Raw genomic sequence first — 143,079 nt, forward strand, 5'->3', positions numbered from 1 at the left:
CTTGTAGTGTCTGGTGTTGTTATGAACCAAGCTGTTTTAATGAGCCTGGGGCATGTGAAAACAATTAATGTAACCAAAATAGTCTGTCTGCTTATTAATTTAACACATTCAGGATTTTGTAACTTCCTAGGAGATGAGCTGACTGTACAAGGTATAACAAGTACACGGGCAGTTTAATGGCTCATGAATGTCTGAGGCGAGAAGATGAATGGCATCTGTGACTCACTGCCTGTTAGCCTTGCCACATGATCCGCCTGCATTTTAGCATTTGGGTGATATCCACGCAAACCCCTTTCTGCTGACAATAATGCCAGATCTGAGCTGTACATAAAAGCTGAGGGAATTACAATGAGGAGGTACACAAGTTCCATTTTGAACACACTTTAAAAAAACAATAAATAATAAAACCATCTCAGTTTGCAAATAATTTTGAAATGTTCTTGACTAATATGCTACATTCCACTTTGAACAATCTCCAGAAAATATTTAAGAATTAAAAGATTCACAAAATGGCAGGGCATTGTTGAGCATTTGCGTTTGTCCCTCTCCTTAGGAAAGTGCTGAGTTGTCATTTCTGTGCTGGACCTGTACAGCAGAGGGGAGTTCACATTTAGAATTAAATGATACCATCTTATAATGGCACAGGCATATAGGCAAGAGTGCTGTTGCTTATGATCTCCAGTAAATGCCCACGGCATTGGCACGTCACCTTCTACATGGCAACCACGATAGCTACAAGTGTACTATCCAGGGAAAGGACTGCTTTATCCAGGGAAAGGACTATCCAGGGAAAGGACTATATAAAATATGGATGTTTCAGTGCTGAGAAAATGTAGGATATTCATAACAGCTATGCAGTCTTGAAGGAAAATGTACAGACTGTACACAAAAGTGCATTTATTGGGTTACAATCCTGATAATAGAGAAATGTCTTATGTATTTTTTAAAACCCTCTCTTGGGACTAGTTTGGATTTAATGCCCTCTATATACAAGCTACTAAAGAACACTTCTGGTTAGCACGGTGGCCATGGAGTTTGAAATAATTAAGATGCAGATGTGAAGAAAGTCTCAGGGCATGTAGCTGGTCAGGCACATGTAGTACCAGTATAATTCCCCAAGCATTTGGACTAATTTGGGCTCTTGTATGCTAACCACAGAGTTTGTTACAGGCCATACATAGGGAGTATAACATTGAAGCTGGCCCTTGAGATCCAGTTTGGTGTACTGGTTAAGAGTGGCAGGACTCTAATCTGGAAAGCTGGGTTTGATTCCTCACTCCTCCACTTGAAGCCAGCTTGATGACCGTGTGTCACTCACTGCTCTTCTAGAGCTCTCTTATTCCCCACCTCACAGGGTGATTGTTGTGGGGATAATAATAACATTGTAAACTGCTCTGAGTGGGTGTTAAGTTATCCTAAAGGACAGTATAGAAATCAAATGTTGTTGTTGATGAAACTCTGATGGAAAAAAAATGGAAAAGGCCAAAATGATAACAGAAAGGTATGGTGGGGATCAGAAAAGAAATAGTCATGCAGGCAGAGCAGTGTTTGAACAGTGCTGAAGTAGAGATGCTTGTGTATCAAACTGTGCCATGTTTCTCCCTGCTATAAAGACATGGTCACCTAGCTTTTCAATATGTTATTTTCAGTGTTTCTCTTTGTTGCTGCATGTGTGTTCAAAGTGTGTTCAGGACTCTGCGATAGTCTGCTGGTACCTCACATTGTCAGTAGAATCCTTACAGGGTTAGTGTGGGCCAAGCGGTCAATTTTCATGCTCTTGCTCAGTGTTTGTCTACATACCTCTTACTGTTTTCTCATCAAAGGTAAAAATTAATTCAGCCATGCTGGTTGATTTAGCTTTTTCCACCAATCCAAACAGAGGTTCACACATAGTCCCCATGTGACATGTGTGTTTTGGTCCATGTGCCTTTCACTTGTGAAAGTGCTTCAGTTGCTGGTGACAGCAGATATTCGAAAGCATCCTTAGAAGTTCATGGTTTGCGTACAAATATCTGCAGTAGTGGTTTAATAGGGCACTGAGTGTTCCATCTTTCTCAGCTCTCACTGAAGTTTGCAGCTGCTCACATCTAAACCACTTCTAAACTGATGTATCAAGCTACATAGTATGCTTGATTTCATGCTACAGTGCTGTAATGCAACGTTTTATAATATAGGTAACTTTATTCACCAGGGGTGTGTGGATACCACACTGTTCCTGCACTAGCACTATACAAGCTAGCATACTATAAGCATATTTGTATGTTCTAAAGATTGTAAGTATTCATTATCTTTTCAGAAATTCTTTGGAAAGGTATTCTTTGGGCCAGCTTACATATTATGGTTTCCATATCTGGAAAGTTGTTCCAGATGATGGCTGTCGCCATATGGTTGCATGCTCACCCAAGAGGATCTTGTGATTTACTCATTCCTCCCCTCCCCACACACACTACCATCACTACAAATGTTCCAAGATACAATTTGTGATGGCGTGGTAGGCAATAATCAACTGATCTGCTTAGTGAGCCATTGCACATGAGTGGCTTCTCCCCACATGGTCACTGCATATGGATGAAAGCAGCCTACATACTGTGGTAGCCGTAGGGAACAATCCTAATTAGGTCTGCTTGGAAATAAGTCCCATTTTATTCCATGGGGTCATATTTCCAGAAAAGTAAGTAGGATGGCATCAATAATCATATGTAAACTGATGACTTCCTGTTTGGGATCCATGGAGGTCTAACGCAGCTCCACTTGCGGAGCTGACCGGACTGCCGTTTTAACCGGCCGGCGGGGTGAAAATAGCCCGCGGCCGACTGCTCTCAGGCGGGGAGCAGGCAAAGAACGCTCAAGACCCTAGGGTGAGCTAGATCTCGGACGAGGGGGGGCTTTACACAACGAGTCTCCCCCCGATCCTTGAGGTCCCACCTTGCGACGGGTCGGCTATAATCTCTGCGGCAGTTTTGGGGCCAATTCGGCTGGCATAAGACCTACATACCCAAGCATCGATTGGGGGAAGAAGCTGAGAGGAGAACTTAAAATCGAAACAGCGATTACAACCCGAGAAAAGTGAAGAGAAGGTAAAGATCATTATCTTCTGAGACGGGACAGATTGATAAAAACAGAGAGGAAAAAAAGTAGATTTTTAAACTGCAACAGACTAGTGAAAAGGAGGGGAAGACTCGGCAGGAATCGAATTTAAAAAGAGACTAAGTTTAAAGAAGTTATTAAAGAAATGGGACTATTGTTTTGAATACCTGTGGCTTTGGAGCTGTGAGAAAAAGACACCATCGCGAGATCTGCTGTGGGAAGACGGGAGACAGGAAGTGCGTAATAACAATAGAGTGGCTGGAGAGAAGCGGCCCTTGCTGGAGGGCAGGAAGTAGGGAATCGCCATTTTTGAAAGGGGAAGGGTCGCGGCTTCAGCGGAAGAGGAAGTAGGCCATCTTGGATTACAAAATAAGCTTGGAGAAATAAGTTGAATAGTGAAGTAACTGACAAGGAAATAAGTAAGGCAATACAATCTGCAAATCTAGGAAAGGCGCCAGGGCCAGATGGACTTACGGCTAAATTCTATAAGACAATGGCTAATGAACTGGCACCATTCCTAAAAGAGGTGATGAATGGGGTTTTAAGGGATCAAAGGATTCCAGAAACTTGGAGTGAAGCGAATATATCATTGATCCCAAAAGAGGGCCAAGACCTGACTAATGTGAAAAATTATAGACCTATATCGCTACTCAACAATGACTACAAAATTTTTGCGAAGATATTGGCGGAGAGATTGAAGGGGTGGCTCTCGGAAGTCATAGAGGAGGAACAAGCAGGCTTTTTGCCAGACAGACAAATAAGAGACAACTTAAGGACAGTGATCAATGCTATTGAATATTATGACAAGCGTTGTGACAAAGAGGTTGGTTTCTTCTTTGTTGACGCTGAAAAAGCGTTTGACAATTTAAACTGGGACTTTATGTTTGCCACTATGGAAAAGCTACAATTGGGAGAAAGATTCATCAGAGCAATTAAGGAAATTTATAGAGACCAGACTGCAGCAATTTTGGTGAATACTGAATTGACCAAGAAATTGACGATAAGTAAAGGAACAAGACAAGGTTGCCCGTTATCTCCATTGTTGTTCATTTTAGTATTGGAGATTCTGATGATACAAATACGTCAAGATGATGAAATTCGTGGAATAAAAATAAAGGACTATTCATACAAGGTCAGAGCATTTGCGGATGACATAATGTTAATTGTAGAGGACCCATTGGAGAACATGCCAAGAGTGATAGATAAGATCAAGGAGTTTGGAGACTTGGCAGGTTTCTTCATTAACAAAAAGAAGTCAAAGATATTATGCAAAAATATGACTAAGCAGAAACAACAATTGTTAATGGAAACAACGGATTGTGAAGTAACAAGTAAAGTGAAATATTTGGGAGTCGAATTAACTGCAAAGAACATAGATCTATTCAAAAACAATTATGAAAAACTATGGACTCAGATAGAGAGAGACTTGATTAAATGGAATAGATTGAATTTGTCATGGTTGGGCAGGATTGCAGCAGTTAAGATGAATGTGTTACCAAGAGTAATGTTTTTGCTACAGACAATACCAATCATCAGAGACTCCAAACAATTTGAAAAATGGCAGAGGAAAATATCAGATTTTGTTTGGGCAGGCAAGAAGCCTCGAGTGAAAGTGAAAGTTTTACAAGATGCAAAGGAAAGAGGCGGAATGCAACTGCCCAATCTGAGACTTTATCATGATGCAATCTGCCTAGTTTGGTTGAAAGAATGGATGACATTAAAGAACAAGAAACTATTAGCCCTAGAGGGATATAAAAAAATATTTGGATGGCACGCATATTTATGGCATGACAAAGTAAAGGTCAACTCGATGTTCCTGCATCACTTTGTTCGGAGAAGTCTATACATAATCTGGAAGAAGTACAGAATTTATCTACAAGAAGGAACCCCTTTGTGGGTGGTTCCATATGAGGTGATAGACCCGAGAGCTGTTGATAATGAACAACAATGTTTAACGTATAAAGAAATAACTAAAACTGAAGCATCCAAACTTAGAATAAAGACACAAGAGGAACTATCACCTAACTACGATTGGTTCCAGTATAGACAGATCAGAGACTTATATAATTCGGACTCTGTAAAGGGAGGTATACGAATAGAGAATTCGGAACTAGAGCAGACCCTTCTTAAAGAAGATAAGAAAAGAATATCCAAGGTATACCAAGTACTGTTGAAGTGGTATACCGAGGATGAGATAGTTAAAACACAAATGGTGAAATGGGCTATAAACTTTAATAAAGAAATAACAATGGAGGCATGGGAATACTTGTGGAAAACTACAATGAAGACAACGACATGTATTAATATCAAAGAGAACATTTATAAAATGATCTATCGTTGGTACATGACACCAAAGAAGATTGCGCTAGGGAATTCGAATACTTCTAATAAATGCTGGAACATAGAGAAAATAATTAATTATAAGGACTAAATATAAGGAGCGATTAACTAACAATATTTTCTTTTTTTTTCTGACAAGTTTTGTACCAAACTGAATGTCTGAAGATATAGATGGGTCAAATTGATTGACTACGTGAGGAGAGATATATAGAACTATTATAAAAAGATAGAATGAGTAATATATATAGAGAATAAGTCAAATTGTTTGATATAAACGAATGTATGATCTATATGGTTTATGATATATAGAAATACCTGAAATTGAAAAATTGGGATAAATTGTTTATCTAAGATGGAAACAAAGGCTTACAGTTTGGGCATATAATGTTAAAAATAGTTAAGGATGTACTGCTTAGAATAATGGAGAATATATATTTGTTTTAGATAGAGGAAGCTAATAAAAGTAAGGGAAAGGGGACAAAGGGTTGGAAAGCTGTTGGAAGTCAACAAAAAGGGGGGGGGAAAGGGAGGGGGTTAGAGATGAAAAAATTGGGGAAAATTGAATGTAAATGTGGAAATAATGGATTCTAACCCAATAAAAATTTTTCAAAAAAAAAAAATCATATGTAAACTGGCCCTTAGACATGCCTAGTCTGCTTCTGTTGCCGAACTGAGAAAATTTGAGCAGCGATATCTGTGGGTGGATATCATGCACATTACCATAACAGGAGTCCAAATACGTTTTAAATTACATTTTCTTTAAATATTTTGGTTTTTAAAAACAGTCATAAAATAAAAGTTATCTAGGACTGCTGTAATAGTAGAAGATGGTATACCATAAAGCAGAACAGACATTGAGTTGACAGCTCTAACAGATAATAATAATATGCTAATCTAGTCAGAATATTAACATTTATGTTACATATTAATATTCTGACTAGATTTGCATATTATTTGCTGTCATGGCTGGATGTAGACACAAGATACCTCCCTTGGTTTGTTTTAAGAGTGCAGCTCTGTTTTCCTGCTCCAAGCAAAGGTTCTGGAGACATGGGGCTGCCGTTGTGTATACTTACACAGATGAACCCTTGGGGTGCTTGAGAAGATGTTTCTGTTTTAATGTGTACTGTAACTCCCCCAAAATGTATATTTCATTGTAATTATTATTTAACAAAATCTGGGGGGGGGAAACACCCTGCTGTTATGGTACACTACAGCAACAGAATAACAGTATCCGCATTCCCATAAGAATAATACTAAGCTGTGTAGATCCCTTTTTACATTTTACACTTCCCCAAATACACGTGCCTGATCACTTGTGCAGGGCAACCAAGACTCAGAAGCAATGGCCTCATCTTTTCTGGGATGCTGCATTTGAAGGAAAGGGAGCGGTACGCCTAATTCTACACACACGTACATGTTTTTATTTGACAGGGTCTGTGTGCACTTTTTGTACTCAGCGACGATTTAAAAGAGGTAAAGGGAGCATTGGAACTGAATATTGAGTACCTTTAGGACTTGGATGAAGTATCTGTCCACAAGAATTGCTGCCAAACATCTATTTCTGTGAAGACTGCATGACAAATGGGACACAGCGATGCTTTGCACAAGCATAGTGTGGCTTTAAATAGCATCCCAATGTTTTATTTAAGCTTCATATTATGCCATTTAAATATGGAGGTGTGCCTTTAATTAAAGGACATGATAGCTCCTTCAGGCTTGCAAACCAATTATACTCCATTTGTCTGGGGAGGAATTGGTGTGGAAAAGAATTTAATATCTGACTTGCACTGAAATATTGTGCTGAAAAGCCATTTATAAAATGTAGCAATCCTTAGCGGTGCTACGTAGGATGTACTTTATGCTGATGCTGCAACAGCAGGAAAATTTCCAATGAGACTAACAGCAAAGGAGGAAAAAAGGCTTTCTTCAATCCTCATTCCCAACTCAATGTATTGAATTGAAGCAACAACGATACCCTTGCTGTTCCTAATGTGTACTGGATTCACTACCTAATATTACAGCTTCCTTTTATCCTGGGTGTTCCCAGAACCTCTTTGGAGAAAGCTTAAAAGTGCAAGGAGGAAGAACCTCTAGGCTGCCAGCCAAACTGCAAGAGAAAACCTATGTAAGAGAATGACTTTGAGTGGATTTCTAGCCTCCACAGATTTCCATTATTCATTTAAGATGTGCAGCTTTCTGTGTTTTTTCTGGATGATCACTTTTGGGCACAATAAATTTATTGCACATGTTTGGAACAGTAGATTACACAGTGCATCCTTTCCTTTGGGGGTGTTTCATAGCTAAGCACAGGTGGCAACTGTATCCAGATTTTTTGTGGAGGGCGGGCAGGACAAACCAATCCTAGGCCATGGCTAACCCAATGTGATGTCTTTTATCTCTCTCATAACTTCCAGTAATGTGTTCAGCCCTGTGCCTTCTGGACAGCCAAAGCACAGAGTTAGATTGATCTCAGTCAGACTGTATAGAGCAGAGTGTCAGAGCATCCTCTCAAGTGATGGGGTCCTGCTTGGAAGCCTGTACAAGGGATTTCCCAAAGTCCCTACCTGTATAGGGCAACAGGAAGGAGGAAGGTGCCAGTTGGAGTGGCATGGGCACACCCTCCAAGACCTGTGATGACTAATGTGCGGTGGTGCAAATGTGCTAATCTAGCTGGTTCCTGTCTCCTTCCCTGGGGTATTCTGGATCCTGATATAAAACCACATACCCTTTAGGGAGTCTTTCCCCACCTTGGATATTTCGCCAGTTGCTGTGTGTGCATATTAGCATAGATAGTTCTTAGGTTGCAACTGCATACACACTTGATTGGGCATAAGCCCCAGTCAGTGCAGTGGTATTTACTTCTGGGTAAATGTGCAAAGTATCAGGCTGACAGTCTTTATATGCAAGTATTGATATATTTCTCCAAATTTCTTCTTTTCCTTTTGCCATTGCAAGCGAGCCACTCTAACACTTGTTACAGAAGCCACTCGCACTACTACCCAACATTTGGTGACATAAGAGTTTACCAGACTGCTTTGAATTTGCTCAGTTGCTGTGCTGATGCTATTGTTAAAATACTAATTTGGTACAATGAAGGTGGGAGTAGGAGTGGAATCGTCTCTATAACTTTCAGAAAACTTAACTACAATAAAAAGCGCAGAACTATATGCCCCATGTTTGTTACAATTGTCTAGGTTTCAAAGAAGAAACTTCTTTGAAATTAACAGTCCCTGGACTGATTTCACAAGGGTTTGTTTTTTTTTCATAGTGGTCACGCTGTCAATGTGATTGTTGCTCAATTCATCCTTGCAACAGGTGTCTGATGAAGGGAGTTTTGACTCTCAAAAGCTCAGAGTCAGGCTACAAGTGACGTCTTACACAGGTTGGACACTTGTCAGCTTCCCTCAAGTTTTGATGGGAAATGTAGGCGTCCTGGTTCTACAGCTTGGCTCTCCATTACAGCTGCAAGACCAGGATGCCTACATTTCCCATCAAAACTTGAGGGAAGCTGACAAGTGTCCAACCTGTGTAAAACGTCACTTGTAGCTTGGCTCTCACATCCTGGAAATCTAGTTGCTCTCTAAGGTGCTACTGGACCTGAATCTTGCACACGTGGCACAGGGCAATCCAGTTTTTCCACCCTTGTTTCCTTTCCTTTCTATACCAGATGTGGGTTGCATCTGTCTTCTGCTGTTGTCATGCCACTGTCATGATTCTATACCTTTTAGTGATGCCAATTGCTGGCTCCTACATTAAAAAGTCTAATTAGCCTCCTTCTGCTTGGAGGAAGGGGATAGAGCCCTTCAGGAACGTTTCAAATGCTAATCATGAGGGAACAGAGAAAAAAAACTGCACTTGTATTGTCATAATGTAGTAACAGTCCTACAATGCTGCCCAGATGCAGTTTTTTAAAAAAATCTCCGTCATATTGGTGTCAGCCACAACACTAAAGCAGTTGCTCAACTAAAGTTGTTGAAATGGAGAAATACATCTGTGTGAAATCAGCCTCCCTCTGTAACTGAGGATATGTGTTTGGTGGCCGAGGTTGCCAAATTTTGTATATTTTTTAGCATTAGCATTACCACTATAGGGTTGTCAGTTGTACTTACAGTTCCAAATACAGACTCAGGCTCTTCACATGGTCCTTTGAGAGACATTTATCCCAATAGTTTTTTCTATTCTATTCTATTCTATTCTATTCTATTCTATTCTATTCTATTCTATTCTATTCTATTCTATTCTATTCTATTCTGAATAGAGACAGAGAGATATGGAGAATATCACCTGAAGGACAGATTTCTTTTTGCTACTGCTTATTGTCTCAGCAGTAGAATGAAGTGACAGTGCTTCATACCTGTGTTAGCATCGATAACAGCACCAACACCAGGATTGGATTCCACTTCTGATGTGAGCATTAATTCACCTCCCTCCTGGATTTTAAAAAACTTTTTCATGCTGGTATTGTTAGCACTAATCCCCCAAAGAGTCTCCATCAAAGACTAGAGCAATACGTTAACCAAAATACATGGTTATCCCCAAATATGACAGTTTGGGGACTCATTCTCTTTCTTTCTCTTTTGCCTTCCCCTTCCCCTTCTTATTCGCCAGCACATACTGTCTCATGTGATGTGTGTTTCCCAAGGCCCCAGCCTCACCAATGACAGCCAATGGAGGAAGGTAGTAGTACGGGAAAACACAGTGATGTAAGTCATACAGGGGGAGAGTGAGAAATGTGACTGCTGTCATTGGTGGTAGCTGCATCTTGCTAGTAATTCCAGAGCTGAGACAGCAGCTTAATGGTTCAGGGCACAGCAGACCCAGTAACCAAATGGATTAAATTAGTATAGTCCTTTAATGTGTCCATTTCATGGGAAAAGTGCACTTGCCACATATACACTGGTGTCTACAACAATAAATGTGACGTTGAGATGCACATTCTACAGTTGGTACACACAGTGGACACAAGCCAGAAAGCTGTGATCCAATCACACCTTCCCAGTACAAATGTGTGAAGATGCGCCATTAGTGGTTTTATCAGAATCCAGGTCAGTTGTAGATAACACTTATCACTGACTTATTGCCAGAGGTTTGGACCATGATGAATATGCCAGAAATGATTGCATTCCACAGCCTTATAGACAGAGAGTCTACATGCTTTCTCTGGAGGTGAATACAAGGAAATGCAGGGCTGTTTGAATATGTATGTTCCTTCATTATAAAGCCAACATACATTGGCCCTGAGGTATGTAGTACAGTAGAGGTAATGGCTACTTTTTGTTTTGAAGAGCTGAATAGATGTTTTGGAAGATGATCCATGCAGACACTATCCTCAATTGCGGGAATTAACAGAAATCATAAAGAACACAAGTCTGTAAATGTCAAGAAATTAATCTTGGTCTTGAAGACTGCTGCTTTCCTGCATTTTAACAGAATCTTAAATTGCTTGTGTTAGCCTAACTGCATAGCAGTTGCTAATTTCTCAATTTTCCCAAAGCTTTTCTTTTTTTAAAAAAAGACACAGCACTTTCTTTTCTTCACGCATCTTTATTTAATAAAAATAATTCCTATACATTTTAACTATTTCAGTAGTCTCTCAACCATATCACGGAAATTTCGGAAAACAAGAAATAACCTGTACCACGGATTTTTCAAAAAAAGTCCAATAAACCAAGTTAATTCAGATTCCTCAAGGGATATACCAATACCATAGATTTCAACTAATTTACAAGCAATTTCCAATCCCCAGAGAACTGGAGAGGGGAAGAAATAAGAATGACAGAGAATTCTCAACATCCTTACCAAAATATTATTCCCAGGAGCCTTTTGGGGAAGCCATAGCAGTTAAACTGGCATAAAACTGCTAGAAGATTGTAGTGCAGATATAAAAGAAGAAAGAGCAAATGTATACTTAGCTAGGACATTTGATTGGTATTGTCTTTCAGCACTGTTTGTTCTTTTCAATATCACCTCCTGTCCATATCCAACTTATTTTTATATTTTACATTATTTTGGCCTTCAGGGAAAAAGGCTGAATAGCAATTGCTCCTCTATAAGTAAGTTTAAACTATGAAATAGAACTTAGTGGAGCATATTAAAAAGGAGAATAATTCTCTGTTATTGCAAATGAAGCAACATAGTGGTTCAAGTTTTTTAATGTGGCCTAGCTATTAAATGATATGGTAGAAGTGCAACTGGTGCAAATCGTGCTCAGAATAGTGTTAAGTGATACAAATAAAAATCTGTCTACTAAGACTGAACTAAAGTGAAACAGTATGTTTCAGTCCCACTGAAAATCAAATGGGGGTTTAAGTGTAGGCGGTGTTTATTTTTCTTCTAACTGTACCATTTAATTTCAAGTTCATCATCTAGATATAGCTAGTTGTAATCACAAACCTATCTATACTGAATATTCTGTCCTTTAGAAATAGAGCCTTTTCAGGTCAAGAGCGTTTAAACCTGAAAGCATTTTTTCACTGGGTCTGCTTGTATCTTTCCAACAGAAGCCAACACTGGCTACCACCAGTTCAAATTATTATTTTAAAGCACATGCTAATTGCATGCCAGCTTCTGCTTTAAAAAAACAAAACAAAAAACACCAGTATCTAAAGTCCTCCTGAACAGAGCGTGGAGAATGCATTTTCTAGAATGGAGGCCATCTAAGTACTTTGCATTCAAATAAGTGGAAAAACCAAAACCAATTTTTATGTGCTTATTGGTTCAATAAAGCCCAAACATGGTATTCCAGCTGATGTTTGCCAGAAGAGCTAATGGAATTGGTTGCAAGGAAGCCATACTCAGCACATGTTGTTGTTGTTGTTTCTTCCTTCAATGGAGAACAGCAGATGCTTCAAGGTCACAGGACAGATGTGAAAATGCAAATATTCCTTGCAAAAAGACCTTTATTTTGCCCTCTCCCCAGGAATGCATAGATATCTAATAAATAAACAGAAGGACTGGGGGTAAGGGACACTGAGCTCCCTAGCATTAAAAGTATGTCTTCTCTTAAAACTAGGGTTGCCAGTTCCAGGTTAGGAAATTCCTGGAGATTTGGGGGTGGAGCCTGGAGAAGGCGGGGTTTGGTGAGGGAGGGACCTCAGATGGTTATAATGCCATAGAGTCCAGCCTTCAAAGTAGCCATTTTCTCCACGGGAACTGATCTCTGCGGCATGGAGATCAGTTGTAATTCTAGGAGATCTCCAGCTACCACCTGGAGGCTGGCAACGTACTTAAAACAAGTCATGACAGATTGCGGGCATTGATGTCTCTTTACTCTGGCAAGAGGCAGGGAAAGATGGGGCTTATAAAGCAAAGGCTCTGATATAAAAGCACTAAAGCAGGGCTTTCGACTATGAACAGTCTGCCTAGAGGTCTTTGTTTAATTCTCTACGTGTGCAAATTAGCTCTGTGATCCATACAGTGGAAGAGAATTATTATTATGCTTCCCTTCTTTAGAAGCTCAACAGGTACATAAATATGTATGTTCTAGCTCATTGCTTGGCCCACAATCTAATTTCCTCTATGATTCCATTAGAATCAAATATAACATTTTTCCCATGATCAATCTATATAGTATTCACTCAATGCATTAGTTTCCTAACATGGTAGCAACTTACTTTAATGCTAAATTCTGTAGGGGGGAATATTAATGGAACTGCTATAGTGATTGCATCCAGGGCTATAGTATGCCTGCATTCTCACATTAATTTCTGATGTGGTAAATTCACTAGAAGTTTTGTCAAAGGCTTTCACGGCCGGAGAACGATGGTTGTTGTGGATTTTCCGGGCTGTATAGCCGTGGTCTTGGCATTGTAGTTCCTGACGTTTCGCCAGCAGCTGTGGCTGGCATCTTCAGAGGTGTAGCACCAAAAGAGAGACATCTCTCAGTGTCCTAAGAGAGATCTCAGTGTCCACTGAGAGATCTCTGCCTTTTGGTGCTACACCTCTGAAGATGCCAGCCACAGCTGCTGGAGAAATGTCAGGAACTACAATGCCAAGACCACGGCTATACAGCCCGGAAAAACCACAACAACCAGAGCTGCATTCTTGCTCCAGAAAAAGAAAGGCCCAGAACAATCATTGAATTGAATTGTCTATTAATGCAGCTCAGCACCTACCTCCTTGATCCCCCATGTGGCAATAAGTCTGCTACAGCCTTTTTTGCTCCTCCGCCATTCTAGCAAAGTGAGAAGAAAACTGTCTAGGGAAGGCTTATTTTCTTAGTTTACGCATTCTGAACAAATGGAAAATCTCTGCTTTATTTATTTGTTACATGTAACGTATGTTTCTAGTTCTTATGATTGTGGAGAAAATCAGCAGTCTGCAGTGCATGCTAATGTTCAAATGCTAGAAAGCAAATTAAAAGGCTCTAATTTTTTTAAAAAAACATATTGGACACAACTGAGCCCATATACTTGCAAGCTTCAATATTTCCAATGGTAGAGTGGTGCTGCTGAGTTGGTGCTTAATTTCCCCATTGAAATCAATGAAACTTAACTTTGGCTGGACTGTGTTTTTGGAGAACTAGGGCATAGAGTATAGAATATTTGGCACTGATGCTTGCAGTCATTCGTTATCACTGGCCATTTCCTGCCCATATTTTTCCCAGCACCCTTGCATCCTTGTCAGTGGCCCTAGAAGCATGGGATTAATGCCTTGCCAGTTGCAACAAATCTGTTCTAACTTCCAGACTGCATGCAGGATCCTGCAATCCAGCACCAAATATGAAAACCCAAAGTATCGTATCATGTTAAAAACCTATCTAGTCCACCTAAAACTTGAGGATACAATCAGGAGTTGTCAAAAGCGCTCTGTGCATTTTGCATGTCTCTGCTATGATCTGGAACGATTTCCTCTTCCACCCTGATTTGAGAGAGGCCTCATAACAAAGATGTTTTGCTGTCAGCCATGGCTGTTAAATTGCCTATTTGCTTCACGCATGTGACCATTGCCTTATCTTAATCCATTGGCTGGAAAGGTAGATGTTTCCTTTCTCATTTAAAAGTACTGTTCCCTGCATTTGATTCTGGGATTTAATGAAAGTCACAAGTTCTAAACCAGGTAGGCTAAAAAAAAAAAAGGTGGTTAAAGAAAACCAAATTGCACACACCCTACTTTACCACTGGTCCCGTCTCATCATTCTGGCACCCAAACACAAAGTTCCAATATAACCTCCCTGTATTAGACCGCTAACTCCTCTGCTACCTTCATGACTAAGGAGATAACTGCCTCTTCTTAAGTGTCTCTGATTGGTCGACCATTTCCTGAAGCACGATTAGGCTGTGTAAAGTCTGCCTGGTTTTGGCACTGGCAATATACTCATTCACAATTATACAGGAGGGGGAAAAAGAGGTAAATATCTACAACAAACCCAAGTTTTAAATAAAATTAGTTATTAAATAAAATAAAGTGCATCATGGCTTGCCACATGCCCACAATATAGAGGAGGAAAAAACCCAAGTTAGGTACAAAATAAAAACATCAGTGTTTCCTTTCTCTTCTGAAAGCTGCTTTTTTGCAGGTTTTTCCATCTTTGGCCTAGAGGATGTGTTTGGGGGGGGGGGGCTGCTGCCAAAGCGGAACAGACAACTTCAGGACACAACTGGCTCCCAAATCAGCAAACAATACCTGCTGTGGGCGGTGTCAACAGGAACTGAAGGGGGAATTCCAGGTGTGGAAGGATGGTGTCAGAGGGAACGATTTCATTCTTCTGTTTCATAACAAGCTCTGTATTATACCTTGTCCTAGAAAACAAAACCCACATCAAACAATCAGCATATCAGGGACCGCTGAAGAATAAATTAAAGTGGCAGTGGAGTTCTACTGCCAGCTCCTGCCCAGCCAGGATTCCATCCAACATAATTTAGTGTAGATGTTTATCAACTAGAAGTCCCTGGTGCTGTGATGAACACACTGCAAATGTCCCATAACAGAAGAGAGAGGCTGATTCCTACCCTGTTCCAGGAAAAAAACTCAATTACTTGGCAAATGCTAACAGAAAGAGTCAGTCATGAGAGACCTTGCTGGCAGGAGTCTATGATCCTATCTTTAGCATTCAAGGACCTCTGGGAGCTACTGTGGTCTAGTGGACAGAATGCTGACCTTGAAGCTGAGCCAGTCTCCGTTCTCTGCTTGCATGCAGCCAGCTCCAAGAACATTCTAGAGATCTGGCGTTCTGGTCTCCTGAAGAGGAGATGTGCACATTTGGGCATGCCATGAAGGGTGGCATGAGCATCTTCCTGCTCTGCTCTCCTTTGACTACTATGACAGCAGCAGGCACTCATGGAACGTAGTGCATTTTTGTTCATGGCAAGGTTAATGGCAAACATGTGTTTCCTTCTTTTTAGACAGGGATTCTTATTTTCCCGTATGTAGCTTAGTAAGTTAGTGCTTTCTTTTTTATTGCTTGTTAGGGTTACAATCAATATTTTTCTTGACTCCAGGGTGTATTAGATATCTTTTCAAAAGATATCTTACTACTTTTTAAATGTTGTAATTGCCTGGTCAATTGCCGTTGGTCAATTTGAGGAGGACAGGAGCATATGTTAGACTCTCTCCTGTATTATCTAAAAGTCACTAAACAGGCACATTGCAATTGTTCTTTCTTTCTTTCATATCTGAATGAAAAACAATTCATAGTTGCCATCCTTCCAACTACTACAGTGAGCACCAACAGAAATTCTGGCGTCTTTTCTCTCTCTCTCAAACACACTATATATATCAGTGGACCTGATTCAGAGGGCAGGTCTACTTCCAGGATTCAGTTTCTAGGCACATTCCAATGGCACTGTCAATGTGCAAAAGGACTGAGATTGCAACAGTCCTCTGTTTCATCAACTACTACTGACCCACACATGATCTTAGTAAAAAGAAAAGAAACTGTAATTCCATCCTTGTAGTTACCTTATTATCCAATTGAGCTTTCCCATGCGGTCTTGTATTGAGGCAACTGAGTGAAATAACTTCAGCATCTCTGAGGAAAATCTTCTTCATATCATAGTGTTGCTTCAGGGCCATACTAGATAAGACATCAGAATTCCATAACTGGAACTCTTGTCTTGTATTTTTATAAAATAGCTGACAAGTTTTAGTTAGATTGGGACTGCAGCACTGGTCAATGAAGGTTTAACCCTTTTCGCAATGTAAATCAGACCCCAGGCTGTGCTACTGGTTCCAATACTAGAAAAACAGGCAATCCAAGGGGTCATTTTATGTTTTAAAAAGGGAATGGGTGGGGGGTTAACTCCACCTTCGTCCATTGTCCCTCCACCCACCCAATGACTGTGTCTCATCTAGTTTGTTGAACAACGGGTCAGGTCATGGGCTCCTGCTCAGAGGGGGAAATGATTGGCTAGTCAGTCATATAAGCTGCAGCCCTACACTATTACTGGAGTCTCTCTGTAGGGGCATTTTTGTGGCAGTTATGAAGAAACAGAGCAGGAATGTTCTTGTCTGCTTTTCTAAAGTCATGTGGAGACACTCAAAAAATCTCATGTGGAGTAGAAAGGGCCTACTAAGTACCAACTCCCTGGCTAGGGTTGCAGAATCATCTCTTTGTGAGGCACTAATCCATATCTGAGACTACACAGTTGGCCACTCAGAGAACATCAATTTACAGTTAGCAACCATTTCCTTCAGTCTCCATTATTCCATGTGAAATTATAGAATGAGTATACAAGCTAGTTCACAGTTAAGCACGAATCGGCTGTAAATCTAAGTGAATAAATAACATTTCAAAATGGTGGTTCCCAAAGGCTTCCTGGACTGTCAGTGAGGAAAAGATATGCCAGCTCTTCTCCTGTTTTTCTGTGTGGGCCAGGGCTTGCAAGAACCTCCTGAGCAGATGTCTTATTGATTTAAAATTGGACAGAGGCTTCCCCCCACTCCACACACCTTTCTTTTTCTTTTCTGGCTGCTGCAGTACCTTTTCAGAATTGCTGAATTAGCCTTTTGGAATAACTATATTTAAATGCATGGCTTTGCATCTTGCTGACAGATTTTTAATGCCCAGTAAGCAAAAAGATAACCCGTGGTGTGGGAAGACAACAAGAAAGGCAAGAAAAGCCTCGAGAGTGGGAGGAAAGTGACCCATCTGAAGGACTGAAGGGCACATTTACTATAGACAAAAACTAAGAAGCTTGCAACATTGCCTTCAATATTCATGTAAATTTTTTATAGACAGTTAAAAGGATTTCTAGTGGTTGTTTGTGGAAGCAGCCACCTCTGTTATTTTAGCCTCTCAGGGTCAAGCTAGATGAGATGCTGGGCAAGGGCTGAAGCCCCTGTTCAGTGATACAATTTTACCTGGGAACTGTAGTTTTCAAAGACAGAGATGTGCAAGCTTGCCGGGAGTCAGGGTTGGGGAGGAGTCCCTTGAGCCTTCCGTCTGGCTGCTGCCTCTGCTGGTTGCTCCATTGGCTCCCCCCGCCCCTGCTGCTCACCCATCTCCATCTCCCCCACACTCTGGGTGGCAGGGGGGGCATCTCATTTAGCTTGATCCCTAGTCCTCAATTTCAGGGCCAATCTAGAGGACAATAGTGATCTCTCACTGGATCTTCTAACATGCTTAATAATATTCAAAAGCAGAACAACAGTATTTGAATCAGGGTCAAAGCACGGGAGGGGGTTTAAATGCCAAATACATTGAGATGCTATATAGCAACACTACTTTTGCTACCCAACAAATGGTATTTGTCCCCATCCCTTTGTAAACCAGAGTAATGCTATTTTCACAGATTTATGTGTGTTAAGAGTCTTTGTGTGAGGATGGAGTTTCTTTCTCATATCCTAGTACAACCCTACATATCTTCTTATGGATGTGCTCTTTTTGTGCTTCTGATATAGTGTGGCAGGGGCTGCACAGAAAGCTGACATCTTGGTACCTTAAGTAGGGTGAAGTAAAGATCTGGCATGGTACGGGGTTGAAGTAGGGGTGGCTCAGAGAATATCCCAGCCCCGCCCACTCCCAAATGGCCCTGAAGGGGCGGGAAAGACAGCCACACCTGTACTGGAGGAAGGCAGCAACAGAGCTGCCAAGGTCATGCTGCAGCATTGTGCAGGTGCATGGCTAGTGATATCCAGAAAGTGAAAGAGCCATTATCACTCCATGCTCACACCAGGTTCAAGCAGCTGCTCAGTAACTGTGGTGCCCGCAGTGCTAGGGCCGTTTCCACATGGCTTACCTTCTTCCGAAAACTTCCGAAAAACAGCATCTTTGCACATGAAATCACACCAGGAAGACGCTGTTATTGTGCGAAATCGCGTGAGAAGACACTATCACGGAAGACAGTGTCTTCTTGCACGATTTTGCACAATAACAGCGTGCGAAGATGCTGTTTTTCGGAAGTATTTGGAAGAAGATAAGCCATGTGGAAACGGCCCAGGTCTACGTCCATCCTCTCTGGGAGTTGTTTGGGGGAAGGGCTTGAGAGGGGAAAGTTTGACATCCAGTCCCCCACAATGTTCTAGCCCCCCCCCAAAACTGTATGGTAAATACCACAAAGATTGGGTCAATTCCTAGTGCATAGTGCGGGGTGGGGGGTGCCAACACTTCCATGTGGACAGTGTTGTCGCCCTTTTCCTCCCATTGATTGCCGGAGTGAGGGGTAGGGTTGCCAGGTCCCCTTTACCTCTCAGTTGGAGGGGGCCCTGGCACTTACCTTGGTAGTTCTCTCATGCATGCACTCCCAAGAGGCGTGATGATATCACTTTCAGAAGTGACATCATCATGCCCATGGGGAGTGCACCTGCTGCGCACTGGACTGAGAGGTTTCTTGCATCCTGTTCCTGTTCCCTGGGGCCTTCTTCCTCCACCAACCAGGTGGGTGGTGGCAGGGGGGACAGAGGCTGGGAACAGGGGATCCCCCCCACCAGTGGACCTGGCAATCCTAGTGAGGGAAGTCATGGAGGACAAGGGCTGCAGCCATGGACTCAGCAACTCCATCACCATGTCCCAATGCCCTCCAACAAGCGTACCACCCTGCCATTCCTGGCACTCAGCAGTGGGGACTGGGACATTCCGTGAGATCCACCCCACAAGCTACAACTTGTTTCAAGTAGCAGACTAGGAGAGACAAGTTCAAATGTCTCCTCTATCATGAAGCCTACAGATATGCTAGTGTTTTCATCATAGGAACAGGCATGTATAGTTTCCCTGATGCTGTGGCAGCCAATACAGAGCAGTGACAATGGGGCTTCCACACAACAGGTATCGGTAGTTCCCCTGCCTCCTCCCCTACTCCACCAGGGCCTTTTCCATGATTTAAAATTTTGCAATTCAATATCATTATATAAATATATGTAATAGGTTCTCTAAATCCCCAGTTTGTTTGTTTTTTTAAAGTAAGCAAGCCTTTAGGCCCTTCCATTTCAGAGATATGCCTTTCCCTTTAAATTTCTGCAACACATGGTTCAAAGTGCTGAGGGGCAGGGGCGAGCCTCCCGTAATGAGGGCTGGTGGCCGACCTGAGAGGAGACCACACTTTCCATTTCTGCAGTCTTTTCCCCTGCCCCTCACCACCCAGGCAAGCCTGCTCTACTTGGCTGGCCTCAGCTTGGGTCTGTGGCAGTGTGAGCTATGCCACAGAGGATGCTGGGAGCCCCACTTCCCTCCAAAAATGGTGGTCACTATGACCCCTTGCTCGCCTCCCCGCTCTGCCTGCAACCGGCCCCCCGTTGATTCTGGGGGCCAGCGTTTACACCAATATAACAATATTTTCAATTTTTAAAAAGAACAAATTTTAAATTTCATTTTTAAAAAGGACAAAAAAACACTCTGATGGCAGGAGGAAGAAATGGCTGCCATGTGGGTGGGACCAGGAAAACCAGAACATTCCCCCTGTCCCTATGGCAGTCATCCAGGATTTCCTATGAAGCACTACGATGCTGGGGGAAGCAGAAAAAAGGGGCAGGCTAGATAATCTCATGAGAGAGCATGGGCTTGGCAGGCAGAAGATCCCATGTTCAATCCATGACATCTCCAGTGAAAAAGTTCAGGTAACAGGTGATGTAAAATTTTCCAACATAGAATTAAAAGTGCCCATGAGTTCATTACTGATCCCATTTCTATTTTGCAGCTATGCTAATGCAGTTAATTTTTCCATTTCAGCCACTGGGAAAAAAAGCTTTCTTATTATAATGTGCAGCATCTCATTTGATTCCCAGTTTTTGGGGACAAGAAGTTTTGTTGTGACAAAGTTTCCATAAGGATATGTCTATCTCCCTCAGGACTAGCTTTAATCCCAGGAACAACAAAAATAATACTTTTGACCAGGGCTTTTTTTCTGGGAAAAGAGGTGGTGGAACTCAGTGGGTTGCCGTCGGAGAAAATGGTCACATGTCTGGTGGCCCCGCCCCCTGATCTCCAGACAGAGGGGAGCTGAGATTGCTCTCTGCGCCGAGTGGCATGGAGGGCAATCTCAACTCCCCTCTGTCTGGAGATCAGGGGGCGGGGCTACCAGACGTGACCATTTTCAAGAGGTTCTGGAACTCTGTTTCTCTATGTTCCAGCTGAAAAAAAGCCCTGCTTTTGACACATATTTCCAAAGGTGTGGTGTAGCGGTGACTGAGTCAGACTAGGATCTGGGGGGGCCCACCCCCCCACCCTTCCATGGAAGGAAGCTAGCTGGGTGACCTTGTGCCAGTTACACACTCTCAGTCTAACTTACCTCACAGAGTTGTTGTGAGGCTAAAATGGAGAACAATGTAAATGATTTTGGTCCCCCATTTGGGGGAAAGGCAAGGTATAAAGGAAGTATATAATAAATAAAGGGCAAGATTTCCATACTGTATAACAAAAGTCACAGCATCCTGCTTTTCCTGTCATAGAATGTGGTTGATCTTTTTAAAAAGATACAAACAGGGACCTTCTCACTGCCTCTTATTGAGGAATGCAGGAAACCTTGTGCCTTGCTCAGTAATGCTAAGGCCTTCGAGACTGGCTTGCATTCCCTCTGCGTTCCACACCTGCAGCATTCAGGGCTTTGGCCATACTGTGCCTGTTTACGTCAGGGAGAATGCTGACGTCAGCACCCCACTGTGCTTTGGAAAGTTACCCCAGCTGTATTTTCTCTGGAGATGTTGAAATTAATAGTCTTGGGAGAGCTGAGTGAAAAGCCTCTGTGGCTTGCTTGCTTTGTTGATTTCTCTAGTGCTCTGCTGGAAATTCTGCAGGGGATTCAAGGCCTGCATTTTAGGTAAATATTTATTTCGGATCATTTGAAGCTACCAAGAATTAAAAAGTTTACAGAAGATAAATCATGTGAGAAAAGGCTGATGTTTTGCCCAGAACAGTGGCAAGGAATGCCTGAGCTCCTTGGAAATTTACATTGAGAAGATCTGTGATGCCACTAAAAGTCTCCTTTCCCACCATTACTGCTCTTCTCCAGCCAGTGAGAGTGGTGGTGGGGTCTAGGCCACACCTGCAATTCATACCAAGCAGTGGAGTCTAAGGGTCCACATGAACTGTGCAGCTAAGGCCAAACTACATGTGACTCTGAAACAGCAGGATTTGGGTCCAGTGGCACCTTAGAGACCAGCAAGATTTTCAGAGTTTTCGAGAGTCAGAACTCCCTTTTTCAGACACGAGTAGGATCATTGAGCATTACATCCCAATCAAGGGTGGGTGGGGTGTTACAAAGGAAGGCATCAGGATATAAGGGTACAGTGCTGCTGATTAGAGCAGAAATTAGCATCTGTAGTGAGATAAGAATGCTAAATCTCTGTTTAGCCCGGTTTGGGGGGGAGGGGGGCATTGTTCTGAATTTGTCAATAAACTCCATCTCAGAAATCTCGTGTTGTAATCTCCTCCTGAAGTTTCTTTGATTGAGGACAGCCACTTTTAGGGCAGCAATGAAATTTGTTTATTTTATTTATATCCTGTCCTCCCCATGAATGGGCTCAGGGTGGCTCACATCATCATAAAATACAATAAATTAGTTATGATAAATACCATTATAATACAATAAATCAGCTATAAAATCAGTAACACTCTTAAAACTATCATTAAAATAATCCAAGAGCCATTATACATAGGCTATCTTAGATAAATAATAAAAAATCTGCATAGGCCATAGCATGTGGGCAGAGCACATGGCCAAGGGCAGTTACAGAAGAGGTGGTAATCTTAGATGGAATAAGGAGGGACACCCTCTGGTCCTCAACCAAAGGCCTGGCAGAACATCTCCATTTTACAGGCCCTGCAGAACTGTAATAGGTCCTGCAGGGCCGTGATCTCTAGCAGGAGAGCGTTTCACCAGGCCGCAGCCAGGGCTGAAAAAGCGCTGGCCCTGGTTGAGGCCAGACAAAGGTCCCTTGGGCTGGGAACCACCAGGAGTTGTTTATCTGCCAATAGAAATAGGCACGAACCGCACGACGAACTTCAAAAACCCACGAAATTGGTGATCGCGCAATCGCAATCTGGCGGTTCGTGATTGTCCTCGTCCAACGAACCTGCGTTCAGAAGAAGCCTGGTTCAGTGCGTTCAGCCGCGGATCGGGAAGCCAGGCAGTCAGGAACCAGCAATCAATTCCCCTGGAAATGGAGCCGGGGGAATGCCTGAACTCTGTCTGCGCTCCTTCTGTCACCCTGGAAACCTGAATGGAAGCCCAACTTACCTTGATCGGCAGGTCTTCCTTCCAACCACGGAGCTGCAAAGTGGTTACAAGTTGAGAGAAGACACCCAGGGGAGGGAGGGGGAAGGGGGTGTTCTGTAGCCATGGGCACTCCAATTTCATCCCTGCAAACCCTGATAGGCAGCTCTGATGGCCAAACACAGACCTCCTGCGTTGCTCAATGGGACCTGTGCTTATAAATAGCCGTGGGCTCCCAGGCTGGGTTTCACTTTCAGCGAGCAGTGGAGTAGGACAGAGCTCTTGCTTGCCACTTGCTAGCCTTTGGGGAGAGAGACTGAGAGCTTGGATTTTTGTGGGAGTTTCCTGGCGGCCTTGGATTGGAGAGGGTGTAACTCCAAGATCACTTTTGCAATCTTGTCCAAACTTGGTTGATGGCTGTAGGTGACCTTGCAAAACACTCCCCAGGAATATGGGCTCTCTAAGTGCCACGGGGGCCGTTCTGCGCCCCACGAACCACGAACCAGTTCAGCGACAGAAAATATTCATTGCGGTTCGCGACTTCGGGATCATCGTCAGCACCGAACCATGAACCTCAGAGTCATTAAATTTTTTTGGTTCGTGCCCATGTCTATCCGCCAAGCACAATGCCCTGGGAGAGGCGGTCCTGCAGATATGCCGATCCCAGTCCATGAATGGCTTTAAACACCAAGGTTAACACCTTGAATTGGATCTGGAACTCTACAAAGGTCAAGAGGGTTCTCCTTCTGGTTAAGGGCTGAAACTGAACGAAGGCTCCCAAATAAAGGTAGCATTATCTTTGAATGGTCCTCTAACAAAGAAATATGGTTTGGGCACTGCCCTGTTGCACTTTCCCCGTTCAATCTTTGTACTGACTGGACAAACTCTGGTGGTGCAAAATATACGTTCATGTTTCTTTCAAGCAGAAAACATTATTGTGCACACAGACCTTAAAACACACACGTGATGTTCTTGGAATTCCACAAAGCACAAATCATCTACAAAAAGCACTTCAAGTTAATTCCTGCGCTACAATCAAGACACTACTTGAAGCACGGTAGCATCTGCATTATTTAACAAATTTGGTCTGTCTGTGAGCTCAGAATATACTTTGAATTACTACACGTTTGTTGCTTTTAAGAGGAGTCTCTTGAATGCTTGCATTCTTCTAGCAATAAGAGCTCTAGTATGGTACTGCTATACCACACATCCATCATTAGCATCACCCTGCCCTCCACCCTTGTTATAATAATACTAATAACAACATTTGATTTATATTTACAACCAGCCCACAGGCCACCACCAGTTCCCCACACTTGCCGTTTATGATGGCTGGCAAATACAGTCATTGCTGCCATGCTTTCTTAAGATACCTCACATACATGCATGCCTAATTTACATGTATCATCCATAAAGAATGGCAATAAAAACAAGAGAGAAGTGTCAGAGGCTAAGACTGCAGTGCTAAGGGCACTTTTCTGGGAACAAACCCTACCACACAGCATAAACTTACTTCTGAGTAGACCTGCTTAGGATTGCCCCCCCCCTTACTTGGAACATCTCAGCAGGCCTGGCAGACTCATGATATCCATACCCAATCTTCCTGTGTGATTTCTGCTTTGCAATGTTGCCTCTCCCTCATCGCAACATTCATCCCACTAGCCCTTGGTCCATTATCAGACTGACCTGCTGACTAAATCGCCAAGTGCCTGGCAGTGCCTCTGATTCTTGGCGCCAAATGCAGGTGAGGAACACAGAGGAAGTGCAAAGCACAGAGGCCACAAAGAGAACCTCAATGACTCATCAAGGAGAAGCACCTTGGCTTAGTATATTTACAGTTCATTTAAGTTAAAATGCAATAAATGGCCGCAGCGCTACTCTGTTGTCTTTTATGTCTTACTTGGGAATATCAGTTCATCTGACTAGCTGCCACTGGAGACTGAATGCCGATGGTCTGATTCAGCAAGGCAGTGTATGCTTTGTTATAGTAATATGTTTCAATGAGAAAAAAAAATCCTCCATTCTCCTAACTGCAATGGTAATAGAACTGCAAGTCTAAAGTATGTTAATTTCAATAAAATTTATATTAAAAGCAAAATGTAAACAATATTTTAATCTATTAATAAACCATAAGAATGCAGCCTTTTCACAAGTATTTGGGGCCGGGGTCCTCTTCTTAAGAAAGCACAAACCGAAGATGAAATGGAAATGCTAAGACCTATGGGCTTATATACTACAGAAACTACAGCCTTTGTATCTTCAGCTCTCAAACTAACAGGATATGTCAGTTCTTGTAAATGGGATGAGATTATCCCTTATTTTTCTGGCTTCTTCAGTAATTTACAGTTTAAGATTCTTGCAGAGATATGGCATGAAGAGGGAAGAGACATAAATATATTCATATGATAATTCTTTCGTCAGGCACCTTAAGAAAGAAAATCTATCAGCTATCTAAAGTATCTTGCAATATCTTTTACTTTGTGAAGGCAAGAGCATCCCAGTATCTCTGCTCTGCCTCTTTCTCCTCCTTTTCCTTCTGTTATCTTCCATCATGTCTCTGTGCCTAAAACTGAAGGGTATGCAGTTCTCAGCACCTTGCTGGGAATAATAGCAAAGTGCTAATATTTTCTAACCCCTGGAGGTATCTAATGACATGCATGTCCAAAATAACTCATACGGAAAATCTGGACAGGGCATTTAAGATCCATGATCTATACCTTGTTAAATTTCTCTAAATATGAACTCTGGCGAGGGGGAAATGTTTGGAATCTGGCTGGTGCCATCGGGGGTGGGGAGTTATGCTTCTCCCACTCTTTTACTTATGAAAATTGGCCCCTGGCCCCTATTTGCCCTGGTCAGAAATACATAAGGAAAATGAACAGGTTTTTTCCCGATAAGGCAAATAGCACCACTGTATGAGCTTGATTTACACTGGGGAAAGGGTGTGGGTGAGAGCTAACGGTAACACACACACACCCATCTGGCACTGCACTTCCAATCCAAGCAGCCACGTACCAGTAGCTGTGTGGATTCAATCGCAGTCTGCAACATTGTGCCTAATTTGTCCCCTTTCCCCAAGTATAGGATTCTTTTGCTCCTTCTTGGTCCTGATGGAGCTATATAATTTATCCTACTGAGTGTTTAAACATTCATGCTTTCTTTTTAAACTGCTACATGCCCTGAGCATTGGGGAAAGGTTGCATTTAAAAAACCCCTCCCTATCAGGGTTGCCTCAAACTGCCACAAGGTGAAAAGTCAGGACTCCTCTTTGATGAAATCTATGGCACTGATTCCTTGGGTATGTATGATTTGTAGGTCTTTTCAGAGTATGAGGAGTCTGTAGGAGATTAAACTAGCAACTCATGACTTCTGTAGCATTATTCCACCTGTAGAAGCAGCCACTGGATTCCTGAGAGCCCTCTCCAAGGAAGCGGCTCCAAAAGGGCTGGGGCTAGAACAATCCTTTTCAAGTTGGGAATTTCATGAAGTTAGTGAGATTGCTTTGGCAGTGGTGACACTGGAGACTTCTCCCCAAGAGAGACTTTGTGATAAGTGCCTCCAAGGTGGGTGAGTGGAAAACAAAGGCAAACAAAGAGAAGGAAATTATCCTTCCTTCCATCTGCTTTTGACCTCTATGAACTATCATTGGTTTATACTAGGGTATGCATATTTCTCTACACTTTGTATAGAATATGTATTTGTTTTTCATAGGTGCACAAGACAGGCAAAATTCTTGAGGCCTGGAAAGAATAATTGAGCAGCTAGTAGAGAAAATTTGATTCTTGTGAACCAATGTTTTGCAGTACAATTTCACAATAAGCTGCTGAATTGAAATTCACATGTAAATTTGACTCAGTCAAGCTGGGATTGAATAGAGACTATGTATGGTTATCTCATTATCAGAAGTAACTGACTTCCTTAACAGAAGCAAACTGATCTCCATATCAGAAGCTACTGTTTGCATCTACTCCTCCCTCCCCTCTCCACCTATATATCTGACCAGTTTCTTCTTGCCCTCCATGCATCTGACGAAGAGAACTATGATTCTTGAAAGCTTATGCTACAATAAAGTTGGTTAGTCTTAAAGGTGCTACTGGACTCTTTTTGACAATATTTCTTCATCCATTGACAGAAATTATATTGGTGGATTGGATTCCTGTAGCAAAACGTTAAAAGCAAGAGTCCCTGAGTTGTTCCCTGGTAGAAATGGATCACTGCTGCAAAGCACTCCCTGCTAATAGCCTTGTATGTGGAATCTATCACTGACATGAAAACTCCATTAATGGATGCCAGTATGAAGAAAGATGGTCTGTCAGCTTGTAGGAAATGTCTCATTAGATGGAACCTTGACATTTTACCACGATACTCAAGTTAAGGCAATTTCAGACAAATTAAACTGCACAAAAAAATGCACATAACCAATCAGCTGCTTCCATTGAAAGAAATCAAATGCCATGGAAGCAAGAAGAGATTTCTCTGGAGTTCCCACAGATAAAAAATTGCTGGGTCACATGCAGAACTATATAGCATGTTGACACTTAAAAATACATGATTATCTCTAAGCAGAAATTTGTATCTGCAGACAGTTAAATATATTGGATTGTAATGGAATAAATCCTGGATTATAATCATTTGGGGAGCAGTGCTAGACTGGAAAATGCATAATAAAATTTCCAGTATTTTTTGCATTCATAAACAGCAACTGCAGGAGGCTTTGGATCACAGCCACGGTACTGAGACTCTAAGAAGAAGGAAAAGTTAAACATCCCATGCCATGCTCCTGATCCTAAAAATCTCATAGCTGCTAATAATGACAAAGGAGGACTGCAAATCTTCCAGCATTTCCTCTGGCTTGATCTTCAGATTGTGATCTCTTAAGGCAGAAGCAGTCCTGGGTAAAATCTAACAGGAGGTTCTCGTACACAGTCCCAGAGGCTGTTTTATGCTGTTCTTATGCCCCTGGTTTTTGATGGTTCATTTGGTTTTTATATTGATGATGTGAGATACTTTTATGATTGTATGGCACTGTTTTTATTTGTCAGCTGCCTCAATCAAGAGTCCAGAGAGGCAATGTAGGGAGAGAGAGAGAGAGAGAGAGACAGAGAGAGAGACAGAGACAGAGAGAGACAGAAGTGCTGCCATGTTCTTGCATTGCTCTGATTCATTTCAATGTTGGTTTTGTAGCAGAATTTCCTGGATAATTGTGCCTTCCTGAGCCTGATCCTACATAAATAAAAACACTGTGTAGAATGAATCAAGATTCACTCACCTTCATGACCTTGGAGCTCAGCATGTTCTCTCTTAATTCTTTGCTTCCTTATTGCATGTCTCAGATTGGTCTTGTTTGCTGTTCCTCATTTCTGCTCCATCCTGTGCAAATGTATTAGTTCTGTCTGGGATTTCTTGCTTTAGGGAACAGGACTCCTTCCTGTCTGCAAGGCCAGCAGTGGTCTCACTTTCTTTCTCAGAGATTCTTTGCCTTTTGAGGCCCACAGTTTGGACCTTTTCTTCTGTCTGCCTGACCATTGACAGTCCTTGGTCTCCATCATCTGCTTCTGCCTTTATCAGCAGCCCACTGAGGTTTTCTGCACACTCCTCACTAGGATTCTTTTCAGAATACACATTTCTGGCTAAGCCATCTTCCACGGAATTGATTTCCTTAATGGCACATCCAGCAGCTTGCACGAGCCTCTGGGCCACCCCCTGGCAAGAGCTGCTGTTCACAGCATGGCCTTTGGGGGACAGATCAACACCAGCTATTGTATTATTGAGTTTGTACTCTGCCTCAGGGTCATCCACGCTGAATGCAGGCATTTCCTGAGCAAAGCCCTTCTTGGTCTTTCCGTTGGCGCCCTGATCTTCACCTCCAAATGGGCTCTTTCCACATCCTTGAGTTTGTGGCACAAAAAGACTGTGGTTATGGCCCTCTCGTGGCTTAACATTCTTATCTAACCCTGCTGTGCAGTTATGTTCCTTTACTGCCTCGCTGACGAGAGTTTGATTCTTCAGTTGTTCAGTTCTAGGGTATCTCTAGAACAACAAAAGAAAAGACCCTACTTAGTGTTTCTTAAGCTTTTATGTAGAGCAATGTAAGACTACCCATCCAAAGTTACCAATATCACTAGTTAGCAACTGACTACTCTTTACTGGTGAGAAAGTTGAAGCATGTTAGGAGAATGTCACTGTGTTAAATAAATAAGATCAGATCAGGGCCGGCACATCAATGGAGGCAGGTCCGGCAATCGCCTCCAGCGCAGAGACACCAGAGGAGGCGCGGGGGCGTGTGCTGTGGAGCAACTGAGCGGGAGGCCTAGGAGGACGCACGCATGCCAAGCATTCCCCCCTATCTCCTGCCTGTCACCTCACAAACTGGAAAGGAGTGGAGAAAAAGTGCTAAGTTTGTTTTGGGGGACTGGGGGTGAGGATGGGACAGAATAATGACAGAAGAAAGCAAAGGGGAAGGGAAAGGAGAAAGTGGGAAGGATCTAGAGAAACAGCTGCACCTCAGGGTGTATGCTTTGAATGAGCTGCTGAAGACTCATATCCTTCTTCCAGGCATAAGCCTGCTGGACGCGAGGGCACCCAAAGACCATTCCAGGGTGGGCTGCTCACATCAGGGGTGGGGAGGGGGGCTTGTGCCTGGAAGAAGGATTTGCATCTGCAGCATCTCATTCAAAGCACACACCCCGAGGTGCAGCTGTTTCTCTAGATCCTTCCCGCTTTCTCCTTTCCCTTCCCCTTTGCTTTCTTCTGTCATTATTCCGTCCCATCCCTCCAAGAAAACTTGCGCAAACTTCATCTCGTTTGGTCCAGCTTTAAGTTGCCCTGTGCTGCCGCCACCGCCGCTAGCACACAGCTGTGAGCCAGGCACGGCAGGTGGCCAGGGTGGTGCAGGGCAACTGAGCAGTCTGAGTTTGTGCGTGCATGTGCGTGCATGCACATGCATGCATGTGCGCATGGGGGTGACAACAGCCCTGAAACTGCCCCCAGCCTCAGGCACCAGAAACTCTGGCACCGGCCCTGGATCAGATTGACTACCTCCTTATTCACCACCCCAGTGTGCTGTACACACACTCTTTCCAGTCTGTTTTAAGGTATGTTTTGAAGGCCCCTCAATATAGATTAAGTAAGCATTCGTGGCCTTTAATCACATCATCCCAATTTGTATACTTCTAGAGCACCAGAGTTAGCCTTTCCCCTAAAGCAGTGGCCAGCAAGCTTATAATAAAAAGCCAAACAATATCAAAATTCAGAGCAAGAGATCAATAAAGAGCCAGTGTAAGAAAGTCCATTTGCATAAATGAAAACATACAACTTAACATTACTAAACTTTGACATGCTGATTAAAAATCTAGCCCACCCACTGGTTGTTGGCTTGTCGCAAGTTGTTTATAGAAACCGTCTCATACACATGAGATCTTACAATAAGTAACAAATATACACTGGAGCACCCTTTGTGACTGTTTTAGTGTATCAGTGTAAATCTGTGCATGGTTTGTACTTGGCTTAATTGGGACTGTTCACACCCATCATTTCCCTTGCTGTAAAGCCTCTTTAAAAAATCCATTGGATCCACAATAATCTTTGCCTGCTTTTACCTTCTCATACTGGTTATTCTAACATCCCTCCTACCCTTCCAATATAGTATAACTTAAAGATTTCATTTTTGCTTTTAAAAGCCACAGCTGATTCCATACTGAGGTCACATTTGGCTGTACAGCCCTAGGCTGCAGATTCCAGCTCTTTTCCTTGATCTCCCACACTGTTCTCCTCACATCTATATCCAAGCTCTGTGAGAAAATGGTTCCTTTTCTTTCTTGGAGTCAGGTGACACCAACGGGGTGAAAAAAGGGTCTTAGACTGGCTGCACAGCTCCTAGTATCTTCCAGTTTGGCTCTTGGTGACTGTGAGTAAAGAAAAAGGGAGTACTAGTGCTGCTAGAGAATGAATGCAAAGTACAAGGGTGCAGTTTTAGTTTTGTGAGATGTTTGCGTTATTCAGCTTGTTTCAAGCATTGAAGCAGACATTCCAATAGCCTCACCTGGTTATCAGGATCATCTTTTACGAAGGGCAGGTCCTCAGCTTCTTTGGCATCCCATCTGTAAAGCAACACCCAAAGCATAGGGTTATCAGTTCTTCAGATAAAAAATGTCGATTTATTTTTAGCCTTTCCACTGAACTGATGAATTGCAAGAACTAATTTAAAACAAGGTAACAATACAAACCAATCAGAAAAAAATTACTTAAGATAAAAACAGAACAGAAACTGCAAACAGGAAAAGAACAGCACTTAAATGATAGATAAGAGGCACACTCCTGGAGAAAAGCTGGTTTACCTAACCTCAGATTGCTATGGGAATTGCAGTAGTCTACCTGCTTTCTCAGCCCAAGGAAAGATTATTCCGGTAGAGAAGAGGAGTGTTGCAAGTTTAGAAGAAGAGGGGTCAGCTATTGCTTTGTTACCCTTGTCTTTACTTCTTGGTTCATCAGCTCAAAGACAACATATTTAGGGCCAAACCAGATGTGATGGTGGCCATGGATTAGAACCGTGGATACCGCCATCATTTGAAAGTCTAATGAAGTGATTTAAAAATTCCACAATGGAATATAACAACAACAGCATTTGATTTATATACTGCCCTTCAGGGCAACTTAACACCCACTCAGAGTGGTTTACAAAATACATTATTATTCCCACAACAACAATTATCCTGTGAGGTGGGTGGGGCTGAGAGAGCTCCAAGAAGCTGTGACTAACCCAATGTCACCCAGCTGGCTTCAAGTGGAGGAGTGGGGAATCAAACCCGGTTCTCCCACGCTCTTAACCAGTACACCAAACTGGCTCTTGGCCCCTTCCCTGCACCTTTTCAAATAGCATGTTTAGAAAGCTTATAGACAACTTCCCTTTTCCCTTTCAGTGATTTGTCAGTGAAGCTGAGAGATTTTTTTTTAAGTTTAAAATCCCCCAATAGACAGGTGGAAGAATGAGGGAGGATGTGTTCCTTTTCATAGAAACTGAAGGCATACCTTCTGTTCCGGACACATTGAAAAGAATGCCCTCCGCAACAACGTACAGGGAAAAAAATCTTATTTTTTCAGGTTTTTTAAAAAGTGTTTCTTTTAGAGAAAAAAATGGGCTGCCCATGATTGAGGCATGAATGCAGGATGTCATGTGGAGCGGGGAGAAGTGCCAGTTGGATGGGTGGCTGAAACAGGAAAAATCCTCCACATGAAAGCAGCCCAGCATGCAGGTTAAAAGGCGTTATGGATACTGACAGAATGTCGAGGATGGCGGCTGGGCAATCCCCGGACTTGCCCCCCTGGCCTCAGAGAGGCTCGGCAGCAGCCTCACCCAAGGGAGAAGCAGGACAGCAGACAGGCGGGAGGTGGATCCCACCTGGCTAGAGGGCTCTCACAGAATATATTGCTGTCTTTGATGAGCATTTGACCTAATCATTTACCATATCACCACCGGCCAAGAAGAAAGAGGGAGAGAAAAAAAAACTCCTTGACCTTCTGAAATTCCGACTTTTCTCTTTCATACCAATTCATTTCTGGAAACCTCAACCATAGAATAATACTGGGAAAAAATGAAAGAAAATACCTCTCCTCTCCAACAACTCTTCTTAACAAGAGACAATCTTGATTTTTTTAAATACCTATTAGAGATGGGCACAAACCAGAAAAAAACGAACCGTGTGGTTTGTGGTTCATCAAATTTCACGAACCACAAACTTTCACAAACCTGCCCCTGGTTCACGAACCGGTTCATTTGGTTCGTGAAAACGGTCACATCCAGGTCAGAAAATCATCACTTCTGGGCCAGCAGAAGTTCACTTCCAGGTCAGCAGAAGGTCTGCAGGAAGTCCATCCCCTGTTGCCTAGCAAACTGATTGATTGGTACCAGGCTGTCTGCGGTGACAAACCAAAAAACGAACCAGCCTAAAGTTTGTGGCAGTTCATCAGAAATAGGATCTGACGAACCACTGGTTCGCGAACCATGAACTGGCCTGGTTCATGCTTAATTTTGGTTCACATTTTGGTTCATGCTAGGGATGTGCGTTTCGGCTTTCCGAATGCCGAAAGAAACGTCTTTTGGCTTCTTTCGGGTTATCCGAAACGTTTCGGGGAAAGCCGAAACGTTTCGGCTTGTTTCGGCTTTCTTTCGGCATTCGAGAATCGCCATTTTGTTTTTGCTAGGCGTTTGCCTTAGCAAGCGTCTAGCAAAATCCTGCTGGAAGCTAAGGCTTCCTGCAGGCTCTTCGAAGAGGGGAGGGGGGAGAAGGAGTGAATCACTCACTCCTTCTGTCACCCCCCACCCCTCTTGCAAAGGAGGATAGGGAATCCTGTGCTTTGCCTTCCAAATGCAAGGTGCATTGCTAGCATTGCACTTTGCATTTGCAAAGCAGTGGAAGCAGAGATTCCCGCCAAAATTAACAGGTAGGGGAGGGGGAGCAGGAGGAGGGTGACTCTTGGTGGGGAAAGGCAGGGGAGGGGGGACTTTAGGAGTCACCAATCCTACTGCTGCATTCTTATGCCAGCCAATAGATTTAAATCTTTGGCTGAGGCTGCAGCAGGGGATTTAAATTTGGAGCAAGACTGGTCTGGAACACTTCTGTTGCAGCTGCTGACTGAGAGAGGAGAAGAGAGACTGCATCTGGAGGACATCTGCCTGGAGGATCAACTGTGCTGGACATCCTGAGAGGACACCTGGTAGGCCTTTTTAAAATTTTTGTAAGTTTTTTGATGCTGCACTGTGCTGCTGTGGCCTGCCTCTGCAAAAAGGTGTTTCACAGTTAAGTCTTGGCATGGCCTGGGGGACAGGTTGGGCAGACAATGTTTGGGGGTGGGGGTGGGGTTCAGCATTGGTTGTTGTGCTTGCCTTCTTTAATGTTTAATTTCTCATGCTTGAGTGTGGGGTGGGCTTGATCTACTGTTTCACAGGAATTTAAAAGGAGTGTGCCAGCTTTGGGCCTACACAGGCCAGAAGCTCTGCTGGGTGTCTTTGGTGCCTGTCTTCTGGCTGGCTCTCACAGTTATGCTCCACAAATTGGGTTGGTGTGGGGTTGCTTAGCTGTGTCTGGTCCCCTTCTTCCAAGGCTTCCCACCAGGCTCTCAAACAAGTGTGCCAGCCTCTGGCCTACACACAGGCCTGCTGCTCTGACTTTGGGGACTCTCTCTGCTAGCTGGCCTGGCTCTCACAGTTATGCTCCATAAATTGGGTTGGTGTGGGGTTGCTTAGCTGTGTCTGGTCCCCTTCTTCCAAGGCTTCCCACCAGGCTCTCAAACAAGTGTGCCAGCCTCTGGCCCACACACAGGCCTGCTGCTCTGGCTTTGGGGCCTCTCTCTGCTAGCTGGCCTGGCTCTCACAGTTATGCTCCACAAATTGGGTTGGTGTGGGGTTGCTTAGCTGTGTCTGGTCCCCTTCTTCCAAGGCTTCCCACCAGGCTCTCAAACAAGTGTGCCAGCCTCTGGCCTACACACAGACCTGCTGCTCTGGCTTTGGGGACTCTCTCTGCTAGCTGGCCTGGCTCTCACAGTTATGCTCCACAAATTGGGTTGGTGTGGGGTTGCTTAGCTGTGTCTGGTCCCCTTCTTCCAAGGCTTCCAACCAGGCTCTCAAACAAGCGTGCCAGCCTCTGGCCTACACACAGGCCTGCTGCTCTGGCTTTGGGGCCAGAGCAAATTGGGTTGGTGTGGGGTTGCTTAGCTGTGTCTGGTCCCCTTCTTCCAAGGCTTCCCACCAGGCTCTCAAACAAGTGTGCCAGCCTCTGGCCTACACACAGGCCTGCTGCTCTGGCTTTGGGGCCTCTCTCTGCTAGCTGGCCTGGCACTCACAGTTATGCTCCACAAACAGGTTGCTGACCGTTCGTGGACCTCTTCTGGACTGGACTGCACTTGGAGGACATTTGCCTGGAGACCTCTGCGTGTGGAGGATCAACTTTGCTGCTGGGCATCTGGAGAGGAGGACTGGTAGGGTTGTTAAAAAAATTGTTTTTTGAACTTATTGCTGCTGCTGTGGCAATCTGCTAGCATATGCTTTAGTTTGGTCTTTATGGCTTGGGCTAGGGGGGACATTTTATAGTTGGGCAAGTGGACATTGTTCGGGGGTTGGGGGGGTTCAGTATTGATTGCTGTGCTTGCTTTCTTTGATGTTTCCTTTGTTATGCTTGAGTGTGGGGTGGGCTTGATCTACTGTTTCCCAGGCCTAAAAAATGAGTGTGCCAGCTTTGGGCCTGCACACAGGCCCACTCTGCAGGGGTGATGTGTTGTGTTTTACCACTGGTTGGCCCTAGCCTTTCGGGGGGGGGTGCCTTGACTTGACTTGTAGATCGGGGCCTTGACTTTTGGGGGTTGCGTGTGCAGCGTGTGTTATTGACTCTGTTAACATTCCATCTTTCTTGACAGCATTGCGGAGGAGAGGAGGACCAGCTGCAAGACCGCCTGAACATCACTGGACTGCAGGACTGGTGGTGGTGTGTGAGTCCAGGTTTATATTTGGGTGGGCTTAGGGGTGGGTTCTTGCTAGTTTGGGAGGGGGGAGGCTCATCTTCAGACCACCACATCCACACCCCACACCGACACACACCACAGAAACATTGTTCCCGCTAAATAGTGTCTTAGGTAGGTAGGCCAGTTGGTAGGTATTCAGTGGCTAATTGCCCTCAACTTAATCGTTAGGGAAACCAAGCCTAGTTTTTTAAAAAAAACTAAATAAGGACTCAGCAGGAAAAGCATTAGTGAGTGAGCGTTAGGTTTGAATTCTATATATATATATAAATTTGGAATAGCTGTCAATAGGCTTCCCATTAGTGCCCCCATAACTAGGGTTCCACTGCCCATCTCTGGCACCCGTGGTGGTGCCAGGCCGGCCTGGGCATACTAGTGTGTGAGTGTCTAAGGCTGTCTGTCACCTACTGGGGTTTAGGGCCAGCTCAATTCCGGAGGAATTCAGCTGTTTGGCAGGTTCAGGTTCCCTGACATAAATAGGGTCGCTTAAAAGGGCACTTGATTGTTCATCTCTAAGTCACAGAGCCACTAGAAGCACAGATTTAGAGCAGGTAAGTTAGGTCTCGAAAACAAAGTTGACCTTTGTTTTCCCAAGGTTTTCTGATTAGTTAGGGTAGATTTCGGGAGGGGAAAGCATGTCAGAGAGGAAAGAAGAGAGGGGCCCTGCGGGAAAGGCTAGGGAGAAATCTAGACGGGAGAAGGGGAGGGGGAGGGGGACTGCTGCGGCAGCCCCCCCATCTGAGCGGAGGAGGCCCTCCCCTGCGCTGCTGCCGTTCACCAGCCTGGCTTCTGGTGACAGGAAGAGGGTTTGCAAGACTCTCTTTCCTGAGGCAGCTGCTGGAGGGCCACCCCCAGCCCGGGTGCGTGAGGCAGGGGCTGGCACTGGGCAGGGGCCTGCTGCTGAGGCTCCTCCTCCTCCAGTGGTTGCGAGCCAGCTGCTGGAGGAGGGGCAGCATGTGGTGTCTCCTGGGATGGACGTGGGGCATGTGACTTTTCCATCCCTCACGATCACCCCAGGAACCCAGAGGATGTTGGAGGAACTGCCCATGAGACCCCCCCTGGGGTGGTCCACCTCAGTTTCCTCTGAGGCAAGCAGCAGGCCTCTCGCGGCTGTGCAGGAGGGGAGGATGCAGGAGGAAGAGGCAGAGACTGCGGTGGAAGAGCCCACATCTCTGCCCCTTCAGCCTCGTCCTTCCCCACCTGCCCGGCCGAGAGTGGGACACGGTGTGTCCGGCCAGAGCACCTCACAGGAGGTGCCTCAGGGTGGTCCCGAAAGCGCTTCTCCTGGGAAGCGTGGGATGCCCTTTTCCTCCGAAATGTGGAAGCACTTCCAGAGAACAGAGGATCCCCGAGCAGCCCAGTGCCTGCATTGTAGGCAGCGCGTCAGCCGTGGCAGAGATGTGCGGCATCTCTCCACGTCTGGGATGAGGTACCATATGAAGAGGCACCACCAGGCGGTGCTTCTTCGGGAGGAGGGTTCAAGTGGCGCCGCACGGCTGCCAGCTAGCCAGAAGGAGGCAGGCTCCTCTGGTGCTCTCCCCCCAAGGGTACCTGCAGGGAAGGGACGCCAAGCCTCTCTCCCGGAGATGCTTGGTATGCAGGGCACTAGTGTGCCCAGAGAGGGGACCCGGAGGGCGAGCCGGCACATCACGCGCCACATCGTCAACATGGTAGCGGTGGATGGGAGACCGTATTCCATAGTTGAAGACTTCGGCTTCTCAGGTCTGCTCCGAGATTGCTTTCCCTGGTACGCCGTCCCTGCTCGCACGACGTTGAGCAGATCGGTGGTGCCCTCGTTTTACAGGGCTGCCAGGGACCATGTGAAGGCACAGCTGTCCCGGGTTGCCGGGAAACTGTGCACTTCACATCCGACATCTGGACCTGCCCAAGTGTGCAGCAAGCGTACCTCTCGCTTACTGCTCACTGGTGGGAACCTGAGGCGGTTGTAGGTGGGGGCCGGGGGGAGATGCCTAGCACAGCTAGCCAGGGAAGGATGGGAGACTGCCGGGCCAGCTACTGCAAGGCCTTGCTTCACGCCGAGGTGCTCGACGTGTCCCACACGGCGGAGAACATCGCTGCCACCTTAAGGAGACAGTTGGAAGAGTGGGTAGGCCAGGGACCCGCCACCGTGGGATGCATGGTGACGGACGGTGGCAAGAACATGAGGGTGGCAGCGCGTCTAGTGAGCCAAGAGTGCGCCTAGTGTGCGGCTCACAAGCTTCACCTAGTGGTGGGAGACGCACTGGGGTTGGGCTCCTTGAAGGAACCCCTTGATACCCGGACCCGTGAACTCTAGTTACTGATCCAGAAATGTCGGAGGCTCACGGGTCACTTCTCGCGCAGCGTGAAGGCCACGCACGAACTGCACCAGACACAGGTCAGGACAGGTGTGCCAGAGCACGCTCTGATCACTGACGTTAGCACTCGCTGGAACTCCACCTGCGCCATGCTTGAGCGCTTGGTGGAGCAGCAGACCGCACTCCACGCGTGGCTCTCCGAGAGCCACAGTGCGAGTCAGGTGGGTGAGTTCAGCCGGGAGGATTGGCTCACTATCACCCAGACAGTGGAGGTCCTGAAGCCCTTCAAGGACTTCACTGTGGCGGTCTCGTCAGACACGGCGACCCTCGGTCTGGTCATTCCCCTGGTGCACACGCTCCAGAGGAATCTGGCCACCCTTGCAGACCGGGTCGCGCCCCGTGCTGACCTTGTTCCAGCGGTGCGCGCACTAGTGAGAAGGCTGAAGCTTGGCATAGCTGCCAGGCTAACTCCTCTCACTAAGGAAGAGTCATACATGTTGGCGACCATGTGTGACCCGCGCATAAAGGGCACTTTCGCCGAGCGGGACGGGAACCTCACCCAAGCCAGAGACGGGCTCTGCTCTTGGGTGAGGCGCAGGCAGGCCGAGAGGGGACACCTGTCGACAGGGGGGACGCAAGAGGTGCCCTGCCGTGCGGGTCCCTCTGATGCCCCCTCTGCGCAGGCCCCCACCCCGCGGCCACCACCAGAGTACCGATGGAGATGGAGCTGCTCCAGTGGGCCCTCGTCCCCTCTGGGGTCGTGAGGACCATGAGAGAGGATCCGGCGGAGGCAATGGTCAGGGACTACCTCGCGGAGCCCTGTGAGTTGCTCTCCACCGATCCGCTCAGCTACTGGGCCAGGAAGGAGTCGGTCTGGCCGGACCTCTCCCTCGAGGCGCAGAGGCTGCTCTCATGCCCTCCGATGAGCGTGGAGAGCGAGCGCGTCTTTTCACATGCGGGCGACATTGTCGGCCCACATCGCACTCGCCTTCTCCCATGGAGAGTCGAGCAGTTGACCTTCCTGAAGGTCAACTCTCGCCTCTTCGATTTCTCAGGACTGGACTTCCAGAGTGACTGAGGTGAGCCCAACTTGTGGCCTGCATCCTCTGCGAGTCCAATCCTTTGGAATCGCGCTCTCCCCTGCATAAAACCCTGTAGACGCAGTTAAAACCAGCCAGTAGAGGGAGGGTGGTTAGGAACCAGTGGCAAAATCCCCCCAGCAATTTGAACCCCCCCTCAAGGGAATTAAAAACCTCTCCCAGCACTGAGACAGACCCTGTGGGACCAAATTTATTCAGAAAAATAATGCCCCAGAAACATGGATTGCCAGTGGAGGGAGAAATAGGTTAGATAGGGATTGCTTAGGTGGGGATTAGGGAATGGGAAAATATCAGATCCTGCTGTGAATGTTTAAAATGTTTTTCACTGTTGAAATCTTTGTAAAAAAAAAAACCAAAAAAAAATGTTGTGGTTATGTTTTTTCAAAGTTGATGGACAGTTCATGTTTTTAAAAAAAAAAACCAAAAAAAATGTTGTGATTATGTTTTTTCAAAGTTGATGGACTGTTCATGTTTTAAAAAAAAAACCAAAAAAAAATAATTGTTGTAATGTTAATGTTTGGTTTGCTGGGGCGGGGGATGCGGGAAGAGTTGTGGATGGGCACCAGCCAATGATGATCTCTCGCAGATGTTTCCAGGAAAATGCTGAGGCTGGTGTGGGGGTGGGGGGAAACCTCTGCAACACTGCTCCAGAAATACCAGTGTCCAGTGCCTTGGCAGTGCCCAGTCCAGCTTTTTGTGCCTGAACTGAAAGCATAGCCGCAGGAAATGACATAGGTTCTGCTGGACCCTGTTGCAGTGGTTTCCCCCCCATCAAGTTGGGTTATGGAGGGAAAGTTGTATTAAGCTGGTAGTTATGATAATCTCGTCTAGTGCGGGCTTCTTTTTCCATGCCCAGTTGTGCCCTCCTACTATGTAACCTGCATATGTTCTAAAATTTAGAGTTCGTCCTTTTCAAAAAAAAATGTTTTTTTTTAAGATTCTCTGATGTGTAGTTAATTGTGTAGTGCTTTTGAGTGGGGGACAATTAGCGTGATATGTTGTGATTTGTTGACCTATTGTAATTTGAAAGTGATAAAATAAAGTTTTTTTAAACTTGAATCATTGTGTGTGTGTTCCCTTCTTTGATGTGAGGTTGGTTCCCAGCATTGGGAACAATGGGGCAGGCTGGCCAGCCTTCTCTGTAGGTGGTGGTGGGGGGCCAGGGGGTGGTTGTCTGTGTGTCAGGTCAGGTGCTCTTTCCCAGGGATGAGTTGGCACTCAGGACAGGAGTGTTCCCATTGTGGCACCCCTGGGCTATGCGGATTTGCCCTGGGAACGAGAGTTAGGAACTTCCCAAAGGGGGAGGGCTGGCCAGCCTGTTCCTGGGGTTATGGGTGTGGGGCAGCTGGGGGTGGATTTGGGTCTGTGAGGGATAATGGGGGGATTTGGGTCTGTGTGTGGCAGCTGGGGGGTGGAATTGGGTTTGTATGGGGCTGTAAGGAGTGGACTTTGGGGGATGACAGCACCTACTTGGGGACTTTATTCTCTGGTAGCCCTTTGTTCCCAATTAGGCCCTGGCTAATGTCTTGGTGAGGGATTCCATGCCTCTGTCAGTTGCTGGCCCTCCTTTGCCATCTTTATCAGAAATTGGCCTAGGGCTGCCAAACTCCAGGCAGGGCCTGGAGTTCAGGTTACAGAGAGTAGTTCCCTGGAGAAAATGGCAGCTTCCAAGGGCAAACTCTTTAGAGGGCAAAAGTTGCCCATGGATTCTAGGGGAAATCCCTACTTAGATTTCCCTTTCAACAAGTCCCACCCCCAAATTGCCAGGAACTTCCAAGGCCAGAGTTTGCAACCCTACAGAGATCCCATTTCCACACTCATAGCCTTGGCACGATAGGTGTAGCCCCCATGGAACATTTTCAGGTTCCTGATTCCAAGTTCAATGACGCCAATGTAAGACAATCCAGACCATCATCAAAAATGAGTTTTAAACAGCAGTGGCATTGGGCTGTATTTTACTCGTTCACTTGTCTAGTTGTACCCAAACATTTTGCTTATGTTTTTAAAATCAAAGAATTTTAAGTGTGGCACTAAAGACATTTTTAAATGGTTTTTAAAATATATTTTTATTTTGTAGTAATTAACGTGGCATTGCTCAAGGCCTTTTGGCCAAATGAGCAGTTTCATTAAAGTAAAAGTTGGACAAAGCTGACAGGAAGAAAATGCATTCAAACTGTGGTGTAGGAAGAAAGTTTTGGTTTACATATAACATGGACTCCCAAAAAGACATGCAAGTGTCTTCTAGACCAAATCAAGCCTGAATTCTCCCTTGAAGATATAATGATTTTGCTTTGGATACATAATGAGAAGACAAGACTCACTAGAAAAGACAATAACGCTAGGAAAAATTGAAGGCAGTAGGGAAAAGAAGAAGACCCTAAAGGTGGTGGATTGACTTCAGTTTGCAATACATGAACAAGGTTGTTGGGATATTTTGGAGCTCATTAATTCTTAAGTTCACCATAAGTGATTTGAATGCATAAAACATACACACATACACATAAAATATATATCTTAGTGCATATATTACCCCCCCACCCATTTATTAGTTTATCTTATGCCCTGGTTTTCTCCCCCCTGGAAACCTATAGTGGTTTACACACTATTGTTCTCCCTTGCTTTGTTTTAACATCATCATAACAAACAGGATAACAATAGACAGCTGCTCCATGCCCCACATTGGGAGTGACTTCAGCCGCCGATGGCCTTCTTAGTAGTTGAAGGGGGTGGAGGGGAGGGGAGGGAGACAACACACTCCAGCCTACTCTATCTGGGGCCTCGGTAACAAAAGGGAAAATGGTGGCAGCAGGAGCTCCTGCCCACTCCACATAGGGCAAGGGCCACCCATTGCTTGGCCTTGGCAAGGAGCCAGTGGTGGGGCAGCACTGATTCTGGGGCCCCGTCCTGCACATTTGTCCAGGGCCCCAGGATCAATAAGACTGCCTCTGAAAAAAACAACTCTATGCGTTACATTGGCTGAGCCAAGAACATCCATCAAGCCTCCAAGGCACAGGATCAGAGTCTCCCAGATTCTAGTCCAACACTCTAGCCATTGCACTACACTGGATATCTTAAAATTGGTTATACCCCACCACCAACTTAACCATTCTTCTCCAAAAGGCACACAACTTGGCTGTGGCTCAAAAATGAGTATGATGCATGGGCCAGTCACTGCAAACTGGTTCTAAGCCTCAGGCTGGGGGGGGAGGGGCCTTGTTCCAATGCTACCCTGGCTTTGGAAGGGTACAACAAAATAGATGAAATAACCTAGGTTCAGTGCCTCCCTCCTTCTCTGTCTCTCTCTCTCTATAATGTGTGTGAAAACATTGTTAACATTACTACACCATCACTGAAGCCTAGAGGATACTTAGGGTCTGTTCACACATGCATGATCATTTCATGGCACTGCACTGGCATGATGATGTCTCTTCTAGGAAGTGATGTCATCATCACACAAGGCTGAGGAGCACACATACTTCACAGCAGGCTGATTTGGGCCACAAATGATCCTGCTTCGGCCTGTTTAGGGCCCAAATCAGCCCGCTACAAAGCACAGGAATACTCTCAGGGCAGCCAGATGACATCAGTGACATTACTGCAGCAGCCCCAGGAGCGTACCCCGAAGGCTCATTCCCTGACTTTCCCCCTTCCAGCCAGGTAAGCAGTGACAGGGGGCGAAAGGTGGGAGTGGGGGATCCCCCACCAGGGGAAATGGATCCCTAATTGTGTCTGAGGATCTAGAATTCAAAGTGTGAATGGTTCATTAATTCCATAGTGCTTCAGTCTTTGAGGGACTGACATGCACGTGATAGTAAACTCCAGATTTCTTGATTGTTAAGGAATGCATGAGGTGGGGGGTGGGAGTAGAGGTGGGAGAAGGGCCCCAGAAGGTAGGAGGGCATTTTGCATGCAAAATGCCACCCCTGGCAAGACAAGCCTCCCCCAGCTGTAAGTAGTAGAGAAAAGAGCACCTACTTGGGGAGGCCATGAAATGCCCCCCCCAAGTGGGAGCAGGCTGAGCCTTGGTGGGGGGTGGGAGTAGAGGTGGGAGAAGGGTCCCAGAAGGTTGGGGGGCATTTTGTTGCAGTGGTTTCCCCCCATTAAGCTTGGTTATGGAGGGAGGGTTGTATGAAGCTGGTAGTTATGATAATCTTGTCTAGTGTGGGCTTCTTTTTCCATGCCCTGTTGTGCCCTCCTACTATGTAACCTGAATATGTTCAAAAATTTAGAGTTTGTCATTTTCAAAAAAAAATTTTTTTTTTAAGATTCTCTGATGTGTAGTGAATTGTGTTGTCCTTTTGTGTGGGCGACAGTTATTGTGATTTGATGTGATTTGTTGACCTATATTGCACTTTGAAAGTGATAAAATAAAGTTTTTTCTAACTTGAATCATTGTGTGTCTGTGTTCCCTTCTTTGATGTGAGGTTGGTTCCCAGCATTGGGAACAATGGGGAAGACTAGGCAGCCTTCTCTGTAGGTGGGGGGGGGGGGGTGTCAGGGGGTGGTTGTGTGTCAGGTGCTCTTTCCCAGGGATAAGTTGGCACTCAGGAGTGTGCCCACCATTGTGGCACCCCTGGGCTGTGCGGAATTGCCCTGGGAAAGAGAGTTTAGGAGTTCCAAAAGGGGGAGGGCTGGCCAGCCTGTTCCTGGGGTTATGGTGGGTGTGGGGCTGCTGGGGGTGGATTTGGGTCTGTGAGGGGCTACTGGGGGGATTTGGGTCTGTGTTTGGCAGATGGGGGGGAATTGGGTTTGTATGGGGCAGTAGGGGGTGGACTTTGGGGGCTGAGAGCACCTACTTGGGGAGGCCATGAAATGGCCCCCCAAGGGGGAGCAGGCTGAGCCTTGGTGGGGGGTGGGAGGAAGGGTGGGAGAAGGGCCCCAGAGGGTAGGGGTGGCATTTTGCATGCAAAATGCCACCCCTGGCAAGACAAGCCTCCCCCAGCTGTAAGCAGTAGAGAACAGAGCACCTACTTGGGGAGGCCATGAAATGGCCCCCCCAAGTGGGAGCAGTCTGAGCCTTGGTGGGGGGTGGGAGGAAGGGTGGGAGAAGGGCCCCAGAGGGTTGGGGGGCATTTTGCATGCAAAATGCCACCCCTGGCAAAGGAAGTCTGCCTCTTCATTTTTTCCCCATAGGAAATAATGAAGAAGAAGATGAGCAGCAGCAGTCTAACAATATGCTGCTCAGTGCTTCTTAATGAGAGGATAAAGGGACCTGGTTTGGGGGGCCATAACATGCCCCCCCAAAGTCCAATCGTCTGAAACTTGGGGGGTTGTTAGAGAGGGGTTAGAGGAAGGTCCCCACCAATTTTGGCTTGATTCGGTGGGAAAATGCCTCCCCCAGGCGTCCGGGAAGACGGAGGCATTTTCCCATTGAAAAAGCCGAAAGCCGAAAGCCGAAACAAAGCCGAAAGCCGAAAGCCGAAACGGCTAGCCGTTTCGGATTTTGCCTGTATCCGAAAGAGATTCTTGTTTCGGGTTTCCCGAAAACCCGAGAGCCAGTTTGGTGTAGTGGTTAAGAGCACGGGACTCTAATCTGGAGAGCCGGGTTTGATTCCCCACTCCTCCACAAAGCCAGCTGGGTGACCTTGGGCGAGTCACAGTTCTCTTGAGCTCTCTTAGCCCCACCCACCTCACAGGGTGATTGTTGTGGGGTAATAATAACACTTTGTAAACCGCTCTGAGTGGGCATTAAGTTGTCCTGAAGGGCGGTATATAAATCGAATGTTGTTGTTGTTATTATTATTATTATTATTATTATTATTATTATTATTATTATTATTATTATTATTATTAAGAATAACGAAACAGAGTGCCTTTGCACACCCCTAGTTCATGCCCATCTCTAATACCTATCCCTGGCAAATCAGTGCCCCAAATTTGTGTCCATTTTTGCCGTTTGGGAATATCTTGTTACATATTCACAAATACAAGTTGATAGCTGTCCTGCTTTAGGTCATCCCAGGATCTCTAAAAAACTAAACCTGAGTACTTTACCTCTAGTGCTGCTGTACCTGCAAGAACATTACAGCATCATGCAGTGCATAATCCAAATGCACATTTCACACCCAACAATTTCTGATAACTTGCTGTGGGACAATTGTCTTTTTCTGGCATATCTCTAACCAACAGAACCACACACACACACCACCCTCCTGGCTTTTAAATCAGTGAAGGACAGCTTCTTGCAACATTGACTGCATACAGCAGGCTACATACAGGCCTACAGCAGGCCCAAAGAGTAACTGCCACCTGAGTACTCAGCAATTCCTGTTTTAATCTATTAAATGCTGCCATAGAGAAAGACAAGAGGTAACAGTCTGCTCCCATTAATACAAAACCTAGAAGCAAGAAGAAGAAAAAGTGTGAAGTTTAGCTCTGCTTCCTTTGCTTCCACAGTCAGGTTGGGGGGGGGGTTGCAGTGAGAAATTCCTTTTCATGATTTAATGGTGGAGTCTGTTATTTTGTATGAATTACTAATCTTCTAAATTAGTTTCTTATTGTTTTAGTACTTCAGCAGATTTTGAAAGAGATTGAGAGCCTGTTACAAGGTAGGATTTATTGTACAATACCTTTTCCAGCCCCTACAGTATTTCTACTCAGCTGATATGCTGAGCCATGAACTACTTGCTTGTTCTTGTGATTGAGCCACCAGTTGCTTAAAATAAATGGAAGTCCCTATTGACAGACTGGCTGTAGTAGACCGCTAATGAAATTGATCTTGGCTTTACTACACTTGTTTGTTGCTGGCAGGGTAATGAAGGATCTTCCCATTGCAAGATTTTCACTGGAGTAGACTGTACTCATTGAACGAGGGTCATATTTTAGCCTAACTAGAACAGAGAAGAGGGTGGGCCATTTGAAGTAGGGTTCCAGGTTCCCAAGGGAAGGTCCCAGTGAAAAATAAACCTTGTAATAGAAGATGCTTCATCGCCCCACCAGCAAAAATCAGTAGACGGAAGGGGGGCATGTAATCACCACCATTTCATTGGTTGTGATATTGGGGGGGGGGAAGGTTTGAGATGAGGATGTCAAACCTTTCTGGTTTGTTCAAGAGACACAAAACCTCAGCAGAAATCGCAAGGGAGGAGTTAAGGCCTCTCCTTGCAGATGTTTATTCCTGCCCCATATTTTGAGAACTCTAGCCATAAACAGGGTTGCCAGTTTCCTGGAGGAAAGTGCCCTGTCTCTTAATAATAGAGTCTTAATGGGCTGTTATTTATCAAAGGATGTTGTTTACCTCCATGCAAGGAAAAGCTTCAACTGGCCATTTCCACACATTACGCCTCTATTAAGGGGACAGGACATTTTTCTCCAAACCAGTTGGCAACTGTAGCCATAAGTCATTTCAGCCCTTGCAGCAACTTCTCTTCTAAAGACACTCCAATTCTCCAGATTCATCCCAATGTTTATACTTTACGGCATCTACAGAGCATATTTATCTTAATTCCAGAGGCTCATAAAGAGTCCATTAATCTTTAGAAAACTGGTTGTTTACACACTAATATAATAAAAGCATAAAATCCAATTTCTGTTCCAGACACATTTCCATTTGACTAGTAACCATATCTCCATTCTCTGTACATTTGTCTGCCACAGCGTGGGAACTTCTGTACTAAGAAAAATAACATCGTCTAGTTTATATTTCAGATTGTGGTCTGAAGGGACATGCTACAGACCCCCTTTGCTGGATCTGGATGGGCAGTCTCTTGCCAACTGGAGCACATTTTCTTAAGTTCCATGGCAGAACAAAGGTGGGATACACATAAAACTAACTAACATTTCACAAGTTCAGGTAACACTGAAAAGGAAAAGCGATAATCAGTGCACATCTCCCTTTCTAACAGGGCCCCTGTACATTCTCAAGTGTTAATAACAGTTTATTGTATTTCTGTTAAAATAATACAATTATATTACAAATCAAGGTATATAGCTATAGTTTATATTCATAAATATTAGCTTGATCATAGGCAAGCATTCAGCATGTACTGCTCTTCCTAGTAAGCAGCAACATGAAGACAGAATGCTGGGGAGAAAAATCATGTGCTGAATATCTGCCTATCATGCAGCTGCACAAGGTCCAAGGGCCCTGCTCATTATTATTCTTATGCAGGGCTTTTTTTCAGCTGGAACGCGGTGGAACAGAGTTCCGGAACCTCTTGAAAATGGTCACATGGCTGGTGGCCCCGCCCCCTGATCTCCAGACAGAGGGGAGTTTAGATTGCCCTCCGTGCCATGGCACTTCAGCGGCGCGGAGGGCAATCTAAACTCCCCTCTGTCTGGAGATCAGGGGGCGGGGCCACCAGCCATGTGACCATTTTCTCCAAGGGCAACCCACTGAGTTCCACCACCTCTTTTCCCAGAAAAAAGCCCTGTTCTTATGTATACATTACCTCCTTTGAGTGTTAGAGCATTTTATATATATGACTTTTATACCTATCAGGCCGGTCAGTGTCATTCTAAAGAGACACTTAAGGTGTGGGCAGGGAATCAAGGCTAAAAAACAGTGACTTGCTTCCATGCATGATAGAGCTGAAGGGGGGATTTCCTAGTTCATCACTCACTATATCCTAGCCTCTCTATGATACTGATTCCTATTTGAAAACTGATATCATCTTGAGGTTGTAGGCTAATTTACCAAGTCAGCTGTCATACTACAGAATTTTTCGTTTGGTTTCTCTATCAGATCAATTTTATTTGTAGAAATGACAGAAGAGTATATTTTACTTCAGAACACATTTGACTGCTACCATTAGAATGACAGAGTGATAAACGTTAGGACAATTTTTCATATTAAAACTTGGGAGATTTTACTGTTCATTCATTTTACTGGCAGCTGTGCATTGGTTCCTGTTTTCAAGTCACTGATACATGACTATTTTTATAATAATTTTAACACTGTTGGTTTCCATCCAGTGGTATCTATTCCTGTTCTATGTGTTTATATCACCATGTTGCTTCTACAACTGTATTGGTAGATAGTCAAGTTAAAATGGTTAAAATAAATATGCTACACTGATTGAAAGGGGTGTGTGGTGGGGAGTGCTGCTTTCTCAGAGGCAATTGATACTGGTACCAGACAAAGGGCTAGATCCAGACCAAATTTTCCATCAGAAGAATGAAAGTTTTCTGCCTTTCCCCTTCCACTGCAGACTGCTGACCCACAAAATGCTGCTTCTGGGGGATAGGGGACTCTGAGGAGCAACATGAAGGAGGTCTGCTAGGAATGGATGGAAATTGCCAATTTAGTCTGGATCTAACCCAAGGAGAGAGTGATAAGCTACTCTAACAATTGCCATTTTATTAGTGCCATCAGTGGACTAACCTAGGTCTAACAAAAGTATTCCTTCAATGCCCTTTCCGGAGAAAATGTACCTTGTGGCTAGGGTTGCCAGTCCAAGATTGATAACTTGTAGGAGACAGGGGACAGGGACAAGGGGGCATATGTGGGACATCAGTGACATCACCAATGTTACTACATCAATCCGGAAGTGACAAAGAGTTGCTCTAGGAATTGCCAGAAACACTATGGTAAAACTACAGTGTTCCTGGCAATTCCTAGAGTTACTCTTTGTCACTTCCAGGTTGTATCCAGAAATGATGTAGTTACATCAGCAATGTCACTTTTTTATTTTAATTCTCTCTGGGTGCTGCTCTGAGCAGTGGCAGGAAACTGGGTTTGTCAGAGGGAGACCTTTTGCCATAGCAGGAGGTCATCTAACAAGCCTACATGGGGCTATTCTGGCTGCCTTTTGCTGGCATTTCATAGCTGAGCTAGCTGTAGCCATGATAGCCTTAAATTTGGCTTTCTTTTGTGGCAGTAGTAGAGGTGGAGAGCAGAGAATTGGAGAACAGGAAAGTGGTGGCAGGAGGACGAACTAGGCAAGCTGCAGCGGGGGGGGGGGATATTTCTACTAAGGCTGCTTCTACACAGGTGTTTTTCTCTGTCTTTGGTCCCAAACTGGAGACTGTTTGCAGAAGCATCACCCACAGCAGCATTCTCTAATAATCTGTCTTCCAGATTTTCTATGCTTTCGGTATGCTTTCCCTCAAACCTGGCTTACTGCTATCTTTTCTGAAATAAAATAATTGAAACTCAGTAGCATGTTGTCTGGAAGGGAAGGTGCACATATTCAAAAGTCTTGTCCATATCTGCACCTTTTTCCTTCTGTCAGTTCCTTGCTGCTGCCATTTTTCCTGCTGCACTATTAGAAGCTTTCTGAGGGCTTTAAAATTGTAATTGCTATAATGCTATGTTGTTAGATTTGTCTATATATAAAACATTGTTTTTTGGAGCATCATCAGTGCAGAATGAGAGGATTTCTAATCACGTATTGTGCAATCCTAATCTGAGTTACACCCTTCTAAACCCTCTGTGCTGATATATACCTCTTGATATATTCATTGCCAAAATGAGATTCCAGTGAAGTAATCCCATGGACTCCAATGGAATCCAGCAATGGGATCCAATTAAGCCACTTACTGAAGGGTCAGCTGAATCAGCCCCTTATAGTTCATCCAGTGAATGTGAGGCTAAGCAAGAATTTGAATTTGGTGTCACTGATCCAGGATGCTAGCTATTGTAAAGGCTATGGTTTATTGACAGAGCACCTACTTTGCATGGAAAGGGCCCCAGGTTCAGTCCCTGGCATCTCCAGTTGAAGGGATCAGGTAGCTGGGATGGCAAAGATCTCTTCCTGATAGCCTGGACAGCCACTGCTGTTGTGAAAATGGGGGGATGACCCCTCCTCCTCTCTCTCTTTCTGGGTCTCCCCCCCCCCCCCGGCAGCACCTCTGTTCGTTTGTTCTGGAGAGCCACTTACCAAGGCTTGTGAGGTGTGAATGGAGTAACCTTTAGTCTAGCCCCGTTTTCCCTCTTGCTAGTCTGTCCTAGTGACGTGAATAATCACCTTTGTACAGAGAAAATCTTAACTCGTCACAAGGTTTATTTTGACTGACAGAATGTTACATTGGAATGTTGCATTTAAAATGTCAAGACCAGATGCCACTAGGTCTGTCTGCCCTTAGATGTTACAAATATAGAGCAAGACCGGTAATAGTTACAGAAATACAAGCATGCAGTTTACAATGTTATAATCTATGGACCTTATGATAGAAAGAGAGAACTAAAAGAATACTTATCCTTAATAATATAAAAACCGTAAGCAAACTTACTGTAAGTCTATAACAGAAATCCTTATACAATCCTAAGTACTTAATCCTTAACCTATACTTATATTAATTCTTAACCTAAGAATAGCGCCTTAAAGCCTTATAACAGAGTTACTAACCCCACAGAAATCTTCTGCCTTACCTCCTGGAAAACCCCTGGACCAACTTGGGTCTCTTGTGGGTTCCAAAGAGGAAGCTTAATGGCCACCAGTTGGCAGACACAAAACCCTTGTGTCTTCCCAAGGAGTGGCGAGGACTAGCTCCTTGGTCACTCTTTTTATAGAGTAGTCCTCAGCTTTCTGATTGGTCAGTGGCCCTCTGATGCAGCTGATTGGTCAATGGCACCCTGACATGGGTGGTTCCATGACCCTGCTGACATAGGTGGTCACATGGACTTGTTGGCCTATGGGGTTGAACCAGTTCTGTGGCTCTTCAGTTGTTCCTTGTCCTTGTGCCTAAAATAGCCTTTGTCTTGAGCCAGTCTCTGCCCACGTGACTTTCACTGTATGGATGCTCTTTTTGAAGAGTCAGCATGATTCAGCATAACTCATGAAGCCTAAAAAAACTGTCTTACTCTGATTGGCTAAAGAGGTCAGAGGGGAACTTTAACCCTTATATTATGGCTTGGGCCTCTTTCTGTCTGTCTTATATGTCAAAGCTGAACGCCTTTCCCCAATTTAATGCTCTTTTATGGCCCATGCCTGGTTTATGTCAAAGGGCGGGGGGGGGGGGGCTGCTGCAAACTTCTGCCAGCTCCCACATAACACAAGTGTACATGAACTGAAGTGAGAGCTTTTGGAAGTTGCTTTTTAGGACAGAGCTGGTTCTCTGTTATGGGTTTGGGTTCAGATCAATCCAAACTCTAAAATTCTGACCTCAACTGCCAGTCAGGGTAGACAATACTGGCGTTGACAGACCAATGGTCTAACTCAGTATATGACAGCTTCACGTGTGCCAGTACCACAGTGGCTTGCACAAAAAAAATGTTGCCTCATAAAAAGTAATAGGGAGGGGGAGTAAAGAAATCATATCTTTTAGAGTTCCAATGGAGCCTTAAAATACAAATTCAGCTACATTCTTCCCCCTTTTCTAAAGTGCATTTATGCTGTATGTATAGTACAATAACAATATGGCCAACTGCAGAAAAAAACCATAGTAACTGAAGGATTTAAAATCAGTTTACTTTCTAATATAAACATTCCCTAAGGATTAGACAAGCTCATTTACTGAAATGAGTACAAAAATAATAATTTAATTTGTTTTAAAAAATTAACTCCAACCCCAAAAAGAAAATGAAAATAAATGAGATGTATGGTATGGGGCTGTAAATATATAACCAGATCACATCAAATGGGCTGCAAAATACAAAAATCTCTCTCCTCTGGAATAAATTTCATTTACTGTGTGCCTTATATATGAAATGTCTCCGCTGTGGCTATGGTGCCACTGCATGGTATTATCCATGTGTGGACAATTCTGAAATTAAAAATCGTAGTAGAAAGATGGCAATGTGTCAAGGGCACCCTAAAGAACTGAGCTGGTGTTTTACAGTGCAATCCCGAACACACACCCTTCTAAGCCCAATTACTTTAGTGGACTTTTTAGACTCATTAGACAATGGAAGGGGAATAAAGAAATCATCTCTTTTACACTTTTATACTGCTAGACAATGGAATTTTGCACAAAAGCAAAAAAAAAAAGTGCAAAATCTTGGTGATCTAGTAGTTAACAAATGCCAAAAAGAGCAGTCAAGTCCTTGCCTCTTCTCTAGGTATATACTGACTAGCTAGAAGTTGAGAAGTTACAGATAGAGGCAGGCATGAACGGTTCATCACCGCAGACAGCGTGGCACCGATCAATCAGTTTCCTATGGGGGGATGGGCTCTCTGCAGACGTTCTTCTGATCTGGAAATGAAGTTTTCATGAACCAAACAAACCTGTTCACTGTCAGGATCTAAGGTTGTGAGGTTCCTTGGTCAGAGTTATGCCATGTTTAATCTGTAGTTGCTAGCTTTTTCTCCCTCCAGGTCCAGGTGTTATTTTGACCGCGCTTTCCATGGGAGAGAATACTCTTATCTGTTTCTACAGCCAGAGACCTTGACGGGCCGAGCCTTCCCACAGCAAAGTTCCCATCGCCCTGGAAGATGGGGGGAGGCTGGGAGTGAAGGGTTTGATGTATCACCAGTTTTGTTTTCTTCTCTCATTCTCAACAATGTATGTGTTCAGCCAAGATCCTTTCTAGGCCTTGGAATATGGATACTTGTGTCAGAGCCTAGTCTTTCAATAAACCTTTTGAAACCAAGAAATTGTGCTTCTTGCAGAAGGGGGAGACGAACTCTAGATAACAGGGATTCCATAGTCTGACATTTTGTTAAGAATCCTACTTTTACTCCCCCGACCCCTCACCCAGGGAGGATGGATACCAGCAGGAACCTGACTGATCTGTCTGTGCCTGGACAGGAGGGTGCTGGGACTACAGAACTGCCTGCCGGTGGTACCAGGCAGGACCGAGTGATTCTTGAGGGAGCTCAACCAAAAACGAGTGGGATCCGTGGATGTGAACAGCTGATATCGTTGCCAACTCCTTGGCAGTGGGGTTCCAGACCCCGGGAAACCAGGGAGAGACGAGATGGCACCATGTTTTCCCGCTCGATGATTGATCTCAGTAGGACCATCGGGTCGACAGAGCAGGGAGCAACGGGAGGACCTGTCTGGGAAACAGGTCGCTTATCCACGCTCTCGGCAGGCGCTACTCGGACCAGCTCCCAACCATGGTACAGATGGGATGCAGAGGCCAGGCGCCTGGTGGAGGATGTCCACCGGGGGGAGGCCAGTGGGCCTCAGAACTGGGAGACTGCGCGTAATGAACTCTTAAGTTGGGATTACACCGATGTGGGCTCAACTGGAACATGGGACATGGGCGCAGGAGCCCAAGCCACAGACCCATGTTGGAACCGATTACAAAACCAAGCCCATGTGGTGCAGTATGGAATACTTGCAGTTATGGGAATGGCTAAGGGCTGGTTGGCAAGTGCTGCGGAAGAGGAAGAAAGTCCCAGGGAGACAACAAGGGTGACTTCGGCCGGCAGAGATTGGGTGCCAGGGATTTCAGGTGATGCTGTGGACGAAGCGGATAGACAGCAGCGTGACTGGGAGGAGACCCTGCTCCTGCCGGATCAGACGCTGCCAACCGAGGAGGAGGAGACGGAGTACGGGGCAAGTTCATGAAAGTTCTTGGTTTGTGATACGTCAGGAACCATGAACTGCACGGTTCAGAATTTTCCCGGTTCGTGCTAATCTCTAGTTACAGAAGAGGCACTCATTCTTCAAGGGGGACTGTTATTTTCAACCCTGTGTAAAGAACCAGTTGCTTTCATCCTGCTACTTCTTTATCAGGGGATTTGTGAATGAGCTACCCAGCTAAATGCTGTGGTGTGGTGACGTGCTGTTTTAATCTTTTTCACAAAATTAACTATTAATAATGTATTGAATACCATTAAAATGATAATGTATAAATGTATAATTCATATCAATCAAAGTGTGTTTGGTTACCGGAAATATGAGAAAGAACTCTCCTGATCAGAACTGCAGCCCAACATCTCTAAGACAGACAGACAGAAAATGTAGAGTGTTACAGTGCAATTAAGCTAGAGGAAATATAATGTGTTTGCTTCATTCAGCTTCTTAGAGTCATAGCCTCAGGGGATTTAAGGGGATTTGCTTCATGGATACAATCTGGTCTTGACACCCATTGTACCTCCCAGGGATTGGGGCCTCAACTACATATGCACTAAAATTGTAAGGAACAAATCTACCCTGCCTACATGAGGGGGTCCCTCAAGAGTGATCAAGCCCTGGGCCCAGACCTCAGCAACAGCCCATGGAATCTTTTTGGATAGACTAAGGGTGACTTAGCAGGCACATGCTCTGTGCAGAAGGGTTATAGACAAGCAGTGCATAGTGAAATAGAAGTTAAACATACACTAATCATAACAAACTCTTTTAAAAGGCAGCTTCTTACACGATCCCATTATAGGGCATAAACAACACATCCCATGACTTGGATTCTTACAGGACACTGAAAAATGGGAGGGGAATAAATGTAGCCAGTACAATTCTGTCTTTCACAGTATCACCAGGCAGGCAGAGTATTGAGATGGTAGAATAGGGCCTAGTTATATGTGCCATGTGATACAAGTCAGGTTGGAGGTCCTCCAACTTAACTCACAGTCACACATTCATCTAGGGAACTCACCTTAAAAACGGCTTCATCCCTCAGTATGGCTTGGAGCACTAGTGAAAACAACTGGGAGGGGCTATTTGCTCCTTACTTGAGCTCTATGTAGGGATCCCAGGTGACTGGCGGGGGTGGGGAGGAAGGTGCAGAAACAGGCCACCTGGCCATGCTCCCAGGGCAGTGTGACGACATCAAATCCCGGGAGTGACGTCATCGCAATGCCCCAAGAGCACTCCCATGCTTCGCAGCAAGCCAATTAGGGCTCCAGGGAGTTGTGCAGGAGCGCACAAGCAAGAGGAGCAAAGACAAGGTGAGTGCTGGGCCCTCTCCTTCCTGCCAGGATGGTAGGGGGACCTGGCAACCTTAGCTCCACATGTTTTTGGTCACATGACCCCAGGCACATGGAGCCCAGAGAAAGGATCTAAATAGGGTACAACAGTATGCCTGTAGACTCTGCACATACAGGGCCTTTTGCAGGTTTCCAGCTGAGTGGGAAAAAGCCGTTATATGTTGTTCATTTATATACATGCACAATTGTTTATACAGGTAAGCTGTATTTAAACCTACAGAAAGGGACAATCCACCACAACTCCATTCACGAACGTCTAAATAGGGCTAATTCTTTCAACGTATTTGTTTTAGAAAGCTGGAGAAGTATTTTAGGCATGATATTTCTATTAAAAATTAATAGCATTCTCAATTTGCAAAATATGAAATTGTATTCTGTTTTTCTATAAAGTTCCCCTCAGTTTGCAACTGGAGATTACTCTTTTGCACTTCTACTGTCATCGAATGAAAACATAATGATTTGGTGAATTAGTCTTTTATATTTTTGAATGACAAATCTTAAAATTTTGACCTCCTGAAAAAACATATCCTCTTCCTAGCGTGCTCAAATGTATCAGTTTGGCTTAATATAACAAGCATAATATATAGGAAGAACAGAGTGAAATGCATGAATAAAATTTCTGATTCTTCCATCAAATAATAGCTTGAAAAGTCTGTCATAATCATTATCCTTTAGTCTCTCTCTCTCTCTCTCTCTCACACACACACACACACACACACACACACAGAGAGATATTAATCAGCCAACTATGGAAACATTTGGTTTTGGAATTGGTTAAATGAGTGCTACTATGCAGTTTATAAGCAAAAGCTATACTAATTTTATTGTTCCAGTTCAGGTTGTTTCCAGCCTTGTTCAGACATTTGATTTAGGACCTCCAACCTAACATAACAGGAGCATATTGCCCACAATCCTCCTAATATGTGTGATAGTCATTTTGTGCGAAGAGGGGCAATGCCTATTTTCCATGCATGTACAGCTTTGAAAAGAACACATTGTTGAAGAAATTCATTTGCATGCAACAAAGCTGTACATGCATAGAAAATATGCCCATTTTCGCTTTTCACCCAAAATGGTGATCCTGTATATCAGTAGGATCATGTATGGCTGGAGTGCCAAAAATCAAACATTAGAACAAGTCTATGGTCAAACGCAAAGTTATGGTTAGTTAACTCATTATAAACAGTTGTGGAGAAATGCCCTCTACCCAAGAATTCACCCCAGTATTTTAATTATTGTGATAGCTTTCTGTCCATGTACAGGAGTCCAGCTGCAGGCTAGTAGCTGGCAGAAAGGAAGAGTTTGAAGGAAGAAGCCATCAAGCTCCAAGCACAGAGCATTAGGTATTCTAATGAATTTGGCCAAAGCTGGACAATGATTCACTGTCCCACCTAGTAAGTCATACCTACAAGCAATGAAGCTAAGAAGATCTAAATGAGCCTCAGATGGGAAGAACTCCCTAAAGCAGATTATAAATTCTCAGGATGCAAAGAAGCAACTCTCTGACTCTTATACTTGCATTTTGCTATTGACTTGACAGCACAAGCCATGATGGACGACATCTTTTCCACGTGGCAAGGAACAATGGAGAGATGAGCCAACAGTGAGCATTAAAGTAACACTGAACTTCAAGTGAACTGCAACTTCAAGTGAAGCTAGCCTATCCTATATCAACATCATTTAGGAAGTACCTAGTGTATGAAAAGAGGGCTGTGGGTTTTTCCTTTTCTTTTTCCTTTGCTCACCCTGAAATATTTGAACAGAACATGTGTGATTTTTTATTCATTTATTAAACTTGCTTATATTCAGGGCTTTTTTTCTGGGAAAAGAGCTGGCAGAACTCAGTGGGTTGCCCTTGGAGAAAATGGTCACATGGCTGGTGGCCCCGCCCCCTGATCTCCAGACAGAGGGGAGTTTAGATTGCCCTCCGTGCTGCTGAATCTAAACTCCCCCCTGTCTGGAGATCAGGCGGCGGAGCCACCAGCCATGTGACCATTTTCAAGAGGTTCCAGAACTCCGTTCCACCGCGTTCCAGCTGAAAAAAAGCCCTGCTTATATTGTAAACACTCTGAGTCTTGTCTCTGAAAAACACCATGCCTATTCAGTCCTGCTGTCTGCAGTGTAGTAATGGGGAGTGGCAGCAGAGGAGCTCAGTATCCCTGGAGGACAATAGCTCTAAATGGCATAGTTGCAATAGAGCTCTCCCATGGTACCTTGTGCAGCAAAGCAATTTGGTTTGGGCACCCCTGGTGAGTGAAAGAAAGGGGCAGCAGTGCCAGGCAGAGTCTTGAGGTTTTTCCCTACCTCCCAGGGCCCACCCAGAAGGAACAAGGAAGGGTTTACGAGTCATTCATTCATCACATTGAGGTGATCAGATTGGGAAGAAGTGACTAATTTGGACTCAATTGACCTTCCAACTAAATTCTGGAGACACCCAAAAAACAACTCAAGCTGACCCACAAAGAACTTCACTATCTTAAAACGTTAGGCTCTTCAAATAACACAAACACAAGAAAGAAAAGTCACACAGATTAAAAAAATAAACTTCTAGTTACTCCCCAGTCATTTTTTCTAATACAAACTACAACTGGCTTTTCTTTTTCTTGCAGCTGTTGAGTTCAATCATAGGGTTATTTTCAGCAAATATACCATAATAATAACATAGTAACGTCTGATTTATATACCACCCTTCAGGACAACTTAACACCCACTCAGAGTGGTTTACAAAGTATGTTCTTATCCTCACAACAATCACCCTGTGAGGTGGGTGGGGCTGAGAGAGCTCTGAGAGACCTGTGACTGACCCAAGGCCACCCAGCTGGCTTTATGTGGAGGAGTGGGGAATCAAACTCAGTTCTCCAGATTAAAATCCTGCCGCTCTTAACCACTACACCAAACAGGTTCCCTAAGGAAATGAAATAAACTTGCTACGCATACATTCAGCAGAACTGTTCATCTCATATAGCATATTGAAAGTGTGCTGATGATGAATCTTTGTGAAGTGGTAAGCAAGTGTGTGTAAACATTAAATTAACATTAACATTAAAGAGCTGACCCATCTCTTTAAATGCATGTCTGCTCCAATCTCATAGAAAGCAGGAGACAGAGGATAGAAATGGGGGTCAGAACATATGTGAGTTTCTGCCCCTGTCCTTGGCTTACTACCTTGCACAGTGTCTGATTTTGCCCCTAACTGGGTTCCAATACTAGAAAATGCCACAGAGAGTAACAGAAATCTATACTGCCTCCAAGAAGCAGAACACTATGATTTCACAGACAACCAAATCAGTCCATAGCACCAATCTAAACCTTAAACACAAAGACTGTATAGTTGATTTCCAAGTATGTACTCTCTGCTAAAAAAAACACTATTTAAATATTGGGATAATTCTATAAGCAACATATAATGTATCTCCATTCTCTAGTGGATATTGAATTTCTTTTCCAAAGATAGGCAGAGAATACATCCAAGATGCAATGAAGGTCCCTTGATATCTGCCCCCTACCCCTTACCGTCTGGCTCTGCCTGTCAAACGGTCCTTTCCTTTGGCCTTACTGCTCGTTACTGGCAATGTTCTGGAAGCAGGCTCACTGGTGCCCATTCTATGTGGTCCTCCACCTGAAAAACATGCCATAGACAGAACTGGAGTCTAGCCAGTCCAGCATCAGTCTATCTCCAGAAGGCCTACCTTAGAGCTTTGAGTGCTGTGTTTGAAACAGAGCGCAGTAGCAATAAGGCTTGACTAAGAGGTGTATTATCTTATTCATACATAGAACTGGGAGACTAAGAAATTCCTTGAACATTAGAGAGGCAAGGGCTTCATTCACACATTGTTGGATGTTGTGCTATTGTTGCACAATAGCAACCATTCACAACTGGATTTTCCTATGTGGACAAAACAATCCAGATTATCACTATAGTGCAACAATAGCACAATATCCAGTGATGTGTGGATGCAGCCAAAGACTTCCACTGAAGAATATAAAAATAGCAGTTTTCAGAGACATGTTAGCTTGGATCCTAAGGTGTCTCTGTCAGCTCAACAGCAGTTCCTCCAACAGAGTTGCATTTCTGTATGTAGGGGAAGGGAGAGCAATGTTCGCCAATTCTTTCTTCCTGCTATAAACTCCCACTATGCATTTCCCACTGGTATGTACCTTACCATTTTACTCAGAGCAGTAGAGTAAACACCAGTGTTTGAAGCCTTTCTCCAGCCTAAGAAGCTTTCCTCCAACTTATGTAACTCTTCTTGCAGTGCAAGAGCCACTTAAAGTACAAGAAAGCTCCTCAGGTTAGAGAAGAATATGAACTTTGTTGAGTGGTGTGGTAGGAAGCACACCTGGGAGGTCTACATGAGCATATCTTCTAGGGGCACACAAACTTATGAGGGGAGGGAAAGGAAGACATTGCCTTCCTCAGGCACCACTCTGCTTGCTCTGTTTAGGTCGCAACCCCTAGTCTTTCTGTTTTTACTGCATTTCTTACTATTCAGCAATTTGTTGGCCACCTTGAGTATATAGTCTCTCTTTCTTCACTGTCACAAATATTCCTTTATCCAACAGCAGTGTTGCTGAAAGATGCAGGAAACAGTTAAAATGGTAGTAATTCAGCCATGGAAGAAGGGTGCAAGTCTAAACCAACAAACATATCTGCAATGACCAGTTGATGGGCTGGAAAAAGCAAATGTTACTCAGTGCCTCTATAAAAGGGATGCTACTCTGGACTAGAGATGGGCACGAACCGAAATACGAACCAAAATTAAGCATGAACCAGGCCGATTCGTGGTTCATCAGATCCCATTTCTGATGAACCGCCACAAACTTTAGGCTGGTTCGTTTGGTTTGTTTTTTGGTTCATGACTGCAGACAGCCTGGTGCCAATCAATCAGTTTCCTAGGCAACAGGGGATGGACTTCCTGCAGACCTTCTGCTGACCCGGAAGTGACCTTCTGCTGACCCGGAAGTGATGGTTTTCTGACCCAGATGTGATGGTTTCACGAACCAAACGAACCGGTTTGTGAACCAGGGGCAGGTTCATGAAAGTTCACGGTTCGTGAAATTTGACGAACTACAAACCACATGGTTGGTTTTTTTCCAGTTCCTGCCCATCTCAACTCTGGACCTGGAATCATGAGTGGAAACAATTGGGGCAAAACATATTATCTCAGTAAGGTGTTTGTTAGTCTCTTGATGGTTCATTGGTGCAATGAGCCAGGATTTACAATATAACTGAAATGAGCTAAAAGACTATTCCTGGATCCTACTCACCTTTTCCTTCAGAAGGCAATGATCGGTGCTGGGACTTCCTGATATTTCTAGTACCTTGAAAGTACAAAGCATAAAAATCAGTATGATTAGTAGGAGCTCCCATTTCCCCAACCCAGCACAGCACTAACTGCCTAACACAAAAAAGGTGTAACTATAAGACAAGGCAGGACATTTGGTGGTTTCAACATCTGGCAGCTGAAAATACATACATTTGAATTAAATGCACTGAGAACGCTGCTTGTATAACAGTAATAATGAGCAAAGAAAATGAACAATATGGTTTTCTATCTGTGCTCGAGGTAAAAACTCCAACTTTTAATAAAATATTGCTTTTACATTTGTTTGGCTCAAACATTCTTCATGATGTTTTTAGTAGTTTTTTTTCTAAACACAATTTCACATTTCAGCAAAAACAATATGACAACAATATGAAGGCTGCTGCTTTTGTGCTTTCCAAATATATATTATTATGCTTATATACAGGGGTCATTTCGTAGAAAAAGAGCTGGAGGACCTCATTAGCATATGCCATGCCCCTTGCCATTGCTGGAAGTGTGTCATTAGCATAACTGATTTGCATATGCCACACCCCCTGACATCACCTATCCTGGCTATTTTGGCCCCAATCTTGGCCATTCATGGCCAAAATTGGGCCCAAAATGGCAAAAAGGGGCTGAAAATGGCCAAAAAGGGGCCCAAAATGGTCAGGATCCAGCTGCTGCTGAGCGAGAGAGTGATCCACCACCCATCAGAGGCCCAATCTGGGATATTTTGGCCCCAATTCAGGCTGAAATGGGCCCAAAATGGCCAAGAATCACATGGGCAGGACCACCTGTCATGTGACCTCTTTGGGGAACTGATGGAACTGTGTTCCTGCATGTTCCCCCTCAAAATAAGCCCTGTTTATATACAGCATTTCTATCTTGCCATTATATAAGAAGAGTGTGAGGATGGCTCACTTGTAAAAATTTAAACAATAAAATAGCTACAATATAAAAATTAACAAGTTAAAGCACTGAACTCTTAATTTCTGTGTTACCCCTCTCAATTGTTTCATGTAGCCAATGAATAGCACGGGAGATGAGATGAAACCCTGCAGAACCCATAGGCCAATGGCCAGAGTCAACCAGCACCACCTCTGGGAAATTATCTTCCAGGAAAGACCAAGGCAACTACAAAATAATATTCTCTAGTCCTTTCCCAGCTTGATTATCCCAAAGGATACCATGGTCAATGGAAAAACTTGGGTTTGAGTTGCCACTCACTCAAGCACTCTGGCCCAAAGGTCAAATATGGCACATGCCATTAATAGTTCAGGACTGAGGGGTCCAAAGCTATTTAATAAGGAGTGTTAGTAGGTTTATTTCAAAGCTTTTTGTTGTGGACTTCTCCTTGAACAAGACATTAATGATCCGTACCACCAACTATGTCAATCCTTCTTTACTAGATTTAATTTTTTTAAAAAAAAATTAGAATTTTATTTGAAAAGAAAAATACAAATAGCAATAGCAAGTGCATAAAAACTTGTACAAAATAATAAATTTGAATTCAACAGAAAAGTATATTCTGAATATGTGGCAACACAACTAACTTATGGAATGTTTCTCCTCTCCCTCTCCTTAATTACTTATACCTACAATTTCATATCAATAATCTTTAATCAGTCATCTATTTCATATTTTATACTCAACATTTTTAACGTCTCCGTATTATAATTAGTCTATTTCTATATCAACTACTCTTAATTTTTCTTAACTTTGAGCTACGAAATCAAAGAAATCTTTCCATTTTTTCTGGAATTCCGATATTGGCCTGTTATGTACATAAGCAGTTAATTTAGCCATCGATGCATATTCGAACACTTTGTCAATCCACTCAGACATATCTGGGCAAGATTCTGTCTCCCATTTTGCAGCATATAGTACTCTCACAGCTGTCACCATATACGTGAAAGTTCGCCATGTTCTTTTGTAATATTGCTCGGTAGAATATTTAATAGCATATTTTTGAGATTTAACTCAAACCAAAGCTTGAAAATCTTCTGCGTCTCTTCATGTATTATCAATATCTTTGTGCCTTCTTGCATGTCCACCACATATGATAAAATGTTGTATCCATGCATTGGCATTTCCAACACTGTCCACTGCAATCCTTATTGATTCTTGCAATTCTTTAGGTGTGATATACCATTTGAAGAACATTTTATACCAATTCTCTCTTAACAGCTGATAATCTGTACATTTGATTTCTTTAGTCCATAAGACTTTCCCATTGATTCATGGAAATGGTTTTTCCAAAAAATTTCATCCATTTTAACATACAGTTTTTAATTTGTTCCATTTCTGTATGAAAATTAAGATATTTTCAGTATAATCTTAAGCAGTGCAATCCTAAACAAAGTTACTCAGGAGTAACTGGAGTCACTCTGTTTAACAATGTACTGTTTTACTTTTAAATTTCACAAATATTTAAAAATACTACGTTATATACTAAGTTATAAAAGATTTATTTTATGCTGTTATGTTATGTTATGCACTAAAATAAGATAAGGTTTGATAAGAAACTAATTATTGCACCTATTTCAATTTTCTTTGTGAGATTTAAGTAGTTCAGCGGGGCAAGGATTGAGAACAGAGGGGTAAATTCACTTCTCCAAAGATCTTGTTCACATTCTCAGGCTACATGTAATGAAAAGCTTCCACATAAATTTAACAAATGGAAGCCACAGTAACATCCATCTTTTGAAAATGTAATTAACATACTGTTCAAGTCAGACTGAATACAATCAATTTGATCCAAAAAGTTCTTTGCAAATTGGTCACCACCATGAATAGCCAAGGGATACACCAGCACTCCCTGGTGACTAGCACAAAATACAAAAGAGCTGCCAGTCACGGAGGCCGTTGTGATACCTCTCAACACACTGCCATGGAGTAAGCTCTAAATTGGTATCTTGCCAGCTTTGCCAACTCTTTTCACCCACCATCACTCTAGTTGTGTCATCCTTGTTGCTTCATGGCTCTCCATTCCACAGTTAACCAAAAAGTGAGCGTGTTCTTACAGGTAGATGAAGGACAATGGGAGCAATCATGCCCACTGCTCAGACCCTTTCCTCATACTAAGGCCAGCCACAATTGACAGGTTAGACAACCATATCAGGTGGAAACTCCCCAGAACAGTCAAGGAACTAACTGTATCTGTCATTCTGCAGGGACAATTGTTTTAATATCCCCTTTCCCTACCTGCAGCAGTAGAAGTCTTCGGGGCTCCAATCCTCAATACAATTACTAGGGAGTAAATTCCATTTAACTCAGTGAAAGTTACTTCTGAATAATCATTCATAGCTGTCGTCAGAATTTTGTTAGTGGGTCGGAACCAGGCCTTTTTGGCCTATGTTAGAAATAGAGAACCAGCTATAGTTTGGGAAAAAGAAATCTTCCAAAAGCTCTGTCCCTGCAGAATAAAGTTGCCTTTCCTAGGAAGATCTCACCCTCTGTGACAGGGAATAGATGAGGCCATAAAAGTTGTTAATTGTTTGGGACCTTTTTAAGTCCTCTGGCCTTTTTCATATAAATCACCAAAAGAGCAAAGGTAAACAGCAAACAGCTTATCTCCGGGGAGAACAGGATATCCTATGACTAGTGGTGTGTGAACATTCCTTTGCAAATTACAAATGCATATCAAAGATGCAGTCTATCACAGAGGTAAGGGATGTGTAGACTTGTGTTTACATGAAAGACCCTCAGCAGAACTGTCTTTCAAGAACAAAGACAATGTAATTGATTAGGATGTTAACAAGACTTTGATACCTCCCTATAAAAGAGGGACGAACCAGATACTCAGGACCCTTCACTTGCCAATGCGCAAAGGCTAGTGCTAGCCTTTGCGGCTGTGCAATGGGGGGGGGCAGAGCTCTGGAATGGGGGGAGGGTAAGGGTTTTTTTTGTAGTTATCTTATAATATTGTTGTATCTTGCATGCTAACTTGTATTCTGTATCTATCTCTATAATGCTCTAGTGGTCAGTGAGCTGGGCCCATATCTGGTGCCTTGCCTAACTTTTTTTTGTTTTGTTTTGCCTGTATGAATAAAAACTTCCAGTTTTGCTTAAAGACCTTCCTGCTGCTGGCATATTATTCTTAGCAGAGACATCAGTTTAGTACTAGGGAAAGATCAAGTGAGGTTGCACTCTTTACATGCCTATGGTAAGAGGCAAACCCAAGCAGCAAACCAACAGCAACTAGGGGACTGATCCCTAGTTGCAGAGCAACAATTTCTACAACAATAGCATTGCCCTGAAACAGTCAACCTTATCAGACAGTGATTTATCCATGACAACAGGATAACTGTAAACTCCTCCAACACCAGATTGCTTCTGCCCATAGCAGAACACTGGCGCAAGCACATGTCCTGACAGCTGTGCCACTGGAGTGTCCTTTCTGGTGACAGGGTTTGCACAGGGAATTCTGGGGGATCCAGATCAGAATAAATGAGATCCAAATAAGACAGTTGTGTTTTAATTCTCTTTTTTCTTTTTTTCTTTTTCAATTCACTGACCACACTGCTTTAAATCTGAGCTCACATTATGTCTTTTCTGTAAAGCCCGATGGAAGCAGGATTGGCCTTAGCCACTGCTTTCTGAAGCTGCTTCTCTCTTTATTTGAAAGGTGTGGGCACAGGGCTCTTGTGGGTCACAACTCACTCCAAAGACATGGAAAAGTGACATGATGGGAGTTTTAATGAAGGTTTAGTCTTCATTAGCTGCTTTCATGTTCTCTTTTAGTTTTTAATGCTAGGGGATATTTATGCAGTTTAACAAGTTTCACTGAACAAGCAGCATAGAATTTTTCTAAATAAATAAATGTCCAAATGACTTCTGGAATGGTTGCTTCTAAACTTTCATCACACATTAGTCTTCTCTGGAGATTCTATCATTGTTCTCCCTCCCCACATATACCTTGAAACATGTGAAGTTTGAAAGAAACTTCTCCCAAAAGAAATTAGAAGTATGTTTTCAGCATCTGATAGACTGAACCAAGGCAAGGAAGTGTCAAGATTTTCATCCCTTCACAACTGACAGAAAAACGGCCTTACTGACCTTTCTTACTATGGACACAATCCAAAGCTACTTCCCCATCCTTAGTATCTTCAAACCTGCAAGAGAGAAGGAATCATTTCAGGTATGAAACAACTGAAAAAAATCTGTCCATATTTATGTTATCTATTTACATCATTTGTACCCTGCCTTTCTCCCCAATGGGGACCCAAGGCAGCTTACATCATTCCCTTCCCCTCCATTTATCCTCACAACCACCCTGTGAGGCAGGTTGAGTATGCATAACTGGCCCAAGGTCACTCAGTGAGCTTCCACAGCAGAGAAGAGATTTGAACCTGTGTTGCCCAGATCCTAGCCTGATACTCTAACCACTATACCACACTGGCTCTTATGGGCCAACAAATACAGCAATGACATTTACAATATAGGAAGTGAGCTGAGCTGTGGGGGAAATGCTTCATGCAACAAAGTATGTACAGGTAAGGGGCAAGGTTTAGGCCATCTCATCTCGCCTGCCAACCTCATTTCCAGTAAAATGAATGGATGAATATATGAATAAATACACATTCATATTCCTGTTGCATCTAGGTTTGTCCTAAAATATTCATTGTACATGATTTAAGAATATCGCTTCATATGGCTATCAACAGGCTGCCCTGTAAAAACTTCCTACTAATTGCACACAGCCCTGACCCAGATGGCCCAGACTAGCCCAATCTCATTAGATCTTGGAAGCTAAGCAGGGTAGGCCCTGATTAATAATCAGATTGGAGAGCTCCAAAGATGATCAGAGTTCTATGCAGAGCCAAGCTATGACAAATCCCCTATGAATGTCTCTTGCCTTGTAAACCTACAAGGTCGCCATAAGTCACCTGCAAATTGATGGCACTTCCCACCACAACTGTATGCAGTGAACAGAAATCCTACTCTCCTGTACCTTTACTGTCTTGTCTTCCTCCTCACAAAACCTTGCAGCCATCTTATTTTTAGTATGCTTAGAGTTGCTATGAAAACATGCTGTAAAAACACGAAAAGCCATGCTGAATCCAACCAAGGGTCCATCTGGCCCAACATCCTCTTTCCAGTAACAGCCACCAGATGTTTCTGGGAAGCCCTTAATGCTTCTGGGCACGAAGGCAACATGGCTGCCTTTTCAAATGTTCCCAGCATGTGGCTCTCAGAAAAGTGCTGTCTCTGAATAGTCAAGTTCCATTAACCTATTACTGATAATCATCCTGACTTTATATAATCTATTTTAAAATCCATAAAGGAAAGAACTATCATCACGTTTTGTAGGCTTGAATTTCATAAGTTAATTTTGTGTTGTGAAAAAGCTGGCCCCAAACCCACTTTCATTGGATGACCCCAAAATCTAGTAATGTGATTCTAGGCAAGGTGCCTCATTATGCTGAGTGTTTCTAATTCGGTTATCTGACACAGAATAATCCATTTGGAATATCTGCAAGGCATTCACTAATAGAACAGGGCCATCAACTAGACTGGATCTTGGCACACGTGCAGGGAGGGAGATGGGAAAGAGAGCATTGGCCCCACCCACTCCCTCTGCATAGCCACCTGGGCATCTGCAGGAGTGACTGTATGGAGTAAGGGGCCATGGGAACTCCCCTCCCCATGATCAGCTACATTCCAAAACCAGCTCCTTCTCTCCCTCCCTTTAGTGAATGTGTGGAGCTGTCATGGGTACCAGGCTTCAGTGTCTACATTTCTAAGGGGGTCTTCTTCACTGAACATCTTGAGAGTCTCTTATCAGCTGTATACAACCTGGCATTATAAAAAATCCACTGTGGGTCATTGAATTTGAGTCACCTATTGATGCAGAGACTCTGATGTACTATTTTCCTTCTCTAGCAATTGTAAATCACATAAAACTCGCATGAACACAACCCCAAGAGTGTACATAGACATATTGCTTCCCATCAACATTCTACCTCCCACTAGAATATTGTTCCCACTGTTGACCTCTTTGCAGGCTTCATCATTCAGGGTGTATTAACTTAGAGATGACTTACAGACGCTCTGATTTTTCTATGTCCCAAGCCCGTCGCCATTCTCCCCTTGCATTCTTGTGACGTGCCAGTCGCTCAAGGTCAATCTGATCCCGTTCTTTCTTCCACCGCATATATTCTGATCGCTCTTTTCCAGACAGGATACAGCTCTTGTCTCCTGGACTCTTCTGGGGAGATTTCCCTCTCTCCTATATGAACAAGAGGGTAACAAATTAATGCGGTAGCACTCCTTGGACACTCAGCATTTGAAGGGGACAACTGCAGCACTGCAGCAACTCTTCTGCTGGACTGTAGGCTACTATTCTGGTTTGCCTGCTCTTTACGGACTATCACCATTTCTTATGTTACAGCCACCCTATCTCATAGGAAGCTGCTTGAATGACTTCTGAATTAAAATCTCTAAACATGCAGCTGTACTAGATGCACAAGGTGAAATGAGAATGGTAGCGCTGCTAGGTTACAAGTAGACATTCCTACACTTGCTCATGTTCCATGCCACCTAGATCAAGGCCCCCAATCTCATTGATCCTGGAATTCTGAGAACAGATCTTGGAATTCTGAGAACAATGAGCACTGCCACAAAATGACTGCCATGGGGCTGGGACCACTCACAAAATATTTGGAGGTTGTAGTAAGACATGCAACCTGCTATGATGGAGGCAGCTGTTTCTTAATGAGAGCTTCTTGATGACACAAAGATGAAAACCTCCTGGGTTCTTCTGAAGCACCTCCTGCTCCAGTGAGGTACATAAAAGCCAGTACTTGCTGCTTGCTCAGGGAAACAGATGCTTTGTTGTCCTGCAGTAGAGACCACCCTGTGGCCTACGTGAGGGAGTTAGGGTCCTGGCATTTTGCAAGCTGTGTAAAACAGAACTGTTCAGGAGGGCATTTTTGTAAAGATTGGCCCAGGGAAATACACTGATGTTATACCATGTTCAAACTATACATTTCATGTTTAATGCTTAATGTTCAGATGACAGCTCTGTTTCAATTTTCTACAGTTGTTAGTCCTATTACATTGCTTATTAGATGCATCATCCTATTGATTGCATTGATTCACATTGTGTAATATGCTTTGAATCCCAGTGAGAAAGGTGGACTATAAATAACATAAATAACATGAATGAATGAAAATGAAACAAATAGGCATCAGAAAAACCATTGATTGGGGAATCACTGACCTAGACGTTTGGCAGTCTAGAAGCAACATTCAGTTCCAGGCCCAGTTCACTGAGACTGGTCTTGCATAGTGGCTTTTGGCTGCAGCCATAGGACATGCAGGGTGGCCATAAGTGTGGCTACAGAACAATTACTTTGAGTGTGGTCTTGTGGACCACAGCATGCACTGGATACTTCTCCTTAGCTATCTTTTTCTTTCCATTTTTGTGTCTTATTTTTCTTAAAATGTAAGCCAATATTCAGCAGGGACCTGCTTATTTTAAAGCATTGTGCTGCACCTAGTCCACCATTATGTGCTTAACAAATGGACAGTAATAACATAATGAAAGAGCATCTCTGCACTAGTCCATCTCCTTCTGCTAAGCATACTCCGTCGAGGGAGTAATGAACTTAGAATTGCACAACCTTTCTCTTAGTGGTTTATAGAGATGGGTTGGTAATACATTGCGGAATTTTAATTTAGTGTTCAGACTCACTCTCTTATCTCCTCTTTATATTTTCCCTACTGGCAATAAAGATCCTTTGCTTTAGAAAACTGAGGGTCTTGTTGTTTTGTAATGGTACAATACTTATATGGTTGATCCTCAGAAGCTCGAGCCTGTTTTGGGATTCAGGGCCAATATTTTGGGAAGTCAAAAGTCCAGGGTACTAAGTTAAGACAAGAAAACTGATCTCCTCTAGCCTGAGGCCAAGTTCACAAATGGAGGAGAATTATGTAGTGGTAAAAAATCATTTTATCATTTCAGACTGGTGGGAGGGGGTGTCACATGCTTAACAAACCTTTGTGCAATTCAAATATTTGCAAATCAGAGAGTAAATGGCAGCTTTCCACTTGCTGGAATTATTACTCTAGAGGAATTTGGAAAAATTGAATCCCTCTCCTACGGACTGAAGTGGCACAGTCCATTCTATCATTTCTGCACTTTACATCCCAAAAGTAGTATCAGATCTAGCAGGTACTTAGTGCTGAATTAATAAACCATTGAAAGCACATTCCCTTAAGGAGCTGAATGCAAATGGCTAAGTGTTCATTTGGCTTTTCCAGCTGTACAAATGGTTTGTGCAGCTAATCATTCAAGAGACTTGTTAAGTATTACTCTTTAAATCAGTTTTAACATTGAACCGTATTGAAAGTGCTTCACACACATTATCTCAGTAGCCCTTACAAGAGTCCTGCAAGATGGGGCAATACTATTCTCCCTATATTGCAAATGGGAGGCTGTCCTGTTCCAGCATCCTGGCAGCCCAGATTCTCCAGCCTGGAAACAAACCGTATTTTATTGAATGGCGCTTAGTCCCAGGAAAGTGTTCTTAGGACAGCAGCCTTATCAACAAGGAAGATCAACAAAGGACTACATCAAAGGCAGGACAGCCGAGGAAGTGGAAAAGAAGCGAAGCATCACAGCAATGAGCAGGTGCAAGTCAGGATTGCTGAAGCAGCCAAGGAGGTACCCAGGCAAGGCCAAGGGCACACAGTGAGAAGGTTCACTAAAGAGATGTCCCAGCAACTACGAGAGGGCTCTGTAGGTGATCCTACAGCAGCATCCCTTCCTCAGGCATTTGTGGAACTGATCCTGGTCCTCGTTGCCAGGAATTTCACCCCATGAGCAGAATTATGAGAAGGGGGGGGGGCTATATTTTGCCAGGCAAGTGTTCTGCCTTTCTGTACGGGCTTCAGGTCAGGCTGACTGGCTCCTCTGTGCTTGAGATCTAGGGAGTAATTGCCAAGGGTTCCAAGGTGGGGGAGCCCCAGCAGGTACCAATGGGATCCAAAAGGATCCAGAATCCTCCTCAGGGGGGTGCTGACTTCTCCTGTCTCCCCTCAGGGTACTGGGACCTGGAGAGCATGAGCCCTTTCAGTAAGGCTCTGGGAAGCCGCTCCACTAAGGCCACCCAATGAAGTTCAGGCTCAGAGGAGACAGAGTTGAACCAGGAACTTCCTTGTTCACAGCTCAGGGCCTTAACTATTATATTACAGTGGCTTTTAATATATAGCAATCTGTGTATAAATGTGTGTGCCTGTGTAACTGATCCTCCTACAAGAGCAGGCCAGCTCAGAGCACACTGCAGAACAATCATAAAGTGCACGTCAAAGAACGTTCTTTGAGTAGGGAAGCATTTGCTTGCACTGCCGGGCGCCCGCCTGATTTATTGTCCCATCCTCTGTTGTAACAGCTGGTCTTGCTTGAATATTTAAGATTTTAACAAAAAGGGCTGCTCAGAAAAAGGCTGTATTTGAAAGCAATGCTATCAACACAGCAAGAGTTTAGCATAATCCACCAGAGGTAAGAGCAAACCAGCAGTTCCCCAGTATCAAGTTAGACCGCTTAGAGCAGAGTTGAATATACAGCAAGTCCTATGACGTTTTTTGTCTGTGGGTAATTCACTATTTCATATTTCTCCCCTTCAAAGATGGCCACCCCCACCCTTTTCCCAAACAGAATTAATCTCCTTGGCATTTTGCTGCAGATCAAAATAGACTGAAGGAAAATTAGAGACTGAGAAACCTGTTGCCAAGGAGACACACCTGTGTGGGTGGGCAAAGGAGGGAAGGAACAACAAACTCTTTTGTACCAAAGGGAACTGAGGGGCCTGACAGGTCCATCCACATGTAGGCGGAGCAAGCAAGAGTTAGTTCTTCGATTGTGAGGGTCCGGAAAAGCCCTGTTGTGCTGTGGAGGCCTTGGTTCTTCTCACCTTAAAGACATGCTGGTTCCTTCCAGCAGATTTGTTCCTGCCCTCTTTCTAACTGCTTTCCCTACCTAAACTTGCCTGACCTGTTAGGCATAAGAGTTCAATGCTAAAGAAGGCAGGGCAAGAAATAACACAGAAATTCATATCAGAAAAGCTCTGAGGGAAATGGAATATTATGTGTATGAATATATGAATAATGGGGTGAAGTGCCAGGTGCCTGAAACTTACTATTAAATTTAAAAGAATAGGAAATGAATATTCCCCATTTCCTAGTTTATTACAAAGCATCCCAACTGTGGTCATTTCTTACCATTTTTTGAACTCAAGGGAGATACCCTGACCAAAAGAAAAGAATCCTCTGTTCACTTTCATAGCTTAAAAAGAGAGACAGAACCCACCACCTCCCATGCTGAGAATAATCATGCAATGTTATCTTTATTAAATACATGAAATAAGGTTTAGAAGAAAATTAGTTCTGATACACCTCCAATTATATCACTCATCAGCAATAGTATTCCTAAACAAGAAGAGCTTGCTATTGTTTTAATGCTAACACAAGTTTTGGAAAACAGTTACCAACCAGTTATTCTGGAAGGCCAAGATACAGAACTCATCCCCTATGTTGAGAATAATCATGAAATATCATTATTAAATACATTATACATTTTGGAAAACAATGAGCTTATGTGGCAATACTGAAAAAGAAAACTGTTCATTTTAACTATGTCGTTCGGAAAACAAAAGTTGCTGCTGAACAGAAGGTCATTGCCAGCCTACATGAAATTCAGGAAACCCAGGACCAGATCTTCTGTTGGTTCTATTTTTGCCTAAAAATAAGAGCTTAAGAACATAAGAGCCCTGCTGGATCAGACCAGAGGCCATCTAGTCCAGCATCCTGTCTCAGGCAGTAGCCAACCAGTTACTATGGAGCGCCAAGCACACAGCATAGAGGCTTCCCCTGATGTTGCCTCCTAGCACTGGTATTCTGAGGTTTACTGCTTCTAAATGCTGAGGTTCCCTTTAGTCACCATGGTTTGTAATAACTGATGGACCTATCCTCAATGAATCGGTCCAATCATCAATCCTCTTTCAAAGCAGTCTATGCCTGTGGCCATCACTATATCATCTGGAAGTGAATTCTATATCGAGTAAAAAAAAATAGGAATCTATACCTGAAAAACAATTTAATATTTTTTTCAGGTGCACATTCCTATTCTTTACTCAAGCCCAATGAAGGCTGTTTTCACATGTGCCCCGGGAAATCGTGCAATCTCACAGCATGAAGCGTCTTTCTAGTACGATCTCCCTGCACGATTCCCTTTAATGACCCGATGACATTTTAAAAAGCACCATTAAACAGGATTGTGTCAGGAAATCATGCTAGGAAGATGCTTTTATGCCATGAGTTTTGCGAGATCTTCCGGGCGCGTGTCCATGTGAAAACGGCCAGAACCAATGTCAAATCAGAGAATCCAAGCCCAACCGAAGCAAGGGATACAGCTGCAAGCTCAACAGAACCAATGTTGAACTGGAGAACCAGAGACTCCCAGAACCATGGGCCAATGTGACAAGCCCAACTGAACCAATATCACAGTAGAAAATTCAACCAACCTGGAAAGTCAATGCCAAGAGCTGGCAAGAAGACATTGACACAGACACACTGTAAAAACAGCCCTGGGAGTCTTAAAATACTGGCCTCAAATATTTCTGTATATTCCTGAATATTTCCAGAATTTTTCACAATGCGTTTACCAATATTCTTTTTATTTTTTATTAATTTTTCATGAACAATTGATAAAAAAGAATAAAGAGAAATGGAATAAAGAAAAAATACATCACTAGAAGAGAAAAAGAACAAAAGATCAAAAAGAAATAGGGAACAAGTACCAATTTGAGCGCAGGACTCTAATCTGGAGAACCAGGTTTGATTCCTAATCCTTACTCCTCCACTTGAAGCCAGCTGGGTGACATTGGGTCAGCCACAGCTTCTAGCTCTCTCAGCCCCACCCACCTCACAGGGTGTTTTGTTGTGGGGATAATAATAATATACTTTGTAAACTGCTCTGAGTGGGCATTAAGTTGTCCTGAAGGGCAGTATTTCTCTCTGTTTCCCAAAAAAAGACTATAAAGAGTTTCCAGGTAACAATGTATTTATCTAAAGACCTTTCCCTAATCAAAGACATAAGTTTAGCCATTTCAGCATATTCCATCATCTTCTCCAGCCGTTCCTCTATGGTAAGTAATATTGTAGTTTTCCATTTTTGACCGTATAATAGTCTCGCTGCTGCTGTCATATACAAAAAGCGTGTACCATGAGTAGCTTCTGTTTTTCCATTAATCCTAGCAGGAATGCCTCCTGTTTCATTTGTATATTAATCTTTAAAATCTTCTGGATAATTGAGTGTATTTGTATCCTTTTTTTTTATAGTTTTGTTGCATGGCCACCATAAATGCTAAAATGTCCCCTCTTGCTGTTCACATTTCCAACATTTATTCAAAAAATTCTTACATATTTTTACTAACTTTTAGTGATATGTACCATCTACACATCATTTTATAAAGATTTTCTTTCAACCATAAACATAATGAAAATTTAAGGCCCTTCAACCACATATTCTCCCATTGTTCATGTTGTATATTATATCCAAATTTCTTTACCTATTTTATCATACATTTTTCACCTGCTCTTCTTCTGTTTCCAGTCTCAACAAAAGTTTATACATTTTAGCACTAAACATTTACCAATATCCTGAAAAATTCTGAACACCATCCAGACACCCAAATATATTTGAAAAACACCAATAAGGTATTTCTGGGTATATATTCTCTTTGGAAATATCTGAACACAAATCCTTAGTAAAGAAGTATTCCTTTTGTCTTGAATCTACAGCCCATCAACTTCATTGGAGTTCTAGTATTTTGTCCATTTATTCCTTTCCTCTGCTTCTGGTCATTTAACCACTTTTAATCTGTAAGAGGACCCGTCCTCTTATCTCATGACTGCTAACTTTATTCAGGAGTCTTTGGTAAGGTACCTTGTCAAAAGCCTTTTGAAAGTCCAAGTGCATAACTTCTTCTGGGTCACTCAGGGCCCGATGGTAAACAGCAATACTGAGAGATGGCAGGGCTTGTAATAAAACAGTTTTTGGCCATGCCATGGTCCTAATCTAACAGTACAATTCTAAACAGCTATACTCTTCTAAGCCCATTGACTTTCATGGACTTAGAAGGGTTTAACTCTGCTTAGGATGATATTGCAAATCAAGCACATACACACTGTAAGCTGTATGAGCCCCAACGTACATACTCTGTACTTTGGGGCTCATGTCTCTGTAGTCTTCTTTTTGTTGGACTAATGGCAGCTTCATTTAGAGCAGAACCACAAGTGACAAAAGGCACAGATTGGACACTTGTCTGCTTCCCTCAAGTTTTGATGGGAAATGTAGGCATCCTGGTCTCGCAGCTTCGCTCTCCGACTGCTGTCCAATGGACTTTTCAACTGTCACTTGTCCAACATTCCACCAAGCTGCCTACATTTCCCATCAAAACTTGAGGGAAGCAGACAAGTGTCCAATCTGTGCCTTTTGTCACTTGTGGTTCTGCTCTTAGATAAGGAAGGCAGGGGAGAGTTAAACCCCACTTTCTCCTAGTGGTGCTCTTTTAATCAGAATTAGAACTCCCAGTGCTTCCAAGTGAAACTAGATTTGTTAGGAAAAGTGATCAAAGCTTTTCCACATCTTGCATAGTTTGGCTCTTAAACTAAGAAAAAGATGTAAACTGTAATGTTACTGGGCATATGTGAGAGGAGATACTTACATAAAAAATCAAATATATATCAACCAGTTTAAGGGAAGGAAATCACTTTAAAGTGATGGACAAATAGCACAAGTTACACATATACTGTCTAATCCTCCCTGAGTTTCAGTAAGAAAGGCAGACTATAAATAACAAATTGCAAAAACAATAAATAAAAAGTCATTTGTTCACCTGAATACGAGACAGAATGTATATTTAGTACAACCGGACAAATGTTGGAACCAGGGCTATGCTGATTATTTTCAGTGGGTTTGCCTAAAATGTTTTCTTTTTTTTGGAAAGAAACAATAATTAAGGAAATAAAGAGGCAAGACCTCCCATGGAATCCTTTGATGATCCTATTGAGTTATATTACGGCACATACTTGGTGCATAATGTGTTAATTACACCAATGACTGTTTCCAAGTGAAAATGGGAGCTCTACCAATTGAACAGTGAAATCCATTCTAGGTGGTAAGCTATAATCATTTGGAGGGATGTGAAGAAGTGAATCCGCGACATGCTGTTACAAATACCTGAAATACATTTGTCTCCTTTTAGAGTAGAAAATAAGGTCAAAATATTTCAGGGCATTTCACTTACAGACATATTGAATGATCCTGTTTTGTTTGTGAGAATAAGGAAATTGTGTCTTGTATATTGTTTTTTGCTGACTTTGATGTGTGACATCAGATTTCATGCTGTTTAATGGTACCTAATGAAACCAGTATTGTTAAAGAGAAAGAAAATGTATTTTTAAAAATATTTATTTCACTGCAACCCACCCTTCCTCCAAGTTGCCTAGGGAGAGCTAGGTTAAGAATTATTGACTGGCCCAAGGTCATCCAACAAGCTTCACAGCTGGGTAGGGACTTGTACCCGGGTGTCCTTCATCCACTGACACTGGTCCGTTATACTATTGTGTTACGTATCATAAGTATGTGTGACATTGGCACATCTTTCCTTGGCTGTTGAAACTTTGCCAGTGTGATTTGATTCCAACTTCCATGTTCCAGCAGTGTTACCAGAGACTACAATACTTGAATCAAAGACATAAATAAGGACTTAGGCCATTGCCTGAAAATACACTTTGCTCCTTATGGACAGCCAACCAAAAACTGGGCAAGAAATGACTGTTTATTATTATACTTATTCAAAAGATGAGTATGCACTACCATGGTCAAGGGACCATTGCTATCCATCCACGCTGAAAGGAGATACTTGGTTCAGAAAGGCATTAACAATGCAATCCTAAGCAGTTACTTCAGTCTAAGTCCATTGATTTCAGTTGGCTTAGACTGGAGTAACTCTGCTTAGGATTGCACTGTAAGAGTGGCAGAGTGCTAAGGGTTCATCTAGGAAGCACTGTAAATGAGTAGTGGATGTTTCTAATCCCTACTGTTATGATTTGAGATGTTATAGCCTGAACCAGTCCCTAGACAATCCATATGATTGGTAAGGACCAGTGGAAGCAGGGAGATTTATGTTGGTAGTTTCTCACAGTAAGCATAAGAGTTTCTGCAATTTTTCCAGTCCCTTGGATCTAGAATGGGGATAAATAGAGAATATGTGGCTCATTGGCAATAAGCTATTTGTAGAACATGGTCTATTAAAAAGTTTCAATTTAAAACGTGGACTAGCTTATGTACAAGCCACCTATATCACATGTTCAGGAGGGCATTTTTCTAAAGGGAACAGAATTGTTTTTATTACCTGTGAAATTCTAGGCAGTCTTCATTGCATTGTTCATTCTCTATATATTACTTGTTTGTTGCATTATTTACAAGGTCTTTGACCTACTTTATTTTATGTATTATAAATATATTCCCTAAATTCCAGGGTTTTTCCTGCCTTTTTTGCTGTGTGCTCTATACGTTTTCCATTGTGTTGTTTTTAACTTTGTGATCTAACTTGAGTCTCAGTGAGAAAGATGGACTATAGATGAATGAATAAATAAATAAAATCTTCTGGCTGGTATGAGATGTGAGACCTGGGATGTTCCCCCTCCCCTTCAGTGTCTGCTGGGGTTTTGCTAGCTAGTGAACACAGATAATTATCCGAGCTAGACAGGTATCTATGCACATGGACCCAAATGAATACACCCCTTACTGAGTTCTTGTTGTCTACACTGTACAGAGCTGGGCTTCTTTTGCAAATGTTTTTGGCAGGGTTGACAAGAGTCCCTTCTCCAGCCATTGCTTTGAAAAGGGTTGGCTACTCAGGAAACGTTGCCCTCCCATTGAGTTGGCATCATTCTCCCACAGAAACATCAGCATCCAGTCAGTTTTGACTGAGTATGCAGCATCATGACACTGGCGCTTTAGACCAATTATGCATCGAGGAGGTGTTTCTGATCTGAGCAAGGGCAGGGAAATGTTTCCAACCTCAGGCTCGGCTCAGCTTGGCCACAGCTGTGCTGTTGGGGCCATAAGGGAGAAAGATCAGGCAGCCTCTTGCTGCTCACTGGGGCTGCAGCTGGGACTAACACTAAGGAGCTCATCTGTGTTCTCCTAATGAATCACATTGCCAAGGAAGGGAAGCTTATTCAATTTGTACTCTGTTAATTAAATCAAAAAGAGTCCAGTAGCACCTTTAAGATTAACCAATTTTATTTTAGCATAAGCTTTCGATTCTCTTAAAGCTTAGTCTTAAAGGTGCTACTGGACTCTTTTTGATTTTGCTACCACAGACTAACACAGCTAACTTCTCTGCATCTGTTAATTAAGAGGGCTTGCCTGCTCAAGGGAGCCAGGCCTTCCTTTGGGGTCTATGCCGAGCAGCTTGCCAGCCAGGGTCATTGCAAAACTGCCACCTTGCCCTCTGAGCATGACATGTTTTATAATTCATGGAGCACCGGCACTTAGCGGCCTCTAGATCCATGGCCTCCTGTCCATGAGTTCACTAGACCTGAGAAAATGGATCGCCTGCAACTGATCTTAGTCATATGGCTTTACGGAGCAGTGAGAAATAATTCAGATTTGAGGCCACGAGGGCCGCAAAAGCCTGCACAGAACAGATACCACATGGATTTTTGTTTTACTGCCCTTCAGAGACTAATAAATCTCAAACCTTTTAAACTTCAAGCAAAGTGTTGTGGCCTTTGTACTCCAAAAAAAAAGCAGATGATGAGCCCTCTGGCAGCTGGGCAGCAGCATCGTCAGGTTAAAGAACAGGCCTTGGCAGGAAACTTCTTCCTCCTGTTCCTCGGCAATGTGACAAGGTAATATCCAGGGAAGGATGCTGAGGGTCACGCTGTGCTTATGGCACCCTCTGGTGGCTTATGTGCTGAACCACACTGTGGCCTTCCTGTAAAACATGCTTCGCCATGCACCAGACTGAGGACTGCTCAGTCACTTGGAGGCCCCTGCCTTTTCTCTCTTCAGACTCTTGCAACTCCCTCTTTACAGTGAAAAGGTCATGTGACTCACTCCCAAAAGCCACCTCAGTGTGGAGTGATTGGAGAAATGCTAAATTGCTTACTGTTTATGATGAAGAGTGCTGTCACAAACTGAGCTGTTCTTCACATCTACAGGACTTACCATCACTCCCTTAATAATAATAATAATAATAATAATAATAATAATAATAATAATAATAATAATAATAATAATATACCACCCTTCAGGATGACTTAACACTCAGAGTAGTTTACAAAGTATGCCATTATTATCCCCACAACAAAACACCCTGTGAGATGGGTGGGGCTGAGAGAGCTAGAAGCTGTGACTGACCCAAGATTACCCAGCTGGCTTCAAGTGGAGGAGTGAGGAATCAAACCTGGTTCTCCAGATGAGAGTCCTGCGCTCTTAACCACTACAAAAACTTCCCCTTCAACTCTCTTTGTCACTGGCTGTGGCCAACATATATCCAATAGGGCCACTTCTGGAAGTTCTATGGCAAATCAGAGCATAAACCTTCTCCTTCCAAATGGATACACCACTTACTGCGTTCTAGTTGTCTATGCTGTAGAGAACTGGGCTGCTTTTGCAAATGTTTTTGGCAAGGTTGACAAGAGTCCCTCCTCCAGGAATTGCTTTGAAAAGGGTTGGCTTTTCAGGAAACACTGTCCTCCCATTGAGTTGTCTTACCCACAGTACCATCCACTGCCTGGATGTTACCCACAGTAACATCAGCATTTCAGCCAGTTTTGACTGAAAATGTAGCATCATCATGATATCAACCAGGGTTGTTAGGTCATGGTGGGCAACCATGGCCTGAGGGCGAGGACATGGGGTAGCACACAAGGCCACAGGCACCACAACATCACTTCTAGAGGAAACCTAGAACTGACAGTGAGTAGCTCTAGGAGTTGCCAGAAACCATAGTTTCCAGTGATTACTAAAGCTACCCATCATGACTTCCAGATTTCCCCCCGAAGCGACATAGAGGCATACGGGATGGCAACTGTGGTTGTTTGTTTTTCATTTTTTCTACCACTACTGCTTGGAGCAGCTGTGGGCAAGGCTAGCTGCCGGAAGAAGACCTGTTTTAGCAGGAGTCCTGGTAGCCCTAATACATGAAGAATTTAAGGCTTGTAATGTCACAAGTGTAGTATATGTAAGCATCCCGTCAAACTCCTTAGAGTTTGGCTGAGGAACTCTGACCCATGAGGTGCTTTCATTCTTCTTGAGATAACATCTTATATTGATGTCTTGATGTATGTGACTGATGCCCCTGGCCTCAGACCTGGCCCCTGCCTACTTGCATGTAAGCCCGGTCCATAGGGTCTGTAAAGATCTGCTTAATCCCCTTCCCCAAGTGCTGCACCAGGTGCTCCCCTTTATACATCCCTGCCTTTAACCTGGCCATATGGGTTTGGGTGCCAGTCCCTGCAGGTCTCCTCTGCTCCTTATGTTCCTGTTCTCACTATTGGGAGTATTTGACTGGAAGCTACCACTCCCCCAGGGGATCCTCCTGGCCTCCACTGCTGGCGGTTCTCTCAGTAGCCTGGTCATGTCTCCCAGACTAAATGGGACTGGAGTCTTCCTGCCACTTTACCCACACCTCTCCACGAGGCCCTGGGCCAGGGGTTGCATTGGTGCTCTTGCTGCTTCTCCATTGGTCAGTTCAGCTGCCTGCCCCATTACCTCACCACTCCTGTCCTGGCTCGCGGCCCAAATTAAATTTCTCAGGCAGCCAGAGTAAGACTCTCCCTTCTGATGACATCCTGGCAATTCCTCCGGACCCACCATCTTCACTTCCAGCCAGCGCCTAGACACCACCAAGACCCCACAGGGTCTCTCGGGTAGCCACAATGTACAAAAAGGAGTCTGCTGCCAAATCTGAACTCATGGCTGATAGATCACCACCAGACATAAGAGAAGCCTACCACCTCCTAGAGGAATTGTTTTAAAAAGTTGTCAGTATCCATAAGTCTTCCCTGTGAACAGTCAATTTGTCACCGTTTCCCTGAAGCCAATTCATATTTAAGGCTGCCCTCACCTTTCTGCCAAGAACATTTTCGGAGTGCTTGTCGCTCTCTGACCACCTTCTCTCCACTGTTCTTTTTTCCTGCACCTGAAAAGACACGGGCCGGGATATTCATTCCAGCACAAATCAGCTTCTGTACATATTAACAGAGCTATATTAATCTGCTAATGAAACTCAGGATGGTGTTTTAGGAACAGACAGAGGACACCAGGGAGGCTGTCAGATGAATTTAACCATAATAGAAAAAAGAAAAGTGAAAGGACAGGGAAACAAAGTGGGTAAGAAAATAGCAACATTCTTACCAAATACCCTCTACTCCACCTTGTTGCCAGAAAGGAAAAGCAGATCTGCAGTAAAAGCCCCACCTTTACCATCAAGTAGAGCACTTTCAGCCAAAATCAGCACACAAATGCACCCCAACATTTTACTACTCCTTTAGTTTTATAGGCCTTTTGATCTGTAAAGTGCTTAACAACCCTGGGTACAATTCAGCCAAACATTAAACACTTTAAAATTTCACTGGGGGTGTCTGAAGCATAATCTTAACTCTCCCATTGCAATCAATGGGGTCTGGCTGAATAACTTTGGCTGAATAACACTTATTATTGTGTTTGCGCACACCATAATCCCATGAGATGGGTCACTATTGCTTCCATTTTATATACATGGTGAACATTAATCAAAGGCCTCCTTCTATTCACAGATGGTTGATTTTACACCTTTCACTTAGGATAGTCATGTTTGCCAGCACTCTAGTGGGGAAAAGAAACAAAAAATGCTACTGGTGATTCCAGGGTTTTCCCAGAAGTGATGTCACACCTATCTAGGAATCACCAATAACTCTATAGTAAAACCATAGCCTTTCCAGTGATTCCTAGAGAGGCATGACATGACTGCTGAAGAAAACCCTCAGAACTTAAGCATTGTGTTGAACTTAAGCATTGCATGAGAAAACTGAAATCAAAACAAAAAGTATTCATCCACTTCTGTAACAGCTTGTGGAACATCTTGCAAAACTGGAAGTAAGATTAATGCTCTCAAGATCATTGGTTATAGTTAGGGCTCCCAACCTCCAGTTAGGACTTGGAGTTCTCCTGGAATTACAACTGTTCTCCAAACTACAGATATCACTCCCTATTGAGAAAATGGCAGATTCAGAGGGTGCTATGGCAACTCATTCCCACTGAGCTCTCTCTCCCCCAAACTCCACCTTCTCCAGACTCTGCCCCCCAAATCCTAAAAAAAATTCCCAACCAGGAGTTGGTGACTACAGTTATAGCACAGTTTGAATTCCTTCACATGTATGCACAGAGCAAGACTCACGGCTATTGTTTGTTTGTTTGTGGTTCTTTGAATCATAAAGAGGAAGGGCTACCAGGCCTCCCACTATGGATGGAGGCCTCTGCCATCAACCCTTGCTGTCTGCCGGCACTCCAAGTGGCATAGCCTGGCCATCCTATGAGAAAGTCTACGTAGTCCAGCAGAGCTTCTCCATCCCTTGAGGTCGCTCCCAAACAATTGACTCTGTTCTGGTTTCTTTTTATATTAACCTCCTTGTCCTCCTCCTCATTTTTCTCTACAGATCAACAATAAAGATTGCTACTTGGAAGAGTGTTGTGTTCAATAACACAAGTCAAAGAAGAGATAAGGCCTGCGAGAAAATTCAGCTGTGTGGATGCATCACTTCTTTCCAGGCAGCTTGATCCAAAGACACTGCTGCAGCTACAGTGATGTCATCTAAGATTTGGCACTTTCCTCAGAGGTTAAAGCAGTAACCTAAAAAAGGGAAATAGAACAGAGGAAAGATTGGCCCACTTGACTTTTCTATTACCATTTCTAGGCATGCCAACACCAAGGTGGAGCCTGGAGTTCTAAAATTACAACTGATCTCCAAACTACAGAGATCAGTTCTCCTAGAGGAAGCGAACCTTTTGAAGGCAGACTATCACATTGTTGCTGCGCAACTCTCTTCCTCCAGGCACCACCCATAGATCTCCAGGAATTTCCAAAGCTGGAGTTGGCAACCCTAACTTCTGGCATATTTGTGACTTTATTGAGTAAAAGAGGTTTCATATTTATTGCCTCATTTATCCTTACAACAAAATCTTGTAATACCTTTTATTGAGGCCAACCCAAATAATACAAAACATTTGGGCTGACCTCATTGAAAGGTATTACACGATTTTGTTTCTTTTACTGGATTTTGCATGGGCTAATACAGACATTTACAACTTTTTTTCATCCTGACAACAACATTGTATGGTAAGTCAATATTATTTGCCAAATAAGGATAATAATATTGACTTACCATACCATGTTGTTTGTATGGTAGATGCTATAGTAGCTAGCCTGAGAAATCAGGGGCTTAGGAAATTAGAACAAACTGCTTCCCAGCATTTCATTTTTTTAGCCACTATGTAACATCACTCAAAGTCAAATCATGAGAGTAAATTTTAAATTATTGTTATTATTATTGTTGATAATGATGATGATGATATGCAATGCTATCAATAAATGAGAGAAGATTACTCAATCAGATGGAATACAAATTGTGGATGGAAAAAGAATCAAAAATTTAGACTATGAAGAAAATTAGAGATATTTGGGAATATTGCAAGCTAATGATATTCAGTATACAATAGTTGGAAAAAAGGTTTGTGCTGAATATTTTAAAAGGGTTAGAAAAATACTCAAGTCGAAACTAAACTATGGAAAATTGAAAAGACCATGAATGACAGCTAATGTGTAGATTATGTAACAAGATAGATGAAACTGTTGACCATCTCCTCAATGGAGGCAGTAAGATCTCACAAACTGACTATAAAAAGTGGCCTAATAAATTAGCTGCAATGCTGTATTGGAATTTATAGAAAAAGTATGAGCTACCATTCATGAAATACTGGTGGGAACATGAGCCCAAGAAAGTTGTTGAAAATTAGAAAGTTAAGATCTTGTGGGATTTCAAAATCCAAAGAGATAAGAAGCTACAAGACAATACTCTGGATATTACTGTGGTTGGAAGTTAGAAGATCAAACTGATTGATGTGGTAACACTAAGTGACAGTTGAGGAAAAAGAGACAGAAAAGATAACAAAATATCAAGCTCTCGATTGTAGACATATGATTTAGATGACTGTATGATTGTAGCTTATGTTTTATGTGTTTAACTTTATTCATTGAAATAAAAATTTATATTAAAAAAATATCAGGCTCTAAGATATAAAGTTCAGCGTAGGGTTGCCAACCTCCAGGTAGTGAAGAGAAAATCTACATGCGGCAGCTGGAGAGCTCCTGTAATTATGACTCATCTTCAGGCCAGATATCAGTTTTCCTGGAGAAAACAGCTGCTTTAGAGGGTAGACTCTTGTGCATTATACTCCACTTATATCCCTTCCCTCTCTCAAACCTGCCTTTGCTAGGCTACACCATCAAAATCTCCAGGAATTTCCCTACTCAGAGCTGGCAACCCTAGTTCAGCGTCTCTGGGAGAAACATACAACAGTTATTCTGGTAGTGATAGGAGCTCTAAGTGGGATTCCAAAAGGTCTAACTAACACCTAGGTGTTATCTTCATAGACAGGATAACAATTGGACAGTTGCAAATGGCCATACCACTTGGAACTAGAGATGGGCACGAACAGGAAAAAAAAACCCAAACTTGATGTTCGTTGTTCATTGCCATCCATGAACAGGGACTCGCAAACAACCACGAACATGGCCCTGTTCATGAACATGTTCATGGTTGACTGTTTGTGGGGGCCAGCAGGCTCTCCTCCAGCCATCATCCAAGTCAAGATCCCTACTGCACCACTCCTAGAAACCTGACCTGAGCAGGCAGCAGGAAAGGTACCAATAATAAATAATAGCTTGGTCCCAGAGCCTGGCAGCAGCCCTGGAACTTGGGGTAGATCCCTATCCCACTACACACAAAGAAAATTCAAGCTCCAATGCACTCTATCAAAATGCCAACAGCAAATGTCTCTCCCTCTCCACTGTCTGCAAAACCAGAGCTGGGAGCCCCCCTCCCCCCTGCTCTTTGCTTCCTTGTAACAAATTTGGAGCTCCACACTTGAAAGGAAGACCTGCCTATCAAGCTAAATTGGGCTTAGACTGGGGTTTCCAGGGCAACAGCAGGAGTTCAGACAGAGTTCAGACAATCCCTGCCTAAGTTGCCAAGGGAATTGATTGCAGGTGCCAGACTGTCTGGCTTGACAAACAGCAATGAACAGCAACGAATGAGGCTTGCAACAACCACTTGTTCGTTTAGAATGGGGCCTCATGAACAGCTTGTTCGTGAACAGTGGATTGGGCTGTTTGTGGCTTTTTTTTGTTCGTATTGCTGTTCATGCCGATCTCTACTTGGAACATGCCACATACTAAGGCAATACCTCACTGGCTCCTATATTCTTGGATAAAATCCAAACTGGTGAAGAACCAAAAAATTCCAGCCCAAACATCTGGTGGTCTGTGATAACATAATAATAAGGCAATTATTTAGTGGATATTGCATAAATTTATATATTTAGCAGGGCTCATTTTGAAGGGGAACATGCCGGAACACAGTTCTGGCAGTTCCCCAAAGAGGTCACATGTTAGGTGGCCCCGCCCACCTGTCTCTCGGCCAGTTTGAGCCCATTTCAGCCTGGATTGGGGCTGAAATGGCCCAGATTGGGCCTCTGGTGGGTGGTGGATCACTCTCTCGCTCAGCAGCGGCCCGATCCTGACGATTTTGGGCCCCATTTGAATGGCATATGCAAATCAATTATGCTAATGACACACTTCCGGTGATGTCAAGGGGTGTGGCATATGCTAATGGGTTATGCTAATAAGTTATGCTAATGAGTTCCTCCAGCCCTTTTCCTGCAAAATGACCCCTGATATTTAACATTTTAGTATATAAAATTTTAAATATTAAGCAACTGATAAACATCTATTAGCCTTCCCATCTGGTACTTACCAAGTCATCAAGCAATATTTTTACCTATAGTCCATCCCAGATAGCCATATCAAACCTTTCCCAAGTTATTATCCTACCTCCAGACAAATCATTAAATTATTGTTTCTGAGAGCAAGATGTGAGTTTTGCCCCAGGGAACATTTTGTTCTATAATTGGGGTTTCCCAGCTATGTGCTGTGTATGTGTGTGTTCTGGATCCATACACCCACTCTCAAGTTTGCTTGAGCCTTCTTCTTCTCACTGTGAAACACTGATCGTTTTGCTGCTGTTCCCACAGATCCCTCCCCTTCAAGACTGGTAATTATCACCCTATCCCAAATTGCTCTCTCCGTTTTCCTCTCTATTTTCTTAATTAGCCTTGTGTGTGTGCTGTATGTGTTTTCTGTATGCGTGTCTTTTCATTCTTCTGTTAATAAAGAAACCTTTCCTGTTGAACTCTGTTATTTCAGAGTTCTCTAAAGGTATACGTAGGTAGAAAGTCCTAGTTACCCCCTCTTGCTGCATCTCCTTTAAAGCTAATTCCCCCAACTAATTAAGGAGACCACCTATTTGGGTAACAACAGACCATCACCATGGAATTCCAGGGTTGCTACCCAGAGGCAGGCAAGGGCAAGCCACCTTTGTATATCTGTTGCCTTGAAAACCCTGCAGGGTCACCATAAGTCTGCTGTGCCTTAATGGCACTTTACACGTAAACATTAACTATTTAAGACTTTTGGCAACCATATCATAGCATAAGAGCTGCTGTTTGCTAAGGGAATCAGATACATTAAAACAAATATAATTGTGTCTGCTGTCCTAGCCAGTCTACATGGAGAAAACAAAAAATAAGAAATCCACTCTCTGATAAGGGGGGAGATTGCTGAGAATTTCCTGCATTGTACAGGTAGTTAGACTAGATGGCCCCTGCTGTCACTTCCAGCTCTACGTTTCTGTGCTTGTTTATCACCTTTGTGTCAGTTGGAAGTGCTCTAACATCCGAGGCAAACATATGATGGAGCAGGCCAGCAGGGACAGGTAGACTTCCTGATGACTGAGGTCTATAGGACAGGAAAACAGGCCAGAGGAAGGAAAAGCCAATCGTCTGGGCCTAGGCCAAGCATAATTAGTGTGAGGGGTGCATCCAGTAAGATGGCCAACCTCAGACTGGGGCCTGGAAACCTCATGGAATTCCAATTGATATTCAGATTACAGAGATTGATCTCCCTGGAGAAAATGGCTGCTTTGGAGGGTGGAGTCTGTTATCACATCTCTGCTGAGCCCCCTCTCTTCCCCTAACCCTCCCTCACCTGGTTCCCTCACTAAATCTCCAGGAATTTCACAATCCAGAGTTGGCAACCCTACCATCCAAACATGTGGGAATACACTTTGGGATGGAAGGAAAGTCAGAGAGCTCAATGGGCCCACAGATTAGACAAGCAGCCCAGAGGGAGTATGGAAGTGATGTAACTTCTCTGCCAATGGACTCTGCAGTGGAAGATGGAAATACAAACTTTTCATGAGTTGCCTCCTTTCATCTCTTTGTCTTCTTGAGTTTCCTGCAGACACAACCATGGATATGAACCATAGAGCCAAAGCCCCCCTTGCCCATGCCCAGCCTCCTAGGGCTGGCAACCCTAGTGCCCCTCCCATCCCAGCTACCAGTCACAGCCTATCTCCGACGACTGAATGGAAGAATGGCTGCCATGAATATGAATCCTGCTATCTTCTTTATAAATGAACGGCTCAGCAATCAGGCTCTGCATCCCAGGCTCGGGGTCTGCTTTGGCCATGCTCTCGCCCACACAGCTGCCCTCTAGCTTGTGGAGAATCCCATCAAGTTCTCAGACATTTGTTGCTAATCAGCTCTATTTCTTCCTTTGGTTGGTCTCAGTTCTGTAACCATACATGGCAGTAGCAAAAGTGATCACACAACTTTATTATGCAATCAGCTTTTAAAAGCTGTACAGAGCGGAAAGCAAAGACCCTTCCCACAGAGTAATATGAGACAGGCAAAAACATCCCCAGAGTTCTCCAAAATGGAATCCACTACAATTCAATCATATCTTCAATTTAGCATACTTCCAACATCACATATTCCCCCCATGCTAGCTGTGTGGTTAAAGCACATATTAGCAATATTAGAGGCATAACATATGTTCCGCTGCATTGTGGTTAGTGAATTGTGCCTTTATATTCCACGTGGACCTTTTTGACATGGTTATGTATTTGTTTTCCCTGATTTCCATTCCTTAACAATTGTGTCATCCATCCTCTCCTCTTTTTCCTGTCAATCATTATTGTTTTGGTCTGTTCCTACTTCCTATCTACCAGCATCTCCTAACATCCCTCGAGGCTGCTTATTTCTATAATGTCTTCTTAAGGTTTTGCCAGTAGAATAGCTGGAGTTTTATCTGCTGCTGTGATCTTGTAAGCTGCTCTGGTGTATTGTGTCAGAAAGCTGCTTTAATGTTTGTATTGCACAATTCATTACTTTTTGCTCAATATAGCATGTTTCTCTCTCAAAACCTCTGTTTTTCCCAATTTCCTTAGGGAATGATAACACTTATTCTTGCTCCCATTGGGAAAAAATTAACATCTGGTTGCACAAACTCTTGAGGATAATAAGAAAACAACAGCAGCGGTTGGATAGGCAGCATCTCACTTAAGTGTTAAAAATTGTGTGCAGAAGAAGCCAAGAGTAGGAAGCAAATGTGGCAAGACTGTGCCCCCCTCTGTGCAGCCAATGGGAAGAGGCTTCACTATAGAGGTGAACTTGAGGGCTCCTTGTAAATTTCTCTTCTATAATGACACGGCTGGGACTGGTTATAGAATAGGAAGCAATAAGGGCCTCTCTTGCCTCTTGTCCCATAGTAACAGGCATTCAAGAGCATACCTAGTATATGATATATTCAAAGGAGGGTTTTTTAAGTGTATGAGAAAAATGGATCTTTATTCCACAACTGTGGAAAACATTGTCAGTGGCCACAGCGGAGATGGCTTTTAAAACAGGTTAGAAGCAGATGTCTATCAATGGTTACTAGCAATGGTGAGTACATGGAAACCCCATAAACACAGGTGGCCAACCTCTGAATACCAGTATCAGGAGACAAAATCAGGGGAAAGTCTTGGCCTCTGTGCCTTGTTTGTTGGCCCTCTGTGAAACACGGTGCTAAATTGGATGGGCTTGGCCTGATCCAGCAGGGCTCTTATGATGTTCTTTTACTTGCCCACCCTTTTAAAAAATGCAAGTAGCACATATTCATAGCATCCTATTCTAAGGCAATCCTTTGTCCCTATGCAGATGATCGAACATGTAATGGAATCTACCCAAGCAGGGCAGGAGAGAGAGGGCTAAAGGGGAAAAAAAGGTGAGTGCTAAGGAGGGGAAGGGCAAAATTATAAAGCTGGAACCTGGCATATGGAACAAGTTTCTCGGGTTGCTCAGAACCACTTATGGAAAGAGCCTGGCAGATTCTTCCCACCCCCCGTTTCTATGCTTCTAAGTCCTCTCCTCTAAGCAATCCTGCCCAGATATTGTATTAGGAGGACCACACAGATTGTAAAAAACCACAACTGCACCAGAGCCACGGAAATAATCTCTATCAAGGAGCCAAGCAGGCAGTGAGGAGGTGGAGTTATTGCCTGGCCGGTTTGCCTTGGATAAGACTAGGCAGCTCAGCGAATGGCTTGTGACTGACTAATAGGGAGATGATAGCCAGCCAAGTAGGCTTTACCTTACCAACACCTCCTTTTTCATGGGATCATTTCAGTTATCGCTGATGAGAACTGCTATGGCAGCCAAGCAAGTGCAGCAGACAGCTAAGATCCTCCTGAGCACTAGACATGGGCATGAACCACAAAAAACCCAAACCATGTGGTTCGTGGTTCATGGGGTTTCCACGAACCAGGAACCATGAATTCCCATGAACTGGGGCAAGTTCGCGAACCAGTTCGTGGTTCGTGGGGTTTAAATTCCCCTTTCCTGCCACTTAGCAGCAGCAGGGAGAAAGGCATTTGATCATTTAAAGGGCCCTTTCCTGCCGCTTGCAAGCAGCAGGTCCCTTTAAAGCTGGCAAGCGGCAGGAAAAGTTTAAATGGCCATTTCCCTGGGGAAATGGCCATTTAAACTGCCCCTTTCCCTGCCACTTTGCAGAAGCAGGGAAAGGGGCATTTCCCTTTAATATGAACCAAACAGAACCAGTAGACCAGTTCCTTGGAAGTTCGTGGAAACGAGCTTCCACAAACCACTGGTTCGTGACCCACAAACTGGGCTGGTTCGTGGGGTTTTTTGGTTCGTGTTCTGGTTCATGCCCATCTCTACTGAGCGCAGAGGAGACCCAAAACTCGGTCTGTGGCCAATTCTGGTACATGGCTACTTCAAAGTTTCCCCCAAACACAGCACAGAGCCATCTGAGATAATTGCCAATAGATCCATCAAACAAGAAGAATGGTGACTGGGTGGAACTCTTTGCTCCATTCAGAAAATGCAGCAAGCAGCCTATGAATGGGGAGGGGATGGATAGTGTTCTTCACTGCTTGCTGCAGAAATTTGTTTTCACATCCCCACACGGAGGCATCTGGGAGCTGACTGAAGGTTATTAGTGTAAAAAGTATTCTTGAGTTGGAAGCTACATAGCAGCGGCTCTCCTGAGGTTTGCATATGAACAGAAGTCTAATATATAGAAGCCAATTCCCTGGTGCCATTCAAAGAAACAGAAGAGACTAAGAAGGCAAGTTGGGACTTGAATAAAACGTCTTTATTCCTGCTAATTGCTTAGAGCCTTTCTTCAGATGAATATCAAACCCTTAAATATACAAAGCAGAAGCAAAATAGAAACTCCGTTTCAAAACCATGTCTAATCTTTCTTATTTTCTGCTCCGGTTTTAAGATGCCCGTAAGCCTTTACAAAGATGGGTTCATATGCTTCTTTTCTTCCCCCCTCCCACTTTCCAACTGGGATATAAAGGTTCAGAGATCGTCATTCCTACTTCTATTTGATGAAGGGAACTTTGACTCTTTACAGCTTATACCCTGAAAATCTTGTTGGTGTTTAAGATGCTACTGGACTCAAATCTTTCTGTACAATAAAATATGTATACACGTAACTTTTTGCAGTAAAAAAAGATTTTAAAAGATCACTGTCCAGGCTTTCTTATCTTTTCTGACTCCTATGAGGTTTTAAATAAACAAACATTTCCAACTCACCCTTCTATCTCCACATAGAATACAAATAAAAGCAAACTCCAACAAAGAATATTAATATCAACTACTGAAGAAATACTGCATGAACTCATCATGGATGAAAGAAAATGCAGCAACCAAGTCTATAATGCTAAATATACTTATTAGGAAATGTCCCTTTGAACTCAATGAAGCTTATTTCCAAATAGATGGACACTTAAACATGGGCAGAGAGGGAGCTAGACTGCCTGCCCACCCACCTCAGAAAGAAATTGCAGCATTTGAAGAAGCCACTGAAAGGCCACATCCAATTTATTTACCTGCCTTACTTCAAGTAGTAAGGTACATGGAGCAAGGTCTCTACTGATGATGACCTAAATTGATCTCTGTGCTGATTCACTTATTCTTAAGCAGCTAACTCCTATTACAAGAAGAAGCCACCCACCTGGACTCAGGTTACAGTTCACACAGTTCTGGGATTCTAGTACTTCAGGGACTGTAGGATATTATAAGATCCTCTTTTGCACTACAGATATATACAGATTTACCAAACTGCTCTTGTAGTTTTCACAGCAGTTTGGTCTGCCAAAACCTGCAAGGAAGGCTGTTTAGTGCAAGCAAAAGAACATCAGTATCAGCATCAATTCCTGCAAAGCAACTGACTGCTAAAAGAAACCTTGCTGGCAGAGTTTCAGGGACCAGCTTCATGCACTGAGTTTCAGACAGTGAAGGGAGAAAAGGGCAGGCTGGGGTTAATTTGGGCCAGGCCCAAATTCACTATAATTCAGCTTACATTCACTATAGCTTTGCTCCAGAGCCTTTTGAAGTGACTTTGCAGACTTAGACTCTGCAAACTAAGAATAAAGAAAATGGTGCCTTTGAGCAGATCCTTTCCCTCATTGGTAAAGGGCTTCCAAATGGAAGGTCTTTGAATCCTTCACATACTGAACCGAGCCCCGTATTGACTAATAATCACAACAGGATCACCATCTCCTTTTAGCAGCCCCACTCTTGTGTGATAGAAGAGTGCTTTGATAGACAGTCAGCAAATGACAATGCATATCTTTGTGGTGTGAAAACTTCACAAGCTGCTGTTAAATGCACAAGAGCAGGCCAGGGCAGCTTTTCTTCTGGTCAGTTGCCAATGCTAAAGTGAGGATTAGCAAAAATGGAATAATGGGAAAATATGTTGTTGAAAGGGTTAAAATTTACATTACGCTCCTGTCTTAAACAGAATTGTTATAAGATGATCTATTATTGGTATATGACTCCCGAGAAACTGGCTAGAATGTACAAGGATTATTTGAATTTATGCTGTAAATGTGTTCAATGTGAAGGATCATTTTATTATATGTGCTGGACCTGTAAGAAAGTAAAGACTTTTTGGACACAAATACAATTATTAATTCAGAAGGTTTTAAAGATTAAAATACAGTTGAAACCACCCTTTTGTTGGAAATGATGGATAATCAGTTGGAAAGAAGCTATGGAACTTTCTTTCTGTATATGATCACAGCAGCAAGACTATTATACGCTTAAAATTGGAAGAGTCCAACACTGCCTGTAATGGATGAATGGTTGATAAAGGTGATGGAATTAACAAAGATGGCAAAACTTACTTCATTGATCAGAGAGAAGACAATTAGTTTGCTGTAGAATAGAAACCCCTTATTGAATTTGTACATGAAATAGACAATAACGATTTGATGGTTTGTGGATTTATGGATTAAGGAATTAAGACATTAGAAAAAAGAGAACTTTTATTTTTAACATAGAGTAAGAAAAATTGAAAATATTAATATTTGCATCCTTTTAGTTTATATAGTTTTCCTTTCTATGTTTATTCTACATTCTGTTTGTATGGTTTGTTATTTTTTGTTTATCTGTTAGCTAGTTTTATATAATTGTATCTTTATGTTTTTTTCCCTTTTTATTATATAAAACTTCTAATAAAAACAAAATTAGGGGGAAAGGATTTTCAGGTCACAATGTATCACTTGTGGGTAAACGTCTGAAGCAGCTTAATACCGAGTCAAATCACTGACCCATCTGGTCCAGTAATGTTTTTCACATCACCTACTACCTTATCCTTTTAAAATGGAGATGCCAAGGATTGAACCTGGGACCTTCTGCATGCAAAGCAGGTGCTTTGTTGCTGAGCTATAGCTCCTCCCATAGTTCAAGAAAGAAGGGAGCAATGTGTGCATGGATATTATGATCAGATTAACCATGGAAATAAGGGGACAGGAAAGGGGTCATGGGAAAAGGGCTAGCCTATGACCAGAAGTTCTTTGCCTTCTCAGCTTTCACCTGGCACAAAGGCCCAGCCTGGTCTGATCCACATATCCTGTGTCCGATGGGTTTTCTCTGTTAAAATCTCCCCAACCAGCAACCAGTGTTAGATGTTTCTGCCCCAAAGGGCCAAGACTTGTCTTCACCCAGGCAAATGGAGAGTCTATGGCTCCTGGCATGATGATGTAAACTGCATTCTCCCCAGCCCCAAAATGTTAGTTGCCACATTTCTTTCCTCATGGGCCTACTGTCTCTTTGAGAGCTCAACAGAAAGGAGGCGTTCAAGGGGCAATCTCAGCAGGAAAGCTCTTGAGACAGTAACAGGGAATGTTTTACCCGCTGAATCTCTAGTGGGACCCACTGCTGTTAGAGGCCCCAAAGCCTTGTCAGAAAAAGTCCACAATCTTACACAGACCAAGCATTTCTGTAATGCTAAAGATTAGAGGAGAGCTTTCTTAGCTTACTTTTTTAGAAGCCTTTTAAGGACTGACAGTGAAATCCTAAACAGAGTTACTCCTGTCTATGTCCATTGATTTCCATGGACTTAAGACTGAAGTACCTCTGCTTAGTGACCTAGATGGGGTTGCCTCGGTATGCTTCATTTTAAATCTAACCACAGTTTCATTGCGTTCTTACTGCTGTGGTGCTTATTTCTTTTAGGTGAGAAATGTATTCACTCAGGATATATTACCTCTATAAACATTGCTAATAAAACAGCAGCTTAAAGAGTCCACAAACCACATATCTTGTCCAAGGTCAAGACGATTTGTAGCCTGCTAATTAAGCATCATGGTCCAGCAGTCTGCACACGCTCACCTGGAACTCAAATGCACTGTTGAAGAAACTGCTGCTCATTAAATACAACCATTTTTAAAACAAAAAAAAACAGCACAGAGGTGTCTCTGAGGAAATCGAATACTAAAGACCCAGAAAGAGAAGCAGTACTTAACTCCCTGATGCCAAGAAGCCTGCCCGTACCACAGATGAAATCTTGGACAGGCCATGAGGGAGTGCAAGCCATGAGAAAAATAATGCTTCTGCTTCCAAGACTGTGGGGATTTGCTTTATTGCCCACTATGGGAGCAGAAAATGAGAATGCCATTCAGTTTGGTCTTCCAGGCTGCTGCTTATACTAACTTATACTAACTCTGGTGTGGTTCACTGATTTGAATACATATATAATCCTGATAGCCTGAATAGACATATTTTAGGTCTCATGAACCTGGCGTACTGGTTATGAGTGAAAGACTATGATCATGTGGATAACTAGAGTGCTGGATGGGGAAACTTCTTGGGTTCTAAATCCTGTTCAGCCATAAAACTTGCGGGGTGGCCTTGGATGCTTACCTAGTTCATTGGGCTATTGTGGGAATAAAGCAGTACTCTTAAGATAAATCTCCCTAAGCCTGCAGTTTCCTCCCAGAGCATTCCATGTGCCCCTAACACGTTTTCTTCTTATTTTTCTGCACAATCTGTCCCGTTTTATTTCAGCTGAGCCCAAAACAGGACTACATTCATACATGGAACTGGAGTTGCTTGAGTTCATCTCCTGTTAGCCACTGCCTTTGTTGTCTCTCTCAACTTCAAATTCGTTGCAGCAAGAAACTGTAGCACACAACATATACTGGTGGGTAAAAGCAATAGAAGAATTTACACATTTTGGTTTCAGCCCTGCTACTTTATGACCCTCTGTGTGTCATAGCCTGGCTTTGCATGTTGCAGGAATCTAAGTCTAGAAGTGTTCAGGTCTTCTCACATTTTTTTTTCCATTTTGTGTTCCTCTGCTGTGTCTTCCAAATGTCCTAAAGCTAGGTTTTCTGTTGTGGAAATATCACATTTCCCTAGTATAAAGTATTGCAAAATTAGCTTTTCTGAACACCAAGCCTGTTCACAGAGACTATGAGCTCTAGACAAGATAGAGGAAGATCCAAGTGGGCTTTCCTGTGTTATGATCAAATTCTGGTCCAGGTTTCCAGTTTTGTGGCCAATACACAGAGTTAAACGAAGCCAAAACAGTTTACCTTCTGCCAAATGTCCTCTGCAACATAACAGTTTTGCACACTTTCCTGAAGGTGGCAAATGAAGGCACCCACCACCCATTCTGATAAGCTAGGAATGGACATACTACAGAGAATGTTTGTGACCAAACTGTCACAAGCAGTTGGTGAGGGAAGCCCCAGGAGAAGGCATTCTCAGGAGCACAACTGGCATACAGAAGTATAATGGAAGGTGCCGCTTGCGAGGTATGAGGGCTTAAAGGTAAATCAACACTGTGGATTTGGCCCAGAAGCAGACAGGCAGCCAATGCAGTTGACACGGCATGGGCATTATATGTTCCAAGCAGTTGCCTCCACACAGGACTCTTGCTGCCACATTTTGCACCAACTGAAACTTCTGAGCTGTCTTCAAAGACAACCCTGCATAGAGTGCATTATAGCATTCCAAAATGGAGAAGCATGGAGCGGTGTGGCTAGGTCAACAGTCTAAATAAGAGGCTACTTTATGAACCAGATGAAAGAAGGCTTTTCTAGCAACAGCAGCAACCTATACGTCATTGACATGGTCAGATCCAGGACCAGGAGTACCCCCCAGGTACTTATTTTGATCTACTAAGGCTGGTAGATCCACTCCAGCTAAGCACTATGACTTCCCAACCAGCAACAGCCTGCCTCAGTCTTGTCAGGATTAAGCTTCAGTTTGTTCATGCTCAGCCCAGGGGTCAGCAATTTTCAATAGTTAAAGAGCCAAACTATGTCAAAAATCAGAGCAAGAGATAAATAAAGAGCCAGTCTAATAAAAAGCTTATTTGTGTAACTGTAGGTATGCAACTTAACATTAGGGATAACTGACATGTTGATTAATAATCCATAAAGTTTCCACACATCAAACACTGGTTGTTGCAAGACCTTTATCTGTAACTGGGAGGTACAAGATTGCCCAATAAATAGGAAAAATACACAGGAACCCGCTGTGTGATTGTCTTAGTACACCAGCATAAATATATGAGTAGTTTGCACTTGGATTATTGGAAATTGTTTCCCACTCTGAAGCTCCTCCTCTGATCTACATGAAGACATTGAAACGTATGCATCGTGCCTATAAACATACAACCCTGCTTGGATAAGGCTCTTTGTATGAGATTAGAAAACTTGAAAAAGCAAAGATCCCAGATCTGAGAGCTCTATGTACAAATATGTATACACAACGTAGTCTCAGTGCATACTTTTCATGTCTTCCAATGTGCACAGGTCAGTATCTCATCTATTTCCACCTTCTGCTAAAGTATAAACAGCATTATGTCACACTTAATAATAGTATTATACACACACAAAAGGAATCTCCTGCCAAATGTACTGCTTAAACCCTTTTTGAACCTCAGACCGCATGTGTGCGTACTTCATGCTGGGAGGCATTGCAGGCCCTGGACTCCAGGACAATGGCCCAGTATTATCCTAAAGCGCTTGCTGTGAAAGAAAGCCTTGAGCTGGCTGCACTTACCACCTCTCTCAGCGTGATTTACACTCTCTGTTTCAATGTGTCCATGTGTTCCCTGCAGGCCCATCATCCATCTTGCCTGAGAAAACAGCCTTGCCCATCTGGGATTGTAAAACTCTGGCATGCCCCAGCTCCCTGTGCTGACAGGCTTTCCTTTTCTCTGCTGGCTGAGATTGGGGCAGAGTGTAGGCCGAGCCTGCTGACTGCACAGGAAGCACAGATTGTGCTGTTCTTGTGTTAATCCTCTACTCCCATCAGCAGAATATCACTCAGACATTGTCAATTTGAGGCTGCTGAAGCTCGGCGACAAAATCTAAAAACTCTACCAGAAAGCACAAAAGAGGAATGACTGAAATATGCCATCAGATAGTCTCATGATGACTGAACTGCGTCGCTCTGAAGGAGGAAGCCTGTCTAGAATGAGGAAAGACCATTTAGGAAAAAACTGAGTTCCATACTTGACAGCTTTGTAGTACAGTGGCCCTCCAGACTTGATATACTAGGGGATTGCTGAAATTCAGCCACGTAGCATTTTCATTTTCCAGTTCAGTTTGGCTCTTGTTAGCAGCCAGTTCAGTCTTGATGTTCCTTTTGCAGTTATAATAAAATTGCCATTTGGTATGTGTGGCCTCTTTTTCATGATACTTAACAGTAATGATGAGAATAAGGTCCTTCTGAAGCACGTGCAGAGGTTACAGAAAGTCCTGAGCTGTGTGGAAATCACTTCAGAACACTTTGAGGTCAGTGAATTACGGCACCTGACACAAAATTGCAGTTTCTCAAACCTGGAGGAGATGCTGCGAGATTGCTTGGCCCGCTGCCTGAGTGATGCAGTCTTGAAGAGGTGTGCACACCTTCCAAAATGCACTGGCTTCTGAGGCAACAGCGACAAGGACCCATGAAGAGTGCTTGACAAGGAGTCCATCTGGCTCTGAGGCTCACCTGGATAGAAATCCTGATCTGAAACCAGTACGTGTTTATAGGGTGCAAAACAACAGCCCCCTAATCAGAACTGCCGCAGTAGGAACCCAGACAAGGGCCTCTAATGCAGTGTAAAGGTTGTTGAGGACCCTATAAGTGATGGACCCACCTGGCAGATTAGAAAGATACAGAGCTGATTTTGTAACTGTGCGGGACATATTGAGTATGTTATTGAGTGAAACTAGCTGCCTCCAGGAGTACAGAAGAAAAGAAGTCAATTTGGGGCTGCAAATCAACTATACCACCTACTCCAACTTGCCTCATATGACAAGAAGAAGATACCACACTGAGCCACATGTGGAGAAGTCTCTCACTAGTTAGAAGAAATTGACAGTGACAGTTACCATCTACGGTGTTCCATGCAACAGAAAGGTTGGTTCTGGATCAGGATTTTCAAACATTTCATCAGAAACTTACAAGCAGATTTTTCTATACTAGGGCCTGGAGAGCAATCAGGTACAAGGTACCTGTGAAGATGAAGCATTCCACGAGGCCTTGTGGCTAGCAATTGTTCAATGCCATCGCACTAGTCTTCTTAGTCTGGACTGGTTTGACCTACTGGCTGTCACATTCCAAGCGGATTACTCAATATTTGATGACTTCTAACGCAGTTTGTTTCCTGAGGGACCTGGGGGATACAAGTGTCTTCCTGCCTCTCTAGACCCAACAATGGCTCTTATCCAGAGGAAAGCCCATCCTGTCCCATTTGTGCTTCTAGGAAAAACTGGTGCTGAACTTGATCATCAACTGTCACTGTCATGGGGAAATTTTGCTTTTATGTCTAATGGATTGTGGCTTCTGGGAGTGGGAGGAGATTTATCCTCAATCATCTTTCAGTTGCCCTGCAGTTTTCCAATTTTGCAATATAGTTAATTATTGTGACGCCACTGCGTAGACTTGAGCAAATCAAAGACTGCAAGTACCCTTGTTGGTCCAAAGCAAAGTCCATAAAACAAACTGTGTTGAGACCATTTTATTTAGACCAGTCAAAATATCAGAAAACGGTGTGCATTATACATAAAAAGTGTGCAGGTTTTCAAGATCTCCAGGCCTCTTCCTCAGACTGGATGTTAAAGCTGATGGTGGCAGTAGGGAGATGCAGACTCAGTCTCAGACTTTTTGTGTGGAAGTCACTGTCTCTCATCTTACCTGACAACATTTGGAAGCCTTAGGTGAATTGTGGAGCCCTACCTGCTACAGAGGCACCGTATTTTTTGTGCTGCTTTTTGGAATGACCTGCTCCTATTGCACGTGTACAGAGAGCAGGCACCTCGCCTCCTGCCTCTCTGTGTGCACACACTGAGAACAGCAGCACAACGGTGAGGTGAGATGACTCTGTGATGGAGAGGGTTCCTCCATGGTGCTGACCTTTGGTTTGTTCCTCATGAGGGTACACCTCCTGGTACTTGGCTTATATTTCTTGTCCTTGGGAGTTTCTTGCACTGTTGCCAACTGTCCTGGCTTTGACACTCTGCCACTCCTCCTCCTGCCATGTGACTGTGATAACACCCGCCTGTAGTTTTGTGGGTCCCATGCTGCCACTAGGAGTTAAAAGTGGGTCTGCAAAGGCTGAGGCCCACTGCCTTACACGTTAGTATTCTGGATGAAATGATATAATTCCACAATGAGCTGATTAGAAGAAAGTTGGAATACAAAGGTGAAAAGAACAACAACAAAAAGGTATGGTGAATCTAGTTAGGCTTGCCTAAGGAGGGTGCTAGTTCTTCTACTGTGACTTCCCCTATTGCGCATCAGCACTGTTTGGTGGAGCAATGAGAAGTTCTAGTGGCAGCACTTCCCAAGTTTGTTCTCCTTGGAGAAGAGAACATGGGAGTCTTACTGCTTCTTTGTTTACAAATGCATATGTAGAGCACAAGTGGAGGAACTCTTGCAGGGTAGCAGAACTACTACCTCGTATCATATCAGATCCCCAGAGAGGGTGTGACCTCGCACCTTGAGGTGATTCAGCCAACTGACAGCTGTCTGTCTGCTTCTCTGTCTTTGTCTTCTCTGCTCTTTCTTCATACACAGAGATACATATCTGCCCCCTGCTGTCAGCTAGAAGGGGTTATCTCCCCCGATGAACCCATGAACAGAGCTATTTCCCAAAAATTATGGCCCATCAAAAGAACATCCTCAGTTATTAAGGCATATTAATAATCTTTTGTCATAGCCCCTTCCTCTCACCAGGTGTGGCATTTTACACCAGGCCCATAGGACAGGCCCTTTCACAATAACTAGGCACCAAATCTACAGCGACCCCAAATAGACTGGCTACCAATAGAAGGGCCAAGATCAGACTGTTTCCAGGTGAGCTATCTGCCTGACTGAGTCTCAAATTTTACTTGGGAAAGGATTGACAGGATAACAGTCAGGGCAGACATAGTAGTTTGGGAGCTCAGGCATTTGCAGTATATCAAAATATGGCATCGCATGAGGCTGCTCACATTCACTTAGTACACTTATTACAGCTACTTTTGAAGAGTCAAGCTGTCATAGTTACTTTACATGGGAAATTGATCATGATTTGGCTATGCCGGATCCCTTTCTATTTTATCACAAATGCCTACTATCAGAAGCAGAGCAAGATGCACAACCATGCACCAGTATTCCAATAAGTACAGCTTTCCCACCTCACGTACACAGAGGTGCAAGATTGGATGCATCAGTAAAGATAACAGTGGTGCTTCCTTTTGATGCTGTCCTGCTGCAGATGTCACTCTCAATGATGCAATCAGACATGTGCTTCTATGTGTGACAATGGCAGACATCTTGTAAAACGGCATCAAACATGACAAAAAACTAAGCTGGAAATTCATGTTATAAGAAACATGGGGCTTGTGTCCAAGTTCTGCATCAGGTTCTCTCCTCTCCTGTGATATGCCAAGGCAGAGCTTTTCTATGGGCAGAAGGATTTCTCCTTCTTCCTTATCCCCATTGTTGTTCCTGGGGGTGCCCCTATACCCACCAAGAGCAAAATTGGGAGGGGCATTCTTGACTGAGTGAGAGAGGAGAGGCAAGAAAGTTGCACATCACAGACAGAAATCCTTCTGCCCATGGAAAAGCTCCTGTGGATCCAAGCCCATATCTCCCTTTCTGCCACCGCCATTTTCTGATTTATTACTCAAAACATTTCTCTGCCACAAGCCCCAGCATCAACTAATGTGTTCAGGGCAGGAAAACGACCAATATAATTATATCAGGATATGGGGGTAAGTTGTAAAATGTGTTACAGTGGGGATGTCTTTTCAGTGGCTGCCTTGTTGCCCTGCCTTATATCCACTGCTGCCTATACTGTTCAACATTTAAACAAATCATTACACTTCACATGGTAAAGCAGAGAACTGGAACCCCAGCAAGCTGCTCTTTTGGAACACGCTCACCTTGCCTTTGTTATCCATCGTAATCGCAATCTGCATCCTTCTTCCTCTGCGGAAAGCCACGAGCTGATCCATCTCTTCTTCGCTGATGTCTGGGGCTTCCTCAGGGCTCCCAAGACACTCTGATCCCCGTTTTTCACTGACAATCCGCTTCCCCTAGAAGAGGCAGAGTGAGAACGTCATAGTCCAAAGGCATGATTAGTTAACATTCACATATAAAGGTATATATTTATAGTGAGTATGGACATTCGGTGCTTATTGAATAAAAGCAGCAGAAAGCAAATTGAATTTCGGCAAGTTCCCATTAATTGTTTCTTGGCGTGCTTGCTGTTTAGTCTCTGCATTTCATCTCTGTTTTTATGGTGGTTGTATTGCTCTGTCTTTAAATTCTGCTTTTAGAGCTTCTAGTGTGTTGTTTTCTTTATTCCAGGCCTGCTAGAGCTGAGTAAAGATCTGCTGTAATTCCCATCAGAAGAAAGAATTTGCTTTCAGGCCAGGTCATTTCTCCTCAAGGGAATTGTTTTTTTCTGTCTGAAACAGACATGAGTAAGCAAAATGTAGCAGAAATGGTAGGAATGCCATTCCAGGCAAGTGCAAATTTCACTGGGTTTAGATGGCTGCAACAGAGGGCTTTAATTGAATTTGCAGGCAGCCTATCTTTATCGTAACTCTCAGGGGGGAATTGCAAGTGACAGGTTCCCTAGGTTTTTAACCTGTGTTTGCTGACTCCATTTTTAATTGATTTGTAGTTTTTTAACACAGAGCCGTGAGGCCCCTCTTCAGAACAGGCACACAGCAGGGCAGCCCTAGGGCTGTGGGCTTGCTTTCCTCCTTCTCTCACCTCCTGGCCAGCTAGCCAGGGTCAAAGTGTTCCTCAGGAATACTGCAAGGTGATTCATGAATACTTAACTATCCTGAAAGGAGGGTGTGCATTGTGAAAGCACCTGAATGAAAGCACAGATTTTGCCCAGCTTACCGATACTGCACGAGGGCCTGTAAATGCTGACAGTGATGGATTCAGGGAACTTTCCAAACTGGAAGGAGGTGGGATGTGGGAGGGGAGATGAGATGCCTCCGGTTCCTTATGTTTGTTGAAGCCCAGCACTCCTGCCCTGCCTTCCCTCTCCCTGGCACCTCTGCAAAGAAGTGCCCACTGAAGTTGGATCTGAGCCTTTGATAGGCTGGGCAAGGGGAGGCAGGGCAGGCAGAACTCATTCACCTGATGCTCAGAGAGGCATGAAGGGGGCCAGCTGAGTTGCCACCTTCCTCCTGCATCTTCCTTGGGTGGGCTGGCCGGTCAGCAAGCCCTTTCAACTAGGGCTCCCTCCCTGCTTGCCTATTCTGCAGGGGGGCCTTGTGGCCTGTGTTAAAAAACTACAAATCAATTAAAAATGAAGTCAGGGGACACAAGTTTAAAATCCACGGAATCAATCACTTGTAGTTCTCCCCTCAGTTCTGCCCAAGAAAAATGGATGCATGGGTGCAATGCTGCAAATTCAACTTTAAAAAGTAAAGACAAAAGCTCCAGGAGGAGGCATTGGATGATAGCCAGGAAGAGGAAGAATGCAATACAAATGCTCCAATCCAATTAGTTGCACATAAATGTGAACCTCTCATTTTAATGCCATCTGATTTGAACAAATTAGTGGTATCCAAGTGGAGACGGAACATAGGCTGCCATCCTAAAAACACTTTGCCATGAGTAAGACTTGAGTAGACTTGCTTAGGGCTGCTCTCATAGTGCAGACTGAGTTCCTTCTCACACTTACATTAACAGTAATGCATTTGAATTACTGAATTACTTGAATTTTGCATTTGAATGCAAAAAAAAAGGCAGGTCAGAAACAGCCGTGCCAGTATAGCCTGATCAAATGCACATTCCACTTAGTTCAGTGGGGCTTACTTCCAGTGAACGGGCACAGGATTGCAGTCATGATGATGAGCCAACGTACCTTATCAAAGGGAGTACCGAAGAGCAGAAGAACGTTGGCACTCTAATAATTTCACACCATGAAAATAAATGAGAAAAGGGTTTTAAAGCATTTTTCATAGTGTGGACTGGCCCAACGGAGACCAAGATTATAATCAAACTGAAAACTCCAGCAGCTTCTGGCATGCAGAATCTGTATGAGTACTGATGGATAGATTTTTTAAAAAGCTTAGGAACTGAAAGGCTTTTATTGTAACCTTTCACACTACTGTGGCTTCTACACATTAATCATCCTTCTTGGGCTCTTTCCAGCTTTTGATGTGTCAGTTCTGACATTCGGTAGCAGAATACAAACACATTGTATAAGTCAAGGATCTGCCATCACTTTGTTTAAGATTATTCTAAATGGTTCTACATAATTCTCTAGTCACATGTCAACACAGCCTAATAATGTGTTGTTTTGACTGCCGCTGTGAATGGATGTCTTCATCAAACTGTCCCCCAAAGATGTCTAGAGAGCTTTCTGAAGTGGGAATGAACTCAGGATCAGATCCGACGGCAATCTGAGAGCCAGTGGCTTTTTTTTTTTGAGATTGCAGGAAGTTGATATTCAGGTCAATGACCAGTCATTGGCTAAAGAATGCATGCTGTGTAGTGAACACAGTCGCACAGAGTTTACAGTCCAAATGCTGAGAACACAAATAAGGCTGTAGTTAATGTCAGTGAAATTGGCTTCATTGTATATATGTGCCATGTATATTGCATTGTTTTCTAATTTTATAATCCAGTTTTGTTATATTGCCTACAGGATGTAATACAATGTTACACTGCATTGTTCTTCAGTCTTAAAACTCCTGCTTTACGGTCTGTGCTATCCTGTGCTTTTGGTGCAATGTTCTTTAATTTTATTTACAATTACTATGGAAAAATTGTTGCTGGCACATATTATACTGCCACTACACTGGTTTTAGTTGTAATCTTCCTCAAGTCTCAGTGAGAAAGGTGGACTGTAAATGATTTAAATAAACACACTTGAATGAAATTTCAAGTAAAACTAGAGAAAGTGGTATGTGAATGGCACATCAATCAAGAGCAATATGTAATGTAGTGAATAGTACTGGGGTGGAACATCTGGGGAGGAACATAAATCTCATCGCATACCGAGTGGAGAACTGAATTCAGCATGAATCTGATTTAATGTTTTTGAGTAAAACATTACTCAGTTTAACAAGGCTGAATAATGCAGTTTCAGACCCAATATTAATAATAATATCTTTAACATCTTTACGATTATAATAATTGTCGAAGGCTTTCACGGCCGGAGAACGATGGTTGTTGTGGATTTTCTAGGCTGTATAGCCATGGTCTTGGCATGCCTGGCATGCCCAGCTTGGCATGCTATACAGCCCAGAAAATCCACAACAACCATTGAGAGATCTCTGTCTTTTTGACACAGAGATCTCTGTCTTTCGGTCTGAAGATGCCAGTCACAGCTGCTGGCAAAACGTCAGGAACTCCAGGAACTCCAGGTGATACAACCTGGAAAATCCACAACAACCATCAATTATAATCATTGTTATTGTTATTTATTAATATCAGTTTATTAATGTATTTACTTGCCTCTCTACAAGAAATCAGTACTCAAGGAGACTTACATCATAAAGAATACATTGGTTACATTCAAATGTCAAGTACAAACTGAACAATCCACTGCAAATTTGGGGAGGAGGTCATATGATTCCACTCCTCATGCATCAACCTGTGACAGGAAATTTTCTGGTTTACAATTAATTTCACATTGCTGTGGTGTTTTAAATGGGTGTTTTAACAAGCATAGATTCTAACATGAAGTTTAGAAACCTGGCCTGAAATCAAGAAATAAACTGCAATTTGTTAAAGTGCCCAATTCAGATCTCACAACCAATGGCAGTTACTTCTAAACCAAGGATTTTCTATTATCTTGGAATGGCATGTGATAGGAGGAAGAAAGGCAGATGGAGCACACAAGTTCAAGATATTTTGAAGCTCATTCTTGGACTGGTCACCTGAAGGCAGTCATTCACACAAGCATAGCCCTGACATAATAGCTGGATACCCTCTTAGGGTTAACACACTAAACAATAAAAAGCAAAGAAAACTGGAAATGCATCAGGTCTAAAAATACAAAGTCTCTAAAAGTTAGAAAAATTTCTAAGGCACCCAGAAAGCTGCATCCTTTGCTCTATTCCTGTCCATCACTGGAGGGCTGAACCCAAGGATTTATCACCATGCCAATAAGATACATGAAGTTGACTAGGAACTGTTTCTAGCTAGCTGATTATTTCATCTCATTTCTGTTTGCCTTTATTGATGTTGCCTGTGTCCTTGTTGACTCTCAAAATACACCTGTACTTATTGCCATCCCACCTCTTCATCTTCTCTCCTTTTATCGTCAATAAACTTTTTTTACTCAGAAAAAAGAATTCCAAAAAAGGATTTTTATCAGCCAGTGAAAGGAAGTCAAGGATATTTCTTGGTGAGTCAGGGCATGCCACATGACCGTTGTCTCCCCAAAGAATATCATGCTCCAGCATCAGTGGTAATGGGAAGGATTTCTCCAAAATGGGATTCATGTGGATGGGAAACATAGTTCCTTGCCTTTCTCCCTGTGGTACATACTGGATAGCCATCAATTCCTCAATAACAAGAAAAATGTAAAATTCAAAGACAAAATCTAATGTTCTCCACAAATCTGGGCAAAATGCATCTGAAAGTCACACCTTCAGTGGGTGGGTAAGAAGAAGACAAAGTGGTGGACACTGGAGGACACTGGGAGAACAAAGAACAACACAAACAAGGCTATTTTGTGCTCTAGAAGCAGCAGCGTCCCCTCCAGTCTAGCTTCTGAGCTTTTGCCACATCTTGTGCACTGGCATGTTTTTTTCTGCAATCACAAGCACTAGATGCCAAAAAAAGAAGGATTTTTTTTCAAAGGCCGTCATATTCCAAGATAAGAGCTAGGTTGTATTACACAGTTAAGAAATTTTTAACAAACCTCAAACCACTGACAATAGCTGCTGAAGAAAAAAAAAGTATGACAGTTGGAAAGATTTTGTGGCATTAAGCTGCAAAGACTGAATTTGTCAACAGCTTTCTTGAATCTGAGGTGCCTAAACATGGGACAGAATTTGGAACAGAAAGTCTATTAAATATGGATCTTATTATTACCTTATTATGTATATGTATCTTATTATGTATAGTATCATGTACATTATTATGTATATATTATGTGTATATTATGTAAATATGTATATTAAATATGTATCTTGGAACAGAAAGTCTATTAAATATGTATCTTATAATAATATAAGCACTGACAATATATCAGCACCTTTAGAAACCTTCCTAGGCTCCCTTCCTTGTCTCTAGAAAATCAGCACAAGTTTTAAAAACTCACCTTGGCTTTATTGTCCATGGTAACTGCCAGCTGCATCCTCTTCCCCATCCTGAATGTAAACAAATGATCTGCTTCCTCCTCCTCTTCCTCCTCCTCACTACCAATCCCAAAGCTTGAGGCAGCAGAGCAGCCGCTTCCCCTTTTTTCACTCACTACTCTTTTCTCCTAAAAATGGAGACGATTATCAGTTCATTCCCGTTTTTATATTCTTTTACAACTGAAGAAGATGGAAAACTATGAAAGTGTTAGGGGAGAGCTACAACACCATTTTTGTCAGTGACACAAATACTCTCAAATTCTTTCCAAAGAAACACTTGGTCCCTTTGTTTGATTTGCAGTGCATCCTATAAATCTGGAAAATACATCTCATATGCTTACAAATCTGACATTTGAGTAAAATGTCAAAGGTTTTAAGAAGCTGATAGAGTCATAAATTGTGTGGGACTTTACTACCCAAGGATAAACTATGCAATGCCAAGAGTAGGCAGTCTTGCATGGTTTATTTCCCTTTTTATCAGAACCCCCTGAGCTTGTGATATTTTAAATCTACAAAGGAAGAATAGGGACTCCAAAACTTTTGAGAATTGTCATAAATTATCTCTGTTAAGGGATCCCCTGAGTACAGACTCTACTTACTTTGAAACATAATAAATATCCTCCCGGATCAGAAAAAGGTCCACTGAAGCTACAATCTTTGGCATGCTTACTAAAGTAGGGGGTAAGCCCCATTTGAACTCAGTGACAAATATCCCTGGGTAAACTTGCATTGGGTTGGACACCTCTTACAATAATGAAACCAACAGCCGCTAGCTGATCCACTAGTCTCTGGCTATGATTTACTTTCTATCTACTCCTACGGAATTGGCATACAAGTCACTTGGAAAAAAATGGGCATACTAATTTATAAGAAATACTGCATTTCATCTGAAACGTTGGGCCATACCTAACACTGTCTTCTACATTAGGAGATCTCAAGCATAATCTTCTATGACTCGAAAGACTATAACTGCCAGTCTCCACCACCTAAATGCTCCTGGAGATTGCCAGCAGTGGCCTGGCAACACTAGCCCCAGAGCAAGTATCCCTCAGAGATGAAAGGAAATGGCGTTATGTGGTCTGAGATAACATTTTTAATTAACTTGACTACTGTTGTGCAGACATTGGCATACAGCTTTATGAGGTATTTAAAGAGAAACACAATGTATACCTTAGCTCCACTCCTAAAGCTGAGAAACAAAAAAAGTATCCATTAATGAGGAGTCTGTTTCCTGCCTATAACTAATAATTCAGGGTGACTGGAAAATGCCGCCGCAGCCATTTTTCTCATGCACCTTCCACATTTTTCACTGCCTATTCTGGATACCACTCAAAGCAATGAAAAATACTCCAGGTTCCCTCTCATCGTTCATTGGTCAATGGTTAGGAGAAGGTATTGCTGGACTCATTTGTTCAAAGCAAAGTCAGGCTAGGGGTGAAAATATAGACTAAGCAGACGTTGGATAAATGGACACTTAATATTCTCACTCTAAAAACCAATCCTGATTTAAATTGAATAGGAGGAAGGAGAATAAATACACAAAGCTGCCATATATAGAATCCAATCATTGTTCTGTTAAGGTCAGTATTGTCTGCTCCATCTGGCAGCGGTTCTCCAGGGCCTTTCACATCACCTAACACCTAGATTTCTTGCATGTATATATTTTTCTCACTTTTTACTGCCTTCTTGTACATTTGGGATCAAATATGCATTCCTCTTTGTGCTTTCATGATCTGTAAGATATCTTCCTGAGAGTGGCCTGGAGCCTCCTGCCCTGTATGTCTGTTCCAATCAGCTCATTATCTACCATGGCTAAGAGGTCCAGCTTTGTATAAAGCCGAGGGGGGAAAGAGACAATGCTTACATTATGAGCTTTGGTAATGGTGATGGTAAGGCCATCTGCCCTGGATCTCCTCGAGGTGACAGCCATTCCCTCCTGCTCTGCTCGCTTTCGGTCCTCTTCTATTTCCTGAAAAAGACCACATTACAGCATCATACTACAAGCAGAAAGCCAAAAGGAATGCAAGTGTTCTGAAACAAGGAGAGAAGCAAACAGGTACTTCAGATAACCATGGTTTTCTAAGGCGAGGGCTGGTGCCATCGCTAGATTTCATAATATCAACGTCCTGTTGATGTCTCTATTCTCCGATGCTCAGCTGTTTCAGGGAACTGAAGAAAGTTTGAAAAAAGCTTCATCATCTGTGCCATGAAAATCTAGCCCACTTTCACCACTAGTGAACAGGTTTTGCATTGTTTTAAAAGACTACAAAATCTGTTTGACCACAGACTTTAAGAGAAATATGTGAAAATCAGAGGAAGCAATGCCTCTTTCAAACTACTTTCTGCTCTTACAGCATTGTTCTGTCTTTAGCCTATTAAATCTCACCCAAATATAGCCTCAAAACACTGTATCATGGTAGAGGAAACTGCAACTGGATCTTTTATGAATATAATATATAGTTGACTTGTCATTAGCATGTTAATGGCATCGCACTCCAAAGTTCTGGAAAACTCACCCAGCAGCTTCACACAGATGTTAAACAGTACAAAATACAATACTGATTCCTGTGGTACACCTCCTGTCCCTGTTGCCAAACAAGCATCTTCTAGAACTATTCTATGACTATGTTCACTAGAGGGGAGGGGAGCGAGAGAGTGCCCTTCTGACTCCAAAGGCTGCAGCATTTTTCTCTCTCTCTGACCTGCAAGGCAGTTCTCATGGGTCGAATCCACATTCACCTATTACCCACATTTTTAATGGAAATCTTCCGTTTGTCTCCAATCCACAAATTTCTCCTCTCTGTTCACATTTATGCTTCCAATGCGTCTTTCTCGCCACTGGAAAAACAGCTTTTGTGGGCGGGACCTCATTTTCCCGCCCATGTTTTTTATTTTTTGAACACACTTTTCCGTTATTTCGATTTTACCATATAAGGAAACATCATCAAAGCGATATATCACATGAACACTTGGAAAGCAATTGGTGCTTGTTTTTGGGCGGGGGATTTAAAAAATCGACAAAAAGGGAAGGGTTTAGGAAAAAACTCTTTGTGGGTGTTAGTGGATGGTCGGTTTGGTTGGTGTCAGTGCTTTGTGTGATGGTCATGGATCCCATAATTGCTATCATTGCTCATGTTATGTGGATCTTCATGGAGTGGCAGACGCAGATGCTGCTGGCTTACCAGCGGTACTCTGTTCAAAGGTGGCGGGCCGCCGCCAGGATTTTTTTCCAGAGTTCTGGAACCACCGTTGCCTGGGCGTGTTCAAGAAGACGGCGGCACCAGCGGTTTCTGCAGTGGTTCCTGCTTGCTGAGATGGAGGCGCCGAGGCAGCACTGGGTGTACCCACGCAGCACGGACTGGTGGGAAAACATTGTGATGGTGCACTGGGATGACCGTCGCTGGATGCGCCGCTTCTGAATGTCCAAGAGCACGTTCATCGAGCTGGTGGAGGCTCATTTAAGCTGCAATTTTTTTTGATCGAATCTTTGGCATAACGATATTATGCTAAATAGAAACCAGTGCCTTATTTCGTTGGGGCATTGACGGAGATCCAATATTCCCAGACGTGTGTTACCCCATTGTTGTTGCAACCACCAATCAACTCAAGCACCGTCAATAATTTAGGATATTTAATTTTGCTATATCAATAGGAAGAATCTTGCAAGAAATAAATAAAAAAATATTTTTTTTATTCATCAGTACTGCATAAAAGTGATGCTTTGATAAGAATAAATTAATCTTTTTAAAAAGACATGCCAAATGTTAGAACATCATCCCAGGCAATATTCGAGCGAATGTGAAGTGTCATAGGGGACTGAGTATATGTGGAGAAAGCCGGGAAGCCTGATAGCTGTGCTGCTATGTGATCTTTATTGTGCAGGAATATATGCCGTAATTTCGGTATTACATTGATCTAGAGAAAAATAAAAAATAGTAAAAAAACAGGGAGTTGTGCGAGGCCGGTATTAGGCTACATTGCCAAAAAAAGTTTTACACTCAACCAGAAATGATTTCGAAGACATATGAGTTATAATTCCCAGACAATGAAAGAAAAAAATGAAAAACAGGCATTAACAGACTACGGAGCACTTGATAATAGAATCGGCCAATGGGAACGCAGGGAATGGCCAGAAATACTTGAATGGGGGTGGTTTAAAAAAAAGGCGTGTAAATTGCGCTTGTAGGTGTTCACGTCCACCATGAAATTCCTGCAAGAAAACAGTGACTGAAGATCCGAGAGGAATGCAGAAGAGATGCGTGTGATTTATCAGGTAATGTGACCGGCACTCGGGAATGCGGGGAAAAGGTGGGGACAATGCGTTAAAAAAGGAGTAATGTGGATTCAGCCATGATTTTACATCTCATGTTGATTTCTCTTAGATAAACAATTCCAGAATCTGATGTGAAATTCGTATTCAAAATCTTATCACATGAGTGCTGATATAAACAAAGCTGGCATGAGTCTGGTTACATAGTCTTTGAGAAGTTGGATGCCTATACGTTTAAATGTTTTTGTCAATTTTGTGCAGGGCTGTATTAAATGAATTTGAATTTTCTACTCTCAACTAATCTTGCCAGTAAATATACCAACTATGCTTCTAAGCAATGGTGCCGGTTAAGCCAAGATCACTTGCACTGCAAAGCTCAGGAGGGTTGAAGATCAGCTGTAAACCAACCTTTCTGCATGGATTCTTTCTCTGAATCCTTTTATCAAATTCAGAAATCTGATAAAAGCTTTTTTACAACTGCCTGTTTTTCACACTTGCACCCCAACAATGAGAGAGGACCTGAAAAGCATTTTGAGCAGCACATGTGAATTCAGTCAAAGATGATGCTTTGAAGCAAACCTGAAATAGATTAGTTTTTCTAAAATTAGCACCTGCTATCAAGCTACAAAACCTTAAGAAGGATAAGCAATAGAGCTAGGGGGCACCACATATCCAAAAGAACTTGAGTCAAACTCACTTGATATCTTCTCATAAGTGCTTCATTTTTTTTCCGCAAAGCTATGATTTTCTTATCCAATTCAACATCTTTCAGCTCTTTCTTCCGCAACACTGCATCATCCACTGTGGCATCCTAATATTGCAAAGAAAATGCATTAGTGGATTAAGATATATGGCCAATAATACAGAGAACTGCTTGTCCTATTTGTTTCAGCTACAGCTGGGTTAATACAAAAGCAGAGGGGGAAATCTACGGTCCTCACTCACCCACATCAATGACCTATTCCTGTTGTAGGAGAGTAAGGTTGCCAACTCCAGACAGGATCTGGAGATCTCCCAAAATTAAAACTGATCTCCTGACTACAGAGATCAGTTTCCCTTGAGAAAGTGGCAGTTTAGTAGGGTGGACACCTTCCCCAAATTCTGCTTTCCCTAGGACTCACCCCCCACCCCCAAATCTCCAGGAATTTCCCAACCTGAAGTTGGCAAGCCTAGGGGAGGAAGGTTAAGAATGTCTTTAGAGCAGCTGAATGAGCTCTGGACTGAGCTTCTCTTCCCCGTTTCAAGAATTTAGCCTGGGTGTGGCCAGAGGCATGAGCCAAAGGGTTTGGGGGCCTTGACCTATAGCCTGAGGCCCTAAATGAACTGCCAGTAGATCCAGTACTTGCCTATGATATGAGGTATTGTACTGTTTGTTTGTCTTCTCTGTTTGTTTATTTAAATTGTAGCTTTGTAAACTGTATTTTCATTTTTCAGAATTTGTAAGCCACTTTGGATCCCCACTGAGGAAATGAATGAACGAACGAACGAACAGACAGGGAAGGCACTTGAAACCATCAGAGTGGTTTCAAAGTGGATTAAGAAACAAATAGAACCTTTCTTTTTAAAAGCAGGTATGCTTAAAATATAATCCATATTTCATATAAGACAGTAAAGGTAATAATAATAGGAACGAATCTCATACAAAATCCCCACAGACAGTTTCAGGTTTGCCTCAGCCCCTGAATGCTCCTCCATTTTTCAGACATTCTACTAGCATGCTGAAAGGTCACCAATGTATAATCCATAGCAGGCAGGGTAAGCAGGAGATGGCATGTCACACTTGCAGGTGGGTGTGGGGATAGAGGAAGAGCAAATTCTTAGTAATTGTTATGAAAACCCTTCATCCCACCTAGATTAATTCTGTGTCTCTTCTAGAGATGGGCACGAACCGGAAAAACTTCAACCCATGCGGCTCGTGGTTCGTCAAATTTCACGCGAACCACATGGGTTGGGTTTTTCCCGGTTCATGCCTATCTCTGGTTCACGAACCAGTTTGTTTGGTTCATGAAAATGTCATATCCAGGTCAGAAAACCATCACTTCTGGGTCAGCAGAAGGTCACTTCTGAGCCAGGAGAAGTTCACTTCCGGGTCAGCAGAAGGTCTTCAGGAAGTCCATGCCCTGTTGCCTAGGAAACTGATTGATTGGCACCAGGCTGTCTGCAGTCACGAACCAAAAAACGAACCAAACCAGCCTAAAGTTCATGGAGGTTTGTCAGAAATGGGATCTGATGAACCGCAGTTTGCAAACCACGAACCGGCCAGGTTCGTGCTTAATTTTGGTTCATATTTCAGTTCGTGCCCATCTCTAGTCTCTTCAGTAGTATGTATGCCCCTGGTTGAGAACCATAGGTGTAGAAGAGAATATTCCGCCAGGTTTGCCTTCTCCCACAGGTACTGCTCTGCACCCAAGCAATACTGAGAAGAGCTTAAGGCAAAAGCAGTGGAGACATGGGCTGAATTTCAAATAGCGATTTGAACTAATAAGTTAATTTTTCAGTGGCATGCTCTTCATAGTCCAGAAATACTTTTTTTAAAATTAAAAAAAGCAAATAAATGCTGACTCCATTTAAACCTACTCTGCACACTTTTTCCTTACAAGGAATACAGCAGGGTATTTTTTTAATTTTGCAGGAGAATGAAATATTTGATATTTAAAATTACCATCAATCATCCTGGCAAAAAGAGTGAGCTGATGACTTCTCCCATCTGAGAAATTTTCAAGACCATTTTGCATAACTGGTTCAAATTAGATTGAGAGCCTACCTGAACAGAATTTCTAGGTTCCTGACAATTTGGCCAGGGCTGTCTGCATGAGTGTGTTGCATTCATAATTAGAAAGGAAGTGATGGGTTGGGCACTTACATGTGTAGAATGGAATCAGAACCAGCTGCAATCTGAAACAGACGCCTTTCATTCCCAAAGCAACAAAAAATGTGGAGTGGCAAAGCCACATTCCATAAGAGATACAGTGAATCTATGCATTTCATAGTACAACCTGTTATTTTTTGTAGCTGCATAAGATGGTTCTGTGTTGGCCATATGTTAATATTTTGTCAAATTTTAACTCACTTAGCAATTAACTACAAGCTGTACTTTGTTGTATAAAAATTAAGTAGGCCTAGCGCAAAACATATTGCACAGATAAAATAACTTTTGGGCCTTTAAGTACAACTATTAAGATATAATCAGGTTCAATTCAGTAAACATTGTAGAAGAGTCAAATCATGCAGCTGTAAATAAAAACACTGTAGTATATCCAATGCCATAGGCTGCCTAATGGTTTATCTGAATGATTTGAAAATAATTTCACTTAAAAGTTTTAACATCTCCCAATCATATTTCCATTTCCACTGGAAATAATATGTATGATAAGGAAATTTTTCTAAAAATTCAGCTTGAGGTTTGCTTTACTGTTTGTTTTGTCATCAGGAAGCCCAAACCAATGGTTCAAATTTTAAATAGTTATAAAAACAATAAAAGCCAGTAATGGGAGAAATAGACACAATAAATCATCCCAAGAAGCAGCTCCATTCCAGATTTCTTCTAAAACTCAGTCCCAGGGCCTAGTACTTCCCAGAAGGTTTGACAGCACCAGAAGGCCTTAAGCATCTAAATCCACAGAAGTAGCTCTGTAGGCATCATAAAAAGAAAAGCTCTGTTCCGCACTCCATATATCAAATCTCCTGCAGAATCCTATAAAAGACCTTCAAGGAAAGCTTTAGTCAACAGAGAAGTTTCATCTGAATGACTGATTCAGCTGGGATCTTTCCTGTGAAGGCACCATTTTGAGTGGAGTTCCAAATAAGATTCAAGGTTTTAGTTTTGACCTTTAAAGCCCTTAGGGGACAGGGACCAGCATACTTACAGAACCGCCTCTCAGGGCGAAGCTACAAGTGACAAATGACACTTGAACGGCAAGTGTATTTCTCCCTGTTCACTTGCACTCCACTCAATCCACTTGCCGTTCAAGTGTCATTCGTCACTTGTAGCTTGGCCCTCACTCTATGTACCCCAGAGAGTGCTGAGATCAGCTGATAAACATCAACTGGTGGTTCCGGGCCCCAGGGAGGCTAGGCTGGCCTCAACCAGAGCCAGGGCCTTTTCAGTCCTGGCACTGACCTGGTGGAACTTTCTATCAGTGGGTATGTGGGCCTACCAAGATCTTCTATCTTTTTGGCATGTCTGCAAGACTGAGATGCTCCGCCAGGCATATGGCTGAGGCCAGCCAAGTAGTCATCTGGAAAGCCTGCCAGCCGGCCTCTTGTCAGAGGGGGCCATCTGATTATCTGGCCCCCTACGTGAGTTGCAATGCAAACTGAATGGCCTGTTCCCCCCTCCTTCTTCCCATCTCCTGTGTATCACTGGCAGGGGTGGGTTGTAGGGTCGGTGTCTGAGGGTGGTTTTTACAGAAAATGTTATGATTTTATTGTAAATTATATGTTTTTATTGCTGTAACCTGCCCTGAGCCTGCTTGCGGGGGAGTGGGAGGCCAAGATAGAGGCCTAATCAATCAATCAATCAATCAATCAATCAATCAATCATTTATATTTATGGTATTTTCCATTACTGCTATAAATACACCAGCTGTGAAACTATGATGCTGCTGTATACCATCAGTCCATCTAGGTTAATATTGAGCAGTGTGATATAACGGTTTGAGTGCTGGACTAGGACCAGGGAGACCCAAGTTTAACCCCCCACTAGCCATGAAATTCACAGGGTTACAAATCATTCTCTTTCAACCTAATCTGCCTCATATGATTGTTGTGAAAATAACATGGAGGAGCAGAGAAATATCCCTCCATCTAGGGATGCCAAGTCCCTGGGGTCCAAACCAGGTGGACGGGGGTGGGTGGGGGTGGAGGGCATGTTAGTATTTTCTCACCTTTCAGATATCATTCCTGCAATGACTCGGAAGCTACAGGTTGCACCAGTGTTTTAGGTCAATTTTTACTAAATTGCCCCCGGCGCGACCCCATCACTTCTGTGTTGTACCAGGAATGATGTCATTTTTCCTCCAGGCCTGTTGGCAATCTTAGTGCTCCCTCTCTTTCTCAGGGAGCCTGTTCTACAAAGTGGCAGCCACTATAAAGAAGGAATGTGCTTTAGCAGATGCTGAGGGGCCACCTTAATCAGGAACAACGAGAAGACGGCAGCCAGAAGACTGCATTGGTGCACAGGGAAATATGGAGAGAGGTGGTTCTTTAGATATGTGGGTCCTAGGCCTTCTTTCATCTTAGAATCACTGACTAACTTCCAACATTATAATTGCTGTGTATCAAAGTACTTCTGCATATTACTTCTGAGATAAAAGCTATAGTGTAGGAAACACTTATATGAATCAGAAGTATTTAAATCCTTTGCAACTTGTCTCCTGGGGTAAAAATGGTCCAACTCAATGAATTCAGCTGACCACAACAATTGCTTTCGGGAGTACTTGGGATACCAGGTGGGCTTTGGAAGCTGCCCTGAAACATCTCGTTGAGCCTTTTGTATGACCCAGGGACTGCAGCGTGGGCTCTGCAATTTGCAGCAGCTCAAAAAAGGGATCTGCCATCGTGCAAATCATTGGGACTGGCTGTGCCTCAGTGATAACAGTACCTGCTTTTTATGCAGAAGGCCTTCAGTTCGAATTAAAAGATCGCATCTAGTAAGAGTTGGGAAAGGCCTTGCTCTGTTTGAAACTCTGGAGAGTTGCTGCTAGTCAGATTCATTCATTCATTCATTCATTCATTCATTCATTCATTCATTCATTCATTCATTCATTCATTCATTCATTCATTCATTGCATTTCTATCCCTCCCTCCAAGGAGCTCAAGGTGGAAGGGTTTCCAGCCCCCCCCCCAGTGGGGGATGCCCTACCCCCAGCACCCAGCTCCCACCCTTCTACACTGACTCTCACCTGGCTGGTGGGGGAAAAACACAGGAACAGGGTGGTGGGGGTGTAGTGCACTCCCATGTCATGATGGGAATGTCTGTCCTTTTAATGTGTGGAAATAGGCAGTTGAAAGTGTCTTGGAGGTAAATAACATTGTCTGGTAAATAGCATCCCACCAAGCCTTTATTAAAGAGATAAGTCCTATTTTCTCCAAAGAATTAGCAAGTGGTCAGCATTCTGAGAAGTTTTTAGGAGTCACAGTAAGGCCATTTTCTTATTTGCTAGGGCTTTTAATGGGGTTTAAGTCACAGGCAGGGCTCATTTTAAGGGGGAACGCACCAGAACGCCATTTCAGCAGTTCTCCAAAGAGGCCACTTGTCCGGTGGCCCCACACACCTGATTTTTGGGCATTCTGGGCCCGTTTTGGCCTGGATGGGGGCTGAAACGGCCCGGATCGGGTCAGTGTCGGGCAGGGGCACCCTCCCTCACCCAGCACCAACCTGATACTGGCCATTTCGGTCCCAATCCGGGCCCAAACAGGCCCAAAACGGCCACTTAGGGATGTTTTGGGTCCATTTTGGCCTGGATTTAGGCCAAAACAGGCTGGATTGGGTTGGTGCCAGGCAGGGGAGGGTTTCCCTGTCTGGCACCAACCTGATCTGGGCCCAAAAGGGCCCCAAATGGCCACTTTTGGCAGCTTTGGGCACATTTCCACTGAGATTGGGGCAAAAACAGCTGGGATCGGGTCGGTGCCAGGTGAGGGAAGCCTCTCCCACCTGGCACAGATCTGGTCCCAGCTGTTTCATCTGCGAGCCAGGCCCAAATGGGCCCCAAATGGCCATTTTTGGCCATTTTGAACCTGTTTTGGCCTGGATTGGGGCCGAAACAGCCTGGATCGGGGCCGAAACAGCCCAGATAGGGTCGGTGCCGGGAGGGAGACCCCTCCCCTGCCTGGCACTGACCTGATCTGGGCTGTTTTGGGCCCGATCCAAGCTAAAATGGGTTGAAAATGGCAATTTTCAGACATTTTGGGCCCATTTTGGCCTGGATCGGGCAGTTTGTCCCAAACTGGGGCCAAAATGGGCCTCATCAGGCCACTGCCAAGTAGAGGAACACTTCCCCATCTGGCAGCAGCCGAATCCCGGCCATTTCGGGCCTGTTCCTGGCCATTTTGGGCCCAATTCGGGCCCAAAATGGCCAGGCTCGGGCCCAAAACAGCCAGGATTGGGCCTGAAACGGCCAGGATCAGGCCTCTGATGGGTGGTGGATCACTCTCCCACTCAGCAGTGGCCCAATCCTGACCATTTTGTGCCCCTTTTCAGCCATTTTCATCCCCTTTTTGGCATTTTGGGCCCAATTTCAGTCCTGAATAGCCAGGATTGGGTCCAAAACAGCCAGGATAGGTGATGTCAGGGGGTGCAGCATATACAAATCAGTCACACTAATGATACACTTTCGTGATTGCAAGGGGTGTGGCATATGCTAATGAGTTATGCTAATGAGTTATGCTAATGAGTTCCTCCAGCTCTTTTTCTACGAAATGACCCCTGGTCACAGGCATTTGGGGGAAACAGGATAGAGTTTTATTGTATTTTGTATGTTTTTAATATTGAAATTTAAAGTCATCTTCAGGCACTAGTGAAAGGAAGGGTATAAATAATATGATAAATAAAGTTCTAAAAACAGTTCTATTTTAGCTTAAAGAAGTGTGACCCACAAAAGCCTACAATGTTACCAATATTAGTAGAATATTAGTAGTAGTAGAACTGATGCTACCAACAGGTCCTGCAAAAGATGACCAGTTCAGCCTACTTTATATTGTTGATCAGAATAGCTCTGATATTTTTGACCAGAGAAGACATTTCACTCCTCCCTAACTTTGACACATTCACTACCCCACCCTAAAAGGACAGCACCAACAAACAACAAAGGACCGACGGGATTGATTCAGCAGAACTGCAAAGCAGCACTTGGAGGGAGGGCACCAATTCCCTGCTGGTGAACCGTGAGCAGCCCATGGAAGCGTGGTCAGCATTTTTCTTCCTGGCTGTTGCTGCTGCGTTGCAGTCGGTAACAAGAGGATGTTCCCACTGCCAGGCTGCTCGAAAGAATGCCGGCTGTGTTGCTGCTTGGGGTGGAAAGTGACTGAGACCCCACTACTATAAAGCTCTCCCAGGGAGCCAATCCCCTCCTCCCCCCCATGCCATAGTGACTAGACCAGGGAGTTATAAATGGCTTTGGCAGCACAAACATGCAACGGCTGGGAATCAGAAAGCAGTGCCTGATCAGCCAGAGGGGCCAATGGGAAAGAAGGGGAGGGAGACCCAGACATGCACAGCTCTGTTTCTCTATTAAAATACATCCGAAATGGGAGGGGGAGCAAAATAAGGAGGTCGTTAATGGAAGCTTAATGGAGATTTTCCATTGTATCCCTCACCTCACGCTCAGTCTTGAGTGGGCATTATTTTCTCACAGAACATGGCTCTGCCTACACCATTTCCCTGCATGCTTTCGAAGTCAGCAATAAGAAAGATTTCAGAGAGAAGCCAGGCTTCGGAGAGAGAAAGAATAGCCTGGGGGGTGAGGGACAAAGACCAGGATGGGGCCCCAACCCAGTTATTCTTTCTGGAAGCCTATGCACAAGCTCTCTAATAAACATTCTCACTCTTTGCTCTGACAGATGCAGCTCCAGACTCCCTGTCTTGGCATGGGAAATGTCTGTCATTACCCAGCTTTCTGGTATTTATTCCCTTCCTCCACCCTCATCTGCTCAGTGAGCGCACTTGTCCCCCTGAATCAGCCTGCTCTGAGGTGATAGTCACATCAAAATCTGCTATATGGAAAACACCCTTTGGGTTTTTGTTTTTGTTATTTTGCCTTCCCACATCTTTCTGATTCATATCTGGTGGCCAAAAACAAAATACCCCGAAATGACAATACCATTTTTAAAGTCAATTTCTGGCTTTCCTGAATGCAGGAATGATCCCCCACACCCCTCCCAGTCACAACAAAGGCAGCACTCACAGGTCGGTGCATTTTGGACATCAGTGGTGAAGCTTGGCGGATTCCACAGCAGAGCTAAAAGAGGAGAGCCATCAGTCGGCCTTTCTCAGTACTGGTTGCACAGCATACGAGATCATGTTTTGATTACAAAAGCCCTGCCTGGGCTCCCAGCCAAGAGCACTGGCTGCCTAATATACCAAAGCAGAGGCAGGCAATTGGACACTCTTAGTTTGCCTTTCTCTGTAACTGCGCCTCTTTCTTCCTCCCCAAGACTCTTGCATCCGGGGAAGCTCCATGTGCAAAAGGAGAGCACCACCATTTGTGAAACAAATCAGCAGGATCCAACTCACCTACGTGTCAACATTATTTTATTACAAATAAATTATGCCAGTATCTTTTTACCTGATTAAACAATTTCATAATTTCAGTTTCCTCTAGAATCTCTCAAATTATCTCTTGTTATAAAGCACTAAATTCAGGCTGTCAGATGCACAATTCCTTCTTCCACTTGCTTCCCCCCCCCCCCCCCCAGTCTTCTAGGTCCACGTTATTTCTTTTTCTCATAAGGACTAGCTAGTTCCTTCGAGATCCTTTGGTGCCCATCAACAGTCAGAATTGACTTGAATGGATTTAGATCAGTGGTGACCGAAGAATCACTGACATACTCTTCTGTTGTCTCCTCATTTCATTCATTCAGTGTTGCTAAATGCTCCTTCACAGCTTTCTTTCTTTCTTTTTCTTTTTCTTTTGTTAATGCCAAAGTAGTTCAGCTTCTTAAAAAATCATCTGTCAAGGTCTGTCTGGGGATGAGCAATGTATCCAGGGTATCATTTACTTTGTCTCCCTGTGGTAATGCTGTAAAATTCCTTCTCATTCTTTCTTGTAGTAAATTAGTTGCATATGAAGTTATGCCTGATATTCCTTCACATCTACATCGTGGGGACGTGCAGTGGCTCAGTGACAGAGCATCCACTTTACAGGCAGGTGTGAAGGATGTCTGCCTGAGACCTTGGAGAGCCACTGCTAGTCAGAGTAGACAATACTGACTTCAACAGACCAATGGTCTGACTCCACAGAAGGCTGCTTCATGTGTTTCATGTATTCCATGTGCCAATACGCTTGGCCTTAGGGCCAAATAAGATGTTACATGGCAGATAATAAACTTTGAACAATTTTAAAATGAAAGGTAGCCATAGGGAGCTGTGGACTGGAATAGAGCAATGGTGGAGTGGAATAGAGCAACTGTTACCTAAGCTCAGCTGATCTGGTCACACTGATCCATGCTTCTGTGACCTGTAATCTGTTGGGGGTTACCCTTTGAAAACAACCCAGAAACTACAACTAATCCAGAATGTGGCAGCCTGACTATTGTCAGGTGCTAGCCCCTGGTAACATTAGGTTTCCAGTTTTGAAAGAACCACACTAGTGGCCTGTTTGTTTGAGAGCTCAGTTCAAGGTGCTGTAAAGCCCTTATGACTTGGTTGGAACCCATATATTTGCAGGACTATCCCCTTCCCTATGTCCCTGTGCACCAACTACAATGTTCAGGCAGCCGCCTGATGGCAATCTTATTTCTCAGAATGGCCTGTCTAGCATCAACCAGACTCAGGTCTTTTCCACTGTGGTGCCTGCTCTGTGGAATGGGCTCCCTGCTCCCTGCAGAAGTGAGGGGAGCCCCACCGTGGAGATCTTCAGTAGATGCTGCACAGCCTGTTTGTCTGTCAGGATTTTTGAGGGGGTTTGAAAAGCAGGCATGTTTTAAGGGGGGAGGGAAGGATTTGGGGGATGTTATTTTATTTTGGTTTTTTAAACTGTAAATGTTTTTAATCTACTATTGTAAGCTGCCAAGGAAAGGTGGGGTAAAAATGGTTTAATAAATAAATAAAGCATTGATGCTTCTCTCTTCCTGCTGTGACCATTTTCCCACTCAAAACTGCCTGTACACAGCTGCTTCTCGACTAAAGGCGGAGGAAGCAGCTTGGAAGAGACAGTTTTGAGCAGAAATATGGGCAGAGAAGTGAGGCTTAAGAAGCCTCTTTCTTCCCGTCCCACAACATTCACAAACCTGCAGCTTCCCGCAACTGCGTTTAATTCATTGAAAATCTTTTGGAGATGGGTAACCCCACCTGCAATGTTATCATGTAGTTTGGCCCTCAGCAAGTTGCTTTTCGTGAAAGAAGCAAGGATCCTAAAAGGAGCAAGGATCTTTTTCCTAATTCCTATTATATTATAATTCCTATTATATACAGCCCACCATGCACCAGGAGAGTGGACCGGAACAGCAGGTTTTGATTTTCGTTCTCATTATCCTGAACAGGAGCAGCTCAGCATTCAGGGTCCAGAGGTACTGTGATGATGGTGGAAAGTTCTTTCCAGTTCCCAGCATGTATATTGGCAGAAGCAGGTGTGTGGATTCAGCATGTTACTTCTCCAGTCCAGCTACGCTGTACGACGGGTTCATATTACAGACTGCGTGATATTGGTCTTTGGAAGCATGCGTCTCCTCCCCTTCTGTGCCCAGATTCAAAATAATGCTTCAGTTTCTTGGCCCCAAATGTGTTGCCACATTTGATACAAATATCTTTACCCCTATGATCTTTAAGGACCACATTGTGGATGGATTTTTCATATTATTATTATTTGCTATGGCTGTGCTGAAGCAATAAAGATATGTAAGTAAGTAAGATCATGAAGCTGCCTTCTGTTCAGTCAGACCGTTGGTTCTGTCAGCGTCAACATTGCCTACTCTGATGGGCAACAAGCCTGTAGGTTCACAGGTTGGGGTCTTGCACATCATCTATTACCTGATCCTTTTCAGCTGGAGATATCAGGGCTTGAACCTGGGACTTTCTGCATGCAAAGCAGATGCTCTGCCACTGAGCCCCTGGTCGTTCATGTCACCTGGTACCTGATCCTTTTATCACCAAATGCCAGAGATTGAACTCAGGAGTTCTGCATGGCAAAGCAAATGTTCTGCCACAGAGTCACAGCCCCTCCCCAAAGCAGCTCAGTTCGTTTACCGATTTGTCCACCTGTGCCTTGACCAGACAGTGCAATAATTCCAGAGATGTTGCACTTTTTAAGCAGACTGCAATACTCTGTAGCTAACAAAATGCAAGGCACATCTCCTAAGTCACATATTCATACTCTCTGAGAATCAATGTGTTTTGTGAGAGCCTGTTTGGTGTAGTGGTTAAGAGCGCAGGACTCTAATCCGGAGAACCAGGTTTGATTCCCCATTCCACTTGTAGCCAGCTGGGTGACCTTGGGTCACTCACAGCTTCTTGGAGCTCTCTCAGCCCCACCCACCTCACAGAGTATTTGTTGTTGTGGGGATAAATATAAATATAAACCGCTCTGAGTGAGCATTAAGTTGTCCTGAAGGGTGGTATAGGAATCGAATGTTGTTGTTATTGTTGTTAAGTTTATGAGAGTATCACTGGCATGTCATGTGATGCAATAAATTTCTGGTAGAAAATAACAAAACTCATCCATTTACCTACCCACATTATTTCTTTCAGTCATATTTTGTTACTTGCAGTGGTATTTTGCAGTATTTAGATATTATACAATTCATTCAGTTCTATTTTTAGTAATTGAGGTTTCTGTAATTCTTTGGAAATATTTTAGTGATTTGGGCATGTGCGATTCTTTGAAAAATTTGAGTTCTTTGGAGATATTGGGTAGGATCCCCCACACACAAATCTGGCAGTGGCAGAGGGCACCGTTTTTACCAATCCCCTGGGTCCCATTTGTCCCAGGAACAGCATTTGGATGGGGGGATTTGGGGCTTCATAAAAAGGGCAAAGGTGAGTCACTCCCACTCTATGAATCCTTCCATTAGCAGCCATTTACCATGCACAAAATACTCAAACTACATGTGATCCAAAGACAGCTGGGATCAATCTCATTTATTTTATTACTTTATTTTATTTACATTATTTATAGTCCACCTTTCTCACCAAAGCTCAAGGCAGATTACACAATATAAGTCAATACGATCAACAGCTGGGACATTCAATAAAGAATGCAATAGGATACACAAATGAAAATTTGCAGAGATTTGAATACTTGCAGAAATATGATACATTTTGGTCCCTTTTTAGTGAAATGTAGGCTTGGAGGCCTGAGATTTTGATTATAGCAGCATAATTGCCTGAGATGGTAACTAATCCTTTCTCTGCAGGCCATTTTCACAAACAAAATCTCCTCTTCCATGAGTCCCTAAATGTTTTTCCCCATGGGTGGGAAAGCATCTAGGATGGGAGGGGTGCATTTTGATCACAAAATCAGCCCATCAGGAAAAAGTCGGTCACTTTTCTCCCAGTGCTGTACCTGCAAATAAAGCTGTTGTGGCTAAAATGTAACTGGAGCATGCTTTGATAGGGCAAAAGCATTCTTCTTTGGCAGGCTTAGCTTTTTCCTCATGTGCTCTGTTTTTGGCTTTTGCCCCAGCAGGGCCTGATCAAGGGTGGGCAGGGGGGTAGTCTGCCCTCAGCGCCTCCAAGGAGGGGACGCTGGGAGCAGCTGCCAGCCGCCAGGAGCATGCAGGCGGCCTCCCAGCCTCCCGTGCCATTCGCCTGCCCCACAGGACAGGGGCCGCCCAGCCGCCCCTGTCCTGCGGGACAGGCGAATGGTGCAGGCGGCTTCCAAGCCCAGCCCCACACTGCCTCCACCAACTTGTGGCACGCCGGGGCACCCAGCTTACCGCGTGAGGTGGCACACCCCGCCCTGCGTGATGATGTCACAGAAGTGACATCATCATGCAGCGCTGGGAGCGCGTGCGCATGTTGGGACCGGACTTGGGTTGCCCTGGGCACTGGCGGGGCGGGGGGCGTCGGGGGGAGCGGCGCAGCCGCGACCCCCGGGGGCCCCCGGCCCGCCGCAGGCGGGGCGGGGGGCGTCGGGGGGAGCGGCGCAGCCGCGACCCCCGGGGGCCCCCGGCCCGCCGCAGGCGGGGCGGGGGGCGTCGGGGGGAGCGGCGCAGCCGCGACCCCCGGGGGCCCCCGGCCCGCCGCAGGCGGGGCGGGGGGCGTCGGGGGGAGCGGCGCAGCCGCGACCCCCGGGGGCCTGGCTGTCTTTGTCTTCGTCTTCGTCTTCGTCTTCGTCTTCGTCTTCGTCTTCGTCTTCGTCTTCGTCTTCGTCTTCGTCTTCGTCTTCGTCTTCGTCTTCGTCTTCGTCTTCGTCTTCGTCTTCGGGTTTATTTTTGGCAACCTCTTCTACATGCAAAACTTTTTTGGTACAAAGTTGTAATGTTATAAAATGGTAAAAATTTCATGAAATTGTGATTTTACTAACAATGCAACTCAAATAAGTTTATAGATAATTCAAACAGTATTGCTTCTATAATCATATTAGGCATAAATATTAGACATAACTTTTAAACATTAAGTAAGAAGTATTAAATACTCGGTAGCGATAGGTTGAAGGTTTTATCTTAAATCCTGAGCAGCTTGAAAACTTCAAGTGAGAACTGAAAACACGTTTCTCTGTTTTAGAGAAACTGCTTTTCAGTACAAAATAAACGGGATGTATGTTTTTGTTGCACTCTCCCAACCAGGAGACAGACTCCTCCTAAGAGTTTAATGGCTTCTTTCATTAACAAATGCTAGTCGTTTTCATTACGTGAGGTATCAAAATATAAATGTTTATTTAAATAAAACAGAAAAATAGAACAGATGAACACAACAAGAATTAAGTTTCCTATCATTTCTTAATGAAATCTAACTCAGTCAGATTAACAATGAAATGCACTCAAGTTACCGTAGCACATATTACAAGGGTAAGTTTCCTGCCTAGATCTTCATGAGATTTCTTTTGGCCAAAACCCTGATCTGCTATTTGGATTACCATTTTTATATATTATCTTATGCAGAAATCTAAGATCCTTTCATATGATAACAAAGATAAATATCAAACCAATCATAATTTAATTCTTTTTTACTGTTTCCAATCATGTGACATTCTACCTAGCCTAGTGACATTCTACCTACCTAGTAAACATCTCCTTTTGGTGTGGAGTCAGTTTGCCGTGTTTGTTTGGAAAGTATCCAATTCCTATGTAGTATAAGCCTTCGATAACCACAGCTCTCCCTGCCAGATGCATCTGACAAAGAGAACTGTGGTCCCCGAAAGCCCACACCAGGCGACACTGGGCTCCCCCAGACCACGCCTCTGTAAAGGAAATCTGTTACCTGTGATAATGTGATAACCGTTCATAGTCTCTATTCAGTCCCATCTTGACAGAGTCAAATTTGCATATGAATTCCAATTCAGCAGCCTCCCGTTGGATTTTGTTTTTGAAAGGTTTCTGTTGAACCACAGCGACCTTTAAGTCTTTGGTGGAATGATGTTTACATTTACTAGCAAAGGAATGTTTGGGTTGCCTCCACGCTAATTGCATCCTGTCCCCTTGTGATATATGTCCCCTTCTTTCCCTCTCTCCCCTCCTCTTCTGTATGTGGCCAGTTTGGATCACACATCTGACGAAGAGAACTTGATTCTCGAAAGCTTATGCTACAATAAAATTGGTTAGTCTTAAAGGTGCTACTGACTCTTTTTGATTTTGCTACTACAGACTAACACGGCTAACTCCTCTGGATCTATGACCATACCTAGCCAAAAGTACCACTATGCCCAGCTGCAAGATAAGAGATATGGATAGTAAAAATGACAAGAAAAGTTACATGACCAGATCATCCTTGGTCTCTGCTAACTATTACAGAACATGTATCTGATACTGTTCACTATTTTTAATTGGCTGTCAAAGATAAAGCACCAGTTATACGCCATACTAGAAAAAGAACTACAGTGATGTTCATACAGCATTATTTAGAATGCATATGTTTCACGAAGTATGTGTTCTAAACCATAATCAGCAGTCTACTGGTTTGAATCCCACTACTGACATGAGCTCAGTAGGTGGCCTTGGGTCAGCCACTCCTCTCAGCCCCAGCTCCATTGTGGGGATAAGAATAACACTAACTTGTTCACTGCTCTGGGTGAGGCACTAATATGTGTAGAAGAGCGGTATATAAGCACAGTTATTTCCATGACACCATCCCTTGACCTGTGAAATTAAGTATTTTGATAAATATGAAAGTGATACAAAATATAAATGCATTGCATAATGTGTGAGTGTACATACACAAACTTTAAAAATTGTATTGGATAATACCGCAAAGCATGATTACTGAGAAAGCTGCTTTCACTGCTTTCAGTGTGGAGAGCTGCTTGTAGATCAAAACAACCTGACGAGCTGTCTTCATGCAGAGTACACTTGATTCTCTTGGCTTTCAATTCTGCTTTCGTTCAGCGTGGGTAAATCAATGTGTCAGCAGTAAACATTTGTATCACTCCTCTCTGAATGACCTTTTAAATTTTACTGCCTATCGTGTCAAAGCAATTAAAATTAACAATACAGTTACTAAGCTGCTAAGATCAATTAATGGCTCTTAGGCTTTATCTATTGATCTAGTGACATCTTCAAAACCCACTGGTAACAGACTATACATACTTCTCTTCTATCCACAATATATACACAAGGATTGATTACATATTCTTATCTTCTAAATTACATATTTAAATGACATATTCTTATCTCCTAAATTAATTAGTCAAACTCTTACATCAAGGATTGGTGACAAGTTGTGGACAGACTATGCTTGGACAGAATGTACACTGAGAATAAATGACATCAAACAAATTGGAAACTAAATAAATCACTTTTATTTAACAAATAAATTTCTTCTGAAGTCTCTTTAGAAATTAAACAATAGAAACAAACTATGTGGCATTCCTCAAATCCACGTGTAGGATGCTATGGAAGTGGTACTTAGAGGGAAATTAATCTCCGTTGCCTCCTGTCATGAAGAGCAAAAAGAAAACATTAGAAATGAAATGATATCTAGAATAAGAAAACTAGAAGATGAACACAAAAAAGGCCACCCAATCTATAAACTTGCTTGCATGAAAATTAGAGGAAAAAACCTCCTCGCATTCTATACAAGCTATTAAAGGCACCCAGGAAAAACTCAAACTAATTCTGTAAAATTAGCCAATGTATTTGCTGAATACTACCAAACCATTTGTACATCAGACAATCCTGACACTAATCATATTTTAAATTATTTATCATCACAGGAAATTTGGGAAAAAAAACTCACAAGAACATAAACAATATCTGGACCAACCAGTCACAACAGAAGATGTTACAGTCACTATCAAATCCTTGAAAAAAATAACAAAGCTTCAGACAGGGATGGATTCCCTGCCAAATTTTTACAAAAAAATACATTCACCTACTTTCAACTCCACTAACTGCCACATGCAACTCTGTTATGTTAGGAGGTAGCATCCCTCTATCTTGGACAGAGGCTGAAATAGTAGTTACTCCAAAAAAGGACAACCATATTACAAATACTAAATCTTCTCAACCAATACCCTTACTGAATCAAGACCAAAAGATCTTTACAAGCATATTTGCCAAAACATTGTCTAAATTTAAATAACCAACTACATTCACCTTGACCAGACAATACACGTAACACTTTAACTATAATTAATTTCTGTGAAGCATACAAAACCCCTGCATTACTTCTGGCCTTTGATATAGAGAAGGCATTTGATTAAGTGGAAATACCATATCTAAAACTTTTACTTCAAAAAATGGGTTTTGTCGACCAATTCTAAAATGCCATTAATGCTCTTTATCTTTCTCCAAAAGCTACAGTTAGGACTAACAATGTACATTCAATAGACATCCATATAGCAAGGGTAACTAGACAAGGCTGTCCCCTTTCCCCATTTCTGTTTGCCATAACTATAGACAGGGCCAATGCTACCATTAGACCAACTAGGCAGCCGCCTTGGGCACAGACCTCAAGAGGGGCATAGTTTTATACAGATTACTTTCTTGAAAAAAATGCAACTGAGAAAACCTATTGAGCACCCCCTAAATGGTCCTGTCCACAGACATCAAGCAGCTCAAAAGCCCACCGTAACTTTTTCATTTATTTATTTATTTATTTATTTGATGTATACCCTGCCCTCCTCACAGATGGGCTAAGGGTGGCTAACAACACTAAAAAATACATCAAAATCACAGAAACATAAAATCAATAATATTTTTTAAAAAATAATTAAAATAGTCCAGGAGCAGGCTATTTAAACAAATATTGGGAGTCCGTATACAGGCATGGCAGATGGCTGAGGGCAGCTCCGGAAGAAATGGTGGTCTTACATGGAAGAAGAAGGACACTCGCTGGCACTCAGCCAAAGGCCCAGCAGAACATCTCCGTTTTACAAGCCCTGCAAAACTGTAACAGGTCCCACAGGGCCCAGATCTCCAGCGGGAGAGCATTCCACCAGGCCAGGGCCAGGGCAGAAAAAGCCCTCGCCCTGGTTGAGGCCAGATGGATGTCCTTTGGGCCAGGGACCACCAGGAGTTGCTTGTCTGCAGAGCGCAACACCCTGCAGGGGACGTAATGGAAGAGGCGGTCCCGCAGGTATGGAGGTCCCAGTCCATGAAGGGCTTTAAATACCAAGGTTAACACCTTGAACCAGATCTGGAACTCCACTGGAAGCCAGTGCAGCTGGCACAGCACATGATGAATGTGCGCTTGGATGGGCGTTCCGGTAAGGATGCGTGCCGCTGCATTCTGGATCAGCTGTAACTTCCGGGTCAGACCCAAGGGCAGTCCAGGATACAGTGAGTTGCAGTAGTCTAGCCTGGAGGTGACCGTTGCATGGATTACTGTGGCCAGGTCCTGTGGTGAAAGATAGGGCGCCAGTTGCCTGCCCTGTCGAAGATGAAAAAAGGCAGACCTGGCAACAGTCATGACCTGGGCCTTCATTGAAAGTGTAGCATCCAAGGTCACACCCAGACTCCTCACCATCAGGGAAGGTTTCAATTGTACCCCATCAACAGCTGGGAGCCGGTTCCCAGCTCGATTGCCCCATGATCCAGACACAGAAGCTCTGTCTTCAGGGGATTCAATTTCAGCCGACTCTGATGTAACCATACCGTCACAGCCTCAAGACCCTTGACCAAGGAATCCAAAGCAAGATCGGACTGGCCATCTGTAATGATTCCAAGTAAATGTGTGCATGTATCTTTAAATGCTTGATGAGATAGGTGAAGAGTGGGGGGTGAAGGAGATGGATGAGTGAGTGATATGTGTCAGGCTATGGCATTCCAGACTTGATAGTCTGTTTCACTCCCTTCTGCAAGAAGACGAGGTCTTTTGATTTCAAAAGGTTTATTGTGAAAGACAGCATTCAAGCCCAGGTGTGCATATTCCAGGATTAGAGATCCTGGCCGAGCAAAGCGTTGCTAGGAATGATTCATAGAGCAAAGGTTGTTGCATTTCACACTCCCGGAGCCCAGCCTCCCCCCCGAGTTCATACGGCAAAACTTCTCAGAGGTGCGCTGAGCTGGCCAAGGTCGAAACAGCAGATAAGACAGGATCCTTTCCCATGGAATCGGCTCCTTGCAGGTGTTGCCTGGAGGGAAAGAAGTCTAAACACTATACGATTAAATATGGCGTTACTTAGGTTAAAACAGTTTCTGACAATATGATTGGTTGAGGACTGAGAGGGTGGGTGGAGTGAATGCAGTTTGAGACAGAGTAGAGAGAAAATTTTTAGTCAGAAGAAAGCAGGCTAGCTGTGTGCTGCCTGAATATGTTGAAGTGTTTATGAGAGAAATATAACCTGTGTGGAACCTGAACTGAGCATGTTTGTGAAAGGACACTCAGTCAGGGAAAGAGAGGCCAGCTATGTGAATGAGAGTAAATGAAGTAACTTTAAGAACCGAGAACTACGTTTATGAAACCGATATGCTTCTCGAATGAATAAATAAAAGCTTATTTTTGTTTTGCTATAGCAAAACAGTGTAGCTGTCATTGCTATATCCCATTCCTATCTTCAGGGCCGCATAGAACCACGAAGGAGCCTGACGCTTAGGAACGTTACCAAAGGGAAAATTTAAATAAAAAATCGTGGAATAAAATATTCCGGGTGGCAGCAGACTACCCAGAGGGTTAAGGGATGGATTAAAAGAAAAATCTACCCTAAAGAAAGTAAAGGTCATAACACCATCCATCAGCAGATAGAGCTCAGTGTCATCCGCATACCAGTGACAACCTAGCCCAAAGCTGTGGGCTAACGGGGCAAGGGGGCACATATAGATGTTAAATAGCATCACGGAAAGAATCGCCCCCTGAGGGATGCCACATACCAAAGAATGGTAAGCAGACATCTGTTCCCTGAGTGCCACCCTCTGTCCTAGATTGTGAAGGAAGGAGTTCAGCCATTGCAGGGCTGTTCCACGAATCCCCACATCGGCAAGGCAATGGGTCAGAAGATTATGATTGACCATGTCAAATGCTGCTGTAAGATCTAAAAGTATCAGCAGTGCCGACCCACTCCGGTCCAGGTGTCGCCGCAGATCATCTGTGAGGGCAACCAGAGCCGTCTCTGTACCATGGCCGGGCCTGAAGCTGGACTGGAATGGATCCAGGATAGAGGCATCACCCAGGTATACCTGCAGCTGTTCCGCTACCGCCCTCTCAATTACTCAAAGTTATCTCAGAAGACTCAGTCAACTTGAGAGGAACAATCCTTAGTGAAACTACTCCTTTTTAGCTCTCCAGAGAGCCAGCTAAAAAGAAGAGAGCAAACAAATTAAGTAACTGCAGACAAAAGTATCTCCTTTTCAAGTACAACACAATTCTCTCTCTCATTGTCTCACAGCAAACATGAGAAGGGGGTGGGAGTAGAAGACACTCTGTTGTGCCAGCCAGGAAAAAGGTGGGGAAATAGCTTCCAATGCTACAAAAAGAAACTTTTCAGCAACTTGAGGAAGCCAAGCAAGAAGTGAGAAGGAAAACAAAAGGGAAAAGGTGGGAAACTGCCTCCAGAGCTAAGGAAAAAACCCACTTCATAGAGCAAACTGTCTCCCAGCAACACCAAGAGAAGAGGCAGAGTGGAAAACACTAAAATCTTCACAGCTATTCTGCTGTGTCTGGAAAGAAATGGGCAGAAAGTCAGCTTCATGGCTGCAATAAAAGGGAGGAAAGTAGGGAAATTCTGCTGTAGCAATGCGCATAGCATACTTGCTGCAGAGGAACAAGTGCAGGGAAAAATACCTCTGCACTAGAACCTACAAGTATATAGCCAAGCTTTTAAGGTTTCCTCAAAATCTGAAAATCCTTTAAAGAGTTATGATGACCTCGTCCAATCCTTAAGGCCACTTTTGGTAGGTGCTCAAGAGGGAAAACTGGTCAAGACCAATTTGTCATCTAAACCTTGGTTTGATCAAAGCTGTATTTGTGCTAAAAATGCTTTAATCTATGCCTATAAGCTAGCACTGAGAGCTGATGAAAAGACCAGGCAAGATGCATATCGTTCTCTTTCATTTTTAAAAAAGAAATATAAATCACTGGTTGCCCGCTGTAAGAAAGAACATACCAGAAAACTGTGGGCCAATATAATTGAAGCAGCTACGAGCAAAAACTCAGTGGTGTTCTGGAAAGTAGTGTCAAACCGCGCCTCCACAGCCGCCTCCCCCTTGGCTTCCTCTATCCCCCCAGATAAATGGACTTCTTTTTTCCAAAAAATGTATGATGATCCTATTCAACCCCCTCCTGCCCTAACAATAGAAAATCTGGCCAAATGCCCCCCAGTTCATGCCGAAGAGGTAAAAGCTTATATTAGCCAGTTAAAGAATGCAAAAGCCCCTGGGCTTGATGGAATATCTCCAGAATTACTAAAAACAAATAAGGACTGGTGGGAAACTTTCCTAGCCTCCCTATTTACTTATACTGATGAAACCGGCTACATCCCCAATGACTGGGGAATGGCTATAGTAGTCCCCTTCCATAAGAAGGGAAAGAAGGAGGATCCATCCAATTATAGACCAATCAGCTTACTAAGCATTGTAAGCAAGTTGTCTACAAAACATCTGCTGAAGAAATTTTTAGACTGGCTAGAACAGGAGGATATAATTGCTGATGAGCAAGCTGGGTTTAGAGCTGGCAGGTCAACAATAGATCACTGCCTAGTAATGCAACACCTTGTAGAGAAATACGCTACAGGAGACCAAGCATCACTCTACCGGGCATTTGTTGATTTAAAAGCAGCTTTTGACACAGTCTCTAGAAATAGACTTTGGAGGAAACTGCAGGCCTCCTCTATTGATAGGCAACTGCTGTCCCTTTTGGGGGCTATGCACAAGCAAACTGCCCTGAGTAAGGTGCAGCCGAATTGGGCATTTGACTGACCCCATTCAAACTTACAGGCAGGTGTGCCTTCTAGCCCCCTTTCTGTTTATCTTCTACATCAACAACTTGGTAAACCTTTTGAATGCCCCTGGATTGCACCCTCCCAAATTAGCAAATAGGCACATTCACGTACTGCTCTATGCAGATGATGCTGTATTACTTTCTAGGACCCCCATAGGGCTGAAACGAGCCCTAAAAAAATTCTCCCAATTCTGTGATACTGAACACCTTCTAACTAATTACCAAAAAACTAAGATCCTGGCTTTCGGTAAAAATCCAAAGATCAGACGATGGGAGCTTCATGTTAGAAATAACAATGTCTGGTGTACTGCAGCAGCAAGAAGTAAGAAGAGCCTACCATGCAGGGGGCAGCAAGGATCACTTAGTTAGGACAGTGAGAGTAGCACCTCTCTTGTTTCCTGGGGGTCATTTCCTTGTCTTGTCTCCTATTGGGCTAAACAGGGCAATATCCTGCTTCTTCTCTCTCCTGCCACACTTCTCATCTCTCTCTGCAAGATGTAGTCAGATAGCTAGGATCTCTCTCCCTTTCTTTCCCTCAAGTATGTAACTTCCTCAAATAAAGCTTTTGCCTCTCTAACCAGCTCGGCGTTTAATTCCGCAGCGTTGTTTTACACTCGCTCTAACAGGGTAATGGGCCACAGAGGCAATTAACGCAAGCTGAAGTTAAGAGAGAGCAATAAAACTTCTGCCGTAGCCGCAGGCTAAAGTACAGAGGGCAGACAATAGAGGAAAGATGGCTGACTCCTATAGTGCACAGCAGGGGTTCCAGGTCGACCGACTAGGCGACGGGGGAAACTATGATCTTTGGGCAGAAAGAATGAAAGCGCACCTCATACAATTGGACGTCTGGTCTGCAGTAACAGATGGAAAACCGACTGGAGATCCACAGAAGGAAGCCAAATGGGTCAAGCAGGACAATAAGGCAAGATCTATTATCATTAATGCTTTAAGTGATAAACAATTGATAAGAGTTATTCATGAGCCCACTTCTAGACAAATGTGGACTTCTCTTCTAGAAATAAACCGTCAAGAATCAATTAAAACTAAAATTTTGCTGATGAGGCAATTGTATCGGATTCAGATGCAACCTCAGCAACAACTAAAAGATCATATTGCAAATTTCATGGAATTAACACAGAAATTAAGATCCCTTGGAAAGGAGATCCAGGATGAGGATTTGGCTATAATTTTGCTAACCAGCCTTCCTCAATCTTATACAAGCATCGTGCATGTTTTGGAAATGAGAGAAAGTCTAAGCTTAAACTATGTACTTGCAAGACTGCAAGAGGAAAGTCTTAACAAACAGATTTATAAACATGAGCCAAAAGAGCTAGCTTTAAGAGTCAGTTCAAGAAATGATTTCTTCTGCGGCATCTGCAGAAAGAAAGGACATTTAAAAGAAGACTGTTGGTTTCGTGATTCACAGAGAGTGAGCAAACCGCCACGAGGGACGGAAACAAAAGGCTTTAGGAATGCTAATGCAGCCATTAAGTCACCTAATGCCGATGGTCAAAGGAAAAACAGATCTGATAAGAATTGTTTAAATGTTGGTAAAAATGATCAAAGCATATGCAAATGGGCAATTGACAGTGCATGTACTAACCATCTTTGCAAAAATGAGAAGTTTTTTAATGAGATGAGATGAATAACAGTCATGAAAAGCTGTATACGGCAAATGGAGAAGTTTTAACAGCTCGGGGACAAGCTGCATGCAAGTATCTGCATGTTGTGCGCTACCCAGTGGCCAAACTAGAGAAGTGCAGATCACTGATTGTCTATACGTACCTGAAGTTAAATCTAACTTATTATCTGTATCTGTCATGGCGAAGAAAGGAATTGAAACTGTATTCAAAGGAGAGAAATGTTTTATTAGCAATGAAGGTGAATTAATTGCACAAGGCACATTAGAGGATGGCCTGTATATGCTGGATTGCTCTGAAGGTGCAGTGAATTTATTTGAAAAGTGCACTCACAAGAATTGTACTAGTCTTATCCATAGAAGGCTTGGACATGCTAATACGGATTATATATATCAGCTTGAAAGGCAGAATCTGACTAATGATTTGCAAATGAGAAAATGTCCTGATGCAGAGAAATGTGTTTGCTGTATTCAAGCCAAAGGCACAAGACCTTCTTTCACCAAACAGAGTGAGAAGCAGACGACAAGACCACTGGAGCTGATTCACAGTGATGTCTGTGGACCCATGGGAACAGTAACACCCAGTGGAAGTAAGTACTTTCTGACTTTTACTGATGATTTTTCAAGATTTACTGTGATTTACCTGCTCAAGGAAAAGAGCCAAGTACTGGAAAAATTCAAGGTGTACCTAGCAATGGTGCAGAACAGATTCCAGAGAAAACCAATGGCTATCCGCACAGACAATGGAGGCGAGTACGTGGGGAAGGCGATGACAAGCTTCCTAGCAGATGAAGGAATAGAGCATCACCTGATCGTGCCATACACCCCCGAACTCAACGGGATAGCGGAGAGGAAAAATCGTTCTCTCACAGAGATGTGCAGGAGCATGCTGCAAGAAGCACAGCTACCTCAAAAATATTGGGGAGAAGCTATCAACACTGCTGCCTATCTGCAGAACATGCTACCTACAAAGGGTGCAAGCAGCACACCATTTGAACTGTGGTACAACCGCAAGCCCAATGTAAGGCATCTGAGAGTATTTGGATCAAAGGCCTACACTTATGTTCCGAAGGAAAAGAGGTCTAAGATGGATCCCAGAACAGAAGAAGGCATATTTGTTGGATATGCACTGGGATGCAAGGGATATCGAATCCTCAACCCAGAGACAGACACGGTGAAGATCCGCCATGTGGTGTACATTGATGAAAAAGAGAAGGCAAGCAAGCCTGACACCAGAGAGTCTACACCAAAGGAAGCTGATGCAGCACAGCAGCCAGAGATTGTGCAACTCTGGGACCTGACTGAGACGCAAGAGACACCTGCAGAGCCCACAGAAAGAGAAGGGGAAGCAGAGCCAAGTGTCAGACGCTCAGACAGAATAAACAAAGGAGTTCCACCACTGAAATTCTCTTACCTGGCAAAAACAGAAGCTGTACCAGAACCTTCTAGCTGGGAAGACATAGAAGGAATGCCAGCAAGAGAAGCAGAGAAATGGAGAGAAGCTGCAAAAGAGGAGATTGACTCTCTGATCCAGAACAAGACATGGATTCTCACAGAACTACCACCTGGAAAAAGGACAGTAGGATGCAAATGGATTTTCAAAACCAAACTTGATGCAGATGGAGAAGTACAAAAGTACAAGGCAAGACTAGTTGCAAAGGGATATTCCCAGAAGTATGGAGAAGACTATGATGAAACCTTTGCACCAGTAGTGAAACACACTTCAGTAAGAACACTACTGAGCATAGCAGCCGCAAGGAAGATGCATGTGGAGCATCTGGATGTGAAAACTGCTTTTCTTCATGGAGAGCTGGAAGAAGACGTGTATATGACACAGCCTCCTGGATTTGAACAGTCCAAAGACAGAGGACTTGTATGCAAACTGCAGAAGAGCATTTATGGACTGAAACAGGCTGCAAGAGCCTGGGACCAGAAACTGAACCAAATGCTCATCAAAGAAGGATTCAAGCAAGGCGGGGCAGAACGCTGCCTGTACTCAAGAAAGAAAGACAACAAATGGACTTTTATTCTGACTTATGTAGATGATATTCTCCTTTGTTATGAGGATCAACAAGATTGTGATGAAATAATTCAGCACCTGAACCAAGAGGTTGAAGTAAAGCGTCTTGGAAATGTCAGCTTTTACCTTGGAGTTCAAATAGAAAGAGAGGAAGATGGAAGCTATCTTCTCAATCAAAAGCAAAAGATCATGGATTTCCTAGACTACATGGATATGAAAGATGGAAAACCAACATGTACTCCAATGGAAACAGATTTCCTGAAACAAAGTGGAAACAATGAACCTCTGAGAAACATCAAAGTGTACAGAGAAGCAATTGGAAAACTGCTCTACATAAGTACAGTAACCAGACCTGACATAGCAGCAGCAGTTGGAATACTGTGCAGGAAAAGTGCATCACCAAGTGTGAATGACTGGCAAGCAGTCAAAAGACTGGCAAGATACCTGAGAGGTACTGCACAACTGAAGCTCAAGCTACCAGCAAGCAACAATCCCAGACTAGTGGGATTCATGGATGCTGACTGGGCAGAAGACATCACAGACAGAAAGTCTACCAGTGGACGAGTATTCTTTTATGGTGGAGGAGCAATCAGTTGGACAAGCAGAAAGCAAGACCTAGTAGCGGCATCAACTACAGAAGCTGAATACACATCAGCAGCAGAAGCATGCCAAGAACTCAAGTGGATTCTACAACTATTAGAAGACTTTGGGATAAATGAACCCAAACCTATACAACTCTTTGAAGATAATCAATCTTGCATAAAGCTTGCAAATACAGAAAGAATTGGATCAAGAACCAAGCACATTGGCATAAAGAATCACATTGTGAGAAATATGCAAGAAGAAGGGCTTGTTGAGCTACAGTACTGCCCTACAGAAGGAATGATAGCAGACATCCTCACCAAGCCACTTGCCAAAGAGAAATTTCAAAGTCTACGTGAAAGACTGAACTTTGTGGACTTTGTACACTAGACATTGAGAAGGGGTGTTAGAAATAACAATGCCTGGTGTACTGCAGCAGCAAGAAGTAAGAAGAGCCTGCCATGCAGGGGGCAGCAAGGATCACTTAGTTAGGACAGTGAGAGCAGCACCTCTCTTGTTTCCTGGGGGTCATTTCCTTGTCTGGTCTCCTATTGGGCTAAACAGGGCAATATCCTGCTTCTTCTCTCTCCTGCCACACTTCTCATCTCTCTCTGCAAGATGTAGTCAGATAGCTAGGATCTCTCTCCCTTTCTTTCCCTCAAGTATGTAACTTCCTCAAATAAAGCTTTTGCCTCTCTAACCAGCTCGGCGTTTAATTCCGCAGCGTTGTTTTACACTCGCTCTAACACTTCAGGGGCATCAGTTAGAACAACTTACCCGCTTCAAATATTTGGGTGTAGTTTTGCAAGCCTCAGGTACCAAAACAACACATAGCAGCTTCATTGCTGATGTGGGAGAAAAAACAGCACACGGTATACTGAAATTCTATCGATCGCAAGGGGGGCAGTATGTACCGGCTGCACTCAGATTGTTTAAAGCCAAACCATTGGCCCAATTAGTATACGGATCATTCTTGGGGCTGCCATCCTCCTCTTTCTCTCAACTTGAGAGAGTGCAGTCCAAATTCCTTAGAGCTCTATTACAAGTGCCCAAATGCATGCCTAACTCATGGGTTAGACTGGAAACAGGAATGTTAAGGGTAGAGGCCAGAATCACCATCCTTTCCATTTTCAAATGGCTGTCAGGACGTCTAAACCCGCAAGGTCTGCTCCCTCTGTTATTCCAAGACAATCTAATTGGCAAAAGGCGACTCTGAAATCCCTGGGAAAATTGGGTCTTTCCCCTCAAAGTTTGCTAGTCATGGGGTTAGACAGAGCAAAATCACTCATTAAGCAGAGAGTGACAGACATTAAAAGACAAACATTTTCTTAGAGCACCAGGTTTTATTTCTTCAGATACTACTAAATATATTGCCGCTCCTGCAACCTATTTTTACTTTCTTGAATCCAGTAACTCCAGAAGGGCATTTGCTTTAGCTAGAAGTTCAACTCTACCCTCTGCCGTTCTGGAAGGAAAGTTTAAAGCTGTCCATTACTCTCTTAGGCTTTGCTCCTATCCCCTAAGAGAAATTGACTCAATGGAGCACATCTTCTTCAACTGCCCAAGTCATAGTGAAATTAGAGCGGAAACCATCAGTCCATTAGTAGAAAGATTCCCTGGAAGTTCAAATAAAATCAAACTTGATTATCTTTTGTCTGATCGGAATCACCAGACACCATGTCAAGTAGCAAGATTCTGTGCCCAGGTCTACAAGCAACGTAAATCACATAAGGCAGCTTAAACAACTAATTTATGATGATCTTATTTTTTTACTCTTATATTTATTCATCGTTCTTCCCCGGTATCCAGTCTCAACTGTTTTTAAACTGATTTGCAAATGGTTTTATATGTACTGGTCGCAGACTGTAAGAATAAACTTGACTTGACTACCTCTGCACTAAGAACAGCAGAAATACCTGAACCTACTTCATGGGGTGAAATATCCTAGCTACCACCAGAAGAAGCTGAGAAATGGAGAAAAGCGTAGGGTGTGGTGTCGGTGTTGAAGAGAATGATAGCACATTGAAAGAGCTCCGTCTCTCCCACGCCTGAAATTTAAAATTTATGTTGAAAAGGTAAAGTAAAAATATTTACCCTTCCAATGTAAAGATACGCTAAGAGATCCGAAAGGCAGATTCATATTTATTAAAGGCACTATAGAAAACCAAACTTACACATTTGGCTCAATTTATGCCCCAAACCAAGACAGCCTAATGAAATTCTAAAACAAAATTCAAATGTATCACTTAGTATAATTTGCTCTAAACCATATTTTCATGACAAACCCACAGAAACAGCAGCAACAAAATCTAAGAGTATAATGGAGATCACCAAATAGAAACAGAAGGATTAAAATTATCCTGCTCACTAGGTTGGAGGCAAGTTCTGACGACAACAGGGCCAACAACAAAGATTCTCAGGTCAAACTCCATGGTCAAGTAACAGATTCCAAAATCAAAGACTGTGACCCACCAAGGCTCAGGCAGCCGGAACCGAAGAGCTCACCAACAGCCAGGTCCAGAATACCACACTTGTGACTAGCTAATCCCATGCTAGCGGCGGCCTTATAAAGGGAGTTTCTCCTACAGGTGAGGCTGGGTTCATTAAGCTTCTTTCTCCAAGCTGGCTCATCTCTGCTACTCAGGAGGAGTAGATCAGATCCTGTACTGGCTCTCCTGACATTTCCTCAGCAGGGGGGGGAAGGCCGTGGGCTGCCCGAACTGCCACTGTCTCCCAAAGAACCCCAGGAGTAGCGAAGGCTGAGGGTAAGGGCAGAGGCATGGACCAAGCACAGGAGCGAATTTCCTCCCCCTGCTGAGGAAATGTCAGGAGAGCCAGTACAGGATCTGATCTACTCCTCCTGAGTAGCAGAGATGAGCCAGCTTGGAGAAAGAAGCTTAATGAACCCAGCCTCACCTGTAGGAGAAACTCCCTTTATAAGGCCGCCGCTAGCATGGGATTAGCTAGTCACAAGTGTGGTATTCTGGACCTGGCTGTTGGTGAGCTCTTCGGTTCCGGCTGCCTGAGCCTTGGTGGGTCACAGTCTTTGATTTTGGAATCTGTTACTTGACCATGGAGTTTGACCTGAGAATCTTTGTTGTTGGCCCTGTTGTCGTCAGAACTTGCCTCCAACCTAGTGAGCAGGATAATTTTAATCCTTCTGTTTCTATTTGGTGATCTCCATTATACTCTTAGATTTTGTTGCTGCTGTTTCTGTGGGTTTGTCATGAAAATATGGTTTAGAGCAAATTATACTAAGTGATACATTTGAACTTTGTTTTAGAATTTCATTAGGCTGTCTTGGTTTGGGGCATAAATTGAGCCAAATGTGTAAGTTTGGTTTTCTATAGTGCCTTTAATAAATATGAATCTGCCTTTCGGATCTCTTAGCGTATCTTTACATTGGAAGGGTAAATATTTTTACTTTACCTTTTCAACATAAATTTTAAATTTCAGGCGTGGGAGAGACGGAGCTCTTTCAATGTGCTATCATTCTCTTCAACACCGACACCACACCCTACGCTTTTCTCCATTTCTCAGCTTCTTCTGGTGGTAGCTAGGATATTTCACCCCATGAAGTAGGTTCAGGTATTTCTGCTGTTCTTAGTGCAGAGGTAGTCAAGTCAAGTTTATTCTTACAGTCTGCGACCAGTACATATAAAACCATTTGCAAATCAGTTTAAAAACAGTTGAGACTGGATACCGGGGAAGAACGATGAATAAATATAAGAGTAAAAAAATAAGATCATCATAAATTAGTTGTTTAAGCTGCCTTATGTGATTTACGTTGCTTGTAGACCTGGGCACAGAATCTTGCTACTTGACATGGTGTCTGGTGATTCCGATCAGACAAAAGATAATCAAGTTTGATTTTATTTGAACTTCCAGGGAATCTTTCTACTAATGGACTGATGGTTTCCGCTCTAATTTCACTATGACTTGGGCAGTTGAAGAAGATGTGCTCCATTGAGTCAATTTCTCTTAGGGGATAGGAGCAAAGCCTAAGAGAGTAATGGACAGCTTTAAACTTTCCTTCCAGAACGGCAGAGGGTAGAGTTGAACTTCTAGCTAAAGCAAATGCCCTTCTGGAGTTACTGGATTCAAGAAAGTAAAAATAGGTTGCAGGAGCGGCAATATATTTAGTAGTATCTGAAGAAATAAAACCTGGTGCTCTAAGAAAATGTTTGTCTTTTAATGTCTGTCACTCTCTGCTTAATGAGTGATTTTGCTCTGTCTAACCCCATGACTAGCAAACTTTGAGGGGAAAGACCCAATTTTCCCAGGGATTTCAGAGTCGCCTTTTGCCAATTAGATTGTCTTGGAATAACAGAGGGAGCAGACCTTGCGGGTTTAGACGTCCTGACAGCCATTTGAAAATGGAAAGGATGGTGATTCTGGCCTCTACCCTTAACATTCCTGTTTCCAGTCTAACCCATGAGTTAGGCATGCATTTGGGCACTTGTAATAGAGCTCTAAGGAATTTGGACTGCACTCTCTCAAGTTGAGAGAAAGAGGAGGATGGCAGCCCCAAGAATGATCCGTATACTAATTGGGCCAATGGTTTGGCTTTAAACAATCTGAGTGCAGCCGGTACATACTGCCCCCCTTGCGATCGATAGAATTTCAGTATACCGTGTGCTGTTTTTTCTCCCACATCAGCAATGAAGCTGCTATGTGTTGTTTTGGTACCTGAGGCTTGCAAAACTACACCCAAATATTTGAAGCGGGTAAGTTGTTCTAACTGATGCCCCTGAAGTGTTAGAGCGAGTGTAAAACAACGCTGCGGAATTAAACGCCGAGCTGGTTAGAGAGGCAAAAGCTTTATTTGAGGAAGTTACATACTTGAGGGAAAGAAAGGGAGAGAGATCCTAGCTATCTGACTACATCTTGCAGAGAGAGATGAGAAGTGTGGCAGGAGAGAGAAGAAGCAGGATATTGCCCTGTTTAGCCCAATAGGAGACCAGACAAGGAAATGACCCCCAGGAAACAAGAGAGGTGCTGCTCTCACTGTCCTAACTAAGTGATCCTTGCTGCCCCCTGCATGGCAGGCTCTTCTTACTTCTTGCTGCTGCAGTACACCAGGCATTGTTATTTCTAACACCCCTTCTCAATGTCTAGTGTACAAAGTCCACAAAGTTCAGTCTTTCACGTAGACTTTGAAATTTCTCTTTGGCAAGTGGCTTGGTGAGGATGTCTGCTATCATTCCTTCTGTAGGGCAGTACTGTAGCTCAACAAGCCCTTCTTCTTGCATATTTCTCACAATGTGATTCTTTATGCCAATGTGCTTGGTTCTTGATCCAATTCTTTCTGTATTTGCAAGCTTTATGCAAGATTGATTATCTTCAAAGAGTTGTATAGGTTTGGGTTCATTTATCCCAAAGTCTTCTAATAGTTGTAGAATCCACTTGAGTTCTTGGCATGCTTCTGCTGCTGATGTGTATTCAGCTTCTGTAGTTGATGCCGCTACTAGGTCTTGCTTTCTGCTTGTCCAACTGATTGCTCCTCCACCATAAAAGAATACTCGTCCACTGGTAGACTTTCTGTCTGTGATGTCTTCTGCCCAGTCAGCATCCATGAATCCCACTAGTCTGGGATTGTTGCTTGCTGGTAGCTTGAGCTTCAGTTGTGCAGTACCTCTCAGGTATCTTGCCAGTCTTTTGACTGCTTGCCAGTCATTCACACTTGGTGATGCACTTTTCCTGCACAGTATTCCAACTGCTGCTGCTATGTCAGGTCTGGTTACTGTACTTATGTAGAGCAGTTTTCCAATTGCTTCTCTGTACACTTTGATGTTTCTCAGAGGTTCATTGTTTCCACTTTGTTTCAGGAAATCTGTTTCCATTGGAGTACATGTTGGTTTTCCATCTTTCATATCCATGTAGTCTAGGAAATCCATGATCTTTTGCTTTTGATTGAGAAGATAGCTTCCATCTTCCTCTCTTTCTATTTGAACTCCAAGGTAAAAGCTGACATTTCCAAGACGCTTTACTTCAACCTCTTGGTTCAGGTGCTGAATTATTTCATCACAATCTTGTTGATCCTCATAACAAAGGAGAATATCATCTACATAAGTCAGAATAAAAGTCCATTTGTTGTCTTTCTTTCTTGAGTACAGGCAGCGTTCTGCCCCGCCTTGCTTGAATCCTTCTTTGATGAGCATTTGGTTCAGTTTCTGGTCCCAGGCTCTTGCAGCCTGTTTCAGTCCATAAATGCTCTTCTGCAGTTTGCATACAAGTCCTCTGTCTTTGGACTGTTCAAATCCAGGAGGCTGTGTCATATACACGTCTTCTTCCAGCTCTCCATGAAGAAAAGCAGTTTTCACATCCAGATGCTCCACATGCATCTTCCTTGCGGCTGCTATGCTCAGTAGTGTTCTTACTGAAGTGTGTTTCACTACTGGTGCAAAGGTTTCATCATAGTCTTCTCCATACTTCTGGGAATATCCCTTTGCAACTAGTCTTGCCTTGTACTTTTGTACTTCTCCATCTGCATCAAGTTTGGTTTTGAAAATCCATTTGCATCCTACTGTCCTTTTTCCAGGTGGTAGTTCTGTGAGAATCCATGTCTTGTTCTGGATCAGAGAGT

The 143,079-nt window shown here is 43.4% G+C and overlaps 1 protein-coding gene across 1 annotated transcript; it reads right to left on the reverse strand.

The window, feature by feature from the left end:
• Positions 1-28,316: 28,316 nt before the first annotated feature.
• CCDC9B (coiled-coil domain containing 9B) lies at positions 28,317-119,050 on the reverse strand. Its single transcript, XM_054969920.1, has 12 exons — positions 118,970-119,050; positions 110,764-110,877; positions 107,661-107,765; positions 105,760-105,924; positions 100,397-100,549; positions 80,137-80,211; positions 67,030-67,214; positions 65,042-65,097; positions 59,946-59,999; positions 58,191-58,296; positions 31,057-31,114; positions 28,317-29,045 (listed from the first exon to the last, which is right to left on the reverse strand). The coding sequence occupies exons 1-12, from the start codon at positions 118,988-118,990 to the stop codon at positions 28,317-28,319; spliced, it is 1,821 nt and encodes a 606-aa protein (XP_054825895.1). The 5' UTR covers positions 118,991-119,050.
• Between the last annotated feature and the right edge of the window lie 24,029 nt (positions 119,051-143,079).

The sequence above is a fragment of the Eublepharis macularius genome, chromosome 2 (assembly GCF_028583425.1).
Source record: "Eublepharis macularius isolate TG4126 chromosome 2, MPM_Emac_v1.0, whole genome shotgun sequence".
NCBI classification, from domain to species: Eukaryota; Metazoa; Chordata; class Lepidosauria; order Squamata; family Eublepharidae; genus Eublepharis; species Eublepharis macularius.

Coding starts and splice junctions, on each gene's coding strand:
- CCDC9B (XM_054969920.1), bottom strand. CDS start 118,990: ATGTCCAAAATGCACCGACCT. Junction 58,297..59,945: donor ATTGCCTTCTGAAGGAAAAG/GTGAGTAGGATC, acceptor CATGTTTTTCAG/GTGGAGGACCACATAGAATG. Junction 29,046..31,056: donor AAGATGATCCTGATAACCAG/GTGAGGCTATTG, acceptor TTGTTGTTCTAG/AGATACCCTAGAACTGAACA.